This window comes from Anomaloglossus baeobatrachus, chromosome 9 (genome assembly GCF_048569485.1).
Source record: "Anomaloglossus baeobatrachus isolate aAnoBae1 chromosome 9, aAnoBae1.hap1, whole genome shotgun sequence".
Lineage (NCBI taxonomy): Eukaryota > Metazoa > Chordata > Amphibia > Anura > Aromobatidae > Anomaloglossus > Anomaloglossus baeobatrachus.
In genome coordinates, this window is record NC_134361.1 from 202298531 (window position 1) to 202442709 (window position 144179).

The following is a 144179-nucleotide window of genomic DNA, read 5'->3' on the forward strand; positions in this document are numbered from 1 at the left end:
TCCTAAAATCCTGGATCCAGGTCTAGAATTGACATAGACTGCCAACATCAGGAGATCCAGGTTCCCTCAAGGTTAAGAAGATGGGGAAAAATAAGCTACAGGTGGAGGCCATCAGTTATGAGGTTAAGATGGTGAACACTTCTGATGCAGGCGTCTTGGAAGAAATCCCCCTTAAATCAGAGACTGAGTCTTGTCCCGATGTCCAAACTTCTCCAGTGAGACAGACGTGGACCATGCACATGGACTTCATGATGTCCTGTGTAGGGTTTGCTGTTGGCTTGGGAAACGTATGGAGATTTCCGTATTTGTGCTACAAAAATGGAGGAGGTAAGATAATTCTCATTCATATCAATCGCAATATTCATCCAAACCGCCAACTTTGAGAAGGTTTACCGCCTTTTACATCTAATTTTGCTGTCTTGGCCATATGATCTGGAGGTCTCTATCTGAAATAACCCCTTTAAGTAAGGGGTCCCTTCTTTAGGACTTATTTCAATACGTTGGGGGTGGAAAGTGGCTAAAAAGAAAGTCTGGAGAACACGGCATGTTCAATATTTACACACAGATTTCAATTAGTAACATGTAATGCCTTTTTTCACCTGTGGGGGCAGTGCAGAGAAATGTAATACCGGTCATATACATTGGAAAAATGTCCGTATATCAGTTTCCGCAGGACAAGTTGACCAGCTGATGTTTATATGGCCCCGGGTTTTCCTAACAGATGGGGAGTCTCAGAGGTGCCATATAAATAGTCACATTTGGGCTTTTAGTCTAAAATGTTGGGCAAGCAACCTGGAAGAAATGGTCTAAGGAGAGAAAGCCTCTTTGTTGGAACCCTCTTTAGATGTCAAGATGGTGAAGGTCCACCATGAGCCCTATAGCCCAGCTATGTCCTGGATGTTTTCACCCTGAAATCCAGAAAGGAAGGATTATTTATCCTTGGAATAAAAGGGTAACGGTCAGAATCCTTGCACTCTAGCGCCGCCATTTAGTAGTGGTTGTGCCTGATATTGCAGTTGTTCAATTGGGACACCAAGAGTCGCACCACCACTAAGCATTGGCTGACAATATTGTAATCGCAGAACCATCCCCTGTCTAGATATTTTTGAATCAATTTCAACAAATGTCATCGCAGGCCAGCGTAAGCTTTAAAGAATGGCTAAACTTTGCAAAGTTTTTGTAAAATACGTCATTACTTTATTTTGCTTCCTCTTTTCCCGAACACTATGGTACAGTGCTGATCCATTGACCAATTCATGAAGCTTTAGAAGATGCTTTTAACTGCTGCTCTGCAAAGATCTCTACACTATTGGACTTTCCCTGTCTTTATACAAAGTGGGGAGCAGGAAGGTTCAGAATGGTTCAGAAAGAGAGCGTCCCTTAGTCAGACTGTTTGAATATAGTACAAACATATGGGAAAAAGTGCAGATAGACTAAATATAATAGATAATATATGCACTTTTTTTCTTATGTTTATACAATTGCTGCATGCGCAATTATTTGGCTATTGTTTAGTACACAGTGTGTATGTATATATATATATATATATATATATATATATATACATATTGGCTTATTTATTTACTTTTCAGATGTGGATAACACTTACCATCTGTGATTATTTTATTACCTCGGATCATTGTTTACTTTTTTAGTATACTTATGATAGATAGATATACATATATATATATAGATATATATATGTATATATATATATATACACACACACACAGAGACATACACACACACACACACACACACACACACACACTATACACACATTTATCTGTTTGAATATAGTGTATAGATTTTTGCTGAGCAGCAGTTGAAAGCAGCATCTAAAAGGACCAGGAACTTTGTACTGAAGTTATATATAGTAGTGTTTGTAAAAGGTGAAAGCAAAATAATCTAATATTACAAGAAGTCATAACTTTGTAATGCCAGGAGGATAGTTAAAGGGAACCTCACAGGAGATTCATGCTTCCCGGCTGACTGGCTACACTATTGAAAATGTTAATATTTTACTCCAAAAACATACTTTGGAAAGGCGGTCAGGGACAATGCTGCTTGGATGACTAGTCCAAGCGGGAGATTCTTGTCGGTTTCTTCGCCCTACCCCCACCCCTGAGCACCTTCCCCCGGTGCTTTCACAGACTGACAGATCACTCAATATACACACACATTTGGAGAGACCTATCATTCTAGGGGGGCCATATACACACATGTGGAGAGACCTATCATTCTAGGGGAGCCATATACACACATTTGGAGAGACCTATCATTCTAGGGGAGCCATATACACACATTTGGAGAGACCTATCATTCTAGGGGGGCCATATACACACATTTAGAGAGACCTGTCATTCTAGGGGGGCCATATACACACATGTGGAGAGACCTATCATTCTAGGGGGGCCATATACACACATGTGGAGAGACCTATCATTCTAGGGGGGCCATATACACACATTTAGAGAGACCTGTCATTCTAGGGGAGCCATATACACACATGTGGAGAGACCTATCATTCTAGGGGAGCCATATACACACATGTGGAGAGACCTATCATTCTAGGGGAGCCATATACACACATGTGGAGAGACCTATCATTCTAGGGGAGCCATATACACACATGTGGAGAGACCTATCATTCTAGGGGAGCCATATACACACATGTGGAGAGACCTATCATTCTAGGGGAGCCATATACACACATTTAGAGAGACCTATCATTCTAGGGGAGCCATATACACACATTTAGAGAGACCTATCATTCTAGGGGAGCCATATACACACATGTGGAGAGACCTATCATTCTAGGGGAGCCATATACACACATTTAGAGAGACCTATCATTCTAGGGGGGCCATATACACACATTTAGAGAGACCTATCATTCTAGGGGGGCCATATACACACATTTAGAGAGACCTATCATTCTAGGGGGGCCATATACACACATTTAGAGAGACCTATCATTCTAGGGGGGCCATATACACACATTTAGAGAGACCTATCATTCTAGGGGGGCCATATACACACATTTAGAGAGACCTATCATTCTAGGGGAGCCATATACACACATGTGAAGAGACCTATCATTCTAGGGGAGCCATATACACCCACATTTGGAATGACCTATCACTCTAGGGGTGAGGGCCGCGGAGTGGCCAAAAGGGACCTGCCTCTTGGAGTAATCATTTGAGTCCCATCGCCCTTGGTCTCGATGGCCACAATAGCACAACCGGTCTCTGATTCTTGCAGCCCGTGGTTTAGGCAGCATGAAATTCTGGTCAAGATCCCTTTAAATTTATGAGGAAAAAAAAGTATTAGAAAAAATTGCATTTTTCCAGAAACAGCGCCCCCGCATTTCTACAGGCTGTGACTGGTATTGCAGCCCATTCACATTCCATTCATTTCTCTTGAATGTGTGATGAGTGGGTCTCATGTGACCCCTCCCAGTGGAGTGGAAAGAGGGCACCAATTGCAGAAGGGCAGGTCTTTTCAAAGCCAATTTCGTCTGTAAAAATAGGAAGGGGACAGTTCTTCTAGCAGGTACTTGCTCCCGTCATTGCACGTGATGCCCCCTTAATATATCTTGCTTTGCAGTGATGTCATTACGACGTCAATTGACCACCAGGCAGATGACAATGCAGCAGCTCGTCGCCTGGTTTTGCTGCAGTGTCGGTGCTCAGTGCGGAACATGGAGAAATATGACTGCAGTCGTCTCATTGTCCCTGTAGCTTTAGGGCTTGTGTAGATCCCTGGTTTGCGGCATCGCTGTGTAAAATAAGTGCGGCCCACCTGGAAAGATTAAATTCCGTATTCAGGGAGAGTAGTGAAGCACTGCAGCGTGTAATACCCATCTGCAGCTCCTGTAACCCATTCACTGCCACACAGAGGAGAGGCCCCCGTGAATGATATCTGTACAAATATACACAAAATATACAATACATATCATATATCTAAATTAAAAGGGTTTGCCCATCTTCATAGATAAAAATATATATATAGTTGGATAGGGCTTGTAAAAATAAACATTTTTGCAATTTACTGCTTGTTAAAATTTGCAGCCGTTCTTTAAATATTAACACTTTTCTTTTGTCTACTCGCCCTTGTCTAGGCAACCGACCACCTCTGCTGTTGTTTAGAATGTAAGAGCTGCGCTGTTGCTAGCCGGGATTAAGATTTAACAGCGCTCTCCAGTTCCAAAACAGCGCTTACAAGCTCAATAGGTAAGAGCTTGTAAACACTGCCAGCAGCGGTGGTCGGGCTCCTAGGCAACGAGCAGTAAACAAAAGAAAGGCTTATGAAACCCTCAATAGGAAAGTGTCACGCTCGGGCAAGAGAAAGCCCGGCACATGGCACAAGAGAGAGGTTACAATGGGGATGGAAATGGAGTACGTAGGCCCTTACAGTAGGGAAAAAGAAGACAGGTCACCTCCTGACACTAACCTGTGTCTGATCCCTAATGTCCCTATGTGGGTCTTTCCCCCCGCTGCCATCATGAGGTTACAATGTGGAGGGAAATGGGCTTCGTAGCCCCTTACAGTAGGGAAAAAGAAGACAGGACACCTCCTGACACTAACCTGTGTCTGCTCCCTAACGTCCCTATGTGGGTCTTTTCCCCCGCCATCGTCATGAGGTTATAATGTGGGGGGAAATGGGGTACGTAGCCCCTTACAGTAGGGAAAAAGAAGACAGGACACCTCCTGACACTAACCTGTGTCTGCTCCCTAATGTCCCTATGTGGGTCTTTCCCATCGCCACCGTCATGAGGTTACAATGTGGAGGGAAATGGGGTACGTAGCCCCTTACAGTAGGGAAAAAGAAGACAGGACACCTCCTGACACTAACCTGTGTCTGCTCCCTAATGTCCCTATGTGGGTCTTTCCCATCGCCACCGTCATGAGGTTACAATGTGGAGGGAAATGGGGTACGTAGCCCCTTACAGTAGGAAAAAAGAAGACTGGTCACCTCCTGACACTAACCTGTGTCTGCTCCCTAACATCCCTATGTGGGTCTTTCCCCCCGCCGCCGTCATGAGGTTACAATGCGGAGGGAAATGGGGTACGTAGCCCCTTACAGTAGGGAAAAAGAAGACAGGACACCTCCTGACACTAACCTGTGTCTGCTCCCTAACGTCCCTATGTGGGTCTTTCCCCCCGCCGCCATCATGAGGTTTCAGTGGGTATGTAGGTCCCTACGATAAGGAGAAGGGAGACTGGTCACCTCCTGACACTAACCTATGTCTACTCCCTAACGTCCCTATGCGGGTCCTTCCCTCCGCCGCCGTCTCAAAGTTACAATTGGGATGGAAAGGGGTACATACAGTAGGTCCTTACAGTAGGGAGAATTAAGACTTTTCACCCCCTGACACTAACGTGTGTCTGCTCCTGCGCTCCCTAACGTCCCTATGTGGGTCCTTCCCCCCCCCCCGCTGCCGTCACGAGGTTACAATGGGGATGGATAGGGTTACATAGGCCCTTACGGTAGGGAGAAGGGAGACTGGTCACCTCCTGACCCTAACCTATGTCTGCTCCCCGCTCTCCCCAATGTCCATATGTGGGTCCTTCTCTCCATCTCCGTCACAAGGTTACATTGGGGATAGAAAGGGGGGTACATAGGCCCTTATGGTAGGGAGAAGGGAGACTGGTCACCTCCTGACACTAACGTGTGTCTGTTCCCTGTGCTCCCTAACGTCCCTATGTGGGTCCTTCCCCCCACCACCATCACATGCCTAGTCCCTAGCTGTCTCTCCACTCATTTTGGCTAGTGCAAAGGCCGATGAGTGGACTAGACTTCAGCCCTGTGGTAATAAGACACAAGGGAAAGAAGACAGACAGGGGAACATAGACAAAAAGGAAAAACACCAACTCCAAAAGTGCACCCAAGCACCACAGTTTCATACAATATGACCTCAACAACTTCCAAAGGCTTCCTCCCTCCACGGTGGTCAGTTCAGAATGAAATCTATAACTGGCATCAGGTGATGGAACATGTGACTATATAAAGTGGGAGGGAGAGGTCACAAACCGGCTGCACCCGAGATTGGAGTAACAAGGAACTACCAGCAAGAAAAGAGTGGTATGTGAAAGGTCAGGGCATATCACATTTGCTCATGGTCTTCCGATGACCGGTATCTAGTCCTGTATGTAGTGGACAGAACCTTTAGAACTATCCTGTTTATTTTACACTTTTATCTTTTAAATCATCTAGAAAAAAAATCCTGATTATCCAGAATCTATTAGTCCAAGAATTAACATAAATCCGTTCACAATCTAATTCGGAGCATCTGATGGACACCACATTATCGGAATATTAGTATATTTACTTTATTTTTGGAGTTTCGGACAATCATTTATTTTTTAATTTTTTTAATTCTTTATTAAACCTATTTTATATGAATTAAAGGGTTATTTTCAACTTTATAGTTGGATATTGCCTTTTAATGCTCTTGTAAAAACAAGCACTTTTGCAATTTACTGCTTGCTAAAATTTGCAGCCATTCTTGAGATATTAACACTTTTTCTCTCGTTGCCTAGGACACCGAGATGGTCAGTCTCCAAGGCAACGTGCTGTAAACAATACAAAAGTGCTACTATCTCAAGAACGGAGAAAAATTTTAACAAACAGTAAATTGGAAATTTGCTTATATTTACAAGACCTATCCGACAATATCCATATATGAAAATGGGATTAACCCCTTTAATTCCTACAGAATGTGAGAATTTAACTTGGATTTAGGCAATTATTTTACGCTGGTGTATTTCAGGCCATCCTGAGCGATTCTTATGACTCGCCCTAAAATATATAATAAATAAAATGTATAATTTTTACTTATGTACTTTGTCTGTAGATCTTAGTGCGCAGTGCCCCTTCAGTCCACTAGGGGGCCTAATAGAGCTGTCCGCCGTCAGACACACGTCCTATAGACCTGCCAAAAAATGTAGATTTTTTTCATCACTTTTTTTGCAGTAGGCAAACTATACCTACATTGTTTTTATGGCTTCTTTTTGCTTGTTTGTTTTTTATTTACTTATGTTTGTTGTTTGTGTATTTAGTTTTTTCCAAATTTTGTTTGTTTTTTTGGCAGTTTTTCCTATAGAGCTTCATTGATTTTTGTTCTTTCTGAGACGACAAATCCTTTGACTCCCCCCAAAAAAATATTGTCACATGACCTATGACTCACATGACTTGTAATTTAAAGAAATTAATTACAAAATAATAAAAAAAAACATTATTTTTTTTTTCTTATCAAAATAGCGCCACCCCTATCTACAGGTTGTATGCGGTATAGCAGCTCTGTACTATTCACATTCGATGGAGCTGCAATACCAAGTACAAACTGTAGCCAGGGGTGGCGCTGTTTTGTGACTAAGGCAGTTATGTTTTTCTAATCCTGGACAACCCATTGAAATAAACGCAGCCAAGAAATGCAGATACTAAAACAATGATAAAAAAAAACAAGTAGAAAATAATATATATATAAATGTGCTGCCAAAAAGTGTGGGAGAAGGTATGTTAAAAATGTGAAAATCAAGATTCTCCTATATGTACATGTCTGCATGCTAGAAGTATGTAAGGTCCTTTACCCCTACAAAAATTAGAGGGTTACACCCAATATTGAAGGAAAGTACTATCTCCATCTTATCGGGAAATTTTGCTTTTTTTTCTCCTCCCGGATTTATCTTTCAATCACAATACATGAGTAAAATCTGTATTCAATGAAGACAGATCTCCCCATTACTGAGATAGGAGATGACAGTTGGTGCTTATAAAATTCTATGGAGGAAAGAGGACATTCTACTGCAAGGTCTTCTAAGGGGGAGGAGCCAAAGACAAAATCAGACATTCCACTGCAAGTTCTCCTAAGGGGAGGAGCTAAATACAAAAGCAGATATTCTGCTGCAAGTTCTCCTAAGGGGGAGGAGCTAAATGCAAGATCAGATATTCTGCTGCAAGTTCTCCTAAGGGGGAGGAGCTAAAGGCAGAAGCAGACATTTTGCTATAAATTCTCCTAAGGGGAGGAGCTACATTCTGCTACAGGTTCTCCTAATGGGGATGAGCTAAAGACAGAATCAGACATTCAGCTATAAGTTTTCCTAAGGGGAAGGAGCTAAAGGCAGAATCAGACATACTGCTATAAATTCTACTAAGGGGAGGACCTAAAGGCAGAATCAGACATACTGCTATAAATTCTACTAAGGGGAGGAGCTAAAGGCAGAATCAGACATACCGCTATAAATTCTACTAAGGGGAGGAGCTAAAGGCAGAATCATACTTTCTGCTGCAAGTTTTTCTAAGGGAGAGGAGCTAAAGTCAGAATCAGACATTTCACTACACATTTTCCTAAGGGGGAGGAGCTAAAGGCAGAATCAGACATTGTTCTGCATGTTCTTCTAAGTGGAAGGAGGTAAAGGAAGAATCAGACATTCTTCTGCAAGTTCTCCAAAGGGGACGAGCCAAAGGCAGAATCAGACATTCCGCTATGAGTTCTCCTAAAGGGAGGAGATGCAAGCAGACTCAGACATTCTGCTGCAAGTTCTCTTAAGGGGGAGGAGCTAAATGCAGAATCAGCCATTTCGCTGTAAGTTCTCCAAGAGGGAAGAGTTAAAGGCAGAATCAGACATGCTACTGCAAGTTCTCCTAAGGGGGAGGAGCCAGAGGCAGAACCAGACATTCTGCTGCAAGTTATCCTAAGGAGCTAAAACCAGAATCAGACATTCCACTGTAAGTTCTCCTTTGGTGAAACATTATGCTACAAGTCATCCAAAGGTAGAAGAGTTAAAGGCAGAATCAGATATGATGCTGCAAGTTCTCTTCTAAAGGGGATGAGCTAAAGGCAGAATCAGACATTCTGCTATAAATTCTCTAAGGGGAAGAGCTAAAGGCAGAATCAGACATTCCACTGCAGGTTATCCTAAGGGGGAGGAGCTAAAGGCAGAATCAGACATTCCACTGCAGGTTATCCTAAGGGGGAGGAGCTAAAGGCAGAATCAGACATTCCACTGCAGGTTATCCTTAGGGGGAGGAGCTAAAAGCAGAATCAGTTATTCCACTGCAGGTTATCCTTAGGGGGAGGAGCTAAAGGCAGAATCTGACATTCTACTGCAAGCTCTCCTGGGGGAAGAGCTAGAGACAGACTAAGCCATTCTACTGCATATTCTCCTAAGGGGAAGAGCTAGAGACAAAACCACACATTCCACTACAAGTTCTCCTGAAGTGATGATTACAGTTCTCCATAGAACTTTCTGAGCACCAACTGTCATCTCTTATCTCAGTAATGGGAAAATCTGTTTTCACAGAAGACACGTTTTACACCTGAATTAAGAATTTTGAGAATGAAAGATCAGTCCAGGAGGAGAAAGAAGCAGATTTATCTGATAAGAATTGAAATGGCTGGAAAGTCACTGTACTGCGGTTTTTCGGAAAATCCGCGGCAAATCCGCGGTAAAATCGCGGCAAAAACCGCAGCAATTCCGCAGCGTGGGCACAGGCCCTTAGAGTATTTCCGGAGATACAAAAGAAATCCCATTGTTGTGTCATGAATGCAATAGTTGGCGACTCTATGAAGCGCACTTGCAGCAGGGTTGCAGACGCCTCGATGCCGCTCACGTCTCCCTCCTCTTTTTTTGTATCCCACTCCTTGCATGAACTTCCCAAAATAGAAACCACGTGAGATGAGCTCGACGCTCTCTGACAGCGCAGCACAACAGCAGGAGGAAAGGGGATTTACTCTGAAAGGATTCAGCCAGAAGAGATTCAGGAAGGAGGGGAAAATCTAGAGTAAGGGTGCGGAGGCGTGGAAGGAGGCTAGGCAGCCTGGACATTGAGGGAAGGGGTTGGCTTGATGGTTTCAGAGAAGCATCAGAAGAAAAAGGAGTAGGTACAAGACAAGAAAAGGGAGGGCGAGATACGAGAGGAGGGTTGAAGGGAGGAACTATCGGAGCCTGGGCTTTTAAACCTCAGGGTAGCAGAGCGTAGGATTCAGAAATCCCTGTAGAAGAGCGGCGATTCAGCTGATAACGGGCTAAATTACCCTATAGTTTTGGTTGACTTGTGGGGGTTTTCGGTTCCTTACCAATCGCTCCAAATTTCCTCCTTCTTTGACATCCAACGCTGTAACCCATGAGATTCTTCCGGCTCACCTTTAAGTGCTTTGTGGACGGTTTCTGATTCCCTTCCCTCCCTTATCCCTATTCCCCTTTTTTTCGGAAATTTTTCGTTTCCAGCTAAAATTTCAATTGCCAAATTTTGTTGTTTTTTTTTTATTATTATTATTTTTTTAATTATTTCTCGTACTGTATTATTTTTTTTTTTAAATTTCCTTTATAGTATTATTTATTATTTATTTCTAAAATCGGGAGGGGGTTCGTCAGGTCCACGAGGAGTTGGTTAGGGAAGAGACGTGAGGATCAAAGAACTGGTTGGTCCTTTTTTTTTTTTTGGAAGAAGTTTTAGCCGGAAGGATGGAAAAGAGGAGATTGTCCTTGGAGAATGGCAGCTACAATGTGAACGTGGAGGAGAAAAATGGACAACTCATACCGAGTGGGAATGGACATACTGACTTGTGTCATAATGGATCCATCAAAGGGGGCATCATTTTCCCCCCGAATTCCAGGGAAGCCATTCCTGAGAGGGACACATGGACTCGGCAGATGGATTTCATAATGTCTTGTGTTGGATTTGCTGTAGGACTTGGAAATGTCTGGAGATTCCCTTACCTGTGCTACAAGAACGGAGGAGGTGAGTGAGCTGTAGAGTAGAGTATACCCTTCTTTTCCTTACTTTCTATAGTCTTGTAATTACTCCGTCTTTATATGATTTGTCTTCCAACGTCCTAGGTTGTCCCACTCCGATGTCCCATGTTTCCATAACCTCTGGATCCACTAGTTTGACTCTCGTCCTAACTTCTACTTTATATCTTCTTTTCTTAAAGGGGTTCTCCTGTGAAAATAAGTTATAACCCATCCAATGACCAGGTGATAACTTAATGATTGGTGGGGGTTCACCACTGGGTCCCTCAATATCCAGGTTGTCCCACTCCAATGTCCCATGCTTCCATACCCTCTGGATCCACTATTTTGACTCTCGTTCTAACTTCTACTTCATATCTGCAATATTAGGTAGACGTAACCCTAATCTTAACTTATTTTCACTGGAGAACTCCTTTAAGATTAGGGTTAGGTCAACCTAATATTGAAGATATGAAGTAGATGTTAGGGCGAGAGTCAAACTAGTGGATCCAAAGGGTATAGAAATATGAGACATCAGAGTGGGACAACCTAGATACTGAGGGTCCCAGTGGTGAACTCTCACCAGTTATTAAGTTATCACCTGTTCTTTGGATAGGTGATAATTTATTTTCACCAGTGAACCCCTTTAAGATTAGGGTTAGGTCTACCTAATATTGAAGATATGAAGTAGTTGTTAGGACAAGAGTCAAACTAGTGGATCCAAAGGGTATGGAAGCATGGGACATCAGAGTGGGACAACCTAGATATTGAGGGTTCCAGTGGTGAACCCTTACCAATTATCAAGTTATCACCTGTTCTTCAGATAGGTGATAACTTATTTTCAGCGGAGAACCCCTTTATCACCTATCCAATGACCAGGTGATAACTCAATGATTGGTGGGGGGTTCACCACTGGGACCCTCAATATCCAGGTTGTCCCACTCCGATGTCCCAAGCTTCCATGACCTCTGGATCTACTAGTTTGACTCTCATCCTAACTTCTTCATATCTTCAATATTAGGTTGAACTAACCCTTATCTTAAAGAGGTTCTCCAGTGAAAATAAGTTGTCACCTATCTAATGACCAAGTGATAAAATAATGATGGGTGGGGGTTCACTACTGGGATCCTCAATATCCAGGTTGTCCCACTCCGATGTCCCAAGATTCCATGCCCTCTGGATCTACTAGTTTGACTCTCATCCTAACTTCTACTTCATATCTTCAGAATTAGGTCTACCTAACCCTAATCTTAAAGGGGATCTCCGGTGAAAATAAGTTATCACCTCTCAAATGACCAGGTGATAACTTAATGATTGGTGGAGGTTCACCACTGGGACTCTCAATATCAAGGTTGTCCCACTCCGATGTCCCATGTTTCCATACCCTCTGGATCCACTAGTTTGACTCTCGTTCTAACTTCTACTTCATATCTTCAATATTAGGTTGATCTAACCCTAATCTTAACTTATTTTCACCGGAGAACCCCTTTAAGATTAGGGTTAGGTCAACCTAATATTGAAGATATGAAGTAGATGTTAGGACAAGAGTCAAACTAGTGGATCCAAAGGGTATTGAAGCATGAGACATCAGAGAGGGACAACCTAGATATTGAGGGTTCCAGTGGTGCACCCTCACCAATTATTAAGTTATCACCTGTTCTTTGGATAGGTGATAACTTATTTTCACTGGAGAACCCCTTTATCACCTTTCCAATGTTAGGTTGACCTAAACCCTAATCTTAAAGGGGTTCTCCGGTTAAAATAAGTTATCACTTCTTCAATGACCAGTTAACTTAATGATTGGTGGGAGTTCACCACTGGGACCCTCAATATCTAGGTTGTCCCACTCCAATGTCCATACCCTCTGGATCCATTAGTTTGACTCTCGTCCTAACTTTTACTTCATATCTTCAGTTTTAGGTCTACCTAACTCTAGTCTTAAAGGGGTTCTCCGGTGAAAATAAGTTGTCACCTATCTAAAGAACAGATGATATCTTAATGATTGGTGGAGGTCCATCACTGGGACCCACACCGATGAGCTGGAAGTAGCACTTTTGCCGATGGGCAGAACATTGGACCTCCACTCTAGTTATACTCTATTGGGTTGCTTTTTCAGACAGCCCCATTGATAATGCATGCAGTTGAGTTGGCTAGGGATATAAATGCTCCTTTCCGCCCATTGATGCTAGTCCCAGTAGTCGATCCAGTGGATAGGTCATAACTTCAGTCCATCCATAGATGGCTACCCTACACCACTTGGACCCACAACTGATGAGCTAGAAGGGGCACTTTTGCCGATAGGCTGAACATTGGACCTCCGCTCTAGTTATACTCTGTAGGGCTGCTTTTTCCCGCAGCCCCATTGGGAATGAATGGAGTTGGATCGGCTAGGGATAAGTTTCATTTTGCCCATCGGTGCTGGTCCCAGTGGTCAATCTTATGGATAGGTGATAACTTCGGTCGATACATAGACGACTACCCTACACCATGCATTGTCTCAGCCCATATAACTTCTGTCTTAGGCAGAAGCATAATACTATGTCCTTGAAATTAAAGGGATAACACATGATCAAAACAAATCCAGACATTTTGTGACCCGATACGCTAAGTACAAGGGGACACAAGATAAGCAACAGAAGCAGAGTAGCACTGTGTATCCACTAGCCTCCTTACTTGATAAACCCACAAAAAGCAAAAAGTTGGCAACCCTCGAAAATAAAAACAAAAGTCAAGACTTTACTGTCCCATTGCAACATTTCCATCCATGCATGCTTGAAAAAAGTCCAAACTATATGGGTTGAAACATTGCGATGGGTCAGTAAAGTCCTCACTTCTGCCTACTTTTGCTTCTTGCAGACATGGTAGATTACGGCGTCTTCCTACATGACTGAGGTCACGTCTCCACTTCTCTATTTGCTGTTTTTCACGTTTCGTTCGGACTCATCGGTTACCTCTGTTACTTTTCATCAGACTCCTGCCGATGCCCCTTATTATAATATTATGCAGAATCTATAATGAAAGAAGTATATAAACTTCCTGCCCTCCGTTCTGTCCTTCCTTAAAAGGGGAGGTCTGGACACTATAAAAAGCAGCACGAGGTGGGTGTGCGCACGGTTCTGTTTCACAGCACTGATATCTAAGGGGTTAACACTCGCAGCAGAGGTATTCAGTTTCTTGGACTCTGCTTCATGCTCCTGAATTTCAGGACTGTGTCCAGCAGTATGGGAAGCATCCATATCAATCCCCCAGCTGGACATAGTGCAGGAGATACACAACTGAGCGCTAAACAGTGCAGGAGATACACAACTAAGCGCTGAACAGTGCAGGAGATACATAACAAAGCGCTAAACCGTGCAGGAGATACACAACAAAGCGCTAAACAGTGCAGGAGATACACAACAAAGCACTCAACAGTGCAGTAGATACACAACTAAGCAACAAACAGTGCAGGAGATACACAACTAAGCACTTAACAGCACAGAAGATACACAACTAAGCACTCAACATTGCTGGAGATACACGACTTAGCACTAAACAGTGCAGGAGATACACAACAAAGCACTCAACAATGCAGGAGATACACAACTAAGCACTGAACAGTGCGGGAGATACACGATTAACACTGAACAGTGCAGGAGATGCACAACTAAGCACTCAACAGTGCAGGAGATACACAACAAAGCACTCAACAGTGCAGGAGATACACAACTAAGCGCTAAACAGTGCATGAGATACACAACTAAGCGCTGGACATAGTGCAGGAGATACACAACTAAGCACTGAACAGTGCAGGAGATACACAACTACGCGCTGAACATAGTGCAGAAGATACACAACTAAGCGCTGAACAGTGCAGGAGATACACAACTTAGCGTTGAACAATGCAGCAGATACATGACAAATAGCTGAACAGTGCAGGAGATACACAACTAAGCACTGAAAAGTGCAGGAGATACACAATTAAGTGCTGAACAGTGCAGGAGATACACAACTAAGCACTCAACAGTGCAGGAAATACACAATTACGCGCTAAACAGTGCAGGAGATACACAACTAAGCGCTGGACATAATGCAGGAGATACACAACAAAGCGCTGGACATAGTGCAGGAGATACATAACTAATAGCTGAACAGTGCAGGAGATACACAACTAAGCGCTGGACATAATGCAGGAGATACACAACTAAGCGCTAAACAGTGCAGGCGATACACAACTAAACACTGAGCAGTGCAGGAGATACACAACTAGTCGCTGGACATAGTGCAGGAGATACATAACTAATAGCTGAACAGTGTAGGAGATACACAACTAAGCGCTGGACATAGTGCAGGAGATACACAACTAAGCGTTGAACAGTGCAGGCGATACACAACTAAACACTGAGCAGTGCAGGAGATGCATAACTAAACACTGAACAGTGTAGGAGATACACAACTAAACACTGAACAGTGCAGGATATACACAACTAGGCGCTGGATATAATGCAGGAGATACATAACTAAGAGCTGAACAGTGTAGGAGATACATAACTAAGCGCTGGACATAGTGGAGGAGATACACAACTAAGCGCTGAACAGTGCAGGAGATACACGACTAAGAGCTGCACAGTGCAGGAGATACACAACTAAGCGCTGAAAAGTGCAGGAGATACACAACTAAGCGTTGGACATAATGCAAGAGATACACAACTAAGTGCTGAAAAGTGCAGGCGATACACAACTAAACACTGAGCAGTGCAGGAGATACACAACTAAACACTGAACAGTGCAGGAGATACACAACTAAGCGTTGGACATAGTGCAGGAAATAAAAAACTTCAGCCATACTCACTAAAATAGAGCTAAGCTGCAGTACCAGACACCACCTGAGGACAGGAGTGGCGCTGTTTATGGAGTAGATTTAGATAGTGGTATACATACAGTATACCCCGACACAGGGGGGAAGAAAAGAAGAGTTAATAATGAAGAACCATAGTGAATGTGTAACCATTAATGGAGAAATGTGACCGGCGAACTCAACGGGCGACATTTCCCAAATCTATGACATCAGATATGAAGCCGTGGACAAAAGGGACATCTGCCGCGCACAGCTGCTCCAACAAAGACCCCGCCGGGGAGATCCATGCATCATGTAGCAAAGATTATGCGGAGAAAAGTCACTTTGCATGAGTTCTGTCCTCCTGTAAGAACACAATCAGGGCTCTGTTCACATCTCGCTCTTTGCTTCCATTGGATATTCCCAGACATATCCCTCCGATGGAAGCCGGTGACGTGTGCGCAGTATACACGAGACACTGACTGCACCGTATATATGTTTTTACTATGTCCCTCTGATAATGGGGTTTTATGTTTTTGGAAAACCCGAAAGTGCATGGGCACCTTATGGCAGGGGCAAAAAGGTCAAAGGGGAACATAGTCTCATAGCAGCTTTCTCCTCTCTCCCCATTGAAAACATATGACCATATAAAGCCAAGTGCCTATGAACATGGAAGAGTCAGGAAGGGTAACTGCTTGCCTAACGAATGTTCGTCATCTGTATGGTTTAAGTGTGCCTATCTTCTCACTAGGAAGAGTGGAAAATCTCTGGTGGCAGAACACTAATTGTGAAAACAAAGGATCGGACATGTTGAAACCCAACATGCCCGATTCTTTGTTTCAGAAACTTCACCACTATGACTTTCCGAATGTATTCAAAGCAACCTTGAACTGTTACCATCATTTGCCAGGATTACCAAAACACTGGTGGCTACCTGATACCAATATCTGCTAGCCTCACTGGGCTCTGTAGCAATACTGTACCTTGCTTGCAGAGTAGGTGCACCCCTACTTATGTTCATGATACCTACCTATTAGGATTAATACACACACACACACACACTATATATATATATCTGTGTAGGTCTGTGCCTGGCTTGCAGAGTAGGTGCACCCCTGCTTTTTTTCATAATACATACTCATTATAGTTTATAGCTGGTGCCATATATATGCACACTACATATATATATATATGTGTGTGTGTGTGTGTGTGTGTGTGTGTGTGTGTATGGTACCGGCAATGAAACACAGTGGGGTAGGAATCATGAAAATAAGTAGGGGAGTACGTACTCTGCAAGCAAGGTACAGATATATGCATACTATATGTATATATATAGTATATATATATCTATACACATTATAATTAATTGCTGGTGCCATATATACGCACACTATATATTTATTCATTTATATAGTGCTATTAATTCCATAGTTTTATATATATATATATATATATATATATATATATATATATATACATATATATACACACACATATAGTGTATGGCACTGGCAATGAATCACAGTGGGTAGGAGGCATGAAAATAAGTAGGGGTGTACCTACTCTGCAAGCAAGGTACAGATATACGTATACTATATATATATATATATATATAGTGTGAACATATACCATATATAGCTATATCTATAGTGTGTATAGCAATAGCAATGAATCATAATGGGTGGGAAGTATGAAAACAGGCAGGGGTGCACCTACCCTGCAAGCAAGGTACAGATATATATACTGTATAAGTAGTGTGGACATATAACATATATATATGTGTGTATATATATATATATATATATATATATATATACCGTATATATATAGTATATATATATATATATATATATATATATATATATATATATATATATATATATATACACAGAGTGTATGGCACTGATAAGAAATCATAATGGGTGGGAAGCATGAAAAAAGTAAGGGTGCACCTAGTCTGCAAGCAAGGTACAGATATATTCACATATATACAGTATATATGAATATATTCTTTACATAGTGTGGACATATGCCATGCATATATATATATACATATATATATAGTGTGTATGGCACTGGCAATGGATCAAAATGGGTGGGAAGCATGAAAAGAGGAAGGGTGCACCTAATCTGCAAGCAAGGTACACAGATGTATACAGATATACATATATACAGTATATGTCTCCTCCGCACCGAGAGTCCATGACATGATCCCTGGTTCTCACGTATTCTTGGTGCCCAGTTAACCATTAACCGGCCTGGTCCTATAACTTGGACAGGACTTGAGATAAGAAGGAATGACAGTCCCACGTCCTGAGTCACCTCCACTGACGTGTGTGGGAAATGCAAAGGAACTGATAGGAATGAGAAAAAAATAAATATCACGAGGGCTGGTTATCGGGAGCTCTGAATGCGCCATTGATGATCTCCACAGTCGATCACTCTCTAAATAATGAGCCATGATAGAGCTGCCACGAACTCTATCTACAATACGTGCCTCCCGTAGATCTTGTTTGATATTCATTTTCTGCCTCGTTAAAGGTGATGGAACAGGGCCACCATGCTTTACCCTGAAGCTCCACTTTTTCTTTGGAAAAGAGCCTCAACAATGAGGATCCTTAAGATATGTCTGAAAATCCTATAAGGTCATTAAATGAATCCTGCAGATGGGTCACCCCTGACCCGGTGCTATCTCTCCCCCGCCCCACCCCACTGTAACTTCCTGTGTATTCCCAAAATCCCAATAGAATGAGGCCTCGGACAGTTTTTCCATCCTTGGTAAAAACACAGGGTTGTCAGTATGTTTACTATGTAACTGTCAGATGTCTACGGTCACTTCAGTATTGAGGGGGGCACTTCAAGGGTTTAACTATGGGGTGTGGAGAGGTATCATTTGCTTCCCGAAGACCCCCATAATGTTAAACCAATATAGGGGGCCTTTATGCAGTACATATTGACTGTCTGTGATGTTATGATCTATCGTATATTATAGCTTTGCGACACTTGTAGCCTTTAGTCGGCCTTGAGTTCATTGTTTGTCTGTGGATGGATGAGGACGTGGTTCCCTGTACACACCTAAAGTCCTCCTCATTGACCCGTTATGTCAGCAATGACTTTGTCAATGGAAGTCAAAATAACTCTCCATTCTCCGGCTCACGTATACGGCCTTAAAGTTCATTGATCTCCCCATGTAAACAAGGCATGTGTTTCCGACAGTGTACAAACTGTATGGAGATGACATGATCCACATACACTTTTTGCATTGGCCAATGGACGAGGCTCTTAAAAAATTCCTACCACTTGTCATAAATATGTAAATCTTCACTGGTGTAAATGCCGCTGTTCTCCTGAATCCGGCAATGTTTTTCTTTTCTTCCTGCTCCTTTCTGTTCCTGAGATACGGACCTTTCTTCCTACTTTTACCAACTGGGCGTGGTCTTCAAAGAGACCATACCCACTTGGCAAAAAAAAGACTAGATTTGTGTAAAGGAAAGAAGGGCAATATCTCAGGAACGGTAAGCCCCAGAAACGTAAGAAAAACATCGCCGGATTCAGGAGAACAGCGCCATTTATACTAGGTTTCAAAAATTACATATTTATGGCAAAAGACAGGTCCTCTTTTCACAAGCTACGATTTACTTTGTTTACACAGGCTCATTGTCACAAACCACCGGGGGGGTCACTCAGAAATCCCCCGCGCTGGCTACCAGTACGTCACAATCGGGGGGTAACAAGTGGGGGTCACCCCTCCTTTATACCTCCCGACCGACAGACAGAGCACGTGACGCGCTCTCTAGCGCCCCTCTTATAGTCAGGCCAATTATGGAATTGCCCGACAATAAGCAAGGAGGCCGCTATACTACTTATGCCGATTATTGAAGGGTCCCCGGTGAGAGTAAGGTATATATTCCCCCGACCTCCGCGGGCGGAATATATAAAATCTCCCCGAATCTCACTGGCCTCCCCACAATAATCCTTGGCACAATTCGCTGCCACCAACCGATTTACGGTAACTATTAGCCGAACACACAGACGTGGGATTCAAGATCGAGATAACAGAACAGCCCAAGATTAATTATATAATTTAATCAGCCTAAAGCACACTAGAAACTACAATATATACAATAGGGAATCTACAGAATATACATATGTCAGAGTACAGTTACAATCAAAGCATGGGTTACAAACAGGCATACACAGTTCCAGCAGTTACCTTGTTGCGTCTGGCCACAGGGGGGCGCTGTACCCAGGTTTCTAGGATCCTTCCCACAGATGTTTCCTACACGTGCCCCCAGCGAAAAGAACCCTGGAAAATGGCCGAAGTAGGGTTATCAACCTGGGCAGATCCAGGTCCCCTCCTACCTTCGTGACCTCAGAGGGAGCACTGCTCCACCCCTGGCTGGAGTTATGGACAAAATCCACAACATGGAATATGGCCATAACTTTGCCTGGGAGCGTCGTAGGCGGACGCCAATGCTCTCATTGTGACAGTTATGAATTTAGCTACAGAACGAGGGGACTCATGACCTGTCTGCCAGTTCCCCATTGGCTGATATCACGCCTGGGGCATTTCCCAATGTCCTGCTCCCATAAAAAGGGTGTGCCGGCATCGTCCGCATGCGGAGACACCATTTTTATGGTTGCCATATTTATCGGAAATATGGCTTGCGAGATATGAACCATTTTTTACTGGAGTCGTTCTGTCTGCTAGTTCCATAGCCTTGCTAATGAGATACAACTCTTGTTACAGGGTGACGGCAGGGAGTCATCCTGTGTCCATTGTTCCCACACCACCTCATCTCCATATCACAGGACATGGCCATGGAGGTGTAAGTGGAACACTGAGAACAAGAAGGGAGGGGGCACTGCCAGGGAGTGATGAGGGATTATGACTGGAGTCATAATTCACCTTCATATCCCGGGATTTGCCTCACACCTCCCCCCTTTTGAGGGCGCTAGGGGGCAGCACACTCCGGTGTTCCCCCGTGCGCCCGTCCGCGACCTCTCCTTGTCGGGACAGCCCGTCTGCGTTACCGTGGTCACGGCCCCTTTTGTGGCGAATGGTGAAGTTGTATTGCTGGAGCGCAAGGCTCCATCGCAACAATCGCCCATTCGTCCCAGAGACGGTGTGCAACCAGCTGAGGGGATTGTGGTCCGTCTCCACGATGAAGTGGCGCCCGTATAGATAGGGTTGCAGACGCTGCAGGGCCCACACTATGGCCAGGCACTCCTTCTCCATCGTGGAATAGGCAACTTCCCTTGGTAACAGCTTCCTGCTCAGGTACAAGACTGGGTGCTCTTGGCTCGCAGAGTCCACCTGGCTGAGCACCGCACCGAGGCCGAAGTCACTGGCGTCGGTCTGTACTACAAACGGCCGCGTGAAGTCGGCTGCCTGTAGCACGGGCGGGCTGGACAGGGCGTCCTTTAGGGCCCGGAAGGCTGTCTCGCAGTCCATTGTCCAATCGACTGCAGAGGGCAGCTTCTTCTTGGTGAGGTCCGTCAAGGGCTTTGCCAGGCTACTATAGCATGGAACAAACCTCCTATAGTACCCAGCGGTCCCCAAGAAGGACATCACCTGCTTCTTGGTCCTGGGGGTGGGCCAGGATGCGATGGCTTCCACTTTCTCAGGCTCGGGCTTCAGTGTTCTCCCACCTACCCGGTGACCGAGGTACTGGACCTCGCTCATGGCCAGCTGACACTTTCCCGGCTTGATGGTCAAACCTGCCCGGTGGATCCGCCTGAGCACCTGTGCTAGATGCTCTAGGTGGTCCTCCCAGGTGGGACTGAAGACGGCAATGTCATCCAGGTACGCGGCCGCGTACCCTTCAAGTCCCTTGAGCAGGGTGTTGACCATCCGCTGGAAAGTGGCAGGGGCATTCCTCATCCCGAATGGCATCACCGTGGACTCGTACAGTCCAAATGGGGTAATAAAGGCAGAGCGTTCCCTGGCCTTGCGAGTCAGGGGGATCTGCCAATATCCCCGGCTCAGATCCATGATGGTCAGGTACTGAGCCCCGGCCAACTGATCGAGCAGGTCATCGATGCGTGGCATTGGGTACGCATCGGCGACCGTGACAGCATTGAGCCCCCTGTAGTCCACGCAGAACCGAGTGGTTCGGTCCTTCTTAGGGACGAGGACTACAGGCGAGGCCCAAGCGCTGTTGGATGCCTGGATCACCCCCAGCTTCAGCATCTCGTCAATCTCCTGGCGCATGTGTTGCTGCACCTCCAGGGAGACCCGATATGCTGAACGCCGGATCGGGGGATGATCCCCAGTGTCCACGTGATGGACAGCCAAGTCAGTCCTTCCGGGCTGGTTGGTAAACAACCCCCGGAAGGGGAGGAGGGTGGCCCACAGCTGGGACCGTTGGTCCTCCAAGAGCTGGTGGCCAACCTCCACATCCTCCATGGATCCGCCTGCCCTAACCTGGGCTAGCATATCCAAGAGGGTTTCCGCTTCTCCCTCCTCGGGCAGGTTGCACACGGGGAGCGCACATGCCTCCCGCTCGTGATGTGCCTTCATCATGTTCACATGGAAGGGCTTCCGCCTTCCACGGGCAGGGTCCAGGGTGACCAGGTACGTCACAGGGTTGAGCTGCTGGTACACGAGGTATGGGCCTTCCCAGGCTGCCTGAAGCTTGTCCTGTGGTACGGGGACCAGTACCCACACCTTTTGACCCACTTGGTAGGTCCTCTCACAAGCGTTCTGGTCGTACCAACGCTTCTGATCGGCCTGGGCTTGAGCCATATTGTCGTGTACCAGTTGCGTCAAGGCCTGCATTTTGTCCCGGAAGCGCATGACATACTCGATAACCGACACTCCAGGGGTGGCCAAATCCCCTTCCCAAGCCTCTTTCACCAGAGCCAGGGGGCCCCGCACACGTCGCCCGTACAGGAGCTCAAACGGTGAGAATCCTGTTGAGGCCTGTGGAACCTCCCGGTAAGCAAATAACAGGTGTGGGAGATACCGCTCCCAGTCACGCCCATGGGAGTCGACCAACATCTTAAGCATCTGCTTTAAGGTGCCATTGAACCGCTCGCACAGGCCATTAGTCTGTGGATGGTACGGGCTGGCCACCAGATGTCGCACCTGGACTTGCTTACAGAGGGCCTCCATCAGCTGGGACATGAATTGGGTCCCCCGGTCAGTGAGCATTTCCTGGGGAAAACCCACTCGGGAGAAAATCTCCAGCAATGCGGTGGCCACCTTGTCAGCCCGAATGGACGACAAGGCCACTGCTTCTGGGTACCGGGTGGCATAGTCCACTACCGTCAGTATGAAGCGTTTCCCGGAGCTGCTGGGGATGGCCAGCGGGCCGACCAGATCCACAGCCACCCTCCTGAAAGGCTCATCGATGATGGGCAGAGATACCAGTGGGGCTTTGGGGCGTGGCCCCGCCTTCCCCACTCTCTGACAGGTTTCACACGAACGGCAGTAGGCAGCCACATCGGCCCCCATTTTTGGCCAGTAGAAATGCTGGTTTAACCTGGCCTTGGTCTTAGCGATCCCTAGGTGTCCGGCCATCGGAATCTCATGTGCGATCCGCAACAACTTCGTCCGGAACGGATAGGGTACCACCAACTGTCGGTCCCTGGGCCACGCCTCCGGTGAACCCTGCTGGACCGTGGCCCGGTACAGCCGTCCTTGGTCCCAGACCACTCGCTCCGGGTCCGAGTCCGAGGGAGGCTGTGCCGCCTGCTCCTTAAGAGCTTTCAGGCTGTCGTCAGCTTCTAACGCTGCCTGAAACCCCTGACTAGATGTGGCCAGAATCGACGAGACTGTCACATCTTCGGTCAGTACCCCGGGACCTGTGTCCTGGCCTCCACCTGACTCGGCTGCCACTTGGTCAGAAGGGGAAGAGCTATCGGACCTCCGGGAGGCCCCTTGGCTTCCAGCACTCCCACTGCGGGTGACAGCGGCCACAGCCGCTGCGACCGTGGGTCGTGCCTGCTCCTCCTCCGTTCCTGACCAAGTCGCCGGTTCAGGCAGACCGACCTGGCTTCCTGACACCCCGGTTGTGGGGGAACCATGCACCGAGATCTTACCTGGGAGCACTTCCGCTCCTGGACCGGCCCCAATCTCACCTGCCTGTTCCCCTCCTGCAGCAACAGAACCCCGCTGTGAAATCTCTGGGGACCCCACATTTGCTGTGGTAGCCCCCACCCCACACACTGGTCCTCCCCCTGCAGCACCCTGCTCTCTGCTTATCCCTGCAGAGGGCAACAGATCCCAGCTCACAGGCTGATTACTTGTAGAGGCATTGTCACACCTTTCTCTGACCCCCTCCCCTGTCACAGCTGCAGCTGTGTGTGTGTCTATGGTGTCTATGCAAGCAGAAATATCAGAGTTCACTCCCTCCTCCCTTACATCATTCATAGATAACACATTAACATTGTCCGGAGGCATGTCAGTACTGGCTGAAGGTTCAGCCCTTGGTTGGGGCCCAAACTGGGAGGTTATCTGCCCCAAATCTGTCCCAAGTAGCACGTTTGCGGGGATCCGATCAGTTACCCCCACCTCCCTCACCCCTCGCCCTGCGCCCCAGTCCACATAAATGTCAGCAACAGGCAGCGCCGGGTCAATGCCTCCAATCCCGGAGACAGCGAGGGTTTTTCCAGGGATCAAGTCTTGGGGGGACACCATCTCAGGCCGCACCAGAGTCACCTCCGAGGCGCTGTCTCGCAGTCCTATGGTCACAGACCGGCCGACGGTGACAGGTTGGAAGCTGTCCAGGGACCTACCACCACCCCCACCCACGCAATACACCTTGGGCGGCCCTTGGGACGGGGACGGAGCCGGGGCCTTGGGACGCTGAGGGCACATGGCCTTGAAGTGTCCAGGTAGGTTGCACTGGTGGCACCGTCTTGGTTCTGCCACGGGCCTGGAGAGGGGAGTTGAGGGGGACACCCCCTGCAGTCTAGGGGCAGGTGGGGCAGTCGCAGAATTCATCTTACCCCCTCTCCAGGTGCTGCTGGTGGCTGCTCTCCTGGCTTCCGGAGCCCGATTGTTGGTGTAGTCATCGGCCAGGGCAGCTGTAGCCGTGGACCCCTTTGGCTTCTGGTCTCGAATGAACTGGCGGAGATCCTCAGGGCAGTTCCACAAGAGTTGCTCCGTGATGAACAAGTCCAGGATCTCCGGTCCGGTGGAAAGCTGCAGGCCTTGGGTCCAGTGGTCGGCAGCTCGGGCAAGTGCCCGCCTGTGGTCAGCCCAGGAGTCCTTTGGTCCCTTCTGTAGGCTCCGGAACTTCTTGCGGTAGGACTCTGGGGTGAGGTTGTACTGTTGGATCAGGGCCCGCTTGATGGTGTCGTAGCCCTGATCTGCCTCAGCAGGCAAGTCCCCAAGGATATCCAGGGCCTTACCCCTTAAACGGGGGGTCAGGTATTTGGCCCACTGCTCCTTGTCCAGATGGTGCTGCAAGCAAGTCCGTTCAAAAGCAGTCAAGAAAGAGTCCAAGTCTCCATCCTTCTCCAGCACTGGGAAGTCCTCAACACGGACCTTTGGAAGTTTGGTGTCTTGAAGGTCACGTGTGGCTGATGAGGGCCGGAGCTGAGCTAGCTGCAGCTGGTGGTCACGGTCTGCCTGTTGCCGTCGCTCCGCAGCCTCACGCTCTGCCTGGCGCTCTTCACGCGCTGCCTGCCGCTCTGCCCTGCGCTCTGCCAGGAGTTCCTTGTAGCCCTCCTGGTCTCCAGCCTGGAGAAGGGCCATAGCCATTTGAAGAAGGCTATCCGAGCCCCCCAGGCTCGGTGGAATGGCACGTGGTGATCTGCGGCCCGCTGCGGAGCCTGGTGCTTCACTGTCCATTGCAGAGCGGAGGGCTGGCATCTGGCTCGTTGAGGACCCTTGGGTGAGCTGCTCCTCATCTTGTCCAGCAGTGCCAGGTTGTGCAATGTCCTCTGCAGAGCTGTTTTCTGGCGTCGAGCTCCTGGAGGACTCGTGGGCAACCTCCTCATTACTGTCCACAGCACCGTCCTCCCTCTCTTCGGCTCCTGCTTTAGCATTGGCCAGTTGCCTAGCTCTGCTCCTGGTGCCATCAGCCATTCTTGCAGACTTTTGGTCACTGACACAGAACTGACACCTGATGCCTCCACACACCTTACAGTATCTGCACTCTGACACTCTAGTGTTGAGCTAGTCTGAAGACCCCAGCAGCCACAGCTGCTGCAGGCAGTCTTTAGTGTCTGGGAGTATGGGTCTCACACTCACACACACTATTATCTCGATCCCACCGCTTGCCACCAATATGTCACAAACCACCGGGGGGGTCACTCAGAAATCCCCCGCGCTGGCTACCAGTACGTCACAATCGGGGGGTAACAAGTGGGGGTCACCCCTCCTTTATACCTCCCGACCGACAGACAGAGCACGTGACGCGCTCTCTAGCGCCCCTCTTATAGTCAGGCCAATTATGGAATTGCCCGACAATAAGCAAGGAGGCCGCTATACTACTTATGCCGATTATTGAAGGGTCCCCGGTGAGAGTAAGGTATATATTCCCCCGACCTCCGCGGGCGGAATATATAAAATCTCCCCGAATCTCACTGGCCTCCCCACAATAATCCTTGGCACAATTCGCTGCCACCAACCGATTTACGGTAACTATTAGCCGAACACACAGACGTGGGATTCAAGATCGAGATAACAGAACAGCCCAAGATTAATTATATAATTTAATCAGCCTAAAGCACACTAGAAACTACAATATATACAATAGGGAATCTACAGAATATACATATGTCAGAGTACAGTTACAATCAAAGCATGGGTTACAAACAGGCATACACAGTTCCAGCAGTTACCTTGTTGCGTCTGGCCACAGGGGGGCGCTGTACCCAGGTTTCTAGGATCCTTCCCACAGATGTTTCCTACACGTGCCCCCAGCGAAAAGAACCCTGGAAAATGGCCGAAGTAGGGTTATCAACCTGGGCAGATCCAGGTCCCCTCCTACCTTCGTGACCTCAGAGGGAGCACTGCTCCACCCCTGGCTGGAGTTATGGACAAAATCCACAACATGGAATATGGCCATAACTTTGCCTGGGAGCATCGTAGGCGGACGCCAATGCTCTCATTGTGACAGTTATGAATTTAGCTACAGAACGAGGGGACTCATGACCTGTCTGCCAGTTCCCCATTGGCTGATATCACGCCTGGGGCATTTCCCAATGTCCTGCTCCCATAAAAAGGGTGTGCCGGCATCGTCCGCATGCGGAGACACCATTTTTATGGTTGCCATATTTATCGGAAATATGGCTTGCGAGATATGAACCATTTTTTACTGGAGTCGTTCTGTCTGCTAGTTCCATAGCCTTGCTAATGAGATACAACTCTTGTTACAGGGTGACGGCAGGGAGTCATCCTGTGTCCATTGTTCCCACACCACCTCATCTCCATATCACAGGACATGGCCATGGAGGTGTAAGTGGAACACTGAGAACAAGAAGGGAGGGGGCACTGCCAGGGAGTGATGAGGGATTATGACTGGAGTCATAATTCACCTTCATATCCCGGGATTTGCCTCACACTCATTTTGACCACTCATTGGCAATATAACAAAGGTAATCGTCTTCTTCTCCTTCCCTCTTCAGTGCTAGTTTATGGGAAGCATCAATACAAGTTATTTCTGGCTGGGAGGCAGCTTTCAGCAACAGAAAGCTTCAGATTATTACTGTTTTTTTTATTCTTCTGGCTTCCGTCCAGGTATTTTATCCCCTTTTCACTACCATTTTTCTTATGTGTTTTTAATGACCTTGGTGTATTCCTTCATGGCTTCAGAGTTCCCTGTGAAACTGAACAGGAGCCATATGTGGTTGGTTCACGTAGGTTATCATATGGCTTTAAACCCTACAACCCGTGCTACTATAACCTATCAAATCAATGGAGAAGTCATCATATAGTGTACCCCGTATGTGTTACGTCCAGAGGTTCCTCTAGGAATATGGTTGGAATATTTATGGAGACATCAATGATTCACTAAATGCATAAGGAACATATATACGAGTATATATATAATCTGTACTCCACTGGTAGAGCCACACGGGCCACCTTTATGTGCCAGGCGGCACACTCAATACAACTCATGTTCCTCCTGATTGTCCTCCATTGCGTATGGTCAGCCCCTAAGTTTTGCACTCTGACCTTCTACGATGAGACCTTGCCACATGTCCTCACCAGCGTCATCTTATCCTGACGTCCTAATCCCCTTGAATCCTCTTATAAATCAAACCGTCTCCAGTGCTGACTGGGTATAATCACAAATTAATATGTCTTCCTGACCATAGCTATGACTAACACCAGGATTAAGTAAGAGTTTCAGTGTCTACTAGCTGATAAATAAGAACGACAGCAGATTATGGAAGGAAGAATCTACAGATCTCAGTGTTTCTTACAGAGGGTACTGGGGATGGCATTGGAAATGGGACTAGGTGGGTTTTCAATCTTTGGTAATGCCACCAAAAGTGGTGAACATGGTTGCCATTGATAATTGCCTATATCATTCAATGAGACAGAAAAGTAGGGGCTACAAAGAAACCCGGGCCCCTCATTATGGTGCTGGGTTTGGTCATCATGACAGTTGCCTCAGTAGAAAAAAAGTTGGGACCAACCATGGAAGGTCCTCCTATGGGTTTGATCATCATGACAATTATCTGCTAAGAAAAGGAGGTTTGACCAACCATAGTAGGGCTTCCTAAAATTTGGGTCATAATAACAATTGGCCTAGAAGAAAAAAGAACTGGGACCAACCATTGTAGAGCCTCCTAAAGTTTTGGTCATAATGACCAATAGCTTAGTGGAAAAGGAGATTTGACCAACCATGATAGGGCCTCCAAAAGTTTTGGTCATAATCGCAATTGGCTCAGTAGAAAAGGAGTTGGTAGGGCCTGCTATAGTTTTGTCCATTGTGACAATTGGCTCAATAGGAAGGGACTTTGGACCAATCATGCTAGGCCTTCCTAAAGGTTCGGTTATAATGATAATTGGCTCAGAAGCAAAAGTAAGTGGGACCAACCATGGTAGAGCCTCACGTTTTGGTCATAATAACAATTAGCTCAGAAAAGGAAATTTGATCAACCATGGTAGGGCCTCCATAATGACAATTGTCTCAGTAGAAAAAGAACTGGGACCAACTATGGTAGGGCTTCCTATAGTTCTGGTCTTGATGACAATTATCTAAGTAGAAAAGGAGGCTTACGCAACCACGGTAGGGCTTCCTAAATTTTGGTTTATAATGGCAATTGGCTCAGTAGAAAAGGAGCTGGGACCAATCATGGTAGAGCCCAGTGGCGTAACTACCGCGGTCGCAGCGGTCGCGATCGCGACCGGGCCCGGGAGGATAGGGGCCCGGCGGCCGCCAGGCAGATCAGCAGCCAGCTCCTGTCAGTGTGAGAGGAGCTGCGCTGATCTGTCACAGACCTCGCGGCCGGTATTTGACCCGCTGCCACCGCCGACACCGGGCCCCCCTCACCGGGCCCCCCTGCCTGATGTCAGCGGCAGCACCGGGGCCTCCTACCTGGTGTCAGCGGCTGCGGCGTCTCCCCCGTCACCGCGCACAGTAATGATGAAGCATAGCGCGGCCGGTGCCGCGCTATGCATCACCATTCTCCCCCTGTGCGATGACGTCACTCCCGAGCGACTGCTGTGCTGAGTGCACAGAGTGCAGGACAGGAGGACGCCGCCCGCAGCACCGGGAGAACGAGCAGCGGGGAGGACAGCAGCGGTGGAAGGAAGAGAGAAGGTGAGTACTTGGGGTTTTTTTTAATATAAGTGAGTAAACGGTGGCCAGAGGCTTGGGAAGGCAGTTCTGGGGAAGCTGCATTATTGTATATGGAAGCCTGGAGAGGCTGCTTTATACATGGAGGTCTGAGGAGGCTGCATTATATGTGGAGGTCTGGGGTAGCTGCATTATTATACATGAAGGCCTGGAGAGGCTGCTTTATACATGGAGGTCTGAGGAGTCTGCATTATATATGGAGGCCTGGATAGGCTGCTTTATACATGGAGGTCTGAGGAGGCTGCATTATATATGGAGGCCTGGAGAGGCTGCTTTATACATGGAGGCCTGTAGAGGCTGCTTTATACATGGAGGTCTGGGGAGGCTGCATTATATATGGAGGTCTGGGGTGGCTGCATTATTATACATGGAGGCCTGGAGATACTGCATTATACATGGAGGCCTGGAGATACTGCATTATACATGGAGGCCTGAGGAGGCTGGGTGCATTGTTATACATGGAGGCCTGGAGAGGCTGGCTGCTATATTATACATGGAGGCCCGAGGAGGCTGGGTGCATTGTTATACATGGAGGTGGTCTGGAGAGACTGGGTGCTATATTATACATGGAGGCCTGAGGGGGCTGGCTGCATTATACATGAGGCCTGGAGAGGCTGGCTGCTACATTATACATGGAGGTCTGAGGAGGCTGGCTGCATTATTATACATGGAGGCCTGGAGAGGCTGGCTGCATTATTATATATGGAGGTCTGGGAGGCCTGCATAATACAAAATGAAGGACACCTTATACATGGAATATAGGGGTGCCTTATGCATGGAGGAGTATGGGGCTGCATAATGCAATATGAAGTTTTATGGGGTTGCGTTATAATACATATAGGACTATGGGGGCTACATTATAATATATGGAGGACTATGGAGGCTACCTTATACATGGACTATGGGGGTGCATTATAAAACATTGGGGACTATGTGGTGCAGTGTAATATATGGAGAACTATGGGGTGAATTATAATATAAGGAGAACTATGAGAAATTCATTATAATAATTGGAGGGCTACTTTATACAAGGAGGACTATAGGGCTGCATTATAATATATGGAGGCCTATATGGTGCAGTATAATACATGGAGAACTATGGGGTGAAATATAATACATAGAGAACTATGAGAAATTCAAGATAATAATTGAAGGGCTACTTTATACATGGAGGATTATGGGGGTGCATTATAATATATGGAGGACTATGTGGTGCAGTATTATATATTGAGTACTATGGGGTGAATTATAATGCATTGAGAACTATGGGAAATGCATTATAATACATGGAGGACTATGGAAGTGTATTCTAATATATGAAGGGTTATGTGGGACCCTTTATACTATTTGGAAGGCTATGTGGGTGCCATTATTGTATTTGGAGAACTATATACAAGGGGGGACAAAGATACAAGCAGGGGATGGGAACGTTTTGTGCTGAGGGAAAAAGGCTCTTTTCCCTCTGCACCCAGCTTTCCCATGCTCTGCTATACATCTTCTCTCAGCACCCAGCTTTCCCATGCTCTGCTATACATCATGTCTCAGCACCCAGCTTTCCCATGCTCTGCTATACATCATGTCTCAGCACCCAGCTTTCCCATGCTCTGCTATACATCTTCTCTCAGCACACAGCTTTCCCATGCTCTGCCATACATCATGTCTCAGCACCCAGCTTTCCCATGCTCTGCTATACATCTTCTCTCAGCACCCAGCTTTCCCATGCTCTGCTATACATCTTCTCTCAGCACCCAGCTTTCCCAGGCTCTGATATGGGAAAGCTGGGTGCTGAGGGAAAGATGTATAACAGAGCATGGGGAAGCAGTGTGCCGAGGACAAGATGGATATCAAAAACTAGGAAAGCTGGGTGCTGATAGAGGGATTTCAGATCATGGGAAATCTGGGTGCTGTGGGTAAGAGCCAAGTGTCAGCATCATTATCCTGTACCCCAAGTGTCAGCATCATTATCCTTTACCCCAAGTGTCAGTGTCATTATCCTGTACCCTAAATGTCGATGTACGTGGAGGGGGGGCCCAGGTCTGAACTTTGCACCGGGGCCCATCAAACTCTAGTTACGCCCCTGGTAGAGCCTCCTATATTTTTAGCCATTATGACAATTAGCTCAGTAGAAAAGGATATTTGACCAACCACGGTAGGGTCTCCTATGTGTTTGGTCATCATGGCAATTGTCTCATAGAATAGGGGCTGTTACCAACCAAGATAAGCCTTCTATGGGTTTGGTCACTATGGCAATTGGCTCAGAAGAAATAGAGATGGCACCAATCAGGGTGGTGGGGATTCCTATAATTTTGTCCATCATGATAATTACCTGAACAGAAAAGGAAGTGGTACTAATCATTGTACGGCTTCTTTTGAGTTTGGTCATCGTGACAATTGGCTCAGTAGAAAAAGAGGTGGGACCAGCCATGGTAGACCCCCATGGCCACCACATAGTGTACTTTATCTGTGTATATTCTTGATATCATGTGTATAAACCCTAGTGATCTGTATTAAGCTGATCTACCTGAAATCTTGCTTGACTAAATATTCTTTTATCTTTTTCCAGGCGTCTTTCTCATTCCTTATGTCTTGATCGCCATCTTTGGTGGAATTCCGATTTTCTTCCTGGAAATCGCCTTGGGACAGTTTATGAAAGCTGGAAGTATTGCTGTGTGGAACATAGCTCCTCTCTTCCAAGGTCAGTCCATCTTATCAACATTTTTGGCCATGACCATGAAGGTAAAAAACTTTGTTCAGCTTGCCATTGTCTTAAGGCCCCTATACATATTAGATTAAAGTTGTCCGAACCCACAAATGTTAGTGGTACCAACCAACCATCAGATAACTATGAGGACCTCATATCTCTCTCTCGAAAGATGATGTTGGTAAGATTATGATTAGGCATTTTGACATGGGCTGGGAATGCCATCTTGGAAACATTAACGCACACTAACAGGACCATCTCTTTATTGGGTAAGAGTAATTACAATTAGTTAGGGTCTACTTCAGGGGTGGACATATCATTGGGGCTGCCTGTGGAGGCATCCAAGAGGTTGGGGGGCCCATTTCAACCCCCAAAGCAGATGGAACTGTGCATTTTGATGAGCTCCTGGTCTGCAAAGAGCTCATATATTGTTCTGGTACAAGGGTCTTTTTTTATCTGTGTCTACCCATGGGTCTTTTCTGATGACTCCCTCAATGAGGAGCCAATGGAAAGATGTTGGCGGTATCCCTTATTTTTTAAAGTTTAGCCAGAACCTGTTAAAGGATCTGTTCTAGAGGTTCTACAGCCAACAGTTTGAGGAGTTAACCCAACTTTTACAAAAAGGAGATAGGGGGCAAACAAGCAAGTTTTCCTGGCCCCAGAGGTTAGGACGTTCCACCAGAGAAGCCAAACCTCATTTTGTACTTCTCTTCCTAATATTATTCTGTTTGGGAACATGTGAGTCCGACAATTTGGGCAGATCTTCTTTTCTCCACCGATGATTAACGCGAATAACATTTCACGAGTGTCCCTTTCATATACTTGTTCTACACATTTTCTCTGCACTGTATGAAGTATCTCGTGACCCTAACCTAACGTACGTGAGCTCAGCGGAGCATTTCCAATTTGAGCAGGAATTGCATTTCCACCGCTTGTCTGACAAGGTTGTGTTGTACTGGCCCCAGGCGCTTTGTCGTTAATTGAATACATGTAATGGCCTTTTCTCATTACCTGTTCTATAACCCGGGCCAGGGCAAAACTGGTGAGATAAATGTGTGATCGGTGGGGATCTGACCTCTGAAAAGACCACCGATCGTAAGAACAGGAGCTCCAAAATCTCTTGTATGAAGGAAGTGTTAGTGAGCATGTGCAACCTCTACTCAATTATCTGTTACACAAAGGACTTTCGGCCACACGTTCTCGGGATTAGTGGGGGTTTCATCGGTTTGACGAAAACGATGACACATTTCCAACCCATCATGTAGAGTGGTGATAAAAGTTGTTTATGAGATAACTATTGCTTAATTTTTTATTTTCTCCTTTGTAGCGTAAACAAGGTATAGACTTGGCACTTGACTTAGCCCAAAGTCCTCCAATGATATGTGAATTAGTAACATGTAGGACACAACACGCCACACAATCATAAATTTACCTAATTTATGATAGTACACGTGGCATCCATCCATGGTGATAATAAGTAGATAACCTAACGGCTATCTGGCCTGGATCAGGATTTCTCAAAGTCGAAAAGGATATGAGTGTCTTGGGTTGACCTTGAGGACACTTAAGGTTACTTTGCACACTACGACATCGCAGGTGCGATGTCGGTGGGGTCAAATTGAAAGTGACGCACTTTCGGCGTCGCTCTCGACATCGTAGTATGTAAAGCATTTTTTATACGATTAACGAGCACAAAAGCGTCATAATCGTATCATCGGTGTAGCTTCGGTCATTTCCATGAATTGAGAAAGACCGATGTTACGATGTTGTTCCTCGTTCCTGCGGCAGCACACATCACTGTGTGTGAAGTCGCAGGAGCGAGGAACATCTCCAACCTGTGTTCCGGCCGGCTATGCGGAAGGAAGGAGGTGGGCGGGATGTTTACGTCCCGCTCATCTCCACCCCTCCGCTTCTATTGGCCGCCTGTCGTATGACGTCGCTATGACGCTGCATGACCCGCCCCCTTAGGAAGGAGGCGGTTCGTCAGCCAGAGCGACGTCGCAGGGCAGGTGAGTGCATGTGAAGCTGCCGTAGCGATAATGTTTGCTACGGCAGCTATCACCATGATATCGCAGCTGCGACGGGGGCGGGGACTATCGCGCTCGGCATCGCAGCATCGGCTTGCGATGTCGTAGTGTGCAAAGTGCCCCTTAGTGTTGGGTGTAATTGTGTCATGAAACCTGACTGTTTTGGGCAGACAAAGAAGAAAAACATTAGGCACAAATTAGTTTTTGAGGAATTCCAGTTCTATGGACCATTAGACTTCAGGTAGACATTGGTGAAGTATAAAACAGCTGCAGGCTTATGTTGGAGGAACTGTGTTGCCCCTACAGTACTGTGCTCATTTTCGGAGTTTGTTAAAGGGATTGTCCGCTACTTGGACAACCCCTTTTCATTCCCCATGTTTGCTTACATCTCCTGTGCTGGTGCCATTCCAACAGTGCTGAAAAGGCACCGGCACAAGAGGTGAGTATAGGGTTTTTTATTTTATTGGGGGTAATCATGAGGGTTGTTCTAGTAGTGGATAACCCCTTTAACACTGTACTGTGTGACTAGTAAGACAGTTCACTCTCCCACAATATCTGAATGTTGGTGATTCTGCTGAAAGCTGAAGTCTGCAACAGCATATCATACTGCAGACCATTGGATGATATTGACTTCCAATGTAAGAATATATGACTTCACGATTTCCAGTTGGGGGTGGTCCTATGGAACATTGTCCCATAACATCTGAACGTTGGTGATTCTGCTGAAAGCTGGTCTGCAACAGCATATCATACTGCAGACCATTGGATGATATTGACTTCACATATAAGAATATGTGACTTTATGAGTTCCAGCTGGGGTGTTCCTATGCAATATTTCAGGTGTTTTAGTCCATAACAAATCAGTAGAACCTCCTCCATCACACATGAAGGAACATTTCTATAATTAGTACGGTGCCAATGAACAGATTGTGTCCTTAGCTGCCCGAGCTGCGGTGATCAGCAGAATGCTTGGCCAACGCTCCTGGACTCATCCTCATGAGCATATGGCAAACTCTGAACAAAAGGAAAAAGTTTCTTTGCGTGCAATCTAATTAATTTATGGAAAAAAAAGTTGGTGAGCATTGATTCGCACTACCAGGTCCTATGGCCACATAGCCAATCCCTAGCTGCTGGATGGGAGCCTGGAGAGAACCGTCTCGTACCTCACGGAATCCGCGGCTCTTCTTTTGACATCATTGTTGTGGTGTAATGAATCTGTGACATCATGTCAGTTCGGCTAATCAAAAAAAAGAGCCATGGATGCCGGGAGTTAGAAAGTGATTCTCATCTGTCCAGCGGCCAGAGATTACTGACCTACCATACAGTGGCAACATAATTGTCATGCTTTGGATTTTATCCAGCCGCTTCTCTTGTGCTGTGGTCCGTTTTCCACTCCATTGGACCACAGTCAAGTTCAGTTGATGTCTTGGTTCTGAACAATTTGCCTCTGTGTTTACACGTTTTGTATTCATTGCCTTTCTGCCAGCAAGTGTTTCCTATGATGTAATTTGGTCTGCCTTCAACCGATGGGTGAAACTATTTAAAGCCTCCATGGCTTCCTTTCACTGCTGGTGATACTTCTGAAGTGGACCCTGCTTGGAACTATAGCCTGTTTCAAGACTTATACTTTTGGGTTTCCTTATTTTACTTCTGCACCTTCCCCTGGATTCTTTAGGAGGTACGAGGATTCTTTGATGGCCGCTTAGGAAGCAAAGGTCCGAGTGGTCATCTGAGTCATCCAGTTAGGATTCTTTCAGTCTGCGCAGGGACCTTTAGGGACTGTGCAGCTGGGACCTCCTAGTCTGTACAAGAACAAGGTAGGTCAGGTGCAGTAGCTTAAGTAAGACCTTATCTTTTCTTTATTTACCACTTTAGTGCGCCTAACAATAATAGTGCCATACCCTATTAGTTACCAAATAATACAAACTTACAGTACAAAATCAACACCACAGCTTATACTCAAAAGTCACCCAGGAAAGAAGTTGTGTAGGGAATGGTTCATGATTTTCAGGATAGAGGGTGGTAGTGAGACAACTCCAAAAGTTTAAAAGATATATTATAATGTTTAATAACTTAATCTGGATATCATTTATCCAAAATCTGATTTTAAGCTTGCCCTAAATCACCTATGAGAACCCCTTAATCTCTCAAAGTATGGCTGGTGATCAGAGATCTACGTGATTGACAAAGCCCATTGTGCGCATCATGGGCAACTCAATGTTATGGGTCGCAGTTGCATCCCATGACCTCTCATGAGAACCTGTCTGCATTTTTTAGAGTCCATCCAATATTAGCTTACGGGGTCATCTATCTCTGAACATGTCTCTGGCTCAGAAGGCTTTGATCATTCCAGCTTACAATATTATCAAAACTGCTGGGTAGGGATGAAACCCCTAAAAGAGGAGTTTCCTAGGCATAATCTGTAATGGGGCATGCCACCTAACTATGTGTTGTTATGTGAGAGGCAGAGGGACATCTGAGCCTACTCAAACATCCAGGCTCGGAAGCATTTGCTACGCCCAGAAGGTAGGATTTTTTTTAAAGGTGTTTTCTTTTGAAAACCACCCATTTTTAAAGACCCTATTGGGATATACAGTTTGTGCGTCATAAAATAGAGGTCAACCTTTCAAATTACCACTCTCTCAGACCCACATTGGAGAATATTCTCCTGTTCTGGACTCGTCTTATAAGGATAGCCCATTGATATAAATGTCCACCATATCATCTTACAGAAGCAACGTCCCCTGTCAATAGTAGATGTTTGTCAGGAGGGCCAGGGATAGAACCAGGGGCAACCAGCTGTTTTTTTTCTTCCAAAAAACAACATTTTGAAAAGGGTTGACCTTGATGAGACAACCTCATTAACTAATCTTCTACAGCAGCTGTTTTCATTAACACAAGTATTTTAGAACCAGGTCACTTCTCATTACCGATGCTTCAAACATCTTGGTTAAATTATGGTCTACCACTCCCAACAACCTGGTCCATCTGTTCATGCCAGGCAAAATTTATCATGAGGTTCACTTCCAGTCAACATTTATCATGAGGTTCTTAGAAGAAAATGTCATCAATCTGTATGAGCCTACTTTGTGGTGTCCACATTCGAGAGACTCCCTACTTTGCCAGGACCACATCAGGATGCATGGACCATGACTGGTTTTGTTTCGAAGACTGGTTTTCACTTTCCTCTTACTACTTTGTTTCTCCTCTACAGGAATCGGATTTGCATCAGTGGTGATTGTCTTCTTCTGCAACACGTATTACATCATGATCTTGACGTGGGGGGTTTACTACCTGGTGAAGTCCTTCACCTCAGTCCTGCCTTGGTCGCACTGCAACAACACCTGGAACACCCCAGAGTGCGTTGACATCTTCAGACATGATGACTGTAGCAATGGTACTGTCAACGCAACCTTCGGGAATCTGACCTGTGATGAGTTATCGGACAGGGTATCTCCAATTACCGAATTTTGGGAGTAAGTGATATTTTTATCAGTTGATATAATTTGGACTTTGTAAAGAAATATAGGGTTTAGGATATCCTAAAACATACAAGGAAGACAGCCATTTTGAGCGTATTCCAAAAATTAAAACTAACCATTACCGAGGGTTTATTTGAAGGCACTTTTATAATGTCACTGTATAGCAGTACTTAGGCATTTTTTTTACATTATTACTTATTTATGGATCTTTTATTGAAACTTTCGGCTCACAAAATGGTTTCTTCCTGTGTGTGTGTGAATAATTTTGGAAGTAAATGAGTAAAAGGAACCCTCCAAACAAAAACTGGAGGAAGCCCAGTGAAGGCACTCGTGGGGCAGAACATGACCTCAAGAGCACCAAATATGGAAGTCATCATGCAATCAGAGTCAGTTTTTGGATGGAGAGTTCCTTTACGTAAGGTGATATATTGAGAGAAGGTATGGAAGGATTATGTTATCCAAATCCAATTTATTATTTAAGACAGTATTGAGAACTCTTTAAGTAAACAAGATGTCCCCCATCGTGTGGTCTGGCCACTTATAGAATTGGGTTTTGGAAGCAAATCATTTCAGATTTTATTTATTTGGTCATTCAAAATGTCTAATAAGACCCATTATGGGAGAAGGAGATATTTTCATGGAGGTCCACTTATGGATAACCTCCTATCAGACCCTTGAATCTCCCACATGGACAAGGGAAGGTAGAATGGTGGACCACCAAGGAGCGAGGACATCTGGTTTACTGTTGTAGCTAATGATCAACGTACCCTCCGTGGTGTATTGAGATCATGCCATTGGCCAAGCACCATCCACCCTGCAAGTGTTACTTAACCAATCTGCTGCAATGAGGGTCTTGAAAATCTCAGCAGCAAAGAGGTTAATATGCGAGTAGATTGGTGGTTCGCGGGAAAATGGAGAGGTGACAGGGAATGCGGGGGCACAGTAGGAGGAGATTGCAGCATGATTTGAGACATATAACATTAGTGCCATGATATATATTCTAGGCAACCATGACTATATATTACAACTGTGGGATTAGTGATGCCATGGAGATAGCATGTTCTTCCATCAACTCCCCATGTCAGGCTTGGGCAACTCATGGTTTTCCGGTTGTCATGATACTACATGAATCAGCATGCATTTCCAGCCAGAAGAAACCTTGTCCTACTAGACAACTGTAGGAGGTCTAATGTTCAGTACTAAAAATAAAAAAATTATAAGCAGGGGAGTGACTTTTAGATAGGCAAAGGTAGCAGACAAAAGCAGGCCCAAAGTTCACTCCACTTTATGAGAAGATACCAGTAAATGGCACGATATAGACGGGAGCCTTCAAGATTTCGAAGTTCTAGGACATTGTATTTGGAGCTCTCAAGATTTTGAAGGCAAGACACATTGTTGTTGTGGAGCTCTGAGGCCATAGACATTGTAGATTTTGAAGGCCTAACATATTGTTTATGGGAGCCTTCAAGATTTTGAAGGCCCGACACATTGTAGATGGGGGACCTCCAAGATTTTGAAGGCTCTGCACTTTGTATACGGGAGCTCTCAAGGGGGCCATAAAAGATTTCAATGCCAGGCTCATTGTAGATGGAGGAACTTTAAAGATTTCAACACCCGGCTCATTGTAGATGGGGGAACCTTCAAGATTTCAAAGGTCTGGCACATTGTAGATGGGGGACCTTCATGATTTCAAAGCCAGGCACATGGTAGATGGGGAGGACCTTCAAGATTTTGAAGGCTCAAGATCAGGCACATTGTAGGTGAGGGGGCTCTTCAAAATTTCAAAGCCAGGCACATTGTAGATGGGGAACATTTACGATTCTGAAGATCAGGCATATTGTAGAAGGGGGGGGCTCTTTAAGATTTCAAAGCCAGGCACATTGTAGATGAGGAACCTTCAAGATTTCTAAGATCAGGTACATTATAGATGAGGCGGCAATTCAAGATTTCAAAGCCAGGCATATTGTAGATGGGGAACCTTCAAGATTTCTAAGATCAGGCACATTGTAGATGAAGGGCCCTTCAAGATTTCAAAGCCAGGCACATTGTAGATGGGGAACCTTCAAGATTTTGAAGTCCCAGCACATTGTTGACGGGGAACCTTCAACATTTTGAAGGCCTGGCACATTGTATATGGGAGACCTTAAAGATCTTGAAGGACAAGCAAATGTTAGATGGGGGGCTTCAAGATTTTGGAGGTTTCCTGACCAACCTCAATTACATATACTTTTGAATTCAAAGGTTGAATTGGCCATTGGCTTATCCCATAGATGGATAGATTAGTAAAGCAGCTCTGAAAGGTTTTTGCCAGTTTCTAAACATTATGGAAGCTCTAGGACAAATTACAAAATTGGTATCCATTAATATTGGTTTAATCTATACCGTGGTTACCTTCATTTTGCATGATGCCCACAATACCCTATAATAAAGCTAGTCACAGATTTGTGTTTTTTCCAAGGTCTTGTCGTAAATGTAGAATTGATTATATGTTGTCCATCTCCGAAGACAGACCACTGGTTCATGAAAGAAACTATAGAATCCCCTATTTATGAAGCTATATTAGAAGATGTCTGGTACATCTAGTCCCCAAAGTCCACACAAATAAGGTTGTTTTTGTGACTTGTGCCCAGATAATACTGCCTACAGTGGGATATATAAAGGTTTTGTGGCTCCTATTTGGCAGCATGATATCATTTTACGCAAATGCTCTGAGTTCATGTAAGGTCTTGAGTGTTGGTTCTAAACCCTCATGCTAAATCCATAAATCAATAGGATTTCTGTTATGGCGAAACATGGAGTCTTCAGGGCTGCAAGGGCATGCTTGTACCATTAGTACCTGAATAACTGGTTTGTGGCTGCTGTTTGGCAGCATGATATCATTTTGCGCAAATGCTCCGAGTTCATGTAAGGTCTTGAGTGTTTGTTCTAAACCCTCATGCTAAATCTATAAATCAATAGGACTCCTGTTGTGGCGAAACAAGGAGTCTTCAGGGCTCCAAGGGCATGCTTGTAACATTAGTACCCGAACAACTGGAAAGTCTCCGATTGCCTAAGCCTGATGTCAAATGCAGGATTAATGTAAATAAAAATGTCAATGTGAAATTTTCTAATTTTTATTTTTTATTTATTTTTTACTATTTTTGAATTGCTAGTATTTTTTTGGGAACATCGTCAGTATAATTGTAGTTTCCCAATGTCATGTAGTGCTTCACTTCCTGTACTTTTGTACGTTTTCTTGCTATGATGTTTTTTTGCAGTGCTGCGAGCGAGTGGTGATAGGGGAAGTGTGCCCATGCACTGCGCCCCAGCAAACCCAGGACAGGAGCGGATCAAATGGCCTCTCGCTGGCAGCTGCAGGGTGGGATGGTCTTGTTAGCATGAGTCTGAAACATGTGAGCTTGAAAACAGCCTATCCCATTTTTCATATTATTATTATTATTTGATTACTCTGTGTACCTCCTCCCCCTCTTTTCTTGACACGCGGTTTCTTGGTGATGTTCTAAGACAATATTCTGAGACCCAACAGATTCCTTAAAAATCAGTATAAAATATAGTAAAAATATAAATAAATAAAATAATTTAAAAAAACCCTCCTCTGAACTCCTCCCCCTTTTTCCTTGACACACGATTTCTTGGTGATATTCTAAGGCAATATTCTGAGACCTGACAGATTCTATAAAAATCACTTCCAGTTTAAAATATAGCAAAAAAAATAAATAAAATAATTTAGAAAAAACTCCTCCCCCTCTTTTCTTGACACGCGATTTCTTGGTGATGTTCTAAGGCAATATTGTGAAAACTGACAGATTCCCTAACAATCACTTACAGTTTAAAATATAGCAAAAAATGAATAAAATAATTTAGAAAAAACTCCTCTGAACTCCTTTCCCTCTTTTCTTGACACGCGGTTTCTTGGGGATATTCTAAGACAATATTCTGAGACCCAACAGATTCCTTAAAAATCAGTATAAAATATAGCAAAAATATAAATAAATAAAATAATTTAAAAAAACACTCCTCTGATCTCCTCCCCCTTTTTCCTTGACACACGATTTCTTGGTGATATTCTAAGGCAATATTCTGAGACCTGACAGATTCTATAAAAATCACTTCCAGTTTAAAATATAGCAAAAAATAAATAAAATGATTAAATAATACCTCCTCTGAATTCCTTCCCCTATTTTCTTGACATGCGGTTTCTTGGTGATGTTCTAAGGCAATATTCTGAGAACTGACAGATTCCCTAAATATCACTTCCAATTTAAAATATAGCAAAAAAATAAATTAAATAATTAAGAAAAAACTCCACTGAACTCCTCCCCCTCTTTTCTTAACACAGTTTCTTAGTGATATTCTAAGACAATATTCTGAAAACTGACAGATTCCCTAAATATCACTTCCAATTTAAAATATAGCAAAAAAATAAATAAAACAATAATTGAAAAAACTCCTGTGAACTCCTCCCCCTCTTTTCTTGACATGTGGCTTCTTGGGGATATTCTAAGGCAATATTCTGAGACCTGACAGATTCTATAAAAATCACCTCTGGTTTAAAATATGGCAAAAAAATAAATAAATAAAATAATTAAGAAAAAACTCCTCTGAACTCCTCCCCCTCTCTTCTTGACACTCGGCTTCTTGGTGATGTTCTAAGTCAAGGCAATATTCTGAGACCCAACAAATTCCCCAAAAATCATTTCCAGTTTAAAATATAACAAAAAATAAATAAAATAATGATTAAAAAAAACTCCTCTGAACTCCTCCCCCTCTCTTCTTGACACTCAGTTTCTTGGTGATGTTCCAAGCCAAGGCAATATTCTGAGACCCGACAGATTCCCTAACAATCACCTCCGGTTTAAAATACAGCAAAAAAAATAAATAAATAAAATAATTAAGAAAAAACTCCTTTGAACTCCTCCCCCTCTTTTCTTGACACGCAGTTTCTTGGTGATGTTCTAAGACAATATTCTGAGACCCGACAGATTCCCTAAAAATCACTTCCAGTTTAAAATACAGCAAAATAAATAAATAAATAAAATAATTAAAAAAAAAACCTCCTCCCCCTCTTTCCTTGACATGCGGTTTCTTGGTGATATTCTAAGGCAATATTCTGAGACCCAACAGATTCCCTAAAAATCACATCTGATTTAAAATAGGGCAAATAAATAAATGAAATAATTAAGAAAAAACTCCTGTGAACTCCTCCCCCTCTTTTCTTGACACGCGGTTTCTTCAAGATATTCTAAGGCAATATTCTGAGACCGGACAGATTCTATAAAAATCACCTCTGGTTTAAAATATAGCAAAAAAATAAATAAATAAAATAATTAAGAAAAAACTCCTCTGAACTCCTCCTCCCCCTCTTTTCTTGACACGCGATTTCTTGCTGATTTTCTAAGGCAATATTCTAAGACCCAACAGATTCTATAAAAATCAGCTCCAGAAAATTAAAATAAAAAATAAATCAAAAAAGGAATATAAAATTTTGCGCTATTTAAGAAATTAAAACATTTGTTCCTGTCACACTTCAATGGAGAAATGAAAGTGGATAGTAAGATTTAACCCTTTGTATAGAGTAAAGGTCAAATAGTAGAAACTTTTTTTTTTATTTTTAATATAGTAAATGCTTTTATATTAGGAAGTTGATCTACTTGATCCCCCAGGACCTATACGCCGTTAGTAGAGATGAGTGTATCCGATCTGTAGACACCGAGTGTCCAGGTCTCGGATTCGAACACAGACTAAAAAAAGAAAGTCTGTGCACGAGTTCGAGTAATGTTCATATGTTGATAAAGTTTGTTGAAAGGCTGCAATCAATAAGCTTTATTGAATGAGGAAGTTGCCTGTCTGCTGCTGTGAGCAATAAAGATAAAAAAATTGACGCGGGCTCCCCCCCATTTTTGATAACCCATTAAGCTAAAGCAGACAGCTGGGGGCTAGTATTATCATGCTGGGAAGACCCCCTGGTTATTTGGCCCTTCCCAGCCTAAAAATAGCAGCCCACAGCCACCCCAGAAGTGGCACATTACATTAGATGTGTCAATTTTGGTGTTCTCCCCAGCTCTTTTTTAGGCTGGGAGCTGCCAAATAACCATGGACCTTCCCACCCTGATAATACTAGCCCCCAGTTGTCTGTTTTATCTTGGCTGGTTATCAAAAACAGGGGGAGCCCACACAATTTTTTAAAATATTTATTTCAATAATTTAAAAAAATGGCATGGTATCCCCTCTATTTTTTGATAACCAGCCAAGGTAAAGCTGACAGCTGAGGGTTGCAGCCCGTAGCTGTCTGTTTTACCTTTGCTGGTTATCATTCTTTATTTATTTATCCAATATTCACATTTGTTTGCAGGGCAATTGCAGCCCCATAGCCCTTAATATAACCATTTTACAGCCGTTTTACAGCCCACAAGTTTGGGTCTCCATTACTTATATGGGGTTTGGGTCAGGTCCGGGTCCCGAATTAAGCTTTCATTTAAACTCCGGCCAAACCCAGTCCTTAGCACGAATTATATGGCTCATTCACAGAGCCAATACATGTTAATGTTTATGTGGAAAGTCACTGACTAAATCTCTAGTGGACCCAATGATATTATGATATCTCCAATTTTTGACTCTCAGGTAGTATAATGATGGTAGGAGGAATATTACTAGAATTAAAAGAATTTCCACTTTTTTTTTCAGAAACAGCGCCACCCCTATGCACAGGCTGTGTCTGGTACTGCAACTCATCTCCATTTACATGAATGGAAAAGATCTGCAATACCAGACACAAGCATGGAAGAGTGGCACTGTTACTAGAAAACAAAGTTACCCCTTTTTATTTAACCTTTGCCAACCCATTAGCTACAGCCGCACCTTAATGTTGGTTATGAATGGAGTGGTAAAAAAAAAAATAAAAGGCTAGTACTGCAGAGATGCCATCAGATACACACTAAATCACCAAGGCACACAATGCCTTGGCGCATGAAAGACTTTTACCATTTGTCCATTTATCATATTGATAGCAGCTGCGTTACACAATGGGCCCAAAACGCGTTGGCATCTACTAATATTTACAAATCTTCATGCCAAGCTCCGATCCGGAATGAATGAATATTACAAATATAATGAAGACTAAGAGTCTTTTTTTTTTTTTTGAGAAACAGCGCCACTCCTTACTGTAAGTGTTTTCTGGCACTGCAGGTAAGCCCCATTTAATTAAAAGGGGCCAAGCTGCAATATGTGATCAAGAGTGGTGCTGTTTTTGGGAAAAAAAAATAATTAAAAACTAAAAATATATATATATATATATATATATATATATATATATATATATATATATATATATATATATTTTAATTACATTTTAATTTAATTATTATTTTTTTATATAGATATATATTTTATAATTTTATATATAAATATATATATATTATATATTATAAAAATATATATTACATATCTTATAAATATATATATTATATATTTTATATATATATACATATATATATATATATATATATATATATATATATATATATATATTGTATATTATAAATATATCTATATATATTATATTATATATATTATATACAGTGCCTGCAGATTTAGCAGGTTTACACTTTCGGAATTAGCTTGGCATTGTGACATTTGGACTGTAGATCAGCCTGGAAGTGTGAAATGCAGCAAAAAAGAATGTTATTTCTTTTTTTATTTTTTTTTTTAAATTGTTAAACGTTTATTCAGAGGGTCATTTATTATTCAACCCCTCAAACCACCAGAATTCTGTTTGCTTCCCCTAAAGTATTAAGAAGTATTTCAGGCACAAAGAACAATGAGCTTCACATGTTTGGATTAATTATTTCTTTTTCCAGCCTTTTCTGACTAATTAAGACCCTCCCCAAACTTGTGAACAGCACTCATACTTGGTCAACATGGGAAAGACAAAGGAGCATTCCAAGGCCATCAGAGACAAGATCGTGGAGGGTCACAAGGCTGGCAAGGGGTACAAAACCCTTTCCAAGGAGTTGGGCCTACCTGTCTCCACTGTTGGGAGCATCATCCGGAAGTGGAAGGCTTATGGAACTACTGTTAGCCTTCCACGGCCTGGACAGGCTTTGAAAGTTTCCACCCGTGCCGAGGCCAGGCTTGTCCAAGAGTCAAGGCTAACCCAAGGACAACAAGGAAGGAGCTCCGGGAAGATCTCATGGCAATGGGGACATTGGTTTCAGTCAATACCATAAGAAACGTACTCCACCGCAATGGTCTCTGTTCCAGACGAGCCCGTAAGGTACCTTTACTTTCAAAGCGTCATGTCAAGGCTCGTCTACAGTTTGCTCATGATCACTTGGAGGACTCTGAGACAGACTGGTTCAAGGTTCTCTGGTCTGATGAGACCAAGATCGAGATCTTTGGTGCCAACCACACACGTGACGTTTGGAGACTGGATGGCACTGCATACGACCCCAAGAATACCATCCCTACAGTCAAGCATGGTGGTGGCAGCATCATGCTGTGGGGCTGTTTCTCAGCCAAGGGGCCTGGCCATCTGGTCCGCATCCATGGGAAGATGGATAGCACGGCCTACCTGGAGATTTTGGCCAAGAACCTGCGCTCCTCCATCAAGGATCTTAAGATGGGTCGTCATTTCATCTTCCAATAAGACAACGACCCAAAGCACACAGCCAAGAAAACCAAGGCCTGGTTCAAGAGGGAAAAAATCAAGGTGTTGCAGTGGCCTAGTCAGTCTCCTGACCTTAACCCAAATGAAAACTTGGGGAAGGAGCTCAAGATTAAAGTCCACATGAGACACCCAAAGAACCTAGATAACTTGGAGAAGGATGGAGGAGTGGGCCAAGATAACTCCAGAGACCTGTGCCGGCCTGATCAGGTCTTATAAAAGACGATTATTAGCTGTAATTGCAAACAAGGGTTATTCCACAAAATATTAAACCTAGGGGTTGAATAATAATTGACCCACACTTTTATGTTGAAAATTAATTAAAATTTAACTGAGCAACATAACTTGTTGGTTTGTAAGATTTATGCATCTGTTAATAAATCCTGCTCTTGTTTGAAGTTTGCAGGCTCTAACTTATTTGCATCTTATCAAACCTGCTAAATCTGCAGGGGGTTGAATACTACTTGTAGGCACTGTATATATATATTATATGATTATAAATATATAAATATATATATATATATATATATATTTTTATATATATATATATATATATATATGTATATATATATATATATATAAAATGCAGTATAACTGTGCACATATATTTAAGACACCTTGATAGCAATAGTTAGGATATTTTTTATTTCTTTGCACATTTTATTGGGTAGGAATTTATAGGACACTTATAAAATGAAAAGTTTATATAGATATGACCTTCGCTATGAAACTTTAAAGAAACGCCCAGTAAATTACTTCTAGGAATAGAAATCTCCGAGCAGTGCCAAAGGGGCAGGAGCCACCTTTGGTTCGTAAAGTCAACCATCTATCGCGTCAACTAGATTTCAAGACTCCTACCCCATCAAAACAGAGGTGACAGCCCCCATTTAACTCCCAAAACTGGACACCCCCTTTAACACGCCCGCCAGGCCCACATATTCTAGTCTTACTGTTTGAACCTGTTTCTTGTCTGTCCCGTCTCCTTCTTTTCCACCTCACACATCCTACTTGAGCCATCACCAAGAGTCCATTAAGGACTAACATAGAAATGTGTAACTACTGCCCCCTATCTTTAAAAAAAAAAAGGAAGAAAAATGGATGCTCACTGTAATCATTCTTCCAGGAACAAAGTACTGAGACTTTCCAGCGGTCTGGATGATGTGGGGTCGATAAACTGGGAGCTGCTCCTGTGTCTGCTCGCCTGTTGGGTTCTCGTCTACTTCTGCGTCTGGAAGGGAGTGAAGTCTACTGGAAAGGTAAAAGTTATTGAGATGAAAAACGCGTTGAATTACAAAACCGGTCTTTTTTGACCATTGCCATGCTGCCCCCTCTAATAGGTACCAAAATGATGACCACAGTGTTGTTACCCAACTTTATTATATATAATTAAATGCCCACCCATAATATTGTAGACTATTCAGCTCAGATAGAGGCATCACTAGGTTGGAACCCAGTATACGAGATACGCCTTGATGCTGGCTGCTGGGCTCAGCTCAGATAGAGGCATCACTAGGTTGGAACCCAGCATATGAGATACACCTTGATGCTGGCTGCTGAGCTTAGCTCAGATAGAGGCATCACTAGGTAGGAACCCAGCATACGAGATACGCCTTGACGCTGGCCTCTGGGCTCAGCTCAGATAGAGGCATCGCTAGGTTGGAACCCAGCATACGAGATACGCCTTGACACTGGCTGCTAGGCTCAGCTCAGATAGAGGCATCACAAGGTTGGAACCCAGCATACGAGATACGCCTTGACGCTGGCTGCTGGGCTCAGCTCAGATAGAGGCATCACTAGGTTGGAACCCAGCATACGAGATACACCTTGATGCTGGCTGCTGGGCTGAGCTCAGATAGAGTCATCACTAGGTTGGAACCCAGCATACGAGATACGCCTTGACGATGGCTGCTGGGCTGAGCTCAGATAGAGTCATCACTAGGTTGGAACCCAGAATACGAGATACGCCTTGACGCTGGCTGCTGGGCTCAGCTCAGATAGAGGCATCACTAGGTTGGAACCCAGCATACGAGATACACCTTGATGCTGGCTGCTGGGCTGAGCTCAGATAGAGTCATCACTAGGTTGGAACCCAGCATATGAGATACGCCTTGACGATGGCTGCTGGACTGAGCTCAAATAGAGTCATCACTAGGTTGGAACCCAGAATACGAGATACGCCTTGACCTTGACGCTGGCTGTTGGGTTCAGCGAACCTAGCATACAAGATACGTTTTGACGCTGGCTGCTGTGCTCACATAAAACTGGCCTTTTTTATACTCGGAAGTGTCTCAATTTCTCCATTTATTTAGCAGCAATTCAAGTCTAAGTTCCTATATAATTAAATACGCATAAAATAGTAAGTTATATTCAGAATTCTCCTCTAGTCCTCGCTTTGGCATTACTTCTAAGGAAATAAATGTAAAAATTGAGACACTTACGAGTATAAAAAAGCTTATTTTATGCGAGCCCAGCAGTCAGCGTCAAGGCGTATCTCATATGCTGGTTCCCTACCTACCTTAGTGTTGCCTCTTTCCGTTTTAAATTTAAAGATTGAGACACTTAGCGTATAAAAAAGGCCAGTTTTGTGCGAGCCCAGCAGCCAGCGTCAAGGCGTATCTCATATGCTGGCTCCCTACCTAGTGTTGCCTCTTGCTGTTTTAAATTTAAAGATTGAGACATTTAGTGTATAAAAAAAAGGCCAGTTTTGTGCGAGCCCAGCAGCCAGCATCAAGGCGTATCTCATATGCTGGCTCCCTACCTAGTGTTGCCTCTTGCTGTTTTAAATTTAAAGATTGAGACACTTAGTGTATAAAAAAGGCCAGTTTTGTGCGAGCCCAGCAGCCAGCGTCAAGGCGTATCATTTTATTTAAGTAGAGATTGATAGATTATAGTTTTTTTCACTTAGTGTAAAAGTCACTGTTCTCCTGAATCCAGCGATGTTTTTCTTTTGTTCCTGTGCCTCGCCATTCCTAAGATACGACCCTCTCTTACCTGCATATCAATCTAGTATTTTTAGCCAAGTAGGTGTGGTCCTTAATTGTTTTCTATTGGTGTATTCTTAAGGACCATGCCCACTTGGCCAACAAGACTAGATTTATGTACAGGGAAGAAGAGGCCATATCTCGGGAAAGGAGAGGCGCAGGAAAAAAAGGAAAACATCGCCGGATTCAGGAGAACAGCGGCTTTTACACCATGTAAAAAAATACATGTTTATGAAAAGTGACAGGTCCCCTTCAGCTGTACAAACTCATTAAATACGATGACTTTTCAAGCAGATCTGACATTTTTAAAGCACTAAATATTGGCAGTCACTATTTAACAATGCGCCTGTGCCCAGTTTTACGTGTCAATGCCCAGTTTATAGCTGCCAGAAAGGATTATATACCATAGTAACCTTCAGAACGATAAATTCTCTGTAACTTTCCACAAACAAGCAGGGGTGGGCTAGGCGGGCATGCAAAAAAACTCGAACAAGACAGTGATTGAGGCAGAGAGACAAGTCTGTGTATCTGACGCTGCTGCTCATCCAGATCTTGCTATAGATAGAAAAAAAACATACAAAAAAATCATTTCACATCACAAACCACACACAGCTCTGATTTATGTCATTTCTCGCACAGTTGGTGCTATTTTAGTCTTGTTTAGTACAGCAGAACATTCACTTGGAGAATTGAAAAGCAAGTTTACAACAGGGCGACTTGTGGGCACTGCGAATCCTGTTACAGTCAATACTGCTGGCACTGTACCATGCTGGCACTCGCATATGCCAGGCTGTTCACACAAACATATACTGTGCGGTGCCGAGGAATTAACCCATGACTGGTATTAGAACATTCCACTCAGTCCTTTATTTAGTGATAAACCAGCGAAAAAAAGGCCTTAGGCGATTTTGTCGTGAATTGTTTTACGTTATTGGCGGTATTGTGAGCCCCGGAAGGCAGCACATGATAGAGGTCTTTCCGGCAGGTGGACAGTTTTCAATGAAGGGTCTCTCAATGCATGGTCTGCATTGTATGTGGAAATGACAACGAATGGAAATTTCCACTACCTGATATTCATGTAAAACATTGGAACTAAATTTCCATCATCATCCATAGTATGTAGGTGTGTGACATCGGTCGGAAAATTGAAGCCCCGGGGTATAGATGAAACAAGTCCCTCCAAAACCATGACCCATGTATAATTCTGATGTCTTCATATGTGAGAAAGGGGCCTTTTGGTCTTCTGACTCCTGTGGCCTCCTCCTACTCCTTCAGACCCCTATGACTTCCTCCTCTTCCTCAACCACCAGACCCCTCCGTCCTCTGTCTTCAACTCCAGACCCCTACATCCTCCTCCTTCAATTCCAGACCCTTATGTCCTCCTCCCCTCAGACACCTACGTCTTCCTCCTCTTCCCCAGAATCCTACATCCTCCTTCTCTTCCCCCAGACGCCTATATTTTCCTCCTCCCCCAAATTCCTAAATCCTCATCCTCTGCGCCAAGTCCATTACGTCCTCCTCTAGACCCCTATGTCCTCTTCCTCCCTTCCCCTAGACCACTACATACACCTTCTCCAGATGCCTATTTCCTAATACTGCTAAATATCCCTACATTTTCTTCCTCTTTTCTCTCCAGACCCCTGCGTCCTCTTCCTCCTCCTCCTACAGACCACTACGTCCTCCTCCAAACCACTATGTCCTTCACCAGACCCCTATGTCCTCCACCAGACCCCTACGTCCTCCACTAGACCCCTACATCCTCCACCAGATCTCCTACGTCTTCCACCAGATCTCCTACATCTTCCACCAGATCTCCTACGTCATCCACCAGACCCCATACGTCCTCCACTAGACTCCATATGTCCTTCACCAGACACCATACGTCCTCCACCAGATGCCATACGTCCTCCACCAGACCCCCCTACGTCTTCCACCAGACCCCTACATCTTCCACCAGACCCCCTACATCTTCCACCAGCCCCCTACGTTCTTCTCTAGACCCCCTACGTCTTCCACCAGACTCCCTAGACCCCTTATGTCCTTCTCCAGACCCCTATGTCCTCCACCAGAAACCCTTATGTCCTTTACCAGAGCCCTACATCCTCCACCAGACCCCTACGTCCTCCACCAGACCCCTACGTCCTCCTTTACACCCCTCTGTCGGTTTCTTATCTTCCATGAAAACAAAAGGATCATGTATTGGCCATTAAAATTCCCACAGGCCAATCCTTATCTCCCCTAACATTGTCTGTTGGGAGAGAGTTGGGAGACCAATGTACACAGATGGTCAACCAGTCCTCAAGTAATCTGTGGGTTCATCTGACTTTTATCTAAAGGTGTATGGGAGCCCTTAGTGTGTTTCTGTGCATGGTGCCTACGGGTGTCCAGACTTCACGGTGCAGAAGCTAGAAGTAAGGATCTATAGAGCCTGATCTGGGGTTGATATTCTTTTAGAAGGTTTGGGCCCTGTATTTATTTTGGGGGTCTGTATTTAGAGAGTGTGCAGTGCCCCACTGTAGAGATCATTTCCCAGAATCTTCCTGATGTCACTTTTCCTTTAAGTGAGTAAAGGAGGCAGACCGTCCCGAATTGCTCGGCAACCATTGGAACAATCAGAAAGAATGAATGAGACTGTAAAGAAGAAGAATGCGCTTGCCCTTGAATTATCATTGCCGGCCTCTCCTTGTCCAGTCATCCGTCCCTTCTCTCCCGGGGAGACTTTGGTGGTGGCACAGAGCATGTCCTGGGACCAAGTACATACACAGCAGGTGGCCAGAAGATAGATTCCAGCATAAGTCTCTAGCTTAATCCAAAGATTTTGCAATTGAGCTAAAGAATAGCCGAGTCTGACCGAGATTTCTGGAGTAGTAGAGAAAGCAAATACAGATCTGTAGTGGAAAATTCCTTCCACCGAGAAAGGGGCACTAAATCTACACAATGGCACAAGCAAAGTATAAGACGTTCTTGAGAACATAGATTAGGTTATTTGGACTAGTGACGTCTAGTGCGGCTCCTCCTGCCCACAAGTCAGAGGTTTAACTTTAGGGGGTGAAGAGATTGAAGTCTTCCCTATGGTCAGCTGTGAGAACTTTTACAAAGAGCCACCAGGGTCACCAACTACAGCTATATAAAACATGTCCCTCTACATTGCACCAAACATTGACAGACCCTTGTGTCAAGTGACAGGAGAGCCAAGTCAAGATGGAGGTATTTTTTGAGGAAAATTATAGGCTCATTAATGACACAGGCCCACCTTCTTAGGAGGATCATCCTTAGAGCAGTACCATTGCTTCCGCTAGGGCTTACATAACCCAAGGCTGAAGGAGCTCGTGTCCACCAAAGATCTCTGAGTACTTCATGAGTTTTGGTAACTATTTTGTATAGTATGCCACATTTGTCTCACCATTGTGACCCAAGAACCCTCCAGGATCCTTGACCTTGCCAATCCTTCGGTGATACTTTGACTTCTTGTAACAGGTGTGTCATGGGTGACAGACAGTCCTGTGGTGTCCGGCTATAGAAGGTCATATCGTTTGGCTGCGCAAACTGTTCCCTGACCTTGTATTATTACTGCTTAGCGTATTTGGTATTTTAGGTATCTTTTCTGCTTGGTTTTCATCCCTTTCCCTTTAGGACACTGCAAAGTTCCTCACCCTTTCAGCTGTTTTTCATCAGCACTTCCCTTGTGTCTTTATATAACCTTTTTTCCCCTTACTCTGTGCTGGTGATAGGTCTAATACCCTTAACAAGTCTTCAGTGCAAGCAGTCGGCTTGTATTCATCTGGAGAGACTTTGTTCTTGTTGCAGTTCCTCTCCCTGAGTCATCTGGACTTAAGTTATTTGTTTTCTTTCCCCCTGTTTGTTATTCCTGTGTTTTCTTTAGAGCTTAGTGGGGTTGACTAAGTGCTCATCCCATCCGTTCCCTATGTAGAGCCTACTTCAGGGTTAGGTATCCGGCTCGGCATATAGGTTCTGCACCTATCTAGAGTGGTGAGGGAAGCCAGGGGCCAGCAGTAAGCTTGGTCAGGGGTCACAATCTCCCCCTTCCCTAAACACAGGGTTTCCCTTCCCTTTCGTTGTTTGCTTGATACTTCCTCGTACCTAGTGTGACACTTCTTAAAAAGATTTGTCCACCTTGGACAATTTCTACTTGGTAGAAGAGTCCCTTAAGAATAAGATGATCACAAAGTGTCCATCAACCTTTTGTGATCAGCTGTAATCTTTGTGGAACATTGTTTGAGAGAGTTTAGCTTAATTTAGCCAAAGGATGAGTATTCAAAAAAGAAGACTTTAACCCAGTTGGGTTAATGGAAATGGGTTTTCTTCGACCCTTTTGTTGTATGTCCCTTTATTCTTACCAGTAACGCTTGTTCAGCAAGATTGAATGATTTGTGTGAACAATTTCAAGACAACTCATGACCTTTATATTCGATGCATGGTGCTTGTCTTGCCAAGAAGCTTTCAGCACATTTTTGAGTTGTGTGGGATCGGTTGAGTGAATGTGGTCTCGGTTTATGACACGGAAATGTTGGATTCAATAATGGAGTCAATGACTGGGCAGAGATGACCGATCAAATAAAGTAAATGATGTTATCCTTTCACTATTATTGAGAAGTTCTCAAAGACTCTTTTTGGGAGGTCCTACAATGTCAACTTGTGACCTTTCGATATAACCAGTCATATACTTGAGACTCTAAGTGGAAGGTCGATCTCCTACTTAGTCATAAACATTACAACGACAGATAGCAAGTGGTGAGGAATTGGTCAAAGGTTCATGAAGATATGGAGGAACAAGCATCTCCAGGCTCATACTTGGTGGCAAGTCCAATCACCATGTTGGGTGCATAATTTGGAATTTGGTATTGGGCTTTTTCATTTCTATATATGTCACTTGTCACAGGTAGGATCAGGCAATGTGGTCAGGAGGGTTCCTCATTTTACACTTGGAAGGTGGCTAGAAGAACAGATCATTGATATCTCCTAACATAATTTATTATCATCTAAAGCAGAGATCTCCAACCTTTCTGACCTTGAGAGCCACACAGAGAAGATTGCGAGCCTCATCTAGCTCCCGCTACCCTCACATTAGTGACATCCAGAGCCCCCATTACCAGTGAAATGACAGCCAACGTTTTTCGACAAAAATCACTGAGGCAGTATACCAAGATCTAGGGATTCCTACCCTACTTCCGTCCAGATTTGCTCTTCTGTGTGAGGCTACTCACAAAAATCACCATCTGGAGACCAGCTCTTCGTAGCTTATTCCTAGACCTGGTGTTAATGCAGAAAGTTGGAAGACATCCCCAAGCCACTGTGAGGTCCAAGAGGACTGGTAGGCCCAGGAGGTGGATCCACTGGACCAAGCACCCCACCGGAGGGCAGGGTACACGGCAGCCGGAGCACTGGCGTGGCAGGGATGGGTCCCTCTGGGGACGGGTAGAACAAAGTCACACAGTACTAGGGGACCAGCATCCCTCCGGGAACGGGTAGAACAAAGTCACAGGGGTCACAGAGTTCCTTGAGACAGTGCAGGACACTGGTACAGGTGCCGGGTAGTAAAGACAGGCAGTAGTACAGGACACGGTACAAGGGGACCTGAGCACCTAGCTCATAAGACTAGCTACAAGACACGCTGATCAGGCGCCGCCCACATGGAAAGGCCAGTCTTATATACCCAGCACAGCCTCATGTCATTTCCTGCTGCAGGTGTGCTGGGCCTATAAGACCAGGAGAGTGAGCGCGGCCCGGTCCTATACAGAACCATGTGGCTAAGGCTCAGAGTCAGACTCATAAGACCAGGAGCAGGACACAGGACAGCACAAGCGGGAGCGGCAGACATGACTGGTGGACACGTGGGCTGGATCAGTGGTTAAGGAGCGGTGCAATGACGGTGAAGCCGGATCAGTGGCTACAGAGCGGTGCAGCGACGGTGAGACCGGACCAGTGGATAAGGAGCGCTGCTGGGACACCGGGAGCGTGACAGCCACACATTATGGGCCCATGAGCCACATGTGGCTCCCGAGGCACAGGTTGGGGACCACCGATCTAAAGGAAGTTCAGAAACACAGAAATCACTGAGGCAGTATACCAAGATGTAGGGGTTCCTACCCTACTCCCATCCAGATTTGCTCTTCTGTGTGAGGCTACTCACAAAAATCACCACCTGGAGACCTGCTCTTCGTAGCTGATTGCTAGACCTAGTGTTAATGCACAAAACTGGAAGACATCCCCAAGTTACACATTATGGGCCTATGAGCCACATGTGGCTCCCGAGCCACAGTTTGGGGACCACCGAACTAAAGGATACCGTTCCAGTAGATAATTTGGTCCCGAAAGAAACACAAGTCCAGGTTAGGCTGTGGACATCAAGAACAATGACTTCATCTTCTGTAGGCACCATGGCTTCTTGTCTGAACATTCCTAATTACTGTAGGCCGTTATAAGTAGGTGAAGTCTAGATCAAATGTGATTGTTCTTCAGACTCTTTGATACCAGCACTCAAGAAGTATCTTTTGACGAGAGGATCCTGTAATTAATTCTTCTTCGGCCGGTCTCTCGTTGTCTCGTAAGAACGTTTTAATTGCTAATGAGCATCTCTTTTCCAATTAAATTCTTATAAGCCAGACCGGTTACAGTGCCTTGTAACTGACCCGCTCAACTCACGTTTTCCTTCTTAACTATATTTGTAGCTCTTTGACCTTTTTTTACAGAGAAGTAAGTGGCCATCTTGACAAATTCTACGTGATTGGATCACAGTTCTTTTATTGAAATTGTCATTAGAATCTAGAAGGACTGTCTGATCAGTTAGTGACTTTTGAGTAGAAAATCTCTTAGAGGACACTTCACTGGATTATTTTCTAATATAAACTGAACGTATTCTCTAATTGCCTATGTTCATCTGATTCAGGAACAGTTTTTCTTTTTCTTCTGTGTTCCTCTATTCCAAAGTTATGCCCCTCGGTACTAAGGATGGAAATATTCCTTCAACCAACTGGGCATATAGTAAAGAAATTCTGTGGGCGTGGCAGAGTTTTGATTGGCCAGCAACATACAGGAGAAAAAGAAAACGCCCACAGAGAAGTCCAGTAGGTTAAAAAGAAAAATTACCTAGGGCATAACTTTAGAATGGAGAGGCATAGAAGAAAAAGAAAAACTGTTCCAGAGTCGGTAAAATAGGGGCAACTGGAGGAGGCATTTCGTTGAAACTAAAAAAATCAAGTGGAAGGCTCCCTTTAAGACTGGTCATATACTTTAGATAACTGCCACTGATTGGTAATACTCCCAACCACCCCCATACACACGCATTCTCAGATTAGTCAAGCGTACATGTGCTCTGAATGAGTTGACGGGTATAGCGGTGTCCCGTAGATCGTGAACCACTGCTAGACACTGTTTAAACTGAATTACTCGTATGTCAGTGCCTATAACTAGCTCATGCTTAAACGTCATTACCGGCCAATATGTCACCAGGATTAGTAATGAGTGACTATCCGTAATGAAGTAAGATTTCTCCGTCTTATGCTGACTAGTGTCCGATCCCTCGCAGAGGCCGCCTCCTCCTGTCATCCGTGTATCCAGACTATAGTCAGCTGAACGGGATTGACTATCTAATTCCTCATCTTCACAGACTGACCATTTACTAAACGGCCTCCATTCAGCTCCGAGGAATGACCTTCCTCTGAAGAGTCTGCTCTTCTCTGATTCATTGTGACAGAAGATTATCACCTAAAGCCTGGCCCGTCTCCAGTTACATGGCATGCCTTAAATATTAAATATGTCCTCCTTTACAAGAAGTATTATTTCTAAAATTAACTGAGTTCTTAAATGGAATCCCTCCTAAATGTGTCCTCCCTATATATATATAAATTAAATTCCTACGTCTTGTTATTCACATGGACCAGTGGACTAAATCCAACTTTATTTGTATAGAAGCGTCATTGTGTAGGGAGGGGGAGGAGGTGAGCTGTGACATCCCCTATTGTAAATGCTGGATCCCATATTATCAGTCATTTTACAGAAAGTGGGAGGAGGTGAGCTGTGACCTCACCTATTGTGAATGGTGGATCCTGTGTTATCTGCTGTATATAGAGGCATTATAAAAGTCATTGAACAGGAAGGGGAGGAGGTGAGCTGTGATATCTACTGTGAATAGTGGATCCTGTGCTATCTACTGTATATAGAGGTGTTAGTCATTGTACAGGAGGGGGAGGAAGTAATCTGTGACATCACCTATTGTGAATGGTGGATCCTGTATTATCTACTGTATATAGAGGTGTTATCAGTCATTGTACAGGAGGAGGGGTAAGGGAGCTGTGATATCACCTATTGTGAATGGTGAATCCTGTGCTATCTACTGTATATAGAGCTTTTATAGGTCAGTATACAGGAGGGGGAGGAGGTGAGCTGTGATATCTACTGTGAATAGTGGGTCCTGTGCTATCTACTGTATATAGAGGTGTTAGTCATTGTACAGGAGGGGGAGGAAGTAAGCTGTGACATCACCTATTGTGAATGGTGGATCCTGTATTATCTACTGTATATAGAGGTGTTATCAGTCATTGTACAGGAGGAGGGGGAGGAGGTGAGCTGTGATATCTACTGTGAATGGTGGATCCTGTATTATCTACTGTGTATAGAGGTGTTATCAGTCATTGAACAGGAGGAGGGGTAAGGGAGCTGTGATATCACCTATTGTGAATGGTGGACCCTGTGCTATCTACTGTATATAGAGGTGTTGTAAGTCATTATACAGGAGGAGGAGGTGAGCTGTGACATCACCTATTGTGAATTGTGAATCCTGTGTTATCTACTGTATATAGAAGTGTTTATATACAGTATATATAGGCGTAGTCATTATACAGGTGGATGATCAGTCATTGTACCGGAGGGAAGGAAGTGAGCTGTGATATCACCTATGATGGTGATATCCTGATGGATCCTGATGATGATCCTGTGAATGGTGCATCCAGTGTTATCTACTGTATATAGCAGTATTATCAGTCATTGTACAGGAAGAGAAGGTGAGCTGTGATATCTATTGTGAATGGTGGATTCTGTGTTATCTAGTGTATATAGAAGTGTTATCAGTCATTGTACAGGAAGAGGAGGTGAGCTGTGATAACATCTATTGTGAATGGTGGATCCTGTGTTATCTACTGTCTATAGAGATGTTATTATCAGTCATTGTACAGGAGGAGGAGGTGAGCTTTGATATCACATATTGTGAATGGTTTATCCTGTTATTTACTTTTATAAAGATGTCATCAGTCATTCTACAAGGGGGGGGAGGAGGTGAGCTGTGACATCAGCTGTTGTGAATGGTGGACCCTGTGTTATCTACTGTATATATAGGTGTCATCAGTCATTGAACAGGAGGAGGAGGTAAGCTGTGACATTACCTATTGTGAATGGTGGACCCTGTGTTATCTACTGTATATATATATATATATAGGTGTTATCAGTGATTGTACAAGAGGAGAAGGTGAGCTGTGACGTCACATATTGTGACTGGTGGATCCTATGTTATCTACTATATATAGAGGTGTTATCAGTCATTGTACAGGAGGGGAGGAAGTGAGCTGTGACATCACCTATGGTAAATGATGGATCCTTTGTTATCTAGTGTATATAGAGGTGTTATCCTTAAAAAGGTCCTTCTTTAATGAGCCCACCTTAAATGTACAGGATGTCATTCTTAAATAAGTTACTTATAAGTTATAAGTCCTTACAAAATCCCTCTTAAATGTGTCTTAGTTAAACAAATGATCCTTTAAATATCTTTCCTATAAATACATTTTCCAATTTGTGACTCTAGAATGTAAATGGAATGTAAGTAATTTAGTAAATGCTTTTTCCGTCCTTGCCTTACAGCACGTAGTCCAATGAATTGTCTGTGATTAGAAAAAATGAAACAGCGCCACACTTCTCTAGTGGTAGCATCTGGTATTGCAACTGCGACTCATTTCAAGGCTGCAATACCCGAAACAGTCCACGGACAAGGGTGGCGCCGTTTCTGGAAAAAAACAAACCAACACTTGGCCCTTTTTCTAATCTCATAAAACCCGTTCAAATCCTTTATCATCCAGAGCTGTGTTTACAAGTCTGCCTGCCAAGCTCACATTTCCCGGCATACCCTGCTGCTTTATTTTGAGAAGCATAGTCTTTACACCAGATACTGTAAAGTAATATGTAATCTGACTCTCCTGGAATCCAGAGTATTGAATTATTGGTGCTCAGCTAAACTCAGGGGCTTATTTTTTTGCAAGCTGCCCACTGGTTGGTTCCGTTAGCTGCCAGCTGCATTATGATTGCAGCTCTGAGGTATAATAACTTGAATACAAACAGCATAATGTATAGTTGCAAGATGTTATCTATCTAGTCCATATAGTTTTGTGTTCCGAGCTATTAAATGCTCAGTCTGAATGGACAAGACCCATTGTTTGTTGTGGGCACTGAGTAAAGGGCAGCTGTTGACTCATGTGATCTCTGTCTTGTCTGACCGAACACTATGAGGAATGATTGACTCACAGCCGGGGGGTGCTAAATAACATTGATTTGAGTGAGACAAAGTGAAAAGAGCCTTAAAGTGATAGAAATCCTATAATGTATCTATGACTTTCTCTACAGTTGGTAGCAGCGAAGCTTATGGCAAACGATCAGAAAATTGGAAATTGTATCTATCAATCCACAGGACCTAGCGCCTTAAAGGGGTTGTCCGGTTTGAAAAATTAATTCTTCCAAAAAAAAAACCAGTACCATAGTGCCACAGGTGTTTCACTTGACAGACAGTCCTGTGGTCTCCGGCTGTAGAAGGTCACAGTGTTTGGCTGCACAAGAAGCTGCTCTCTGACTTTCCCTTTCTCCCTGCTTGGGGTTTTTTCCCTTTCTCTTTAGGACCCTGCAGAGTTCCTCATCTTTTCAGTTGTTAAGGGCACTTTACACGCAGCTATATTGCTATCGATATCGCTAGCAAGCGTACCTGCCCCCGTCGGTTGTGCGTCACGGGCAAATCGCTACCTGTGGCGCACAATATCGCTTACACCCGTCACACATACTTACCTGCCTAGCAACGTCGCTGTGGCCAGCGAACCGCCTCCTTTCTAAAGGGGCAGTTCGAGCGGCGTCACTAAGCGGCTGCCCAATAGAAGCGGAGGGGCGGAGATGAGTGGGACGAACATCCCGCCCACCTCCTTCCTTCCTCATTGCCGGCGGCCGCAGGTAAGGTGATATTCCTCGTTTCTGCGGTGTCACACGTAGCGATGTGTTCTGCCTCAGGAACGACGAACAACCTGCGTCCTGCAACAGCAACGATAATCGGGAAAGGAACGACGCGTCAACGATCAACGATTAGATAAGTAATTTTGATCGTTAACGGTCGTTTTTGCATTTTACACGCAACGACGTCGTTAATGAGGCCGGATGTGAGTCACGAATTCCGTGACCCCAACGACATCTCGTTAGCAATGTCGTTGCGTGTAAAGCGGCCTTTAGTCATCAGCACTTCCCTTGGTGTCTTTATATACCCTCATTCCCCCTTACTCTGTGCTCATGATAGGTCTAATACCCTTAACAAGTCTTCAGTGCAAGCAGTCAGCTTGTAGTCATCTGGAGAGACTTTGGTTGTTGTTGCTCTTCTTCTCCCTGATTTATCTGGAGATAGGTTATTTGTTTACTTTCCCCCTGTTTGTGATCCCTGTGTCTTCTTTAGTACTCAGTGGGGTTGACTAAGCGCTCATCCCATCCGTTCCCTACCTTGGGCCTATTTCGGGGTCAGCCAGGGTTAGGTATCCAGCTCGGCGCATAGGTGCAGAACCTATCTAGGACGGTGGGGGAAGCCAGGGACCAGCGGTAGGTTTGGTCAGGGGTCACCATCTCCCTTTCCTTTCGCCGTTTGCTTGGTACATGCCCGTACCTAGCATGACACATAGTTGACCACAGGTTATGTGTGGTATTGCAGCGCCCTACCCACTTTAGTGGAATTCAACTATAATACCTGACAAAAAAACACAGACAAGTATGGCAATGTTTGTGGAAGATAGCAGACATGTTTTTCTTTTATTACAACCCCAAGTCATATAACTTTGCCCAATCAATAAACCAGCAGGCTTAGGGTACCGTCACACTTTAGCGACGCTCCAGCGATCCCACCAGCGATCTGACCTGGTCAGGATCGCTGGTGCGTCGCTATATGGTCGCTGGTGAGCTGTCAATCAGGTAGATCTCACCAGCGACCAGTGATCAGCCCTCAGCGACGCGTGGAAGGGATGGTGCGCTTGGTAACTAAGGTAAATATCGGGTAACCAAGCGCTTGGTTACCCGATATTTACCTTGGTTACCAGCGCACACCGCTTAGTGCTGGCTCCCTGCACTTGTAGCCAGAGTACACATCGGGTTAATAAGCAAACCGCTTTGCTTATTTACCCGATGTGTACTCCAGCTACATGTGCAGGGAGCAGGGAGCCGGCACTGACAGCCTGAGAGCGGCGGACACTAGTAACCAAGGTAAATATTGGGTAACCAAGCAAAGCCCTTCGCTTGGTTACCCAATATTTACCTTGGTTACAGCTTACCGCAGGCTGCCAGAAGCCGGCTCCTTGCTCCCTGCACATTCAGATCGTTGCTCTCTTGCTGTCAAACACAGCGATGTGTGCTTCACAGCGGGAGAGCAACGACCAAAAAATGAACCGGCACTGTGTAACGAGCAGCGATTTCACAGCAGGGGCCAGATCACTGCTCAGTGTCACACACAGCGAGATCGCTAATGAGGTCACCAGTGCGTCACAAAAACGTGACTCCGCAGCGATCTCGCTATGTGAGAAGTACCCCTTACTTGTTGATAGAGAAGAAACAGTCTGATGAAACAGGGTTAGAAGTGTGAACAGGTCCAGAGAAGAGTTTATCATGCTTACAGCAAACGAAAAGTTAATTAGGTCTGAGCCATGAGATAAATGCAAATTGTAGAAACAAACAGGAGTTTGATGAGATGATTCCAGGTGAGTGAACTAGAGGAACAAACTCCAAGGTACAAGGTAACTGAACACAAAGCTTAATTAATACTCAGACACATATGGTTGTCTGCGAAGTCAACCTTCCATACATTCCAGGACAGTCAGTAAAAATAAGGAACTTATCCGAGCATCCAACCTGCGCTTTACGAGTACGAAGCACCCGAGCATGGTAGTGCCCACTCATCACTAGTTACGAGTACTAAGCACCCGAGCATGGTAGTGCCCGCTCATCACTAGTTACAGGTACTGAGCACCTGAGCATGGTAGTGCCCGCTCATCACTAGTTACGGGTACTGAGCACCTGAGCATAGTAGTGCCCGCTCATCACTAGTTACGAGTACTGAGCACCCGAGCATGGTAGTGCCCGCTCATCACTAGTTACGAGTACCGGGCACCCGAGCATGGTAGTGCCCGCTCATCACTAGTTACGAGTACCGGCCACCCGAGCATGGTAGCCCCTTTTATATGTTCAGAATGTTGTCAAGTATGCTATAGATCAGACTTTGAGGACTATCGTAAGCTGTGACATCTTCACCATGTTTTCTCTCTTCTTACAGATTGTCTACTTCACGGCCACATTCCCCTATGTCGTCTTGCTCATCCTCCTTGTTCGCGGTGCCATGTTGCCTGGTGCTTCTGAAGGCATCATATACTACCTTAAACCCGACTGGTCTAAGCTTGGGCATGCTCAGGTAAAAATTTAGAAGATATCTTGCCAGTTTATGCATTTCACATTGTAATCATCTATAAAACCTCCATCAATCAGCTGACGATGATGACAGGAAGCTTTTATCCGGTCTCCCGGGAGGAGTCTTCATCTTGGCATCTCGGAGCAGATTGTGGATTGTAAATTCTGCAGTGAAGTTTATTTCTGAGCAGAATCTCATCATCCACGGACTCTTCTCAATCATTTCTGTAGTTATAATGAAATGCCAGCAGTTTAATTTTTCACGCTGTGGCCATTAGCCGGCTCATTGAGCAGGAACATATGTGGATCCATACCTGAAGAAGGTCAATCATTACAAGATCTGTGGCTTAAGGAACACTATCTGTATCAAGTTTAGAAATCAGGATTTCCCAAACTGCCCCCCCCAGCTTTTGGAAAACTACAACTCCAATCATGCCCTAATTTAGGGTTAGGGCTTGGGTTGGTGCTAGAGCTTAGGTTAGAGCTAGCATTAATGAAAGGGCTAAGGTTAGGGCTAGGGTTTGGGCTAGGGCTAAGGACAGTGCTAGGATTTATTCTAGGGCTAATGTTAGTGTTAGGTTAAGGGTTGGTGCTAGGGCTAAGGTTATAGCAGGGCTACATTTAGAGCTAGGATTGGTGTTAAGATTAGTGCTAGGGTTTTGGTTAGAGCTAGGGTTAAGGCTAAGGTTGGTGTTAGAGCTAAGGTTACAGCCAGGTTTAGGATTATGGTTGGTGCTAAGGTTAGATCTAGGGTTAGAATTAATGCTAGGGTTAAGGTTAGAGCTAGGGTTGGTGCTGGGACTAAGGTTTCAATTAGGGCTATGGTTGGTGCTAGATCTAAATTTAGAACTATGGTTGGTATTAGAGCTAAGGTTACAGCTAGGCTTGATGCTAAGGCTAAAGTGAGGGATAGGGTTAGTGCTAAGGCTAAGGTTAAAGTTAGGGTTAAGAATAGGGTTGGTGCTAAGGATAGAATTAGGATTATGACTTGAAATGTTGCTAGGGCTAAGGTTTCAGCTTCGGTTAAGGCTAATGTTAGTGTTAGGGCTAAGGTTAGAGCTAGGTTTAGGGCTATGGTTGGCTCTAGGACTAAGGTTACAGTTAGGATTAGTGCTAGGGTTCAGATTAGAGCTAGGGTTGGTACTAGGTCTAAACTTAGAGTGATGATTGGTATTATGGCTAAGATTAGAGCTAGGTTTAGGGCTATACTTGGCTCTAGGACTAAGGTTAGACTTTGGATTAGTGCTAGGGTTAAGGTTAGAGCTAGGGTTGGTGCTGGGGCTAAGGGTAAGGTTAGGGCTAGGTCTAAATTTAGAGCGATGGTTGGTATTATGGTTAAGGTTAGAGCTAGGTTTAGGGCTATGGTTGGCTCTAGAACTAAGGTTAGAGTTAGGATTAGTGCTAGGGTTAAGGTTAGAGCTAGGATTGGTGCTGGGGCTAAGGTTAAGGTTGGTGCTAGGTCTAAATTTGGAGCGATGGTTCGTATTATGGCTAAGGTTAGAGCTAGGTTTAGGGCTATGGTTGGCTCTAGAACTAAGGTTAGAGTTAGGATTAGTGCTAGGGTTAAGGTTAGAGCTAGGGTTGGTGCTGGGGCTATGGTTAAGGTTGGTGCTAGGTCTAAATTTAGAGCGATGGTTGGTATTATGGCTAAGGTTAGAGCTTGGTTTAGGGCTATGGTTAGCTCTAGAACTAAGGTTAGAGTTAGGATTAGTGCTAGGGTTAAGGTTAGAGCTAGGGTTGGTGCTGGGACTAAGGTTAAGGGTAAGGTTGGTGCTAGGTCTAAATTTAGAGCGATGATTGGAATTATGGCTAAGGTTAGAGCTTGGTTTAGGGCTATGGTTAGCTCTAGAACTAAGGTTAGAGTTAGGATTAGTGCTAGGGTTAAGGTTAGAGCTAGGGTTGGTGCTGGGACTAAGGTTAAGGTTGGTGCTAGGTCTAAATTTAGAACAATGGTTGGTATTATGGCTAAGGTTAGATCTAGGGTTAGGGTTTGGTAGGGTTAGGGATAAGGTTGGTGCTAATGTTAAAGCTAGGATTAGTGATAAGGTTGGAGCTAAGATTCAAGCTAGGGATAGGGTTGGTGCTAAGGTTAGAGCTAGTGTAAGGGCTAGAAATGGTGCTAGAGCTAAGGTTAGAGCTAGGGCTAGACTTGGTGCTGAGGTTAGAGCTAGGGTTAGGGTAAAAAAATAGTTACATTAAAAAATTCATTCTGAAATAGTACAAATAAAACTTCTTAAAATACAATACATATGTTTATGGGATTATGGTTTCAATACTCGTTTGGTGGAAGGGACTGATGTAATGTGGAACCCACAGGTAATGTGTCGTTCTTCTCATCATCCACAGGTCTGGATTGATGCCGGGACACAGATATTCTTCTCTTATGCCATAGGACTGGGAGCCCTTACTGCACTGGGCAGCTATAATCGCTTTAACAATGACTGCTACAAGTAAGAAAGTATAGCGTACATGCAGGAACATTTCGCGAAGGAATATAAACTGTATGATCAGTGTGGGGCGACAAACAAGTCCTTTCCCCCCTGTTTTGCTTTCCGTAAAGGGCTCGGATTGTTTTTTATGGCCAGGAATATATTTTTCCACCTCCGTAATTCATGCATTTTAGAGGGCAGCATTCATGTTTTCTATACTGTGTGGGTAGAGGATCGGCACATGGAGTCCTGAATGAATGAATGGAGCTCACAGGGTAAAGGGTTCACCCCGTCCCTAGGAAAGTGACAAACACACATCCACTATTCAAAGTATCCAAGGAATTAGCCATAAGCTTTTCCATTAATTGCACATTTATGAATGAATTTTAATATATTGATCATATTGTATGACCCCCGTTAATGGAGAACTGGTTCGGCTATTGGGGCTTCCTCAGGCATTCCAAGGATGTGTGCTTTAAGTAAGCCAAGAAAATTAGGCTAAACTGTGCCCAGACACTTTGTGTCATGGGGTATGTAATGACGGGACAGGTGCCCCTAGGCTGGTCCTCAGACTTGAGACCCTGTGCTGTCCAGCATCTCAGAGGTAGGCTTGATTGTAGGCAGGTCCGAGCCTCCAGTGTGACCCTAACTCTTGTCCGAGCCCTGATCTTATTTCCCATCACCTTGGGGCAGGCCGGAAAACACAAAATGACACAGACAAGAGAGAACGTAAACTCGTACACGCAGCGCTAAAAACACACAGGAGAGACATTATGTGTACTGGGAAACAACGGATAAGGGGAGGAAGTAACGTACAACAGGGGAACGTTCACACCACTCAAGAGCACAACACAGATCATCATTAACAGGAAAATCACCAAGACCGAGATCGCTGGAGCTAAAGTTGAAGCTATCATCAGCACATACAGGAAGGAAGCCAGGCTTAATATAGGGAGGAGACAGGTGCACGATGCAATTAGTAACCTGAACTCTTAGGTCCTGCTCACCAGTCTGCAGAAATTAAATCCTGCAGAGCTGAAGACCAGTGAGCCTGAACCAGCCGACGCCCGGCTCTGGCTGAACAATCCAGAAACCTCAGGTTGCTTGTCAGACTCTGTGGTGTGAACAGAGTCTAACAACGCCGTGCCACAGGTGTGTGCAGAGCTGAACATCGCATGACACTTGGCTGATGGGCACGCTCTTAGTGTAGTATCAGGAACTTTTCCTGCGAGGGGGATGACGGACCACTTTAAGGAAACCGGAGCAGGCGTTTGACAGTAGGGTTATATAATGAGATTGATGGTTGTACAAAAACAACTGCTGAAAGGAGAAACCTGGGGAGTTGGGGGCAGAATGACATGACAGCTGCGGTGTGTAATATTGGTGGACGGGCCAGCACGGCTGCGGGCACGTGGGGTGAGCATGGATCCTGAGGTCCTCCCCCTTATTCAAGGAAGTCATTCTTAGCTCAGCAACTGATCTAAGGGCTATTTCAAGGGATGATATCAGATTGAAAGATGACCCCCTACACCTTCTCATCCGCTACTAACGCATGGAACAGACTTTTCAAAAGATGTTCTTGGATTAAATGGCGGTATCCATTTTGAGAATGCACCAATCCCTTAGATTCTCCATGGAGTACAGTCAAAAATGTATATAAAAGGCGGGGATACCACGGAGGTGCCACTTATACCTTCTTGGCCTCTGGACATTTATAATATTGGTGCCTTAAGTGGCTAGGGACCTTTCAAGCTCCTTTAAATACCAGGGTCCGAATGTAAAATGGAAAGTCCTAAAACCGGTTCTGCGGTGCTGGTTCACACTACCACCACCTAAGGAAGTTCTGGAACCAGATAGCAATCAGGCTATGGTGATATATATATATATATATATATATATATATATATATATATATATATATATATATATATATATATATATATATATGTATGTATGTGTATGTGTGTGTGTGTGTGTGTGTGAAACCTTTGTAGATTCAACACACAGGAGGGGTAGGTCAACATGACCAAGCACCCATGTTTTTATTGTCTTCTTCAGTCATTTTTTAATATACTGGCTATCCGCTTGATTTATTTACCTGCCCATGTGAAGCAATAAGTCATAAAGGGGGCTCAGTTAGTGCTTAAAGGGATTTTCGAGCAACCATGGCTTTAATTTATGTTTTCATAAATCAATAAATTACATTAAAATATGCAACTTTGTAATATATCTTATCAGAGAAATCTGCCTCTTTCTCCTCCTGGATTGAACTTTCACTTTGTAAACTCTGTATTCAGTGAAGAGACATTTTTACATTACTGAGATAATAGAACTGTTGTTTCAGAAGAACTTACAGCAGAATTTGTCTCCATAGAAATGTATGAGCACAAACTATCAGCTTCTGTCTGAGTAATGTGAAAATCTCTTCACTGAATACTAATTTTTACCCATGAATTGAAAGTGAAAGCTCAATATAGAAGGAGAGCTAAACAAATTTCCTTGAGAATATATATTGTAAAGTTTCTTATTTTCATGCGTACTATTAATATATGAAATAAAAAATAACACAACAAATCCACTTTAAGATCCTATCCTTAGAATACGTCATTAAGTACTGCAGTTCAGCTTGAATAGGAACTAAGCTGAAGTACCTGTGAACGATCACTGAATGGACCAGTGCTGTTCTCTTCTTACCTCTGGCCTTCAACAGTTTTGAACCCCAACCAATCTGGTATTGATGGCCTAACCTGTGGATCAGTCATCAATATAGTAGGCCTCAAATACCCCTTAAATTGAAATTTCATTAGTTAGTTTAATCAGGCTGGTCATAGTTGTTGGTTTCAAAGTTGAAGAACGTGGCACAAGTGCAATAAATCAGATAAACATGTATGGTGGTGGTATATGTTCTGACCAGCTTCGATTTTTTTTCTCCTCAGAGATGCCTTTATCCTCGCACTTATAAACAGTGGGACCAGTTTCTTTGCTGGCTTTGTGGTCTTCTCCATTCTTGGATTTATGGCAAATGAGCAGGGAGTGGACATTTCCAAAGTAGCTGAATCGGGTAAGTTCCTCTGCAGAACCTGTTTTTTGACGATCCCTAATTCCTCTGTACACGTCCACCAAAAGGAACATCTTCCATGCTCCTATGCTGTACTTGTCTACCTAAATCCTCCGTACATGTCCACCAAAAGGCACATCTTCCATGCTCCTCTGCTGTACTTGTCTACCTAACTCCTCCGTACATGTCCACTAAAAGGAACATCTTCCGTGCTCCTCTGCTTTACTTGTCTACCTAACTCCTTCATACATGTCCTCCAAAAGGAACATCTTCTGTGCTCCTCTGCTTTACTTGTCTACCTATCTCCTCCGTACATGTCCACCAAAAGGAACATCTTCCATGCTCCTCTGCTTTACTTGTCTACCTAACTCCTTCATACATGTCCTCCAAAAGGAACATCTTCTGTGCTCCTCTGCTTTACTTGTCTACCTATCTCCTCCGTACATGTCCACCAAAAGGAACATCTTCCATGCTCCTCTGCTTTACTTGTCTACTTAACTCCTTCATACATGTCCTCCAAAAGGAACATCTTCTGTGCTCCTCTGCTTTACTTGTCTACCTAACTCCTCCGTAAATGTCCACCAAAAGGAACATCTTCCATGCTCCTCTGCTGTACTTGTCTACCTAAATCATCCGTACATGTCCACCAAAAGGAACATCTTCCGTGCTCCTCTGCTTCACTTGTCTACCTAACACCTCCATACATATTCACCAAAAGGAACATCTTCAATGCTCCTCTGCTTTACTTGTCTACCTAACTCCTCCGTACATGTTCACCAAAAGGAACATCTACTATGCTCCTCTGTTTTACTTGTCTAACTAACTCCTCTGTACATGTCCACCAAAAGGAACATCTTCCATGCTCCTCTGCTGTACTTGTCTACCTAAATCCTCCGTACATGTCCACCAAAAGGAACATCTACTATGCTCCTCTGTTTTACTTGTCTAACTAACTCCTCTGTACATGTCCACCAAAAGGAACATCTTCCATGCTCCTCTGCTGTACTTGTCTACCTAAATCCTCCGTACATGTCCACCAAAAGGAACATCTTCCATGATCCTCTGCTGTACTTGTCTACTTAACTCCTCCGTACATGTCCACCAAAAGAAACATCTTCTGTACTCCTCTGTTTCACTTGTCTACCTAAGCCCTCCGTACATGTCCACCAAAAGGAGCATCTTCCGTGCTCCTCTGCTTCACTTGTCTACCTGACTCCTCCGTTCATGTCCACCAAAAGGAACATCTACCATGCTCCTCTGCTTTACATCGATGGAAGAATTTCTTCTGTCTGGATTAATCTCATATTCTTTAGTAGTGTTATTCCTGCTCATGGTCCTAACATTGAATTTGTCTTCTGTACTCAGGGCCTGGATTGGCATTTATTGCATATCCCCGGGCAGTGAGTCTGATGCCGGTCGCCCCTCTCTGGTCTGCTCTCTTCTTCTTTATGCTGCTTCTTCTTGGCTTGGATAGCCAGGTAACTACAGTATCTCTTTATACATTGTTAATACGGGGCATTGGCCAGTCCAAAAATGTCTTGGCTTATTGTACTTATGTGCTACACCGAAACCTAGAAGCACTGGGTGCACCCTTTAAAGAGGAACTGTCCCTTGCTCAAAAATATAAAAGTCAAGCACCTTGTCAGAAACCCTTAGCTCCCCTTATTCTGCCACTCTTTACCGTTTTTTAATGTGTCGCTCCATTGCAGAGATATTCACATTTGTTGCTTTTGGAGAGCAGTATGAGAAATCTCCACTTGTTGTGCTACTGGGTGTTTCTTTAGAGTCTTCTCTGTTGGGCTGTGTTTACACCCCTCCCTCCCAAATATTGCTAATTATAGCTTGGCAGTGTCTGAGCCTATTTGAACAGTTGCCATGCTGTGATTGGCAGAATCTAGAAGAGAAGGGTGAAAGTGCATGCACCTAGAAAAGATGCAGAAGCAACGCCCCGTTGGAGTACAAGCAGAGATTTCACATACTGCACTCCTAAAGCAATAAATGTGTATATCTCTGCAATGAAACAACGCAGAGAAAAATGGAAAAAAGTGTCAGAGTCAGTGGAGCTCAGGGATTTTTACTTGATGTTTAAAAGTGTTTTTCACTACTTTTTCACCGTCTCACCATATAGCATAGCTCTTTAAAATAATACCGTTTCTAATATACTTGTATTGGCTGTAAAGCTTCTATGAGCGCATCTGAGCTGAGATCACATAGTACTGGATTGTTATGCAGATTCTTCTTCCTCCTTTGTTAAGTCCGATACTTCCTTTTCTGGCACAGAAATCAGACCAAATGAAAGGAAGTTGTCACTGGGTTTCTGATGGTAGATGTAGAAGTTTTGGAGAGAATGACAGCTTTATGAGCATACCTCTTGAAGGCACAATTAGTCTGCCTCACACAAGTTGAGCTGACAGTTTCATTCTGCAGTAACAGCAGGGGCTGACACCTTTGCCAGTGAAGTGCTGTAATCTGCACTTCAAAAGAAAAGGGTTAAGGTAATCCTATCACTGATTTGGGACCGCTGAAAAGCACCAAAATTTGGATAACAAAGACAGTGGCAGAGCCCTACTTGCCAAATGGGCTGGTACCTACCCTGTGCTGTTCTGACAGTCGGTATCTTACAAATGTCTTCAGCCGTACAGGATGGAGGGTGCCTTAGTGGCCATCTGGCAATTACGAGATGCAGTGGCACCTACCCTGTGCTACTCTGACACTCAGCAGAGCAGAATGGAGAATGGAGGGGGCGTACTAAGTGTTCTCTCACAGGCCACTGTAATGCATGATGGAACTTATAGTAATAGACTACAATAAGCCTGGGGAGGAGAAGTGATGGCTGTAAACATCAGACCTGCTGCTGGCAGACACTAAGTGATGCCATCTGCATGATAAAAGGTTCATATTACTGTAATAAGAGTATGGATGCATTTAGTGACACGCAATAGCACAATTGATGAATAAAAAAATGAAATAAGTTAGGGTAGTGGATAACTTTTTTTATCTTAAATTTTTAGGGAAGCAAGTGATAGGTCTTTAAACAGTCCTTTTCTTTTGTTAGAAGGGTTCAAGATGATGAGCTGATCACAAGGTGCCTCACCCCTGGGACCTCCAATGATCAGCTAAGGGACGATAACAAGGAGTGTGCAACTTCCCTGCAGCACCCCCGCAGGAGAAATGAAGTATTACACCTATATTATTTAAATCAAGGTTCTACTGTATGTCATGCACTAAAAGCATCAGGTCTTCCATAGTGAGGATTAACTAATACTGAACCCCTCTAATTGGGTATTTGAAAATGATTTATGTATTATACAGATGTATTATGACTCTTAATTATGGCTGTCTATAATGTCACTTTCGGTATATATCATTACAGTTTGTAGGCGTGGAAGGATTCATTACCGCCATCCTGGATCTGCTTCCGTCTCGCTACTATTTCCGTTTCCAACGAGAGATAGCGGTGGCCATTTTCTGCGTGGTCATGTTCCTTATTGACCTCTCGATGCTGACGGAGGTATGATATGCAACCGTTGCATTACTTATGTCTTTATCATTACAACGAAAGGTTAAAAATATCTACAAGAAACACATGAGCATTAAGGTGACCATACACATTAGAGAAAAGCCAGCTAGTGCCAACATTTTTGAATTAAACCAATTGACCATCTTATGGATATGGGGTCATCCCAACTCTCCCCAATAGATGATGTTGAGTGAAAGAAGGATGGAACCACCTTTGGGTTCAATAAGCTGCAATACCTGACACAACCTACAGACAGATGAGGCGCTGTTTCAGGATGAAAACAACTATATATAATTAGAAGATCGTGGTTATACGTGGCCTCCTAACATTCTACATGTGTGTTTGTCTTCGCAGGGCGGCATGTATGTTTTTCAACTGTTTGACTATTATTCTGCGAGTGGAATGACCCTTCTATGGCAGACTTTTTGGCAGTGCGTAGTCATTGCTTGGGTATATGGTAAGTCAGTGGCAACCTGAAAAAAATTGATCATGGTCATTGGGCAGAAACTTGATGGAATATCTTGGTCCATCTACCGTATATAGTTGTGTGGAGCTAGGGTTTGTGTGATACTACAACTTATCATGGTTATAGGGCAGAGACGTAGCTGGAATATTCTGGTCCATGTATATGGTTGTTGGCTGCCACGGATTAAGTGGTACTACAATCAATCATAGTCATTGTGCAGATACTTAGGTGGAAGCTCTTGCTTCTTCTATGTGGTTGTAGGGTTCAAGGGCTTGTGTGATACTACGATTAATCATGGTCATTGTGAAGACACTTAGGTGGAAGCTCTTGGTTCTTCTATGTGGTTGTAGGGTTCAAGGGCTTGTGTGACACTACGATCAATCATAGTCATTGTGCAGACACGTAGGTGGAAGCTCTTGATGCTTTTATGTGGTTGTAGGGTTCAAGAGCTCGTGTGATACTACGATAAATCATGGTGATTGTTCAGACACTTAGGTGGAAGCTCTTAGTCCTTATGTGTGGTTCTAGGGTTCAAGAGCTCGTGTGATACTAAAACCTATCATGGTCTTTGAGCAAACACCTAGAAGCTCCTTGGGATTTTACATGGTGGTGGGGTGTAATGGTCATTGGGCAGAGACTTGAGACCTAATATCCTGGTCTATCGATGTGGTTGTGGTGTGCCAGGCCTTGTGGGATACTACAACTTATCATGATCACTGGGAAGAGACTTAGCTGGTTTATCCTGGTTGATCTATGTGGTTTCGGGGGTGCCAGGGCTTTTGTGATACCTATCATGGTTATTGTGCAGAGACTTAGCTGGAATATCCTGGACCATCTATGTGGTTGTGGGGTTCCAAGGCTTGTGTAATTGTACAACCTATCGTGGTCTTTGGGCCGACACTTAGCTGGAAGCTTCTTGTCCATCTATGTGGTTATAGGGCATCAGAATTAAAATGATACTACATTCTGTCATAGTTACGAAACACAGACATAGCTTTAAGCTCCTGGTCCTTGTTTGTAATTATAGAGCACCAAGGCTTGAATGGGGGTACATCTTATCATGGTCTTTGGGAAAGTTGATCTATGCGGTTGTGAAGGACAAGGGCTTGAATGATGGTCTTGATCTTATCATGGTCATTGGGCAGGTTGATCTATACAGTCGTGAAGGACTATGTCTTGAGTGATACCACAATCTGTCATTGTTAATTGGCAGATATAGCTTCAATCTCCTGGTCCATCCATGTAGTCATGTAGCACCAGGACTCAGGTCATACTATAACTTATATGCCCCTCTTTAGTATCTTGAGGTATCATATAGGTGGGAAACCAGGGTATAAATCTCAAATAATCTCTTCTGTTGGCCATTTCATGCCACCTCCACCATGGGATAGGCTTGGGGTAATAATTCCATTAAATCAAACTACATTGTGTCTTACCATAGATGTGAATGGATGAATCAGGAGAGATGTCTATCGGCAAAACCAGAGTTCCTTAACTCCAGTCCTCAAGAACCACCAACAGTACATGTTTTCAGGATTTCCTTAGTATTACACAGGTGATAATCACCTGTATAGGGGATGATTCCCACACTTTTGCAATGTTAAGGAAATCCTGAAAACATGTATCCTTGGTGGTCCTTGAGGACTGGAGTTGGGGAACTCTGGGCTAAATGAACAACAGCAATCTAAAACGTAACGGCCCCTTGAAACGTAGTGGTTCCAAAGGTAGTAGTACCTGGCCCATAAGGTGGTCCAAAGGCCACCTGAGGCATTAGAAACACCAGTATTATAAAATATCACATGTAGCCTGCGTTACGAATTTTGCATTGGAACCCAAGAGCTTTCAGTTATGCCTCTGCTTGCAATTCAAGGGCTGAAAGGACATACTAAATATTTTAAGCCCCTACCTCTCTGTGATGTGTGATCTATATTTCAGATAGATTAAAAGTCCAGTTCTATTTACAGTGAGTCCGACACCGAGTTCTCCAGTCACTTCAGAGGCAGATGCAGGAGCTGGAGCGTGAACGGCTGTTGGCCGTCATCCAGAGCATGCGCCTCTACACCAGAACTCCATCTTAATATAGCTCTGTCCTTGGGATCTGCTGAGCTACAGAGATGCCGCAGAGCATCTACTAGAGTGCTCTCAAAATGCCAGATTGGTCGCATTTGCTACGCATATCTACTATACAGAAGAAGAATTGATCTATTTGCTGATTGGCACTTACATCTAATTTGTAGTCCTTATAGAAGATTGACTATAAGGACTCTCGTGAAATATAGAAAAAAAGCTACGTGACATGTTTAAGACTCCTAGTTTACTGTTTATTGAAATTTGGCAGCAGAGAGACAATTCTGGAGGTGGGGGTTGACTGTATGGTATATATAGTTGTTGGGGGTGGGGTATACCTGGTCTAATGTCAAACTACATGTACTAAAATATGAGATCTGCCATCATAATCACAACCATCAAGACCACCACCATTACAACCAACATCAGAACCACCACCATCATATCCATCATCATAACCACCGTTATCTCAACGAACATTACAACCGCTACCACTACATCCACCATCAAACCATCACCACCATGACAACATCCCAGCCAACCCCATCATACCCAACACTATGGCAAGCAACATCACAACCATCAAAACCACAATCATCCCATCATCATAACCACCATTATTACTACCATCACATCCACCATCAAGCCATCACCACCATGACAATCAACATATCAGCGAACCTGTCATCACACCCAACACCATGGCAACCAACATCACAACCCTCAAAAAAACAATCATACCCATCATCATAACCACTGTTAGTTATTACAACCAACACTACCATAACATCCACCATCAAACCATCACCACCATGACAACCAACATCCCAGTCAGCCCCATCACACCCAACACCATGGCAACCAACATCACAACCATCAAAACCACCACTATCAAAATCATACCCATAATCATAACCACCGTTATCACAACCAACATTGCAACCACTACCATCACATCCACCATCAAACCATCACCACCATGACAACCAACATCCAAGCCAGCCCCATCTCACCCAACACCATGGCAACCAACATCACAACCATCAAAACCACCACCATCATAATCACCACCAACATAACCACCACCCTGATGACCAATATCTAACCACTCCCTTCACAAGCATCACCATCAGATTCACCATCAAACCATGCTCATCACATCCACAATCAAACCATGCCAATCACCTTCACCATTAGAAACACCACCATCAATACCAATACCATCATACCCACCTGCAAAACCACCATTCTGACAATCAATACACCAACCACCTCTTTAACACCCAGCATTACAAGCATCACCATGACAATCACCATCACCACAATCATACCCACAATCAATACCACCATCCTGATGACTAATATCATGACATCCCCAATAATACCCACCATCACAACCACCACCATCATACCCACCATCGTGACAACCAATATCACAACCACCACCATCACGCCCCCCATGACAACCACCTCTATTACTCCACCATCGCATTGACCATCCTAGCCACTATGATCAAAGTTACCATCGCAAGCCCACCTCTCATCAGGACCTCCATCATCTCATACTCTCAAATGCTGATAAAAATAGTGACACATAAGAATACTAACAAAAACATGACCTACCAAAGTTGACCATTCATTTCATGTCATCAGGTGCTGATAGATTCATGGATGACATTGCCCGTATGATTGGATATCGTCCTTTCCCTTGGATGAAATGGTGCTGGTCTCTGATCACGCCCTTCGTCTGTATGGTAAGCTCACATCCTTAAAAATGTGGTTAGGGCCTTTTGCGTACAATAGAAGCTGTCCATTGCATTGACATTCTTGATTTGTATGTAATGTCTACACTAGATGTCCCATGACAGGCACATTAATTCTCTACAAAAGCTGGCTATACATCCATACCACTGCTTCCATATATAAAAACCTATTCATGGGTTCCTTTTGTTCTCCAACCTGTTCCTCTCTAGCTATTGTGATACTTCAACCCCTAAAATCACCGGCCTGCTTCAGGGTGACAGTTGTAGTTTCAAAACAACTAGAAAGCCACAATTTGGAGACCACTGATACCGCCATAGACAGCTGCCTCATAACACTTGCTCAGATTCTGAACAAAGAAGCTTATCATAACCTCCAGCTGTCCGAATGAAGAAGAAGCCTAATGACTTCCGTGAATGTTGTCATAAATCATAAACTCATGTGACCCCTCTTTTATGAACTAGATATAGTCTAGGCTCCTAGAACAATAAAAAAACTCTATAAAGTTGTAACCCGATTCCAAATTCTGACATACTTTCTACCACACAGGCCATATTTATCTTCAACTTGGTGAACTACAAGCCTTTGACGTACAATAAGACCTACACGTACCCTTGGTGGGGTGAAGCAATCGGCTGGTGCTTTGCTATGTCATCGATGCTTTGTGTTCCAGTGACCTTCCTTTACAAAATCACACGTGCCAAGGGGACACTGAAAGAAGTAAGTGATATCGCTTCTACATAAAGTGAGATATAACGGTTTCGCCATGGCTGCTTCAAGGGTTCCACTGATCCACCAAGAGAATGGAGGATCTTCCAGTGGGCCCCTTGAAAACAATCATTTTGAGTATTTTACAGGATTGTATCTATTTATGACTGGTGCTAAAGGGGTGGTCCAGTGAACACAAATTATCACCTATTCACAAGATTGATCAGCTGGGGTTCAGCCACCAATCAGCAAAACAATGAGTTTTTATCTCCGACAGGGCATTTTTATCCCCATTAGAATGGAATGGCAGTGTGACAAACTACCAATAAGTGTCACCAGATGCAACTAGTGACGTGGAAAGCTAACAAACCGAACGTCAGGAGCCAGGAAGTCATGTATGGAACACAGAGGTGAAGCAAAGCCGAGGTCAGAGCACAAGCCGGAGGTCAGAAGCCAGGAAGTCACTTAAGGTACACTGGGGGAAGCAGAGCTGAAGTCAGGGTACAAGCCAGAGGTCAGAAGCCAGGAAGTAATGTAAGGTGCACTGGGGAAAAGCGGAGCCGAAGTCCGGGCATAAGCCACACGTCAGCAGCCAGAGAACAACGTCAGAGTCAGGGACATGGGAGGAGAGAGGTAACAACAGGTCCAGGGTAGGAGGACAAGATCACAGCACAAACGGGAGCCAGAGCACTTACAGTAGGCAGAAACTACAACTGGAAGCATTCCGAGTGAGGTTGCTCCCTAATGAAGCAGAGCAATCACCTGGAACGAGGCACCTGGAGAGAGGCCCCTCCCAACACCAGTGCAGGAAACGAGGACACTAAACCACCTGTCCACCAGTGCAAAATAAAAAACAGAACACTGGTTCTACTGGAGAGCAGAGCACCATGGATTAGAACCATGACAGGTAGGTCAGACATCTGACCGCTGCTTCATTTATTCTTCTAGAAAAAGCCAAGGTAGTCCCAAAGAGAATGAATTGATCGGTTCTAGCATTGTTAGTTCTAATGGGGTATAAAAATGCCAAGTTCTGCCATTCAGTGAGGGTAACCACTGATCGGTAAATTATTGTTTATGCCATGGATAAGTGATAACTTATTTTCTCCGGACAACCCTTCTAAAGGGCGATATTCACTTAAAAACGTTTGTTTGAAATGTGGCCAGAGTCTTCACTAAGGTCCTTATTTTTGGTTAATATAAATCTGTGGATGGATTTCTAAATTCTCCAGAATCTAAAAACTTTGACGTAGAAAATTACCTTGTCCTGAAAATTGTCTTTTAAGTAGAAGACTGTTCAACCACTCAATGTATCTCATGACCTTTTTGATATTTCTTGACAGCGTTGGCATCGTCTGACTGAACCCATCTGGGGAACCCATCATTTAGAGTACATGGCACCTGATCCAGATGTCAAGAGTTTGACCAGCTTGAGCCCTGTGTCTGATAACAAGGTCATCATCTTCGAGAGTGTTATGTGAAGTGAGCGTCTACCACCCGCGTTCCTCTGAGGGTTTTCCTTGGGTCCTAATCTTCGTCTTTAATCAGTGACAAAAATAGACACTAAATTCCGACTCCCAATGCAAACATCTCCTCCAACTAACGCTGAATCATCGAGACGTGAAATGATTGTCCCACACCGTGCGTTGGTGGTGATGGTGGAGTGAATGTGAAGGATTTGTCATAAGGTTGGGTACTTCTACCTCTATAATATGGTCCGATTTGAGAAAAAAAATCTGGAAATTTACATAATGAACTTCTGTTACTGCAATCATACTAATTTCTGTCATGGATTACCAGCAAAATTTTTGGTTACAAATCGGTTTTCTCATGTTTCTAAGTAGGAAGCATCAGGTGGCCAAAAAGTGGACAGGTTGTTGAGATCTTCCTAACCAAAATTGTTATGGTTGTCCTCTTGTGAAAAAAGCTGGTAGGAAATCATCCAAGACACGACTATTCTTTTAGATCTCCAGTCAGGCACCTTGTAGTAGTAGATACCAGTACCCCTAGTATGTATTAATGGAGAATCTCACCAACTTGGATATACACATTCTGTACCGATTTGCAGAATCTAAAAGGAATATTTATGCCAAAAATGAGTATATATAGAACAGATGCATTGAATAATTCCAGATTTACTCTTTAGGGGGATTTTGCCTAATGCTTTTGGGATATCAAAATAAATCCCTGTCTTCCTTTACTACCAGGAAAACTGATCCAAAAATATCCGTGAAAACAAAAAGCAGTCCAAGCACCTATAATGCACTATGGCGCGTTGTTTGCCAACATAAATAATACTGGTGTGTTGGGTGCCAGCAATCAACACAAAGTTAGATGACAAGCTGACAGGTTTAACCCCTTAAGTCATCAGCATTACATCCCATGCATGCACCCTCTAAAGGAAAGTGGGATGATGTGACCAGGTCAGTTCATTGACATCACTGCAGATAACAGCAAATGTTGAATTTGCACTTTTTTTCTTTTTTTTTTTTTAATTATTTTTAAATCAGTATATTTGTACATGCACGTTGTATGTACAGGTGACCCCTGAGGACGCCACCGGTATTAACAGACTTGTAAAAAAAAAAATACTAAATCGCTGCTCGTATTAGTATTCGTCCTCCTGCTGAAAAGGGAGATCTCTGCTGCTATAGGCACTGCTGTGACCGCCGTCCATTTTGTGCCTCTAGAAATAGTGAAACCTATGCATCAACCAATGCAATATCTTGGTATAAACATGAAAAATATTATATATACACATTTAGATGTGTGTGTTTATGTGTGTGCATAAATATAAATATATATATATACACGTGTGTATATATGTATACATATATATATACAAATATATATATATGCAGTATATATATATATATATATATATATATATATATATATATATATATATATATATATATATATAATGTGTGTGTATATATGTATACACACACACTCATGTAACAAACAATATATATATTTTTGTTTTTTATATATATATATATATCTAGATATATATATAGATATATATATCTCTCTATATATATCTATATATATATAATATGTATACATATATACACACACGCACCCATCTATATATAAATGTGTCTATATACTGCCCAAAAAATACAGGGAACACAAACAACAAAATGGTATTTTAGTGTTCCCATTATTTTTTTGAGCAGTATATACAGTATGTATATATATATATAGTTATAAATATTTTATATATATATATATATATATATATATATATAGCTATATAGCTATATGTATATATATATATGTATATATATATATATATAGGTGTGTGAGTATGTATGGTATGTGTATATATATATATATATATATATATATATATATATATATATATAAAATGTGTGTGTGTGTATATATATGTGTATATTCATATATTATATATCATATATATAATATATATGTAGTTATGTGTGTATGTGTATATATCTATAGATATAGGTACATATGTCTACATCTATATACATGTACACACACACATATAACAATGTATATGTTTTCATATATATAATATGTATACATATATACACTCACATCTATATATAAAAATATATACAAGCACGTATATCTATATATCTATATATATATATATATATATATATATATATATATATATAAAATGAGTTAGGGAGTGCTGAAGCACTGTGGGCCAAAACTGCATCAAAGACCAGATGGGTCTGGACGGGAACATGGACTGAAGACTTGATACATCCCAATAATACAAGCCCCCCATCTCTATTCTACATGCCCCATTGTGAGAATTTACTTTGTACCTGAAACACACCAAAAAATGGTGCATGCCGGCTGCATATTTGCCAACAGTGCCCAAAAAATGGCAGGCTTATGATAATTTGCATCAAAAGAATTCGTTCTATGGCATTTTGGTTCAAATTAGGCAGGACTTAAAATATCCCTGAACCTCCCAACGGTTGGTCAATATGTGACAGGTTCTCACTACCGTACGGCACAGTGCACCACGGGAAATCTACAAAACCTCCAATTTTCCTACAAAAATACTTGAATCTGATCAAACGCAAAACGACTCCCTAATAGTGATGAATTACGGACTGGAATGATTTGCGCTTCCCTTCCCAGCATCCTTAGCAGCAGATTTAGTTTGCTCAAGAGCTTTTTTTCTTTAAAAACAAAAAAATATAAACAAAAATGCAAATTTCTAATTTTATTATACATATTTTTGTGCAGCAAATTTTTATTTTCTTGTGATAAAACCTGTATAGAGATAATGTTTTTATGAAGGAAATATGAAAAATGCTATATTTTGTGACTTTTGTGAAAAGGGAAGAAGAATTAGGGTAACTATTTTTTTGTGGGCTTTTTTGCAGTAATTGTGATTCTAATATACTTCTCAGCCATGTAAAAGGAGATTCAGTATTCAGTGTAAATGAAGGAGTCCCTGGGGCAAATATAGGCTTAATTTTTACATATAGTGCACTAGGCCTCAATGTTTGCTCATAGTGACCAATCAGAGCTCAGTTTACACTTCCTAATCTACTTTAGGGAAATGAAAGCTGAGCTGTGATTGGTTGCTATGAGCAACAAATAGGCCTCATTTTTACATACAGTTCACTAGGCCTCAATAGTTGCTCATAGTGACCAATCAGAGCTCAGTTTACACTTCCTAAGCTACTTTAGAAAAATGAAAGCTGAACTGTGATTGGTTGCTATGAGCGACAAGGCCAGTCTATCTGAAATGAAGCCTATATGTTTTCATTAGGCATCCTCAGACCTTTATATGTGTTCATGGACTACATATATATATATATATATATATATATATATATATATATATATATATATATATATACACACATACATATACATATATATATATATTTTATATATATATATATATATATATATATATATATATATATATATATATATTTTTTTTTTTTTTTTTTTTTAATGGAGGCTAATTCAGCTATTACTGGTTAAGAAATGATAATTGAGATTATAGATAATGGCGATCAGTGCAACCAATCAGAAACCTACTCTTATTTTGTCAATGAAAGCAAGCATCTGATTGGACGCCGATATATTCTCTTAGCAAGTGTCTTGAAGAATGATGACGAGAGTCTAATAAAGTTTGAACAAATTGAATGTAGATTACAGGAGGTTTTAGGGAAAAAAATGAGGAAAAATATCAATCATGAAAATGTGAATTTAATAATCTAGTGATACATTTAATTTCATGTGTCACTGTCTCTCATTACAAGCAGCCATTGTTACTACATGGATACATGGAGTACTTAAAGGGGTAGTCCACTTGACCATTGTAGAATAAAAAAAGGAAGGGACACTGATGTCAAATATATATATATATATATATATATATATATATATATATATATATATATATATATATATTTATATATATATATTTATATATATATATATATATATATATATATATATATATATTTGACCTCAGTGTCTCTTCCTTTTTTTATTCTAATATAATAATAATAATTTTTTATTCTATATAATATATATATAGTTTTCTATTATCTGGTGCAGTATTTTTGTCTTCCAATCCGAAAATGTTGGCAAAAGCAAAAGGAAAACAAGAAAACAAAAACACTCAGAAATATTGTTCTCAGCAGCACTTCACCCCATAGTAACATAAAATGTGCTGTTGAGAATAATGGGCGAGCCCCTGTAATAAGTCAGTAGATGACCGCTGATTTGGCTTGTATATAGCTGATTGACGGCCATATATCAGCCTGTGTAAATAGACCGTTAAGGTGCCCACCCATCTTAGATAGCTGAAAGCCGAATTCTCGTCTGGCTGCCAGCTATCTCTTTAGACTCCTCCAAATGCATGCATGCTCAATTTGGACAAGCATGCATGTATTTTCAGCGGGGAACATGTTTAATCAATCACGCCCTTGAAATCATGAGTCAGGGGAAGTGGGGATACCCCCAATTGGCTATTTCTAATGTGCATGGTGCCTTTATTAAGAAAGCCTGTGAGTCATGCTTCCCCCGCCTACACACACAGTGACTGACAGCTCGCCCTGTCTATATACATACAGTGTCAGAGTAGGACGCCTGGGGGCCACCAGTAAAATGGACTCTGGGGGCTCACTGATTGACTTCATGAAAATATTACAGTCACAAATTTCCCTATGCTTCTTTATAATAATATACTGGGTAGTTTGTAAACTGAGTGATGAGCTCCTTCTTTTATCTCTACAAAGCGAAACAAGTGAATTGTGCAAACTACTGATTATGTTGTTGGGGGGTAAGTTACTTATTACTGCAAAGGGCCCACCAGAGGATTCTCCGGTACTCCTGTGGGCTAGTCCAAGCCTGTACACACATAGGGCAGGGACGGCAGGACTCAGAGGCTTTCTTTGTGAATTTATCAATTTATACTTGAGAAATACTATACTAAATGATAGAAAACTATATATTCTCCTCCTCTGTACTATGCTGCCCCAGATAGAAACCTGAAAAGTCCTCTTTAAATCAATCGGACAAAATAATGGTGTGTATATGGCTGGCTTTAGAACTAGGCCTCTACTTAAAACCAGTTTAAAAAAAATCTATATAGTTAACCGGAATACCTCACATCCCTCCTAACAAAATGGCTGCTATGTTAACATAGTACATAGTCAGATGATCCGGCTGCGGATCATATTAGAGAGATGAGACTAGTCCGATGCCGCCCAAAGTGATGGACAGATGTCTCTCAAGTGTGTACATAGCCAGAAACCTGTCAATCAACTGGAGCGGGGTAAGGGGAAGCACCGGACCAGTCACGCCTCTCCTTATAATCCGCTATGACTTATAGAGATTTTAGGGCTAGCGACACTTCCAAAAATACTGAGGTGGCCCACCTGGCTTTTTTTCGCCCTTTTTTACATGATAATGCTAAGGGCGCTTTCACACTTCATTCCTCTCCCCATTCAGTGGTCCCGCCGGGAGTTTCTGTGCGAACCCCCACAAAATGGGACTGGAACTTGCGCCAACGTGGCCTCTGACTATAATGGTGCAGACGGAGTCACTGGGTGTTCCGTTGCGCACTATTTTCGTAGGTATATGCTTACTGGAGGCGAACACCAAGACGCAGTCTACTACTTCTGGGAGTTCGCCTCCAGTAAGCATATACTTCCAAAAATGGTGACTTCATCTGCACCATTATAACCCGTGGCCCCGTCAGCGCATACGTCCTAATCCCATTTTCATGGGTGTTCGAAATGGAAGCCCCCATGGGACCAGTGAACTGGGAGAGGAACGCAGTGAGAAAGCACCCAAACTATAAATGTAAGAACTCTTACTGTAATGTATTGCCGGATTATCTACGGCCAAGAGTTACAAAAAGCAGAAGCGGTTTCAGCCTACCACCCTTGATTTGATTAGCCGGCCATTTTTTTTTTACTCACTTATTCAATAAAATATTTCAAGCGCTTTTTATTTGGTCTAACTGTGCCAAGATATTTCAGGGTATCCCAAGATTGAGGGAAGGAGGGAGTATTTAGAAGGAATGTGCAGACTAAGTGAGTCTCGAAAAGAGTCCTTGTCCGTTTTCTTTGGGTAATGATTACTATGGGTAATGTTGACTTAGTGTTTAGTTAATCTTTTTATTGATCTGGTCTGTGAATATTTTGCTTGTTGGGTTAATTGTTTTATTACCTGAAGTCCATTGTATTTTAGTTTATGAGTAACGGTCGACAAATCCATTCTGTATTATTTTGTAAATTCTGTAATATTTCAGCTTTAACATTTTACGGCGACTACCTCTCAGTGGGAGGATTGGCCGTGAAATTTGTGGTCATCCATCTTCTATATAGACAAGGCTTCTATGAAAGTCATTAAATGGGTTGTATACGTAATATTAGAGAAACATGGCTGCTTCCTTCCCGAAACAAGGTCATACATCAAGTTGGATAGGTTAAGGCTCAAATATAAGACCACCTTCAAAGGACACAGACATTTTTCTCCTGGTTTAACCCCTTTAAGGAAACCTCTACTCTCTTCCAAACATCTCAGTTTTTTAATAAAGAAAATCCCTATGAAAACAGTACCCAGCATGAACAGTGGGTACAGCTTTCCCTCACCCATGAAGATCAGTGGCTATGATGGTTGGAAGCCGCATCTGGCTATACATTTCTCCTTGTCATCTATGCATTTCTTACAGGACAATTCTCATTTATGGAACATAGAGATGGGTCCTAAGTTGGGAACCAATTCTATGAAATACGTATGTCCTTAAAGAACTCATGGTCAAGAATTGTCCTAATGGGACAACCTCTCCAAGGAGACATTTAAAGGTATTTCAATTGTTGCTGTTCCTACCATAAGTTGGAGCAGCCTTGTCCTGATGGAACAACCTCTTCAAGGAGACATTTGAAGGTCTTTCACTTGTTGCTGTTCCTACCATAAGTTGGAGCATACTCGTCCTGATGGGACAACCTCTTCAAGGAGACATTTGAAAGCCTTTCAATTATTTCTGTTCCTACCATAAGTTGGAGCAGCCTTCAGGTCTTTGGGATTCTCATTCTTTGCGAAAATGAGACATCTGTGAAAAGGTCCGAGTATTGACCATGATGAACAGACTGGTTGAGAGTCTCCCAATCTAAATTTGACAGCCTCATAGGCATATATAAGGTTGTTCAGCTCCGGTCTGTAGACCCACGATCAGTCCATATATCGGAGACACAGGTTATGTTTCACGGACGTCTGAATCAATCCTTAAGCTGGTAGATAGTAGACTAAAATCCAATATGGTGAACAGTAGGTCACTATCAGCTTACCCATGATATGGTAACAGTGCTGAGATTTTGACAGAACGGTGGTAGGTTTCTTGTACCCATCTTCTCCAGAACAACTGATCCTACATCTATGGAGATATCATTTCTTATGGTGCCACCATGTTCTTAATTCTTTATGCACCTTTTATAATGTTATTGTAAATAGTACTTGTGTTGAAGTTGCTTATTTTTTCTGTATTTTTTTTATTACTTTCTTGAGTTTGCCCTCTACCTATCTTAAGCCCAAGCATCGGACACTTTAAGATCCTTGTACATTGTTTTATTCGCCAACATCACATAAAACAAGCCAAAAAAGACTGAATTTCAGAAATAAAGCCATTGTACACTATTGGCATCTCCATAAAAGTCGGACTGTATTAATGGGAAGATTTTTTTTTTTCAATGTGTCCATGTCAGTATTGTGAATTTTGGGGTTTTAAGGACTTTTAGGAATGTCTACTAGGTGATCAATGCCTTCATGTCTACTGTGTAATGTGGAAAAATGATGGGTTCAAAATGGCTTGGTGGCTCTGGGTGGGCAGAGTAATGCATCTAGATCCCTATAAATAAATATGTTAATATAATTTTCCTCGGCTGCACCATAATGATAAGATGTCTTTGTCTGATTGTAAGCTATGGCACCATACTATCCATTAGATTTCATGTAGATTATGTTGGGGCAAAATGGACTGTTGATAACTTCAGAAGGGTCCAAAAAAGTTACCATACTTCTTTGACTATTATGGTTGAAAATTTGAGATTTTACCTATCTAGGAATCTGGGAAAATTCATAAAAAATCTAGATCTAGTTGTAGTTTGAAGCCTGAAGAACATCCAAAGTGCAAGATCTGAATAGAAACAAGTAAGGCATGGCAATAGATCTTCTATTGCCTTTTTTTCCTTAAGAATTACTTTTGATCTGTGGCCAAAGGGAGGAGAACTTCCTACAATTGTGTAGACCATTGTTAAAGGGCATCTAAAGGAATATCTATGGGGATTGTCTTCTTCTGACCCAAATTCATGCAATGACATCCTTCCTACAATTGTTTAGACCATTGTTAATGGGCATCTAAAAGATCATCTATGGTGATTGTCTTCTTCTGAGCCAGATTCATGTAATTACATGACAATTTATTGAGATTATCATTGAAAATTAAAGGGGTAGTAAGAAAAAAGTCTAGTTTTTCCAAAAATATCTGTCCATGGGCTGCATTTGGTATCACAAACCTTACCTATTGCAATCACCCATCATTGACCAGGAATGAAGTGGTTTCCCAAATCCAGACATGCCTTTCAAACAAGGTTGATCATTGATTGGTTGTTACACATTAACACATATTTGTATTTTTAATATGTGATCCCACCCAGTTCAAAGTTCACAGAAGTTTTTTTTTCAAAAGTTTAATTGTATATCTATTTGCACTTTGGTCACTGTCTTCCAGAGATCCACATCAAGATTGAGGGCTAACCTCAACCATAATAGTACTGATATTGAGCCACATGAAGTAGTATAGCAAAAAGTCAATCAAAAGGCCACTGGTATTAGGCTAATGCCAACTGGTATACTGCTAGTATAGGTAACAGACAATGTCTTATGACGTGGCATCCAGTTGAGGACCTATTCTCCAATCCATTGCTCAATGGTCTCCAGTAGTCTTTGCTCCTTAAAAAGTACTTCAATACTGAAATATCCCAAACCCAAAATGTTACCTTGGCACAAATATTTATGAATGCTAGCTGTAGCCCCTTTATCTTAACTCGTTTTTGTGTGTTGGCCCTCCAACTCCTAACACCTAAGCCTCCAGAGAAGATAAGTTGTAGTCTACCTTTTAACTTAACTCAATTTTGTGTGGTGGTCCGCCAACTCTAAAACATAAGCCTTCATAGATCAGTTGTAGACTACTCTTTATCTCGACTCCTTTTTGTATGGTGGCCCTCCAACTCTAAAACCTAAGCCTACAGAGAAGATGAGCTGTAGCCTACCCTTTATCTTAATTCGTTTTTGTGTGGTAGCCCTCCAACTCTAAAACCTAAGTCTACAGAGATTAGTTGTAGCCTATTCTTTATCCCAACACCTTTTTGTATGGTGGCCCTCCAACTCTAAAACCTAAGCCTACAGAGAATTTGAGCTGTAGCCTACCCTTTATCTTAATTTGTTTTTGTGTGGTAGCCCTCCAACTCTAAAACCTAAGTCTACAGAGATTAGTTGTAGCCTATTCTTTATCTCAACTCATTTTTGTGTGGTGGCCCCCCAACTCTACAACCTAAGCCTACAGAGAAGATAAGTTGTAGTCTACCCTTTATCTTAACTCTTTTGTGTGGTGGCCCTCCACCTCTAAAACCTAAGCCTACGGGGATCAGTTGTAGCTTACTCTTCATCTTAACTCATTTTTGTGTGGTGGCCCGCCAACTCTAAAACCTAAGCTTACAGAGAAGATAAGTTGTATCCTACCCTTTATCTTAACTCGTTTTTGTGTGGTGGCTCTCTAACTCTAAAACCTAAGCCTACAGAGATCAGTTGTAGCCTACTCCTTTATCTTAACTCATTTTTGTGTTGTGGCCTCCAACTCTAAAATGTAAGTCTACAGAGTCTATAGAGGTCAGTAAGTCATCCTTAATCAATTCCTTGTAGTCTGTGATTTTTCAATGTGGTCGGTCTCCATTTAGAGTTTAGGCTTCTACTATAAAGCTCCTCATTAGATGTCTGTCAGCTGACCAATAATTAAGCCAGAAGCTATCTTGACCATCTCTACCATACACAGGAGCAGTCGCTCCTGTGTCCTCTGTGAAAGACCTGCTGCCAGACATTTTGGCAGTGGCTTAAGCCAGAAAGAACAAAAGGATTGTCAGTCCAAAATTGGACATGTCGGATCCTCAACTCCTTCGACAATGAATTGTCCAGGGCTCCCATACACATTACTTTCAGCCAAGATCGTCTTTATGGGCAGGTTCGGCCAATGTCAGTCTAACATGGATGAGGGGCTTCATAGTTGTCAACCAGCTTCAGTCGTAATAAGAAATAATGAAGTATTCTTGTTTCTCTCAGCTGAGCCCTAGTTTAGTTAGCTCTGCTAAGCCATACAGTCAACTGTAGCCCATACGTATGTGGGTCGTAAGGTGCCTTAGTACTTAGTAGACATGACCCTAATTGTATAATCGGCTGCCCTTGTACTTGCTGTCATAGACGGACAGGTCAAGCCCCGCACACCTTCACTGAGCCAGATACTGTAATGTTTCGTTGGATGTCCCAATGGACGTTATCTCAGTCTTCCTGTAGGAGCTTTGTAACATACCTCTGTAATATACCGTACCGCCAGGAGCTCCATGCTTTTGCACTGTGATTGTCTGCTAAGTATATTCACTGAAAATGGCAATAATAAAATTAAAAGATGTGATTTTTGGGGGAAAGAAATGTGTTTTGTGTCTTTTTTGGGGTTGTCTAATTTATTCTAATCTTTAAACATGGCTGCTTCCTTTCAGAAACAGCTCCACACCTGACCATGGGTCAAGTCCTAAGCTATGCCCATTAATATTATCAATAACATTATATAGCAAAGAGCTACTCAAGACAATCCAATACAATATAGCAAAGAGCAACCAATAACACCACTTTACAAAGGGCTGAAATTAATACCGCAACACCATGTTTAAGAGTATTACCACCACATATATGATATTACCCCACTTATACTGTACAAGGACTAATATTTCCAATATAACCAGTATACACCGATCATTACACCGTGGCATAATTGCACCACCGAACATGTAGGCACACATAGCCTAAAAAGACAAATATTGACCCGCCTTATTGAATACCATTGGTCCCTTCGTTTATCGGATTGCACTCGTCCCATTTATATACTCATGTGAGTGAGCCCTAATATTGATCCTCTCAGTTCCCCCAAACTAGTGCCCCTTGTGTGCCCTCTACAGTAAATAGCCACTGTATGCCCCGTAGAAAAAAAATTCCCCTTCTGTGTTAACTAAAAAGCCCCATGAATGCTCTATATGTGCATTTCGGAAAGTAATAGTGCCCCCTTTTTGCCTCTAAATAGTATAAATGAACCCTGTGGGGTAATTAATAATAATGCCCCCTGAGTGCCCCATTTTAAAAAAAGTAATAATGCCCCCTGAGTGCCCCCTTTTAAAAAGTAATAATGCCCCCTGAGTGCCCATTTTAAAAAAGTAATAATGCCTCCTGAGTGCCCCTATTAAAAAGTAATAATGCCCCCTGAGTGCCCCCTTTTAAAAAGTAATAATGCCCCCTGAGTGCCCACTTTTAAAAAGTAATAATGCTCCTGAGTGCCCCCTTTTAAAAAGTAATAATGCCCCCTGAGTGCCCACTTTTAAAAAGTAATAATGCTCCTGAGTACCTCCTTTTAAAAAGTAATAATGCCTCCTGAGTGCCCATTTTTAAAAAGTAATAATGCCCCCTGAGTGCCCCCTTTTAAAAAGTAATAATGCCCCCTGAGTGCCCCCTTTTAAAAAGTAATAATGCTCCTGAGTGCCCCCTTTTAAAAAGTAATAATGCCCCCTGAGTGCCCACTTTTAAAAAGTAATAATACTTCTGAGTGCCTCCTTTTAAAAAGTAATAATGCCTCCTGAGTGCCCATTTTTAAAAAGTAATACTGCCCCCTGAGAGCCCTTTTTAAAACGTAATAATGCCCCCTGAGTGCCCACTTTTAAAAAGTAATAATGCCCTCTGAGTGCCCACTTTAAAAAGTAATAATGTTCCCTGAGTGCCCCCTTTTAAAAAGTAATAATGCCCCCTTTAAAATGTAGTAATGCCCCTTGAGTGCCCAATTTTAGAAAGAAATAATGACTTGTGACTGTCCACTTTTAAAAAGTAATAATGCCCCCTGAGAGCCCCCTTTTAAAAAAAGTAATAATGCCCCCTAAGTGCCCCTATTAAAAAGTAATAATGCTCCTGAGTGCCCCTTTTTAAAAAGTAAAATCCCCCCTGAGTGCCCCTTTTTAAAAAGTAATAATGCCCCGAGTGCCTCTTTTAAAAAGTAATAATGCCCCCTCAGTGCCCCCTTTTAAAAAGTAATAATGCCCCCTTTAAAATGTAGTAATGCCCCTTGAAGGCCCAATTTTAGAAAGAAATAATGACTTGTGACTGTCCACTTTTAAAAAGTAATAATGCCCCCTGTGTGCCCCCTTTTAAAAAGTATTAATGCCCCCTGAGTGCCCCCTTTAATCAAAATTAAATTGACAATCCAAGAAAGCTAGTCTTCTATCCCATACACATAGCAGAACGGCACAATGCAGGGCCATCGGTGCGTCGCCAATGCCAGGACAATGACGCCTCTACCGGATGGAGAGTGGGAGGGCAGGGAGCCAATGGTTATCATATTGATGCTCCACTGGCACAAATTGCACCAAAAAAGATGCTGAACTATAATAATCAATGTGCCCCATCGTTTGAGTCCCCTGCATGAATGGGGGTGTGGAGAGGACTGGGCAGGCAATTTGACAGTCCTCTTAAGAGCAGGACCCCACATGTCCAGGATCAAAGGGTTGACCCTCAGGATCTCCAAGTTCAATCGTACGGCCTCGTCTTTCTATCTCCTACTGGGGACTATCCTGCCCTCCTTCTACATCCTGTCCTATATATATATATATATATATATATATATATATATATATATATATATATATATATATATATATATATATATATATATATATATCCCACCCTCCTTCTCTCTCTTAACCCTTGCTCTGCCGAACCAGGTGCCAGGGCGGCCGTCAGCAACACACACTGCCACCTGGTGCCCATTTACAACATACACATTACAATTTAATTATACCTTTCAAAACCCTGTGTGCCGGCTACTTCTGAAGGAGGATGGCGTGTAGCCTTGACCCCCTACAGGGGAACCGGCTCCCCATCTCTCCGCAGGCCGGTGATTGACCAGCTATGGTGTATGTTGTCCCAGCATTAGAAATAGCCTCAAGTCTTTTTCCTTTTTGCTCTTAGCCTATGCAATTTTCTGCAGGATCGTCTTGGGATGACCCCTCTGCACCAGCTTAGAAATATCCATCTGGTCACAAGACTAGGACTTTCCAAAGAGCAGAGGACAGAAATAGTGCGGTGAGTCAGAAACGAGTGCACCCCGTGCACGTGGTCGGACTCTCTTGGTAAAAGACACCAAAGAGTAACTGGAACTCAGGAGGGATCAGAGGTGTTAAAATTGGTTTTGCATTTCCGAGAAACCTCTACTGCCAAGGAATTATATATGTGCAACAAGTGGAGATACCAAACCTGGACTAGACACCAGATCCGCAGGGCACGGAAGAACGGCAACTGACATTTCCAAAATCCCATTACTTCCTGAAGAAGATGCAGCCTGTTGGCTTCTACCGGCACGATGTACAAACAATACCAGTGATGAGCGAAGAGGATGGAGAGTTGGCAGGCAGGGAAAGGGGAACAAGAGGATGTGGAGCCCACCAGAAACTCCTAGTGAAATAGGGCAGCAGTTGCTAAAATAATGGCACAATGGTGACCTTTTTGAGCCAATGGTGCACCATTGATGTCCATCCGGTGTGGCCTCGGTCACTGATCTTATTTTTCTACTTTCTGTTTCTATAATGGAACAGGGATATGGAAATATTATTATTTATTATTATAGCGCCATTTATTCCATGTTGCTTTACATGTGAACAGGGGTATACATAATAGGGACAAGTAGAATAATGATAAACAATACAACATTAAGACTGGTACAAGAAGAGAGAGGACCCTGCCCCTGAGGGATCAAAGTCTACACGGGATGGGTGAGGGAACAGTAGGTGAGGGCAGAGCTGGTCGTGTGGCACTGCAGTTACTGAGGGTTATTGCAGGTTGTAGGCTTGTCAGAAGAGGTGGGTCTTCAAGTTCCTTCTGAAGCTTTTTATGGTAGGGGAGAGTCTGACATGTTGTGGTAGAGCATTCCAGACTATGGGGGAGGCATGGAAGAAATCTTGGATGCAATTGTGGGAGGAGGAGATGTGAGGGGAGTAGAGAAGGAGATCTTATGAGGATCGGAGGTTGCGTGCAGGTAGGTACCGGGAGACTAGGTCACAGATGTATGGAGGAGACAGGTTGTGGATGGCTTTGTATATCATGGATAGGGTTTTGAACTGGAGTTGTTGGGCAATGGGAAGCCAATGAAGGGATTGGCAAAGAGGAGATTCGGGGATTAGCGTGGGGAGAGGTGGATTAATCGGGCCGCAGAGTTTAGAGTAGATTGTAGGGGTGAAAAACTGTTTGAAGGAAGGCGGGAGAGCAGGAGGTTGCAGTAGTCCAGGCAGGGGATAATAAGGGCATGCACTAGTGTTTTTGTAGCTTCATGGGAAAGGAATGTACGAATGTGAACAAAGACGTAGATGTTAAAAGTTTCTTCTAGCAGTAGACCATGTCATGCCTAATGGAGGGTCCGGAGTGGCGTTTCATGACAATAGGAACACCAGTATTAAAAATAGTTGGCTTCCATAAGGAAGAAAACTTGCTCTCTAGTGCCAAGTAGCTTCTAACGATCAATGTCTGACCCATTAAGAAGCTATAAAGTTGGAATATCAAATCAGAGCCACCATATGTAGGCAGATTTTAGAACTATTCATCTTCATCACTAGGGTACTGGTTTATGGATGAGCCACCATCTGTAGACAGATTGTAGAGCTCTTGATCTTCATCAGTAGGGTACTGGTTGATGGAAGAGCCACCATCTGTAGGCAGATTTTAGAGCTCTTGACCCTCGTCAGCACAGAGTAGGGTACTGGTTGACTGCGTGAAGTTACTGGTTCCTCAACTGGTGTAGGAGTCTCACATGGAGCCTCCTTGGGAAAAAAGGGTGTAAAGAAGAAGGAAAACGTGCCCTCTAGTGTTGCCTATTGGTGGTTACTCACCCAGCCAAGGGGTACTATCAATCTGCACATGCACCACTCGTGGGAATGACAGCACCTGCGTGAAGTCTCGGCTGTGGTAGCAGGTTGCAGAGAAGAGTAACCTGTCAGTCACAGATAGGAGGCCGGCGGAAGGAGGAGAAAGAGGCCGGAGAAGCCGGAGAGCTGGAAGTGCAGGCCAAGCTCCTTGCACTTGCGGGCTCCTTCACAAATGTAGACACAGACTTTAAATACAAATGGACATCATCAACACTTCAGATGCTTTACAAAGATGATGTTCGTTTAGGATCTAAAAACCTGATGACAGTCACTTGAGGACCAAGGTCCTGTGATCTGTCCATTCTTCATTGAGTAATCGTCAAATGTCCCATGACTATTGCTCATGATGGGGACAGCCTGACTTTGGCCATTATGACTCATGAGAAACATGGCTAGCATGGTTTGGAAACGTAAACTAGAACTGGAAAATTATCACTAGATCACAAATAATAGTTCTCCAAAACAAATATTACTTATCTGGAAACTGGAAGTGGACGTGCCTCCCTCCCAGATCAGTCAATTCCTGAGAATGGGTGAAGCCTTCACCAAAAACTCCCAGTGCAATCAACATCATGAAGTCGAACCAGATAACGTGCCCCTTTACCGACATAACATATGGCGAGGGCGTTTCTAGGGGTGAGAGCTGGGGATTTAATCAGTGATTACTCACATATTTTGGCACCCATAGTATATTTCAGGGCTGGATGGATTTCAGACAAAGGCTTGAGGGATTTCTGCAACATCTTGGTTTTCCGTAGGTAACAGATGTGGACGAAAACCGCTAATGGTTACATTACCCACTTTCACCTACCCCTGTATTATCAGCCACTGTTTTTCTGCTTCCATTAGTATTCAGTATAGTTCTAGCTTTGATGAAGCCAATAGATCAGCATGAATGATAGGAGGTGCAATGAAACCCAAAGGTTGATGAAAGGGTTCCATAAACATGAAAATGCTCAAAGATCTATGTTCTAAAGAGCTCACTGATACTAGTGCGGTCCTGGATGGGAGCCACCGATGTAACAAGACCGTTCATAATATTTCTTCCTCCTAAATCCTCCCCCATCTCCTGTCAGTTATATTACTGAGAAGTGGAAGGAACCGTGGCAATTTGGCCAGAAAGTGGAGACCCCGTAACGTTACAGAGCGAGGGGCCGAGTGCTGAGGAGCAGAGGTTGGAAAATTCACCACCGTTCTGCTGACCCCATAACTGCAGAGTCCAGACCTCTTCTGGTAACATCAGCACAAACACTGCACCCACCGGGAGAGTCATGACCGAGCAGCTACTGTACATCACCAAGCACAACGCCGAGCCGTACATCATCAAGCCCAATGTCGAGCATTTCCAGCTTTGTGAGAACAGTTTGGGGAAGACCATTTTTTGTTCCCCATGATTGTGACCTGTGCACAAGGTCAATACAGACATGGATGAAGAAGTTTGGTGGAAGAATATGACCAACCGCATCAAGCTCGGACCCAACCCCATCCAACACCTTTGGAATCAACTAAACTGGAGATTGACCTGGCCTCTCCTCAACATCAGGGTCTGACCTCACAAATGCTCTTCTGGTTGAAGGGGCAAAAATTCCCACAGAAACTCCAAAATCTTGTAGAAATCCTTCGCAAAAGTGTTGGAGGTGTCATGGCTTCAAAGGGGCCAACTCCATGTTAATGTCTAAGGATGAAGGATGGAGGTCACAAAGCTCCTGTAGGTGTAATGTGGAGGGGGCACATACTTTTGTCAGATTGGGAAGGGCTTTTATTTATGGCTTGGGTGCATTGTGCATGTGGTGACATCTCATCTCAAAGACCGAGTAACTCCGTCTTCGCACAACACATTCTAAATTTGGCCTACGTGGCTCCCGATGAGGAGACAAAGCTTCTTTCGCAGGGATCAATAATAGATCAGTATTTTTAGACCTGCCGTGCTGACTTCTGGCCTACATATCTACATTGTGGGACTCCTAATTCAGTAATATTAATGATAGAAAAATACAAATAATGAGAAAGAAAAGAGGGGCCTACATCAGACAATTCCAAACTACACCATATTTGGTTTCTCGCCACCAACTTGAAACTGGCCTCCTCACCATGGAAGACCTATAGACTATTTCTGTGGCACGGATCTACCCTGGATATGCAGAGCTCTTCAGGATTTGACCTCTCATAGCTAATATACAGGAGATCTGTTCTTTTACAGACATCAAGCTGCTGTAATGTGTAGCCTGTATTCTGCATATAAAGATAGGGAACTTGCATGCCACACAATACAAGGGTAGCAATAGGAGTATAAAAAGGAGGCCCTGGCGGTAAGGGGAGAGGAAAGGGGACACCTCCTGCAACTCAACTGAGTCTGTACCTTAAGCTCCCTAACATCTCTATATGGGTCCTTCCCCTTGTCGCCATCACATACCTAAGTCCTCACTTGCCCTGAACTTACCCTGGCTAGTGAGAAGGCCAGCGAGATCACTAGTCTCACCACTACAATAACGCAAACAAAAGAAGAAAAAGAGTGTCACTCACCGTAGCGCAAAGTCCAAATTTATTTTAGTACATACGTAAAAGCATGCAGGTCAGCGGTCGCATACAGGCACTCCAGAGGACAACAGCGAAATGTACTGAAATCAATTTGGATTTTACGCTACGGTGAGTGCCACTCTTTCTTCTTTTCTTTGGACTCATGCTTGGACTGCTCTTTTGTTTAGAGTGAGCACCACCTTATAGCGTTACCAAGGAGTATCCGATTTTACCCTTTCATCCACAGTGCAGGACCAGGTAATACCGGTGGTGCAGGACCGCCCCTGTCTTTTCTTACTAAAATAATGCGAAAAAAGGTAAGAGAGACAGACAGAAGGCAAAAGACACAAAAAGGAAAACACTCCAAGTTTCTTCAATGTAGCCAAACACCACAGCTGCAACAGTCACGACTCCTCAGCTTCTTCCAGAGACTGGCTCCTTCCAAAGTGATCAGCTTAAGAAGGATATTCTATAACTGCCATCAGATGGTAAGACACATGACTTTTTATAGTGAAGGGGTGTTGTCACAAAATAGCTGCACCTGGGATTAAGGCTACAAAGTACAGCCAGATAGGAAAGAGTCCTTAACTCTTACAGCACCAAAATCAAGTAGACTTCACTCAATACAGCGCAGGACCAGGTAATACCGGTGGTGCAGGACCGCACCTGTCTTTTGCGACTACAATATTGCAACACCAGGTAAGAGAGACAGACAGAAGGAAAAAGACACAAAAAAGGTAAACACTCCAAGTTTCTTCAATGCAGTCAAACACCACTGCTGCAACAGTCACAACTCCACAGCTTCTTCCAGAGACAGGCTCCTACCAAAGTGATCAGCATAAAAATGAGATTCTATAACCAGCGTCAGATGATAAGACACATGACTTTTTATAGCAAAGGGGAGTGATCACAAAGAGCTGCACCTGGAATTAAGGCTACAAAGGACAACCAGATAGGAGAGAGTCCTTAACCCCTACAGCATCAAAAGAAAGCAGATTTCACTCAAGTACAAGTAGTGGATCTGTGAGCAATAAGGTTTTGTGACCTTCTGATCCATGACTTGCTAAAGGTCTCCCAAGAGTTGCTTTGAGAGCTTGGGACGTAACTTCTGACTTCCAATCACAAGATGGCGCCGCGGGACTGAAACGCCGTCGAAATGAGAAAGGTCAGGGACCTTAGATTAAAAGCTCCACCCCAGCTGGAATAGTGCTTTAAATATAATAATTGCAATTTTACAGTGAAATTAGGTTAGCTGTCCAAGAAAGAGCATTCTAGTGCACAGGTGCAGCACAGGAGGAGTATTGAAAACTAGAATGAGAACTGTGATCACGGAGATTTATCGTTTTTGGCCACTGTAGAAGACAGACTGCGTAGTTTGCTTAATATATATGTATATTATGACTCAATGCATGTGATATAGAGAATACATTATACTTCTCTTACAAGCAGAATCGCTATGAATAGAGCAGGATGTGTACGTGATAAGGACCAGTTAGTTGGAGTTCACCCCCCTTTCGGCAGTGGCGCCCCCACTCCAAGTCACGAGCTATAGGACTGGATTATGCAAGAATGGAGTCAGCTGTTGTGGCCATGTCATACAGTCCGTCCACTCCAGCAATGTCATCCACCGGGGATCCCGGCATAGAGTGTAATGCAAGCTGCGGAGCCTCAGGATTATTTTTACAGGCAACCAGCCTGCAGCAAATCTCAGTATATTCTCTGCACAATACATGATTGTCTCCGCTTCAATAGGACACTGCATGGGTTAAAAACAAAGTGCATTAAAATGTCTAAAAGTGCATAATAATAATATGTATTTTAATAGGAAAAATATAATAATAGTAATATACACATCAGTGGAATTTTTCATCAAAAGATGGGGCAGCTCCAGAACTGAGCATTTCCGACCGTCGCCGGCACCAAGAACGGCTGATCGGCGGGGGTGCCGGGTGTCGGACTCCCGTCAATCTCCAATATAAAGGATAGATCATCAATATTCTTACCGAGAACAATCCTTTTAAACTATTTTGTCCCTAAAATTAAGCCCAAGCATGATTTTACAGGATTTTTGGAGAATGTTTGAAATATAAGCCCTATGGCAAGGCTCCAGCAGAGCCGGTGTTCTGTTTTGTATTTTGCACCGGTGGACCAGTGGTTTCCCATCCTTGGTTCCTGCGCTGGTGTTGGGAGGGGCCTCTCTCCAGGTGCCTCGTTTCATGTAATTGCTCTGCTTCTTTAGGGAGCAACCTCACCCGGAATGCTGCCAGTCGGAGTTCCTGCCTGCAGTAAGTGCTCTGGCACCTGTTTGTGCTTTAATCTTGTCCTCCTACCCCAGACCTGTTGTTACCCCTCCCCTCCCGTGTCCCTGACTATGACATTGTTCCCTGACTCCTGACCTCCGGCTTGTACCCTGTCCTCAGAGCCTCTTTGCCCTAGTGTATCTTACGTGACTTCTGACCTCCGACTTGTACCCTGATCTCGGCTTCACTTTTTCCTAGTATACTTTAAGTGACTTCCTGGCTTCTGACCTCCGGCTTGTCCCCTGACCTCGGCTTGCTTCCCCCCAGTGTACCTTATGTGACTTCCTGGCTTATGACCTCTTGCTTGTACCCTGACCTTGGCTCTGCTTCCCCTCAGTGTACATTATGTGACTTCCTGGCTTCTGACCTCTGGCTTGTACCCTGACCTTGGCTCTGCTTCCCCTCAGTGTACCTTATGTGACTTCCTGGCTTATGACCTCTGGGTTGTACCCTGACTTTGGCTCTTCTTCCCCTCAGTGTACCGTATGTGACCTCCTGGCTTCTGACCTCGGCTTTGCTTCATCCCTGTTTCATACGTGACCTCCTGGCCCTTGACCTCCGGTTTGTTTGACTTTCCCGTCACTAGTTGCATCTGGTGACACCTAGTGGTAGTTCATCACACCCTACTCCAAAAATAAGCCCTAGTTACAAACAGGGCCGGTGTTAGGGGAAGTCAATCCGCACAGTTCCTCAAGGCCTCCACTCTCTTAGGGACCCCAGCAGTTGTATTCCGAGGTTAAGATTGTTTAATGACCTTTGGTGACTTCACAGTCATGTGACCAAGGGTAAAAAATAATAAGACCAGGTCTTATTTTGGGGGGAAAACGGTGCCTCTCCCGCTACGTGCTGAACTATAGACAGCAAAAGAAGAAAACGATGGAAGAGACGACCGTAGGATCAGGCTACACACAGGGATTGTTTGCATACCTGTTCAAATAGTGGGGGGAGGTGGCACATCCGAAATTTCTGATCTTAGGCACAAACACAGCCTGTCTTGCCCCGGGACCCTCAGATATCACATTATTACGGTAAGCGCTGCCACTAAGTATGAGACAGGTGGTACTGCGCACGTATGTATGCCAACGAACACCCGCACTGGTATTTTTGGTGCCTACATTTCCTGGAAGTTGCTCTATTGATAGATGTCGGTAGCTTCAGATTGTGATCTCCGCGTCCTCTAGGCTTCGGATTTGTCACATTTACATAGTTCTGATCATTACGAGCGACAATATTTTTTAATTAGGTGATAAGTGCAGGTAGCCCTGGGAGGATAGTCCTTGGCCGGTAAGGTTACTCCACTATTTACTGAAGAACCCAAACCTTTCCAAGCCACTGCAGGTCAATTTATTGGTGCGGAGCCGCGAGTGTTCTCCGCGGAGAGAACAGAGAGAAAGTCCGCTGTGGCCCAAACCATGATTGTGGGCATGAGCCGCTGAGGTCCAGCACTCGCAGCCCTGCAGGAGAGGACATGCTGTGTCCATTAATATGGAGTTGGTCCTTCTACAGATGACAGCTTCCGCTCTTCTGGGCGTAGGAAGACTTTCTACAAGATTTTGGAGGTTTCTGTGGGAATTTTTGCCCCTTCATCCAGAAGAGCATTTGCGAGGTCAGACCCTGATGTTGGGGGGAGGTCGGGCTCACAATCTTGGTTGTAGGTGTTGGATGGGGTTGAGGTCGGGGCTTGCTGTGGCCGGTCATGTTCTTCTAACCCAACCCCCCAAATCATGTCTGTCTGGAGCTTGTGCACTGGACATAGTTATGGGGAACAGGAAAGATTCTTCCCCAAACTGTTCCCACAAAGCTTGAAGCTACAATTGTCCATGATGTCTTGTGCTGAAGAATTAAGATTTCCCTTCACCGGAACCAAGAAGTCGAGGTTGACCTCTGATAACAGCCCAGAGCATTATCCTCCTCCACCATCTGTACAGTGGGCACAATGCAGTCAGGGGGTAACGTTCTCCTGGAATCACCAAACCCAGACTCCTCCATCAGACGTAGATAGAGCAGTGTGATCCATCACTGCACAGAACACGTCTCCTCCAGAGTCCAGTGGTGGTGGCTTTTCATTGCTCCATCCGACGCTCGGCATTGTGCTTGGTGATGTACGGCTCAGCATTGTGCTTGGTGATGTACGGCTCGGCATTGTGCTTAGTGATGTACGGCTCAGCATTGTGCTTGATGTACGGCTCGGCATTGTGCTTGGTGATGTATGGCTCAGCATTGTGCTTGGTGATGTACAGCAGCAGCTGCTCAGCCGTGAAGCTCCCGGGGAGTGCAGTGTTGGTGCTGATGTTCCCAGAGGAGGTCTGCAGTTACGGGGGTCAGTGGAGCATTGGTGACTGTTCCATCGTCTGTTCCTCAGCACTAGGCCCCCGCTCTAACATTATGGAGTCCCCACTTTGTGTCTGAGTTGCTGTGATTCTTTCCACTTCTCAATAATATCACTCATAGGTGATGGTAAAATATTTAAGATGGAAGAAATGTCATGAATAGACTTGTTACCCTGGTGGTCCCGCTTACAGGACTGCGCTGGTATCGGTGAGCTCTGCACCACCAGTCATTTTGTCACCTTAGTAAAAGTAGACGGCATGGTGAGAGGTCGAATATTATACATCGGGGCTGAAAGGCACGAGGTTATACACCGGGGGGGTTAGGGTTGGAGATTTTATACCGGGGGGCTAGGGTTGGAGATTTTACACTGGGGGAGGGGTCAGATGTTATACACCGGGGGGAGAGGGGTGGACGTTATACACCAGGGGCGGAGGGACCTGAGGTTATACACCAGGGGCGGAGGGACCTGAGGTTATATATCAGGGGCAATCTGCTGGAGGTTATACACTGGGGGGAGAGGGGCCGGAGGTTATACATCGGGGGGCTAGGGTTGGAGATTTTACACTGGGGGAGGGGTCAGATGTTATACACCGGGGGGAGAGGGGTGGACGTTATACACCAGGGGCGGAGGGACCTGAGGTTATATGTCAGGGGCAATCTGCTGGAGGTTATACACCGGGGGGGGAGAGGGGTCGGAGGTTATACACCGGGGGGGGGAGAGGGGTCGGAGGTTATACACCGGGGGGGAGAGGGGTCGGAGGTTATACACCGGGGGGAGAGGGGTCGGAGGTTATACACTGGGGGGTAATGGTACTGAGGGAAAAACCTGAATTCAAGGAGTAAGGCTTGTGTCCAATACTTTCCATGATATAATGTATGTGTGATATGTGCATGGCGTATATGATTGATCCCAGACGTAGTATCTGGACATTACACCCAGAGACTCCTGTCCGGATTCCTGCACATTAAAGTGAATACCCAACATGATGGCATTTCTATAGCTCTTCATGCATGAGATACAGATTTTGTAAGTGTCACCTATATCCCGGTATGCGAGCATCGCTGAGACCAGAGGGCTGCACACCGTGCATGAACCCTATTAGTATAGCACCACCATGTGTCACCAAGTAAAACTGTGTAGTACTCGACAGTAAAATAAAAAACACGCCAAGACTGACTATAGAGAATCCCTAGGATTTTTACAGATTTGGTACTATGGAATTAGAAGATCTCAGCATTATACTCAAAGGAGTTTTTAAGAGGGGGGGACACCGGGACACCCCCCCTCCCCCGATATATCACCGCTCTTTAGCATAGTCTAGTATTATCATTACAATCATTGGAGTAAAGCCCCCACACCCCCCCGTTAGCTGTCCGCTGACCAATGATTCGGCAGTGATCTTTCCTGGCCCCCATATACAGAGCTGTTTGCAATGATAAAGAAGAAAGCACATGAAGAGGAAATACATGCAGGATAGACGCTGTGCTTATATAGGAGCAGTGTAGAAGATGGCAAAATCCTAAGTATAGACAGCGTTCACATACAGCCTATATTACAGGAAGGGACACTCCTATAAACAGGTTTTAAACAAAGAAAAAAAGCACATGAAGAAATAGATGCAGGATAGAAGCTGTGCTGATACAGGAACAGTGAAGACAGAAGCATCCTAGCTACACATCAGCCTATATTACTGAGAGGGACACTCCCATAAAACAGGTTTTAAACAATGAAGAAATCACATGAAGAGGAAATACATGCAGGATAGAAGCTGTGCTAATTTAGGAGCAGTGAAGACGATAGGAGCATCCTAGCTACAACCACAGTTCACATCCAGTCTATATTACTGGGAGGAACATTCTCAGAAAACAGGTTTTAAACAGGAAAGCACTTGAAAAGGAAATACATGCAGGATAGAAGCTGTGTTGATACAGGAGCAGTGAAGAAGATAGCAGCATCCTAGCTACAGACCGAGTTCATATCCAGCCTATATTACTGAGAGGGACAATCCAATAAATTAGGTTTTAAACAGTGAAGAAAGCACATAAAGAGGAAATACAGCAGGATAGAAGCTGTGCTGATATAGGAGCAGTGAAGAAAACAGCAGCAACCTAGCTACAGATGTTCTTCACATCCAGCCTATATTATTGGGAGATAAACTCCCATAAAAGAGGTTTGTAACAATAAAGAAAGCACATGATGAGGAATTGCATGAAGGATAGAAGCTGTACCGATATATGAGCAGTTAAAAAAAAAAGACACCAGCATCCTAGCTACAGACTGAATTCACATCCAGCCTATATTATTGGGAGAGAAACTCACATAACACAGGTTTGAAACTATGAAGAAAGCACATGAAGAGGAAAACATGCAGGAAAGAAGGTTTGCCGATATAGGAACAGTGAAGATGACCGCAACATCCTAGCCACAGAGTGAGTTCACATCCAGCCTATTTTACTGGGAGGGACACTCACATAAAACAGGTTTTAAACAATAAAGAAAGCATATGAAGAGAAAATACATGCAGGATAGAAGCTGCTAATATAGAAGCAGTGAATATAGCATCATCCAGCCTATATTACTGGGAGGGACACTCCCATGAAAGAGGTTTTAAACCAAGAAGAAAGTACATGAAGAGGAAATGGAAACGGGATAGCAACTGTGCCAATATAAAGAGCAGTGACGAAGACAGCAGCATCCTAGCTACAGACTGAGTTCCTATCCAGCCTATATTACTAGGAGAGACACTCCCAAATAAAAGGTTTCAAACAATAAAGAAAGCACATGAAGAGGAAATACATGCAAAATAGAAGCTGCTGATTTAGAAGCAGTGAAGATGACAGCAGCATCCTAGCTACAGACTGAGTTCCCATCCAGCCTATATTACTGGGAGGGAAACTCCCATAAAACAGGTTTTAAACAATGAAGAAAGCACATGAAGAGGAATTGCATGCATGATAGAAGCTGTGCTGATATATGAGCAGTAAAAAAAAAACCAAAACAGCATCCTAGCTACAGATCTGAATTCACATCCAGCCTATATTATTGGGAAAGAAACTCAGATAAAACAGGTTTGATACTATGAAGAAAGCACATGAAGAGGAAAATATGCAGGATAGAAGCTTTGCCGATATAGGAACAGTGAAGACGACCGCAGCATCCTAGCCACAGAGTGCGTTCACATCCAGCCTATATTACTGGGAGGGACACTCACATAAAACAGGTTTTAAACAAAAAAGAAAAAAAAGCACATTAAGAGGAAATACATACAGGATAGAAGCTGTGCTGATAGAGCAGTTAAGAACACAGGAGCATCCTAGTTACAAAATCAAAGGGGAATCCCGTCACTCTCACAAATCATTGCTTGCTTGATCCTTTAGTCACTCTGAACATTACGGCTCATCCCGAGCTTTCTTAGCATCCTAGCTACAGATTCAGCTCACATCCAGCCTATATTACTGGGAGAGAAACTCCATAGGAAAAAGAAATCTAAACACATCAGGCTGCAAACTGTATATGGGGGAGAAAATGAAGATTGCAGGCAAGTGCAATTTTTTAAACTGAAGGAAAATGATTTTTCCATGTCAAAGGTTTACATCCCCGTCATAAACACGTCAGTCATTGGTTGCCAACTATTTCGCATCCTTCAACTAATCTTCTAACTGGGTTAAGGAATTTGTAAGACGGTAGCATTATATTCTGTGTAGGGTTGTTGCAAAACATGAAGACAAGCCATAAATGTAATGTTTTCTTTTATATGTTCCTTTGGCTTCATAGATTATAGGATGTCTTTATAGAGGCCGTCATTAACCATAAATCCAAGTGGTTTGTCCAGAACATGACATTTTTCCAGAGTACATCGACCTGTGTAAACAGGAACTGCGCTGCCAAGAATAATTATGAGGCCTGCCTGTCTGAATGGCAGCCAATCAGCAATTAGATACCGCCACAGAACGGCCGTCTCCTCTCCCCGTAACCTGCACGTTGTCTCCGGCAGTTCCCCAGTTTCTATTGTTGGGTTGCAGCGGTGATGTGACATGGACAGTGCTGCAGGCAATCACTGAGCTCAGTGGGTTCATGCCTTCTACTATGACACAAATGCTGAGCTCAATGGAAGAAAAAAAAAAAAAAAAAAAAAAAAAAAAAAAATTACTGTACACTGGGAGGTTAAATAATGTGTGGTTTGTTTTGTTCTTTTGGCAGTCAGTTTTCTGAAAGTGGACAAACCCTTTAAGTAGACAGTGGTTCCAGTTTTCTACAATGGCAGAAATACTGAGTTTAATTACCCAATTGCCAGACACTGGGGAGGTTAAATAATGTGTGGGGTTTATTTTTTTTTTTTTAAACAAAACCCACACATTATTTAACCTCCCCAGTGTCTGGCAATTGGGTAATTAAACTCAGTATTTCTGCCATTGTAGAAAACTGGAACCACTGTCTACTTAAAGGGTTTGTCCACTTAAAGAAAACTTTTGACCGCCTCTTTAAAAAAAAAAAATAGAGGCGGTCAAAAGTTTTCTTTAAGTGGACAAACCCTTTAAGTAGACAGTGGTTCACGTTTTCTACAATGGCAGAAATACTGAGTTCAATTACCCAATTGCCAGACACTGGGAGGTTAAATAATATGTGGGTTGTTTTTTTTGTTTTGCTGGGTTTTTGTTTTGTTTTTTTTTTTTAAAAGAGGCGGTCAAATGTTTTCTAAAAGTGGACAAACCCTTTAGGTAGGCAGTGGTTCAAGTCTTCTATAATCTACAATGCAGAGTTCAATTACCCAATTGCTAGACACTGGGAGGTTAAATAATGTGTGGGTTTATTTTTTTTAAAAAAAGAGGAGGTCAAAAGTTTTCTGAAAGTGGATAAAACCCTTTAAGTAGACAGTGGTTCACATGTTCTACAATAGCAGAAATGCTGAGCTCAAAAACCACAATCGCTGGACACTGGGAGGTTAAATAGTGTGCTGTTTCTTTGGGGTTTGCTTTTTTTTTTTTAAAGGAAGAGGCAGTCAAATGTTTTCTGAAAGTGGACAAACCCTTTAAGTAGACAGTGGTTCACATCATCATCTACAATGGCAGAAATGCTGAGTTCAATTACCCAATTTCTAGACACTGGGAGGTTAAATAATGTGTGGGTTTTGGTTTTTTTTTTTTAAAAAAGAGGCGGTCAAAAGTTTGCTGAAAGTGGACAAACCCTTTAAGTAGACAGTGGTTCACATCTTCTACAATAGCAGAAATGCTCTGCTCAAAAACAATCACTGGACAATGGGAGGTTAAATAGTGTGCGGTTTCTTTTTTTTTTTTTTTTTTTAAAAAAGGAAGAGGTAGTCAAACGTTTTCTTTTAAGTAGATAGTGGTTTACATCTTCTACAATGGTAGAAATGCCAAGTTAAATGACACAATTGACAGACACTGGGAGGTTAAATAATGAATGGGGTTTTTTTTTTTTGTTTGTTTTTTTTTTAATAAAGAGGTGGTCAAAAAGTTTCCTGAAAATGGACAAACCCTTTAAGTAGATAGTAATTCACGTCTTCTACAATAGCAGAAATGCTGAGCTCAGTGATACAATCGCCAGACACTGGGAGGTTAAACAAGGTACGGTTTGTTGTATTTTTCATAATATATATATATATATATTATATATATATATATTTTATATATATAAAAAAGCAGGCAAAATTTTCTGAAAGCGGACAAACCCTTTAAATGGACGGACAATATTACAATGTTTATTTACAAGGTTGGAACCCTGGATCTGGTTGGATCTAGTTGCGTCCTGAATACACAACTCTTTCCCTGGCAAATAACACAGATACTATTCTTACTCCTGTTTTCACATGGCAGCGCTCCATAGAAATGACTCCATCTGCTTCAACCTAACTCGGACTAATCCATGTTTTACAGGGTTTTGTTGTTTTTTTTTTAAATGTGAGGTTTACGAGAGACCAGGCGATGAATAGCCGGCTTTGACAATGTCAACAGAGTGTGGTGCAATGATTTATTCACCCTGCAACCTTAATGAAAATGATCAACACGAGCTTCACAGCCATCTATAAGGATGTGTGAATGGGGCAGGAGGCATCTCATCAACGTGAGGTTCACAGCCGAGGATCTATAAGGATGTGTGAATGGAGCAGGAGGCATCTCATCAACGTGAGGTTCACAGCCGAGGATCTATATGGATGTGTAAATGGGGCAGGAGGCATCTCATCAACGTGAGGTTCACAGCCGAGGATCTATATGGATGTGTAAATGGGGCAGGAGGCATCTCATCAACGTGAGGTTTACAGCCGAGGATCTATAGGGATGTGTGAATGGGGCATGAGGCATCTCATCAACGTGAGGTTTACAGCTGAGGATCTAATAGGGATGTGTGAATGGGGCAGGAGGCATCTCATCAACGTGAGGTTCACGGCCGAGGACCTATACGGATGTGTGAAAGGGGCAGGAGGCATCTCATCAACGTGAGGTTCACAGCCGAGGATCTAGAAGGATGTGTGAATGGGGTATAAGGCATCTCATCAACGTGAGGTTCACGGCAGAGGATCTATATGGATGTGTGAAGGGGCAGGAGGCATCTCATCAACATGAGGTTTACAGCCGAGGATCTATAGGGATGTGTGAATGGGGCAGGAGGCATCTCATCAACGTGAGGTTTACAGCCGAGGATCTATAGGGATGTGTGAATGGGGCATGAGGCATCTCATCAACGTGAGGTTTACAGCTGAGGATCTAATAGGGATGTGTGAATGCGGCAGGAGGCATCTCATCAACGTGAGGTTCACGGCAGAGGATCTATAAGGATGTGTGAATGGGGCAGGAGGCATCTCATCAACGTGAGGTTCACGGCAGAGGATCTATAAGGATGCGTGAATGGGGCAGGAGGCATCTCATCAACGTGAGGTTAACAGCCGAGGATCTACATGGATGTGTGAATGGGACAGCAGGCATCTCAAATGTGAGGTTCACGGCCGAGGATCTATAAAGGATGTGTGAATGGGGCAGGAGGCATCTCATCCACGTGAGGTTTGCTGCCGAGGATCTAATAGGGATGTGTGAATGGGGCATAAGGCATCTCATCAATGTGAGGTTTACAGCCGAGGATCTATACAGGATGTGTGAAAGGGGCAGGAGGCATCTCATCAACGTGAGGTTCAAGGCAGAGGATCTATTCGGATGTGTGAATGGGGCAGGAGGCATCTCATCAACGAGAGGCTCACGGCCGAGGATCTATAAGGATGTGTGAATGGGGCAGGAGGCATCTCATCAACGAGAGGCTCACAGCCGAGGATCTATAAGGATGTGTGAATGGAGCAGGAGGCATCTCATCAACGTGAGGTTCACAGCCGAGGATCTATATGGATGTGTAAATGGGGCAGGAGGCATCTCATCAACGTGAGGTTCACAGCCGAGGATCTATATGGATGTGTAAATGGGGCAGGAGGCATCTCATCAACGTGAGGTTTACAGCCGAGGATCTATAGGGATGTGTGAATGGGGCATGAGGCATCTCATCAACGTGAGGTTTACAGCTGAGGATCTAATAGGGATGTGTGAATGGGGCAGGAGGCATCTCATCAACGTGAGGTTCACGGCCGAGGACCTATACGGATGTGTGAAAGGGGCAGGAGGCATCTCATCAACGTGAGGTTCACAGCCGAGGATCTAGAAGGATGTGTGAATGGGGTATAAGGCATCTCATCAACGTGAGGTTCACGGCAGAGGATCTATATGGATGTGTGAAGGGGCAGGAGGCATCTCATCAACATGAGGTTTACAGCCGAGGATCTATAGGGATGTGTGAATGGGGCAGGAGGCATCTCATCAACGTGAGGTTTACAGCCGAGGATCTATAGGGATGTGTGAATGGGGCATGAGGCATCTCATCAACGTGAGGTTTACAGCTGAGGATCTAATAGGGATGTGTGAATGCGGCAGGAGGCATCTCATCAACGTGAGGTTCACGGCCGAGGATCTATACGGATGTGTGAAAGGGGCAGGAGGCATCTCATCAACGAGAGGCTCACGGCTGAGGAACTATAAGGATGTGTGAATGGGGTATAAGGCATCTCATCAACGTGAGGTTCACGGCCGAGGATCTATATGGATGTGTGAATGGGGCAGGAGGCATCTCATCAACGTGAGGTTCACAGCCGAGGATCTATAAGGATGTGTGAAAGGGGCAGGAGGCATCTTATCAACGAGAGGCTCATGGCCGAGGATCTATAAGGATGTGTGAATGGGGTATAAGGCATCTCATCAACGTGAGGTTCACGGCCGAGGATCTATATGGATGTGTGAATGGGGCAGGAGGCATCTCATCGTGAGGTTCACAGCCGAGGATCTATAGGGATTTCTGAATGGGGCAGGAGGCATCTCATCGTGAGGTTCACAGCCGAGGATCCAAAGGGATGTGTGAATGGGGCAGGAGGCATCTCATCAACGTGAGGTTCACAGCCGAGGATCTATACAGGATGTGTGAGTGGGGTATAAGGCATCTCATCAACGTGAGGTTCACAGCCGAGGATCTACAGTTAGGTCCAGAAATATTTGGACAGTGACACAAGTTTTGTTATTTTAGCTGTTTACAAAAACATGTTCAGAAATACAATTATATATATAATATGGGCTGAAAGTGCACACTCCCAGCTGCAATATGAGAGTTTTCACATCCAAATCGGAGAAAGGGTTTAGGAATCATAGCTCTGTAATGCATAGCCTCCTCTTTTTCAAGGGACCAAAAGTAATTGGACAAGGGACTCTAAGGGCTGCAATTAACTCTGAAGGAGTCTCCCTCGTTAACCTGTAATCAATGAAGTAGTTAAAAGGTCTGGGGTTGATTACAGGTGTGTGGTTTTGCATTTGGAAGCGGTTGCTGTGACCAGACAACATGCGGTCTAAGGAACTCTCAATTGAGGTGAAGCAGAACATCCTGAGGCTGAAAAAAAAAGAAAAAATCCATCAGAGAGCTAGCAGACATGCTTGGAGTAGCAAAATCAACAGTCGGGTACATTCTGAGAAAAAAGGAATTGACTGGTGAGCTTGGGAACTCAAAAAGGCCTGGGCGTCCACGGATGACAACAGTGGTGGATGATCGCCGCATACTTTCTTTGGTGAAGAAGAACCCGTTCACAACATCAACTGAAGTCCAGAACACTCTCAGTGAAGTAGGTGTATCTGTCTCTAAGTCAACAGTAAAGAGAAGACTCCATGAAAGTAAATACAAAGGGTTCACATCTAGATGCAAACCATTCATCAATTCCAAAAATAGACAGGCCAGAGTTAAATTTGCTGAAAAACACCTCATGAAGCCAGCTAAGTTCTGGAAAAGTATTCTATGGACAGATGAGACAAAGATCAACCTGTACCAGAATGATGGGAAGAAAAAAGTTTGAAGAAAGGGAACGGCACATGATCCAGAGCACACCACATCCTCTATAAAACATGGTGGAGGCAACGTGATGGCATGGGCATGCATGGCTTTCAATGGCACTGGGTCACTTGTGTTTATTGATGACATAACAGCAGACAATAGTAGCCGGATGAATTCTGAAGTGTACCGGGATATACTTTCAGCCCAGATTCAGCCAAATGCCGCAAAGTTGATCGGACGGCGCTTCATAGTACAGATGGACAATGACCCCAAGCATACAGCCAAAGCTACCCAGGAGTTCATGAGTGCAAAAAAGTGGAACATTCTGCAATGGCCAAGTCAATCACCAGATCTTAACCCAAGTGAGCATGCATTTCACTTGCTCAAATCCAGACTTAAGACGGAAAGACCCCCAAACAAGCAAGACCTGAAGGCTGCGGCTGTAAAGGCCTGGCAAAGCATTAAGAAGGAGGAAACCCAGCGTTTGGTGATGTCCATGGGTTCCAGACTTAAGGCAGTGATTGCCTCCAAAGGATTCGCAACAAAATATTGAAAATAAAAATATTTTGTTTGGGTTTGGTTTATTTGTCCAATTACTTTTGACCTCCTAAAATGTGGAGTGTTTGTAAAGAAATGTGACAATTCCTACAATTTCTATCAGATATTTTTGTTCAAACCTTCAAATTAAACGTTACAATCTGCACTTGAATTCTGTTGTAGAGGTTTCATTTCAAATCCAATGTGGTGGCATGCAGAGCCCAACTCGCCAAAATTGTGTCACTGTCCAAAGATTTCTGGACCTAACTGTATAAAGGATGTGTGAATGGGGCAGGAGACATCTCATCCACGTGACTCTTCAGAGAAATTGAGAATTGTCCATGATCTTGAGGACACCCCCAAACTGGGGGGAATGGATAATTTGGGCCCAATATTTTCAATAATAAAGGGGATCTCATGGCAGTCGCTAACAATCAATCATACTCGAGTATAAGGGCTTGACATTGGTCAACCCTTTGAAGAATGTTTTCGAGGCATGAGAGGACACCTCTACAAAACACGTATACAAACAGGTAATGTGATATAGGAATGTATGTAGAGTAACATGACTGTCCCCATTTCTCCATACAGAGACCTAGGCTGAACTCATCAGTCAACAAGAAAGGACTGTGCAGGTTAGGTTCTGGTGGTCATCGTCCATCCAAAGGTGGCTTCTAAAAATTCCCATCTGGTACGGAAGTTAAGCCAGTCCGGTACAGCTCAGTAGACTTCTGTAATATTCAGCTTCGGGAGTGGCACCATGATAGGAAGTTGGACTATGACCAAACGAGCCATGTGCATAATAACAGTACAATGACCTTGACTCTATCATCCTCCCCGTATTGTTTATCCAGTGCCAAAACAAGACTGGACCAGTGAGGTACTAGACGTGGCCTACACTACAAGATAAGAGTGATAACGAAACTGAAGACGCCTGCAAAAAAATCGTAGGAGGGAGGCCACATAGGCTTCACGTCTCCTCCACCAACCTTTCTGGTAATGGTCACAATCTCGCACCTGCAGGTTCATCATGGGTAGATAAGAAGGGAATTTTGTTACTTACCGTAAATTCCTTTTCTTCTAGCTCCAATTGGGAGACCCAGACGATTGGGTGTATAGCTACTGCCTCCGGAGGCCACACAAAGCATTACACTAAAAAGTGTAAGGCCCCTCCCCTTCTGGCTATACACCCCCCGTGGGATCACGGGCTGCTCAGTTTTAGTGCTAAAGCAAGAAGGAGGAAAGCCAATAACTGGTTTAAACAAATTCAATCCGAAGTAACATCGGAGAACTGAAACCGTTCAACATGAACAACATGTGTACCCGAAAAAAACCAAAAATCCCGAAGGAAACAGGGCGGGTGCTGGGTCTCCCAATTGGAGCTAGAAGAAAAGGAATTTACGGTAAGTAACAAAATTCCCTTCTTCTTCGGCGCTCCATTGGGAGACCCAGACGATTGGGACGTCCAAAAGCAGTCCCTGGGTGGGTAAAATAATACCTCAAGTTAGAGCTGCAAAACAGCCCTCCCCTACGAGGAGGCAACTGCCGCCTGCAGGACTCTTCTACCTAGGCTGGCGTCCGCCGAAGCGTAGGTATGCACCTGATAATGTTTGGTGAAAGTGTGCAGGCTCGACCAGGTAGCCGCCTGGCACACCTGTTGAGCCGTAGCCTGGTGTCGTAATGCCCAGGACGCACCCACGGCTCTGGTAGAATGGGCCTTCAGCCCTGATGGAACCGGAAGCCCAGCAGAACGGTAGGCTTCAAGAATTGGTTCCTTGATCCATCGAGCCAGGGTGGATTTGGAAGCCTGCGACCCTTTGCGCTTACCAGCGACAAGGACAAAGAGTGCATCCGAGCGGCGCAGGGGCGCCGTGCGGGAGATGTAGATTCTGAGTGCTCTCACCAGATCTAACAAATGCAAATCCTTCTCATACCGATGAACTGGATGAGGACAAAAGGAAGGCAAGGAGATATCCTGATTGAGATGAAAAGAGGATACCACCTTAGGGAGAAATTCCTGAATCGGGCGCAGCACTACCTTGTCCTGGTGAAACACCAGGAAGGGAGCTTTGGATGACAGCGCTGCTAGCTCAGACACTCTCCGAAGAGACGTGACCGCTACCAGAAAGGCCACTTTCTGTGAGAGTCGAGAAAGTGACACCTCCTTCAGAGGCTCGAAGGGCGGCTTCTGGAGAGCAACCAGTACCCTGTTCAGATCCCATGGATCTAACGGCCGTTTGTACGGAGGGACGATGTGACAAACCCCCTGCAGGAACGTGCGTACCTGAGGAAGTCGTGCTAGACGCTTCTGAAAAAATACTGATAGCGCTGAGACTTGTCCTGTAAGGGAGCCGAGCGCTAAGCCTTTTTCCAAACCAGATTGCAGGAAGGAAAGAAAAGTAGGCAATGCAAATGGCCAGGGGGACACTCCCTGTGCAGAGCACCAGGATAAGAAAATCTTCCACGTTCTGTGATAGATCTTAGCAGACGTGGGCTTCCTAGCCTGTCTCATGGTGGCCACGACCCCTTGAGATAATCCTGAAGACGCTAGGATCCAGGACTCAATGGCCACACAGTCAGGTTCAGGGCCGCAGAATTCAGATGGAAAAACGGCCCTTGTGACAGTAAGTCTGGCCGGTCTGGTAGCGCCCATGGTTGGCCGACCGTGAGATGCCACAGATCCGGGTACCACGATCTCCTCGGCCAGTCTGGGGCGACGAGTAAGACGCGGCGGCAATCGGACCTGATCTTGCGTAGCACTCTGGGCAAGAGTGCCAGAGGGGGAAACACATAGGGAAGCTGGAACTGCGACCAATCTTGCACCAAGGCGTCTGCCGCCAGAGCTCTTTGATCGCGAGACCTCGCCATGAAGGTCGGGACCTTGTTGTTGTGCCGAGACGCCATTAGGTCGACGTCCGGCACTCCCCAGCGGCGGCAGATTTCCTGAAACACGTCCGGGTGAAGGGACCATTCCCCTGCGTCCATGCCCTGGCGACTGAGGAAGTCTGCTTCCCAGTTTTCTACGCCGGGGATGTGAACTGCGGATATGGTGGAGGCCGTGGCTTCCACCCACATCAGAATCCGCCGGACTTCCTGGAAGGCTTGCCGACTGCGTGTCCCACCTTGGTGGTTGATGTATGCCACCGCTGTGGAGTTGTCCGACTGAATTCGGATCTGCTTCCCTTCCAGCCAGTGCTGGAAGGCTTGTAGGGCAAGATACACTGCCCTGATTTCCAGAACATTGATCTGAAGGGTGGACTCCTGCTGAGTCCACGTACCTTGAGCCCTGTGGTGGAGAAAAACTGCTCCCCACCCTGACAGGCTCGCGTCTGTCGTGACCACCGCCCAGGATGGGGGTAGGAAGGACCTTCCTTGTGATAATGAGGTGGGAAGAAGCCACCACTGAAGAGAGTCCTTGGCCGTCTGGGAAAGGGAGACTTTCCTGTCCAAGGACGTCGACTTCCTGTCCCATTGGCGGAGAATGTCCCATTGAAGTGGGCGCAGATTTGCTGCCACCATCTTCCCTAGGAAGTGCATGAGGCGTCTTAAGGGGTGCGACTGGCCTTGAAGGAGAGACTGCACCCCTGTCTGTAGTGACCGCTGCTTGTCCAGCGGAAGCTTCACTACCGCTGAGAGAGTATGAAACTCCATGCCAAGATATGTTAGGGATTGGGTCGGTGACAGGTTTGACTTTGAAAAGTTGATGATCCACCCGAAGGTCTGGAGAGTCTCCAGCGCAACGTTCAGGCTGTGTTGGCATGCTCCTTGAGAGGGTGCCTTGACAAGTAGATCGTCCAAGTAAGGGATCACCGAGTGTCCCTGAGAGTGCAAGACTGCTACCACTGCTGCCATGACCTTGGTGAAAACCGTGGGGCTGTCGCCAGACCAAATGGCAGGGCTACGAACTGAAGATGGTTGTCCCCTATCACGAAGCGTAGAAAACGCTGGTGCTCTGGAGCAATCGGCACGTGGAGATAAGCATCTTTGATGTCTATTGATGCTAGAAAATCTCCTTGAGACATCGAGGAAATGACGGAGCGGAGGGATTCCATCCGGAACCGCCTGATTTTCACGTGCTTGTTGAGCAGTTTTAGGTCCAGAACAGGACGGAAAGAGCTGTCCTTTTTTGGTACCACAAACAGATTGGAGTAAAAACCTTGACCTTGTTCCTGAGGAGGAACAGGGATCACCACTCCTTCTGCCCTTAGGGAGCACACCGCCTGCAGAAGAGCATCGGCTCGGTCGGGAGGTGGGGAAGTTCTGAAGAATCGAGGCGGAGGACGAGAACTGAACTCTATCCTGTACCCGTGAGACAAAACGTCTCTCACCCACCGGTCCTTGACCTGTGACAGCCAAATGTCGCCAAAGCGGGAGAGCCTGCCACCGACCGAGGATGCGGAGAGAGGAGGCTGAAAGTCATGAGGCAGCCGCCTTGGAAGCGGTTCCTCCGGCTGCTTTCTTTGGGCGTGAGTGAGCCCGCCAGGAATCTGAACTCCTCTGCTCTTTCTGAGTCCTTTTGGACGAGGAGAATTGGGCCCTGCCCGAGCCTCGAAAGGACCGAAACCTCGACTGTCCCCTCCTCTGTTGGGGTTTGCTTGATCTGGGCTGGGGTAAGGAAGAGTCCTTACCCTTGGACTGTTTAATGATTTCAGCCAATTGCTCACCAAACAGTCTGTCTCCAGATAATGGCAAACTGGTTAAGCATTTTTTGGACGCAGAATCTGCTTTCCATTCTTTCAACCACAAGGCTCTGCGTAAAACGACAGAGTTGGCAGACGCCATAGATGTACGGCTCGTAGAGTCCAGGACAGCATTGATAGCGTAAGTCGCAAACGCAGACATTTGCGAGGTTAAGGACGCCACCTGCGGCACTGATGGACGTATGACAGAGTCCACCTGCGCCAGACCAGCTGAAATAGCTTGGAGTGCCCACACGGCTGCGAATGCTGGAGCAAACGACGCGCCAATAGCTTCATAGACAGATTTCAACCAAAAGGTCCATCTGCCTGTCAGTGGCATCTTTAAGTGAAGCCCCATCTTCCACTGCAACTATGGATCTAGCCGCAAGCCTGGAGATTGGGGGGTCCACCTTTGGACACTGGGTCCAGCGTTTGACCACGTCAGGGGGAAAAGGATAACGTGTATCCTTAAGACGCTTGGAAAAACGCTTATCTGGATAAGCATGATGTTTCTGGACTGCTTCTCTGAAGTCAGAGTGGTCTAGAAAAGTACTCAATTTACGCTTGGGATATCTGAAATGGAATTTCTCTTGCTGTGCAGCTGCCTCCTCCGCTGGAGGGGCTGGGGGAGAAATATCCAACAGTCTATTGATGGCCGCTATAAGGTCATTCACCATGGCGTCACCATCAGGAGTATCCAGGTTGAGAGCAGTCTCAGGATTAGACTCCTGATCATCTACCTCTGTCTCATCATACAGAGAATCCTCTCGCTGAGACCCTGACCAGCGTGATGACGCCGAGGGTCTCTCCCAGCGAGCTCGCTTAGGCTGCCTGGGACTGTCGTCCGAGTCAGAGCCTTCAGCCTGTGATGCGTGGGACCCCCTTGGAGCACGGATTAGTTCCAACTGAGGGGGACCGGGGAACAGTGAATCAACAGTGCCCATGGTCTGAGCGACCGGCCTGGACTGCAAAGATTCTAGAATTTTTGTCATAGTCACAGACATTTTATCAGCAAAAACTGCAAACTCTGTCCCCGTCACCGGGGCAGGATTCACAGGCATCTCTGCCTGGGCCACTACTAGCATAGACTCCGGCTGACGAAGTGGCACAGGGACCGAACATTGCACACAATGGGGGTCAGAGGAACCTGCCGGTAGATCAGCCCCACATGCGGTACAAGCAGCATATAAAGCCTGTGCCTTGGCACCCTTGCTTTTTGCGGATGACATGCTGTCGTCTCCTCAGAGCAATATAGGGTATAAAGCCAAGAAGCGACCGTACAGTGCAATATATATAGGTACAGACAAAAGTACACTAAACAACACTGTGGCACTAGTGGGGTCAGCACCTAGGTTCTGCTTACCGCCCGCTTAAAAGCGGGTGTGTGGTCGCCAGAATCCCCTGTCTGGATCTCCCAGGGCTATGTCCGTTCTCCAGCTCAGACTGCATGCAGGAATGGCTGCCGGCGTCCTGTGAAGAGGGGCGGGCCGTGGGCGTGCTGCAGACAAAGCGCGGGAAACTGGCGTCCCACTGTGCCCAGTGAGAGGGCTGGAGTATGTAAATACGACTCCAGCCCTTCGGCGCTGATCATTATACAGCGTCTCGCCCCTTCCCTGACTGACAGGGCTGGGGGCGGGAACGAAACGGAACTAGGCCGCAAAAGCCGGGGACTAGATTTATAAGCGCTGCCGTCGTAAAAGCACGGTCAGCGCGAAGTCCCCGGCGCACCACAAGTCACAGCCGCGCCGCAGCCTCTAGGGGCGGCCGGCGCGGTAGTTCCCCACAAATAAACTCACTGCAGCTAAGCTGCAGTGAGTATAGCCCAAGCGCGCAGCGCTACTGTCCCCGGCGCACTAGCACACCCAGCAACGCTGGAGTGTGTCTGTGCCTGTCTGCACGGGGACACAGAGTACCTGAATGTTGCAGGGCCTTGTCCCTGACGGTACCCAGCTCCGTATCCAGCAGGTTCTCCGGGTCTGTGGATGGAGCCCGGCCTCAGAGCCTGGAGGCCGGTAAGATCCCACTTCACCAGAGCCCTTCAGGGGGATGGGGAAGGAAAACAGCATGTGGGCTCCAGCCTCCGTACCCGCAATGGGTACCTCAACCTTAACAAACACCGCCGACAAAAGTGGGGTGAGAAGGGAGCATGCTGGGGGCCCTAGTATGGGCCCTCTTTTCTTCCATCCGACATAGTCAGCAGCTACTGCTGACTAAACAGTGGAGCTATGCGTGGATGTCTGACCTCCTTCGCACAAAGCTTGAAAACTGAGCAGCCCGTGATCCCACGGGGGGTGTATAGCCAGAAGGGGAGGGGCCTTACACTTTTTAGTGTAATGCTTTGTGTGGCCTCCGGAGGCAGTAGCTATACACCCAATCGTCTGGGTCTCCCAATGGAGCGCCGAAGAAAGTTTATTTAGGAATCCTATCAATACCCTAATTTAAAAGGTTTCATTATCAACACAATACTTTATTATATGCCGTAAAGAAATCACACTTACCATTTCCATGTCTGAAAACAAACGGTGGAGAACACCTAGAACAGAGGAATCCTGTGCCAGGACAGTACAGCGCCAGGTGATCTCCAACTCCAAAGACACCACTTAGATATGGGATGTCCACACATGAGCCACTGTGACGAACCGGTCATGTGCCAAGGAAGAGTGTCCTGTGCCGGCACAGGACAGGAAGCAAGGCAGTGAGGACTGCGAACGAAGCGGCTACCAGACAATGGGAACACCTGGGAGAACGTTTTTTTTGTCGTCAACCTTACTATGCAAATATTTTGCACTAGCGATGAGCGGGCACTACCATGCTCGGCACTCATAACTAGCGATGAGCAGGCACTACCATGCTCGGTACTCGTAACTAGCGATGAGTGGGCACTACCATGCTCGGGTGCTCAGTACTAGTAACTAGTGATGAACGGGCACTACCATGCTCGGGTGCTCCGTACTCGTTAAGAGCAATTGGATGCTCAGATGGGCACAATTAGAGTACCAGAGTGTTATGGAAGTCTTCCAGAAAAATGCTCGAAGACCCCATTGACTTCACATCCAAGCATAGAACTGCTACATATGACTAGTCATCACTAGTTACGAGTATCGCGCACCTGAGCATGGTAGTGACCACTCATCACTAGTTACCAGTACTGAGCACCCGAGCATGGTAGTGCCCGCTCATCACTAGTTACCAGTACTGAGCACCCGAGCATGGTAGTGCCCGCTCGTCACTAGTTACGAGTATCGCGCACCTGAGCATGATAGTGGCCGCTCATCACTAGTTACCAGTACTGAGCACCCGAGCATGGTAGTGCCCGCTCATCACTAGTTACGAGTATCGCGCACCTGAGCATGGTAGTGCCCGCTCATCACTAGTTACCAGTACTGAGCACCCGAGCATGGTAGTGCCCACTCATCACTAGTTACCAGTACAGAGAACCAGAGCATGGTAGTGCTCGCTCAACACTAGTTACGAGTACTGAGCACCTGAGCATGGTAGTGCCCTCTCATCACTAGTTACGAGTACCCGAGCACCTGAGCATGGTAGTGCCCTCTCATCACTAGTTACGAGTACCGGAGCACCTGAGCATGGTAGTGCCCGCTCATCACTAGTTACGAGTACCGGAGCACCTGAGCATGGTAGTGCCCGCTCATCACTAGTTAATAGTAACTAGTTATGATAACTTCATGATCTGAGATGAGAGCTTGGATCTCCACCGATAGGAAAACGGGACACTTTACTGCCCATGACAAAATGGAGCAACAAGATAGATGCCTTTCTACCACTCTTCATCCTCTATGGGGAATGAATGGAGCGTCAGTCAAAAAAGTGCACAACTACTCCATAAAAGTGCGTGTCCCCGCGGTACGTCCCCCCTCTAATTACGTTTACCCCTTCAATGGCGGCCATAACAGTAGGGTGGCTATGGCCAAGAGTTGGCACACTTTTCGGAAAGTCACAAAAAACCAACGAGAAACTGCAGCAAAATACCAGGCCGCTTTCCGCTGAGGACAGAGTGGAAAATTACAGGTGGATGTGTGAGGAAGTGATAAGCGGCGTCCATAACCTTGTAACACGGGTATAGGCTGGAGATGGAATTAAATCACTTTATTACATATCGTAACCGTCCAACAGAGGTATTCTGATAACGCACATCATAAAAAGAGAAGCAGGGGCCATAAAGAATAGAAAAAGACAAAAAAAACCAAAACAGGCGTATAATAAACCTATAGGCTCCAATGTAAACGTATGAAGCGGAGGGCGTGGTATTAACAGGGCTAGAAATGGAAGAAAAAAAAACACCCTAAAAAAAAAAATATATGGACCACCATTTAACCCTTCCTGCTCCACAGGACGACACTACAGACGCCGTGCGGTAGCCGTTGCTTTGGGTTGTCCAGGACATGACTGGTGCGTCAATATCGCACTAGCAGCCGTGACCCGGATCGACCGGCTAATACACGTGACTATAAAAACGATACGCCAGGCAACCGTGCCCCCCTGCCGAAATCCGAAAGCTGCGAACATGAGAAAGCATTTGTAGAAAATACACAAAACGCCCAGAATGAAAGGCAAAACTGATACATGGCTGCGCAGGGGAGGAGCATGACACAACAAACCCCTCCCTTTAGTCAAGCTCCACCCCCAAGGATCCAGAATTAGTTACAAGACAGTATTGGTTTTGCCTGGGGTGTTCTTTTAAAGAGATTTCCATGTGCTGGTAGTGATTATTTGTGAAAACCTTTAAAAAAAAGGACAAACACAAGCAAAGTGGTGGTAATAAGTAGTGAGGATGATGATGGCGGGGGTATTTTCCGCTCAGCCAACACTCGTGAGAATAGCGGGACAGCTCGATGTTGATAGCTTCTGACTATTGGCACAATCTTCACTCATCCTTTTTGTCTTTTGGTCCGTCTTGAAGTGCCTGGGAAGACAAAATGGAAGCAAAAAGAAAAAAAAAAAATATATATGAGCTTTGAGGTCTGAGATCATTTTTGGCAGGTACATGTCCAATTATTTAATCTCACCACTGTAATGACTGAATATGTGGGAGAGAGGCAAGGCTTTAGCACAAGAACAAACCATATAACTCGTACCGCACAGTAGAAAAATTATTTTTCTAAGATCTGGCAGTTGAAATTAGGCAGTTGGATCTGTCAGAAAAGCTTTAATGTCTAAACAGCTGGTAACAAAAGTGAGTACACCCCCAAATGAAAACAAACAAATTGGGCCCAATTAGCCATTTTCCCACCCCAGTGTAATGTGACTCAGTGTTATAAGGTCTCAGGTGAGAATGGGGGGCAGGGGTGTTACATTTGGTGTTCTCTCTCTCATACTGGTCACTGGAAGATCAGCATGGCTCCTCATGGCAAAGAATTCTGAGGAACTGGAAAAAAAAGAATTGTTCCTCTATATAAAGATGGCCGAGGCTATAAAGAAGATTGCAACCGCCAAAAACACCGAGCTGCAGCAGGATGGCCAAGTCTATACAGCGGTTTAACAAGACAGGATCCACTCAGAAGAGGTCTCACCATGGGCAAGCAAAGAAGCTGAGAGCACGTGCTCAGCATCATATCCAGAGGTCATCTTTTCACAACAAAATGTATGGGTGCTACCAGGATTGCTGCAGAGGTTACAGGGGTGAGGGGTCCGCCTGTCAGTGCTCAGACCATACGTCACTCATTGCAGAGGTTACAGGGGTGAGGGGTCCACCTGTCAGTGCTCAGACCATACGCCACTCATTGCAGAGGTTACAGGAGTGTGTGTGTGTGTGTGTGTGTGTGTGTGTGTGTGTGTGTGTGTGTGTGTGTGTGTGTGTGTGTGTGTGTGTGTGTGTGTGTGTGTGTGTGGAGTCCACCTGTCAGTGCTCAGACCATACGCCACACACTGCATCACATTGCTCTGCATGGCTGTCATCCCAGAAGGAAGCCTCTTAAAGATAATGCACAAGAAATCTCTGAAACAGCTTTCTGACAAGCAGACTAAAGGCCCCGTCACACTAAGCAACATCGCTAGCAACATCGCTGCTAACGAACAACTTTTGTGACGTTGCTAGCGATGTTGCTGTGTGTGACATCCAGCAACAACCTGGCCCCTGCTGTGAGGTCGTTGGTTGTTGCTGAATGTCCTGGGCCATTTTTTAGTTGTTGCTGTCCCGCTGTGAAGCACAGATCGCTGTGTGTGACAGCAACAACTAAATGTGCAGGCAGCAGGAGCCGGCTTCTGCGGAGGCTGGTAACCAATGTAAACATCGGGTAACCAAGAAGCCCTGTCCTTGGTTACCCGATATTTACCTTTGATACCAGCCTCCGCCGCTCTCACTGCCTGTGCTGCCGGCTCCTGCTCTGTGCACATGTAGCTGCAGCACACATCGGGTTAATTAACCCGATGTGTGATGTAACTAGGAGAGCAAGGAGCCAGCGCTAAGCATTGTGCGCTGCTCCCTGCTCTGTGCACATTTAGCTGCAGCACACATCGGGTTAATTAACCCGATGTGTGCTGTAACTAGGAGAGCAAGGAGCCAGCGCTAAGCATTGTGCGCTGCTACCTGCTCTGTGCACATTTAGCTGCAGCACACATCGGGTAATTAACCCGATGTGTGCTGTAACTTGGAGAGCAAGGAGCCAGCGCTAAGCATTGTGCGCTGCTCCCTGCTCTGTGCACATGGAGCTGCAGCACACATCGGGTAATTAACCCGATGTGTGCTGTAACTAGGAGAGCAGGGAGCCAGCGCTCAGTGTGCGCTGCTCCCTGCTCTCTGCACGTGTAGCTGCGTGCCGTGGTAACCAAGGTAAATATCGGGTTGGTTACCCGATATTTACCTTAGTTACCAAACGCAGCATCTTCCACGCGGCGCTGGGGGCTTGTCACTGGTTGCTGGTGAGCTCAACAGCAACTTGTGTAGCGACGCTCCAGCGATCCCTGCCAGGTCAGGTTGCTGGTGGGATCGCTGGAGCGTCGCAGTGTGACATCTCACCAGCAACCTCCTAGCAACTTACCAGCGATCCCTATCGTTGTTGGGATCGCTGGTAAGTTGCTTAGTGTGACTGGACCTTTAGGCTAGGTTCGCACACTGCGTGTTTTTGACGCTGCGTTTTTGGCCGCTAAAAACGCACAAAAACGCACCTGCGTCGAAAAAACGCATCAAAAAACGCATGCATTTTTGCCGCGATTTGGTGCGTTTTGCTGCGTTTTTGATCTCTGCGTTTTGCTGCGTTTTTCAAATGCATTGCATGGGCGGAAAATGCAGAAAAACGCAGGAAAGAACTGACATGTCCATTTTTTTTTTAACTCAAAAACGCAGGTAAAAAAAAAACAGATGTGTGCGGACAGCAAAAATGAAAACTCAGACTTTGCTGGGGAAGCAAAGTCCTGCAGTTTTGAGGCCAAAAACGCACCCGAAAAACGCACTGTGCGCACATAGCCTTACATGGATTACTGGAACCATCCTGTGGTCTGATGAGACCAAGATATACTTATTTGGTTGAGATAGTGTCAAGCCTGTGAGAGGGCCACCAGCTGAAGGGGACAAAGACAAGAGTGTCCTACCTACAGTCAGGCATGATGGAGGAGGGTCATGGTTTGGGGCTACGCAAGTGCTGCCAGCTGTGGGGAGCTACAGTTCATTGAGGGAACCATGAATGCAGACATGTCCTGTGACATACTGAAGCAGAGCAGGATCCACTCCCTTCATATTCCAGCCAAACGACCCCAAACACCTCCAAGACCACCACTGCCTCGCTAAAGAAGGGAATTTTGTTTACTTACCGTAAATTCCTTTTCTTCTAGCTCCAATTGGGAGACCCAGACAATTGGGTGTATAGCTACTGCCTCCGGAGGCCACACAAAGCACTACACTTAAAAGTGTAAAGCCCCTCCCCTTCTGCCTATACACCCCCCGTGGGATCACGGGCTCCTCAGTTTTAGTGCAAGAGCAAGAAGGAGGAAAGCCAATAACTGGTTTAAAAACAAATTCGATCCGAAGAAACATCGGAGAACTGAAACCATTCAACATGAACAACATGTGTATCTGAAAAAACAAAAATCCCTAAGAAAACAGGGCGGGCGCTGGGTCTCCCAATTGGAGCTAGAAGAAAAGGAATTTACGGTAAGTAAACAAAATTCCCTTCTTCTTTGTCGCTCCTAATTGGGAGACCCAGACAATTGGGACGTCCAAAAGCAGTCCCTGGGTGGGTAAAATAACACCTCGTGATAGGGCCGTAAAAACAGCCCTTTCCTACAGGTGGGCAACCGCCGCCTGAAGGGCTTGTCTACCTAGGCTGGCGTCCGCCGAAGCGTAGGTATGCACCTGATAATGCTTGGTAAAAGTGTGCAGACTCGACCAGGTAGCCGCCTGGCACACCTGCTGAGCCGTAGCCTGGTGCCGTAATGCCCAGGATGCACCCACGGCTCTGGTAGAATGGGCCTTCAGCCCTGAGGGAACCGGAATCCCAGCAGAACGGTAGGCTTCAAGAATTGGTTCCTTGATCCACCGAGCCAGGGTGGATTTGGAAGCTTGCGACCCTTTACGCTGACCAGCGACAAGGACAAAGAGTGCATCCGAGCGGCGCAGAGGCGCCGTGCGGGAAATGTAGATTCTGAGTGCTCTCACCAGATCCAACAAATGCAAATCCTTTTCACATTGATGAACTGGATGAGGACACAAAGAAGGTAAGACGATATCCTGATTGAGATGAAAGGGGGATACCACCTGTGAGGTAAATCCGGAGATATGACGATAAATCATGATATTCAAGTATGTCAGGAAGCCCTCTCCTGGTGTCACCCCCCTTCCCTTTACACAACTGGTTTAGCAACAAATCCCATGGCCATCTGTGAAGGTGTCCTGTGATATGGAAATGAGATGATGTGAGGACAATGGATCCAGGATGACTCCCTGCTGTCACCCTGTAGTAGGAGCTGCTAGCTCATTAGCAAGGCTATGGAAATAGCCAGACAGAACGACTCCAGTAAAAAATGGTTCATATCTCGCAAGCCATATTTCCGATAAATATGGCAACCATAAAAAGGGTGTCTCCGCATGTGGACGATGCCGGCACCCCCTTTTTATGGGAACAGGACATTGGGAAATGCCCCAGGCGTGATATCAGCCAATGGGGAACTGGCAGACAGGTCATGAGTCCCCTCGTTCTGTAGCTAAATTCATAACTGTCACAATGAGAGCATTGGCGTCTGCCTACGACGCTCCCAGGCAAAGTTATAGCCAAAATCCCCTTTGCTGGATAATTCTGATCCATGCAGGGGGAGTGGCAGTGCTTCCCTGTGAGGTCACTAAGGTAGGAGGGGACCTGGATTTGGCCAGGTTGATAACCCTACTTCGGCCATTTTCCAGCGTTCTTCTGCTCGGGGGCCTGGTTGGGAAAGACCTGTGGAGGGAGTTCCTAGAAACCTGGTCTACAGCGCCCCCCTGTGGCCAGACACGCAAGGTAACTGATAGAATTGTATGCCTGTTTGTAACCCATGCTTTTATCTGTAACTGTACTCTGACATATGTATATTCTGTAGATTCCCTGTTGTATATATTGTAGTTTCTAGTGTGCTTTAGGCGATTAAATTATATAATTAATCTTGGGCTGTTCTGTTATCTCGATCTTGAATCCCACGTCTGTGTGTTCGGCTAATAGTTACCGTGAAGCGGTTGGTGGCAGCGAGTTGTGCCAAGGATTATTGTGGGGAGGCCAGTGAGATTCGGGAAGATATTATATATTCCGCCCGCGGAGGTCGGGGGAATATATACCTTACTCTCACCGGGGACCCTTCAATAATCGGCATAAGTAGTATAGCGGCCTCCTTGCTTATTGTCGGGCAATTCCATAATTGGCCTGACTATAAGAGGGGCGCTAGAGAGCGCGTCACGTGCTCTGTCTGTCGGTCGGGAGGTATAAAGGAGGGGTGACCCCCCACTTGTTACCCCCCGATTGTGACGTACTGGTAGCCAGCGCGGGGGATTTCTGAGTGACCCCCCCGGTGGTTTGTGACATATTGGTGGCAAGCGGTGGGATCGAGATAATAGTGTGTGTGAGTGTGAGACCCATACTCCCAGACACTAAAGACTGCCTGCAGCAGCTGTGGCTGCTGGGGTCTTCAGACTAGCTCAACACTAGAGTGTCAGAGTGCAGATACTGTAAGGTGTGTGGAGGCATCAGGTGTCAGTTCTGTGTCAGTGACCAAAAGTCTGCAACAATGGCTGAGAGCACCAGGAGCAAAGCCAAAGGAATGGCCGATGCGCAGGCCAGAGACGATGAGGAGGTTGTCCACGAGTCCTCCAGGAGCCCGACGCCAGAGAACGGCTCTGCAGAGGACATCGCACAACCTAGCACTGCTGGGCAAAATGAGGAAGAGCTCGCCCAAGGGTCCTCAACGAGCCAGATGCCAGCCCTCCGCTCTGCAATGGACAGTGAATCGCCTAGCTCTGCAGCGTGCCGCAGATCACCACGTGCCATTCCACCGAGCCTGGGAGGCTCGGATAGCCTTCTTCAAATGGCTATGGCCCTACGCCAGGCTGGAGACCGGGAGGGCTACGACATACTCATGGCCGAGCGAGAGCGGCAGGCAGAGCGGCAAGCAGCGCGTGAGGCTGCGGAGCGGCAGGCAGCGCGTGAAGAGCGCCAGGCAGAGCGTGACTACCAGCTGCAGCTAGCTCAGCTCCGGCCCTCATCAGCCACACGTGACCTTCAAGACACCAAACTCCCAAAGGTCCGTGTTGAGGACTTCCCAGTGCTGGAGAAGGATGGAGACTTGGACTCTTTCTTGACTGCTTTTGAACGGACTTGCTTGCAGCATCATCTGAACAAGGACCAGTGGGCCAAATACCTGACCCCCCGTTTAAGGGGTAAGGCCCTGGATATCCTTGGGGACTTGCCTGCTGAGGCGGATCAGGGCTACGACACCATCAAGCGGGCCCTGATCCAACAGTACAACCTCACCCCGGAGTCCTACCGCAAGAAGTTCCGGACGCTGCAGAAGGGACCAAAGGACTCCTGGGCTGACCACCGGCGGGCACTTGCCCGAGCTGCCGACCACTGGACCCAAGGCCTGCAGCTTTCCACCGGACCAGAGATCCTGGACTTGGTCGTCACGGAGCAACTCCTGTGGAACTGCCCTGAGGATCTCCGCCAGTTCATCCGAGACCAGAAGCCAAAGGGGTCCACGGCTACAGCTGCCCTGGCCGATGACTACACCAACAATCGGGCTCCTGAAGCCAGGAGAGCAGCCACCAGCAGCACCTGGAGAGGGGGTAAGATGAACTCTGCGACTGCCCCACCTGCCCCTAGACTGCAGGGGGTGTCCCCCTCAACTCCCCTCTCCAGGCCCGTGGCAGAACCAAGACGGTGCCACCAGTGCAACTTACCTGGACACTTCAAGGCCATGTGCCCTCAGCGTCCCAAGGCCCCGGCTCCGTCCCCGTCCCAAGGGCCGCCCAAGGTGTATTGTGTGGGTGGGGGTGGTGGTAGGTCCCTGGACAGCTTCCAACCTGTCACCGTCGGCCAGTCTGTGACCATAGGACTGCGAGACAGCGCCTCGGAAGTGACTCTGGTGCGGCCTGAGATGGTGTCCCCCCAAGACTTGATCCCTGGAAAAACCCTCGCTGTCTCCGGGATTGGAGGCATTGACCCGGCGCTGCCTGTTGCTGACGTTTATGTGGACTGGGGCGCAGGGCGAGGGGTGAGGGAGGTGGGGGTAACTGATCGGATCCCTGCAAACGTGCTACTTGGGACAGATTTGGGGCAGATAACCTCCCAGTTTGGGCCCCAACCAAGGGCTGAACCTTCAGCCAGTACGGACATGACTCCTGACAATGTTAATGTGTTATCTATGAATGATGTAAGGGAGGAGGGAGTGAACTCTGATATTTCTGCTTGCACAGACACCATAGACACACACACAGCTGCAGCTGTGACAGGGGAGGGGGTCAGAGAAAGGTGTGACAATGCCTCTACAAGTAACCAGCCTGTGAGCTGGGATCTGCTGCCCTCTGCAGGGATAAGCAGAGAGCAGGGTGCTGCAGGGGGAGGACCAGTGTGTGGGGTGGGGGCTACCACAGCAAATGTGGGGTCCCCAGAGATTTCACAGCGGGGTTCTGTTGCTGCAGGAGGGGAACAGGCAGGTGAGATTGGGGCCAGTCCAGGAGCGGAAGTGCTCCCAGGTAAGATCTCGGTGCATGGTTCCCCCACAACCGGGGTGTCAGGAAGCCAGGTAGGTCTGCCTGAACCGGCGACTTGGTCAGGAACGGAGGAGGAGCAGGCACGACCCACGGTCGCAGCGGCTGTGGCCGCTGTCACCCGCAGTGGGAGTGCTGGAAGCCAAGGGGCCTCCCGGAGGTCCGATAGCTCTTCCCCTTCTGACCAAGTGGCAGCCGAGTCAGGTGGAGGCCAGGACACAGGTCCCGGGGTACTGACTGAAGATGTGACAGTCTCGTCGATTCTGGCCACATCTAGTCAGGAGTTTCAGGCAGCGTTAGAAGCTGACGACAGCCTGAAAGCTCTAAAGGAGCAGGCGGCACAGCCTCCCTCGGACTCGGACCCGGAGCGAGTGGTCTGGGACCAAGGACGGCTGTACCGGGCCACGGTCCAGCAGGGTTCACCGGAGGCGTGGCCCAGGGACCGACAGTTGGTGGTACCCTATCCGTTCCGGACGGAGTTGTTGCGGATCGCCCATGAGATTCCGATGGCCGGACACCTGGGGATCGCTAAGACCAAGGCCAGGTTAAACCAGCATTTCTACTGGCCAAAAATGGGGGCCGATGTGGCTGCCTACTGCCGTTCGTGTGAAACCTGTCAGAGAGTGGGGAAGGCGGGGCCACGCCCCAAAGCCCCACTGGTATCTCTGCCAATCATCGATGAGCCTTTCAGGAGGGTGGCTGTGGATCTGGTCGGCCCGCTGGCCATCCCCAGCAGCTCCGGGAAACGCTTCATACTGACGGTAGTGGACTATGCCACCCGGTACCCAGAGGCAGTGGCCTTGTCGTCCATTCGGGCTGACAAGGTGGCCACCGCATTGCTGGAGATTTTCTCCCGAGTTGGTTTTCCCCAGGAAATGCTCACTGACCGGGGGACCCAATTCATGTCCCAGCTGATGGAGGCCCTCTGTAAGCAAGTCCAGGTGCGACATCTGGTGGCCAGCCCGTACCATCCACAGACTAATGGCCTGTGCGAGCGGTTCAATGGCACCTTAAAGCAGATGCTTAAGATGTTGGTCGACTCCCATGGGCGTGACTGGGAGCGGTATCTCCCACACCTGTTATTTGCTTACCGGGAGGTTCCACAGGCCTCAACAGGATTCTCACCGTTTGAGCTCCTGTACGGGCGACGTGTGCGGGGCCCCCTGGCTCTGGTGAAAGAGGCTTGGGAAGGGGATTTGGCCACCCCTGGAGTGTCGGTTATCGAGTATGTCATGCGCTTCCGGGACAAAATGCAGGCCTTGACGCAACTGGTACACGACAATATGGCTCAAGCCCAGGCCGATCAGAAGCGTTGGTACGACCAGAACGCTTGTGAGAGGACCTACCAAGTGGGTCAAGAGGTGTGGGTACTGGTCCCCGTACCACAGGACAAGCTTCAGGCAGCCTGGGAAGGCCCATACCTCGTGTACCAGCAGCTCAACCCTGTGACGTACCTGGTCACCCTGGACCCTGCCCGTGGAAGGCGGAAGCCCTTCCATGTGAACATGATGAAGGCACATCATGAGCGGGAGGCATGTGCGCTCCCCGTGTGCAACCTGCCCGAGGAGGGAGAAGCGGAAACCCTCTTGGATATGCTAGCCCAGGTTAGGGCAGGCGGATCCATTGAGGATGTGGAGGTCGGCCACCAGCTCTTGGAAGACCAACGGTCCCAGCTGTGGGCCACCCTCCTCCCCTTCCGGGGGTTGTTTACCAACCAGCCCGGAAGGACTGACTTGGCTGTCCATCACGTGGACACTGGGGATCATCCCCCGATCCGGCGTTCAGCATATCGGGTCTCCCTGGAGGTGCAGCAACACATGCGCCAGGAGATTGACGAGATGCTGAAGCTGGGGGTGATCCAGGCATCCAACAGCGCTTGGGCCTCGCCTGTAGTCCTCGTCCCTAAGAAGGACCGAACCACTCGGTTCTGCGTGGACTACAGGGGGCTCAATGCTGTCACGGTCGCCGATGCGTACCCAATGCCACGCATCGATGACCTGCTCGATCAGTTGGCCGGGGCTCAGTACCTGACCATCATGGACCTGAGCCGGGGATATTGGCAGATCCCCCTGACTCGCAAGGCCAGGGAACGCTCTGCCTTTATTACCCCATTTGGACTGTACGAGTCCACGGTGATGCCATTCGGGATGAGGAATGCCCCTGCCACTTTCCAGCGGATGGTCAACACCCTGCTCAAGGGACTTGAAGGGTACGCGGCCGCGTACCTGGATGACATTGCCGTCTTTAGTCCCACCTGGGAGGACCACCTAGAGCATCTAGCACAGGTGCTCAGGCGGATCCACCGGGCAGGTTTGACCATCAAGCCGGGAAAGTGTCAGCTGGCCATGAGCGAGGTCCAGTACCTCGGTCACCGGGTAGGTGGGAGAACACTGAAGCCCGAGCCTGAGAAAGTGGAAGCCATCGCATCCTGGCCCACCCCCAGGACCAAGAAGCAGGTGATGTCCTTCTTGGGGACCGCTGGGTACTATAGGAGGTTTGTTCCATGCTATAGTAGCCTGGCAAAGCCCCTGACGGACCTCACCAAGAAGAAGCTGCCCTCTGCAGTCGATTGGACAGTGGACTGCGAGACAGCCTTCCGGGCCCTAAAGGACGCCCTGTCCAGCCCGCCCGTGCTACAGGCAGCCGACTTCACGCGGCCGTTTGTAGTACAGACCGACGCCAGTGACTTCGGCCTCGGTGCGGTGCTCAGCCAGGTGGACTCTGCGAGCCAAGAGCACCCAGTCTTGTACCTGAGCCGGAAGCTGTTACCAAGGGAAGTGGCCTATTCTACAATGGAGAAGGAGTGCCTGGCCATAGTGTGGGCCCTGCAGCGTCTGCAACCCTATCTATACGGGCGCCACTTCATCGTGGAGACGGACCACAATCCCCTCAGCTGGTTGCACACCGTCTCTGGGACGAATGGGCGATTGTTGCGATGGAGCCTTGCGCTCCAGCAATACAACTTCACCATTCGCCACAAAAGGGGCCGTGACCACGGTAACGCAGACGGGCTGTCCCGACAAGGAGAGGTCGCGGACGGGCGCACGGGGGAACACCGGAGTGTGCTGCCCCCTAGCGCCCTCAAAAGGGGGGAGGTGTGAGGTAAATCCGGAGATATGACGATAAATCATGATATTCAAGTATGTCAGGAAGCCCTCTCCTGGTGTCACCCCCCTTCCCTTTACACAACTGGTTTAGCAACAAATCCCATGGCCATCTGTGAAGGTGTCCTGTGATATGGAAATGAGATGATGTGAGGACAATGGATCCAGGATGACTCCCTGCTGTCACCCTGTAGTAGGAGCTGCTAGCTCATTAGCAAGGCTATGGAAATAGCCAGACAGAACGACTCCAGTAAAAAATGGTTCATATCTCGCAAGCCATATTTCCGATAAATATGGCAACCATAAAAAGGGTGTCTCCGCATGTGGACGATGCCGGCACCCCCTTTTTATGGGAACAGGACATTGGGAAATGCCCCAGGCGTGATATCAGCCAATGGGGAACTGGCAGACAGGTCATGAGTCCCCTCGTTCTGTAGCTAAATTCATAACTGTCACAATGAGAGCATTGGCGTCTGCCTACGACGCTCCCAGGCAAAGTTATAGCCAAAATCCCCTTTGCTGGATAATTCTGATCCATGCAGGGGGAGTGGCAGTGCTTCCCTGTGAGGTCACTAAGGTAGGAGGGGACCTGGATTTGGCCAGGTTGATAACCCTACTTCGGCCATTTTCCAGCGTTCTTCTGCTCGGGGGCCTGGTTGGGAAAGACCTGTGGAGGGAGTTCCTAGAAACCTGGTCTACAGCGCCCCCCTGTGGCCAGACACGCAAGGTAACTGATAGAATTGTATGCCTGTTTGTAACCCATGCTTTTATCTGTAACTGTACTCTGACATATGTATATTCTGTAGATTCCCTGTTGTATATATTGTAGTTTCTAGTGTGCTTTAGGCGATTAAATTATATAATTAATCTTGGGCTGTTCTGTTATCTCGATCTTGAATCCCACGTCTGTGTGTTCGGCTAATAGTTACCGTGAAGCGGTTGGTGGCAGCGAGTTGTGCCAAGGATTATTGTGGGGAGGCCAGTGAGATTCGGGAAGATATTATATATTCCGCCCGCGGAGGTCGGGGGAATATATACCTTACTCTCACCGGGGACCCTTCAATAATCGGCATAAGTAGTATAGCGGCCTCCTTGCTTATTGTCGGGCAATTCCATAATTGGCCTGACTATAAGAGGGGCGCTAGAGAGCGCGTCACGTGCTCTGTCTGTCGGTCGGGAGGTATAAAGGAGGGGTGACCCCCCACTTGTTACCCCCCGATTGTGACGTACTGGTAGCCAGCGCGGGGGATTTCTGAGTGACCCCCCCGGTGGTTTGTGACACCACCTTAGGGAGAAACTCCGGAATCGGGCGCAGAACCACCTTGTCCTGGTGAAACACCAGGAAGGGAGATTTGCATGACAGCGCCGCTAGCTCGGACACTCTCCGAAGAGACGTGACCGCTACTAGAAAGGCCACTTTCTGTGAAAGGCGAGAAAAGGAAACATCCCTCATAGGCTCGAAAGGCGGCTTCTGGAGAGCAATTAGAACCCTGTTCAGATCCCAGGGCTCTAACGGCCGCTTGTAAGGAGGGACGATATGACAAACCCCTTGCAGGAACGTGCGTACCTGAGGAAGTCGTGCTAGGCGTTTCTGAAAAAATACAGATAGCGCTGAGACTTGTCCTTTAAGGGAGCCTAGCGACAAACCTTTTTCCAAACCGGATTGCAGGAAGGAAAGAAGAGTAGGCAATGCAAATGGCCAGGGAGAAACTCCCTGAGCAGAGCACCAAGATAAGAATATCTTCCACGTCCTGTGGTAGATCTTGGCGGAGGATGGTTTTCTAGCCTGTCTCATGGTGGCAATGACCTCTTGAGATAATCCTGAAGACGCTAGGATCCAGGACTCAATGGCCACACAGTCAGGTTCAGGGCCGCAGAATTCCGATGGAAAAACGGCCCTTGGGACAACAAGTCTGGTCGGTCTGGTAGTGCCCACGGTTGGCCTACCGTGAGGTGCCACAGATCCGGGTACCACGACCTCCTCGGCCAGTCTGGAGCGACGAGGATGGCGCGGCGGCAGTCGGACCTGATCTTGCGCAGCACTCTGGGCAACAGTGCCAGAGGTGGGAACACATAAGGTAGCCGGAACTGCGACCAATCTTGAACTAAGGCGTCCGCCGCCAGAGCTCGGTGATCGTGAGACCGTGCCATGAAAGCCGGGACCTTGTTGTTGTGCCGGGACGCCATTAGGTCGACGTCAGGCATCCCCCAGCGGCGACAGATCTCCTGAAACACGTCCGGGTGAAGAGACCATTCCCCTGCGTCCATACCCTGGCGACTGAGGAAGTCTGCTTCCCAGTTTTCCACGCCTGGGATGTGAACTGCGGATATGGTGGATGCCATGTCTTCCACCCACGTCAGAATCCGCCGGACTTCCCGGAAGGCTTGCAGACTGCGTGTTCCTCCTTGGTGGTTGATGTATGCCACCGCTGTGGAGTTGTCCGACTGAATTCGGATCTGCTTGCCTTCCAGCCACTGCTGGAAGGCTTGTAGGGCAAGATACACTGCTCTGATTTCCAGAACATTGATCTGAAGGGTGGACTCTTGCTGAGTCCACGTACCTTGAGCCCTGTGGTGGAGAAAAACTGCTCCCCACCCTGAAAGACTCGCGTCTGTCGTAACTACCGCCCAGGATGGGGGTAGAAAGGACTTTCCTTTTGACAATGAGGTGGGAAGAAGCCACCACCGAAGAGATTCCTTGGCCGCCTGAGAAAGGGAGACGTTCCTGTCGAGGGACGTCGACTTCCCGTCCCATTGGCGGAGAATGTCCCATTGTAGTGGACGCAGATGAAACTGCGCGAAAGGGACTGCCTCCATTGTTGCTACCATCTTCCCTAGGAAGTGCATGAGGCGTCTCAAGGGGTGTGACTGGCCTTGAAGGAGAGATTGCACCCCTGTCTGTAGTGAACGCTGTTTGTCCAGCAGAAGCTTCACTATCGCTGAGAGAGTATGAAACTCCATGCCAAGGTATGTTAGCGATTGGGTCGGGGTCAGATTTGACTTTGAAAAGTTGATGATCCACCCGAAACTCTGGAGAGTCTCCAGCGCAACGTTCAGGCTGTGTTGGCATGCCTCTTGAGAGGGTGCCTTGACAAGTAGATCGTCCAAATACGGGATCACAGAGTGACCTTGAGAGTGCAGGACTGCTACTACTGCTGCCATGACCTTGGTGAAGACCCGTGGGGCTGTCGCCAGCCCGAAAGGCAGAGCTACGAACTGAAGGTGTTAGTCTCCTATAACGAAGCGTAGAAAACGCTGGTGCTCTGGAGCAATCGGCACGTGGAGATAAGCATCCTTGATGTCTATTGATGCTAGGAAATCTCCTTGAGACATTGAGGCGATGACGGAGCGGAGGGATTCCATCCGGAACCGCCTGGTTTTCACGTGCTTGTTGAGCAGTTTTAGATCCAGAACGGGACGGAAAGACCCGTCCTTTTTTAGCACCACAAACAAATTGGAGTAAAAACCGTGACCTTGCTCCTGAAGAGGAACAGGGGTCACCACTCCTTCTGCCTTTAGAGTGCACACCGCTTGCACAAGAGCATCGGCTCGGTCGGGAGGTGGAGAAGTTCTGAAGAATCGAGTTGGAGGACGAGAACTGAACTCTATCCTGTACCCGTGAGACAGAATGTCTCTCACCCAACGGTCTTTGACCTGTGGCAGCCAAATGTCGCCAAAGCGGGAGAGCCTGCCACCGACTGAGGATGCGGAGAGAGGAGGCCGAAAGTCATGAGGAAGCCGCCTTGGTAGCGGGTCTTCCGGCTGTCTTTTTTGGGCGTGACTGAGTCCGCCAAGAATCTGAGCTCCTCTGATCCTTTTGAGTCCTTTTGGACGAGGAGAATTGGGACCTGCCCGAGCCTCGAAAGGACCGAAACCCCGACTGTCCCCTCCTCTGTTGGGGTTTGTTTTGTCTGGGCTGAGGTAAGGATGAATCCTTACCCTTGGACTGTTTAATGATTTCATCCAAACGCTCACCAAACAGTCGGTCACCAGAAAATGGCAAACTGGTTAAGCACTTTTTGGAAGCAGAATCTGCCTTCCATTCCCTTAACCACAAGGCTCTGCGTAAAACCACGGAGTTGGCGGACGCCACTGCCGTACGGCTCGTAGAGTCCAGGACAGCATTAATCGCGTAAGACGCAAATGCAGACATTTGAGAGGTTAAGGATGCCACCTGCGGAACAGATGTACGTGTGACCGTGTCAATCTGTGTAAGACCAGCTGAAATAGCTTGGAGTGCCCATACGGCTGCGAATGCTGGAGCAAACGACGCGCCGATAGCTTCATAGATGGATTTCAACCAGAGCTCCATCTGTCTGTCAGTGGCATCTTTAAGTGCAGACCCATCTTCCACTGCAACTATGGATCTAGCCGCAAGCCTGGAGATTGGGGGATCCACCTTGGGACACTGGGTCCAGCCCTTGACCACGTCAGGGGGAAAGGGATAACGTGTATCCTTAAGCCGTTTGGAGAAACGCTTATCTGGATAAGCGTGGTGTTTCTGGACTGCCTCTCTAAAGTCAGAGTGGTCCAGAAAAGTACTTAATTTACGCTTGGGATACCTGAAATGGAATTTCTCCTGCTGTGAAGCTGACTCCTCCACTGGAGGAGCTGGCGGAGAAATATCCAACATTCTATTGATGGACGCTATAAGATCATTCACTATGGCGTCACCATCAGGAGTATCCAGATTGAGAGCGGTCTCAGGATCAGAATCCTGATCAGTTACATCCGCCTCATCATACAGAGAGTCCTCCTGCTGGGACCCTGACCAGTGTGATGAAGTCGAGGGCCGCTCATAGCGAGCTCGCTTAGGCTGTCTGGGACTGTCGTCCGTGTCAGAGCCTTCACCCTGGGATGCATGGGACACCCCCGGAGCCCGGAGCTGTTCCAACTGAGGGGGACCAGGGAGCAATGATTCAACAGTGCCCATGGTCTGAGTTACTGGTCTAGACTGCAAAGTTTCTAGAATTTTAGTCATAGTCACAGACAATCTATCAGCAAAAACTGCAAACTCCGTCCCCTTCACCTGGACAGTATTCACAGGTGGTTCTCCCTGGGTCACCTCTAGCAGAGGCCCCGGCCGAGCAAGTGCCACAGGGGCCGAGCACTGCACACAATGGGGGTCAGTGGAACCTGCCGGTAGAGTAGCCTCACATGCGGTACAAGCAGCATAGAAAGCCTGTGCCTTGGCACCCTTGCTTTTTGCGGATGACATGCTGTTGTCTCCTCTGAGCAATCTAGGAGGGTATATAGCCAAAAATCACCAGCGACCGTACAGTGCAATGTATAGCATGTAAGCATAAAAATACAAATGTACACTTCGGCACTAGTGGGGTCAGCACCAGAGGTGCCGCTTACCGCCCGCTCAAACGCGGGTGTGTGGTCGCCAGAATCCCGTGTCTGGGTCTCCCAGAACTTGTCTCCCCTCTCCAGCTCAGACTGCACACAGGAATGGCTGCCGGCGTTCTGTGAAGAGGGGCGGACCGTGGGCGTGCCTCAGACAAAGTGCGGGAAACTGGCGTCCCACTGTGCCCAGTGTGAGGGCTGGAGTATGTAAAGTAGACTCCAGCCCTCGGCGCTGACGTTCTGTACAGCGTCCCGCCCTTCCCCTGACTGGCAGGCCTGGGGGCGGGAACGAAACGAAACTAGGCCGCAAAAGCCGGGGACTCGAGTAATAAGCGCGGCCGTCATATATGCACGGCCAGCGCGGAAGTCCCCGGCGCACCACAAGTCCCAGCCGCGCCACAGCGTGAACTGACAGCAGCGGCCGGCGCGGCAGTTCCCAATACATTGACTCACTCAGCAGAGCTGTAGCTAGTAATGGCACAAGCGCGCAGCGCTGTTGTCCCCGGCGCACTAACACACCCAGCAATGCTGCAGTGTGTCTGCGCGCGGTCTGTACGGGGACACAGTACCTTGACGTAGCAGGGCCCTGTCCCTGACGATACTCAGCTCCATATCCAGCAGAATCCCCAGGGGCTGTGGATGGAGCACGGTCTCAGTGCCTGGAGACCGGTAAAATCCCACTTCACCCAGAGCCCTAAGGGGGATGGGGAAGGAAGCAGCATGTGGGCTCCAGCCTCCGTACCCGCAATGGGTACCTCAACCTTAACAAACACCGCCGACAAAAGTGGGGTGAGAAGGGAGCATGCTGGGGGCCCTAGTATGGGCCCTCTTTTCTTCCATCCGACATAGTCAGCAGCTGCTGCTGACTAAACAGTGGAGCTATGCGTGGATGTCTGACCTCCTTCGCACAAAGCATGAAAACTGAGGAGCCCGTGATCCCACGGGGGGTGTATAGGCAGAAGGGGAGGGGCTTTACACTTTTAAGTGTAGTGCTTTGTGTGGCCTCCGGAGGCAGTAGCTATACACCCAATTGTCTGGGTCTCCCAATTAGGAGCGACAAAGAAACTGAGGGTAAAGTGTGCTGGACTGGCCAAGCGTCTCCAGACCTAAACCCTATGGAGCATCTGTGGGGCCTCTACAAATGGAAGGTGGAGGAGAGCAAGATCTGTAACATCCACCAGCTCCGTAATGTCGTCATGGAGGAGGGAAGAGGATCCAGCGGCTCCTGTGAAGCTCTAGTTACCTCCATGCCCAAGAGAGTTAAGGCTGTGCTGGAAAATAGTGGCGGCCACACAATGTACTGATACTTTGGGCACAATTTGGCAATTTTCACTTAGGGGTGTACTCACTTTTGTTGCCAGCGGTTTAGACCTTAATGGCTGTGTTGAGTTATTTAGAGGATATACTGTACTGTTCTGTGATATACTGTAAATACTCTAATACGGTCTTGTATCCTACACAAATGGTTGAGATCAGCTTAATCTTCCGCGGATGACGGCCTCTCCATAGAAGCACAATCGGCGCGGCCGTCCTACGATATGTATAATATCTGCACGCTTGGTTAACTGGGACACAACAGGAGGAGGATGCCGACAATTTTGAGGAGTGCAGAATTAAATATTCCATGAAATTTTAATTAGCGAGACGCGAGGCGTATGAAAGGATTTGACTCATGGGTCTACGGGGAGAGCGCACCATTCTCTGCAAGCTCAGCTTAAAGTGGCAAAACTACAAGGCCTATTCCAAAGTGTCACCATGCTCCTCTGGCAGCCCGGACTAGCAAGTGGCTTAGCTTGATGTATGGCTTTTAGATCTGGAAGACCACAGACATCCATTAGGGAAACTACAAAATGATTTCACCAAGTGGTCTACAGCTAAGATTTACCGGGAACTTCAAATAAGAAGATCCTCAACATTCACATGGTCTACCTGTAGGATCTACAAGCCAAGATGGGGTTGTCCTCATCTTGTGCCTATGTCAGTATATAGATGTTCACAGCTTCTTAGGTCATTTGCTCACTTGATTAAGTCAGACTCAAGGAAGCAGGCCAGGCAAGAGACACCTTCATGAATGCAAATCAAAGGATGGGACGAAAAGGTGGTGGTGGTCGCCCGTCAAGAAGGAGGAGGTGGTGGTGGTCGCCCGTCAAGAAGGAGGAGGAGAAGGTGGTCGCCCGTCAAGAAGAAGGAGGAGGAGAAGGTGGTCGCCCGTCAAGAAGAAGGAGGAGGTGGTGGTGGTCGCCCGTCAAGAAGGAGGAGGAGAAGGTGGTCGCCCGTCAAGAAGGAGGAGGAGAAGGTGGTCGCCCGTCAAGAAGGAGGAGAAGAAGGTGGTCGCCCGTCAAGAAGGAGGAGGTGGTCACATGTCAAGAAGGAGGAGAAGAAGGTGGTCGCATGTCAAGAAGGAGGAGAAGAAGGTGGTCGCATGTCAAGAAGGAGGAGAAGAAGGTGGTTGCATGTCAAGAAGGAGGAGAAGAAGGTGGTTGCATGTCAAGAAGGAGGAGAAGAAGGTGGTTGCATGTCAAGGAGGAGAAAGTGGTTGCATGTGAAGGAGGTGACTGAGGACACATGACCGTGACATCATGCGTTGCTATAGCACGGACGTCTCATCTGCTGGCCACTGCGTGCTGGCTACAGAAAAGGACGCCACACAATGTGGGAGACCGGGAAGGCGAGTAGAATGGGGTTTTTACCTTGTGTTAGAGACTGAATGGAAACATATATACCAGGAAGGGGACATGTTTACCAAGATTAGGTCCACTGCCCAGCATGGAGGCATATTTAGCAGGAAGGGGCCTAGGATAATGACATGTATACCAGGAAGGAGCCCGGGATCTGGACAATCATCTCTAAAGTGCTGTGGGATTAATAGCCCTTTATAAGTAAAGTGAATAAAATTAGTATATACCAGGATGGGGGGAAATTCACCAGGAAGGAGGCCCATCTGTAATTGTCCAAGTACTTCTGGACCCACCTGTATATCCCGAGTATACAGCTAATGAAGCTTAAAGAATTGTCCATGTGAGCAACCCTTACTTATCCAATGAATCTTTAAAAAAAATAAATAAAAATAAATAAAAAAGATGAAATAACTTGTGGAAAAATCTTGTTTCGCGTTTACAGCTCCAATGCAGATCCTCGTATATGACAGGTAGGAGCAATTACCAGGAAACGAGGCAGAAGAGTAATAAAAACTGTAGCATCCGCCTATGTACTTTTTTAGGTGTCTAGCCATGAAAAAAAATACAGCTATGCATAAAAGCTGTAAAGATAAAACCGTAGGATATTTTTACATCAAGGTCGTTTGCTTAATTTTAGATACATAAAAGCAATAAAATTGGTTCTAAAAGTGCAGAAAAACAGTTTATAACCCCCTTATTTTGTATCCTGCGATGTGCAGGGCTTGGAGTCCTATAATATAAAAGGCACGTCAGGACCTAAGAGGTTAATGGCCCCTCTTTGGGACGGCTCCCGCTACCACATATGGGGTTAGGGAGATTATATAGAGCCGCCATGACCACCTATTTATATCGGCTGGTAACGCAATACATGTGATCCAGGAGGAATTCAGGATCTGTGCTCGCACTATTTTAGAAGAGGAGGGTAAATATTGGAGGGTCCACCTCCCCGCAAATCGCATATAATATAAATATAATATAATATAATATAATATAATATAATATAATATAATATAATATAATATAATATAATATAATATAATATAATATAATATAATATAATATAATATAATATAATATAATATAATATAATATAATATATATATATATATATATATATATATATATATATATATATATATATATATATATAATCCATTTCTACTGGAATAACCCCGGATAGTGAGTGATCCAAAGTGGATTATTAAAGCGACAGTAATGGCAATTTCTGACAGTGCCGAGTATTGCCGTCCATAAGGCCCTTAACGTCTTATTGTCCAAGCTTATTTTCCCCATCTCCCTTCTTCCAAAAGCTGTAACTTTTTTTTTAATCAACAGATCAATTAGAGCTTGTTTTTTTGCAACAGGTTTTTGTTTTCCCATCTGAGAGCAACGTAGAGACAGAGACCCTGATGGCAGCGATATGTCACTTACTGGGCTGCCTGCTGCAGTTTTGATAAAATCACTGTTTTCTCTTGCACTGCTAACAGTTCTCTGTATAACCCCGCCCACATTCATTACTGATTGCTTTCTCTGCATAAGCAGAAAGCTCCCAATCAGTGGTGGGGGCAGAGTTACACAGAGCAGCAGGACTAGAAGGCACTAGACAAAGGTTTCCCAAACTCCAGTCCTCACGGCCACCAACAAGTCATGTTTTCAGGATTTCCTTACTATTGAACAGGTGAAGGAATCATTATCAAGGCATCACCTGTGCTATATTTAGGAAATCCTGAAAACATGACCTGTTGGGGGTCGTGAGGACTGGAGTTTGGGAACCACTGCACTAAACTGTCTTGTAATGATAATTTCCTGCTCATAAAACAATGATTTTACTGAAACGACAACAGACCAGTAAGTGTCATAGGCAGAATCAGGGTCATCACCCCAATATCATCCTGCTGTCAAAATAGCAAAACCCTGTTGACAGATTGCCCTTAAAAAAGGCACAATGTTACCTTGTACTTAAAAAAAAAAAAAAACAAAAAAAACCCCATAGACTTACTTCTCAGACTTGCATTAGATTCATTATTCGTAATGAATACCAGAATAGAGCCTTGGGATTAGTTATGAACAATCCGAGCACGAATGAAGGGAATTTTGTTTACTTACCGTAAATTCCTTTTCTTCTAGCTCCTATTGGGAGACCCAGACAATTGGGTGTATAGCTTCTGCCTCCGGAGGCCACACAAAGTATTACTTTAAAAAGTGTAACCCCTCCCCTCTGCTATACACCCCCCCGTGCATCACGGGCTCATCAGTTTTGGTGCCAAAGCAGGAAGGAGGAAACTTATAAATTGGTCTAAGGTAAATTCAATCCGAAGGATGTTCGGAGAACTGAAACCATGAACCAAAGAACAATGAACATGAACAACATGTGTACACAAAAAAACAACAGCCCGAAGGGAACAGGGGCGGGTGCTGGGTCTCCCAATAGGAGCTAGAAGAAAAGGAATTTACGGTAAGTAAACAAAATTCCCTTCTTCTTTGTCGCTCCATTGGGAGACCCAGACAATTGGGATGTCCAAAAGCAATCCCTGGGTGGGTAAAAGAATACCTCGATAAAAAGAGCCGAAAAAAACGGCCTCTTCTTACAGGTGTGCAACTGCCGCCTGAAGGACTCGCCTACCTAGGCTGGCATCTGCCGAAGCATATGCATGCACCTGATAGTGTTTTGTAAAAGTGTGCAGACTCTACCAAGTAGCCGCCTGACACACCTGCTGAGCCGTAGCCTGGTGCCGCAATGCCCAGGACGCACCTACGGCTCTGGTAGAATGGGCTTTCAGCCCTGAAGGAATCGGAAGCCCAGAGGCACGGTAGGCTTCAAGAATCGGTTCCTTGATCCATCTAGCCAAGGTTGACTTGGAAGCCTGCGACCCCTTACGCTGGCCAGCGACAAGGACAAAGAGCGCATCAGAACGGCGCAGGGGCGCCGTGCGTGAAATGTAGAGCCTGAGTGCTCTCACGAGATCTAACAAGTGCAAATCCTTTTCACATTGGTGAACTGGATGAGGGCAAAAAGAAGGTAAGGAGATATCCTGATTAAGATGAAAAGGGGATACCACCTTAGGGAGAAATTCCGGAACCGGACGCAGAACCACCTTGTCCTGGTGGAACACCAGGAAGGGGGCTTTGCATGACAGTGCAGCTAGCTCCGACACTCTCCGAAGTGATGTGACTGCCACTAGGAAGACCACCTTTTGTGAAAGGCGTGAAAGAGAAATCTCTCTCATTGGCTCGAAAGGTGGTTTCTGAAGAGCCGTTAGCACCCTGTTCAGATCCCAAGGTTCTAGCGTACGCTTGTAAGGAGGGACTATGTGACAAACTCCCTGCAGGAACGTGCGGACCTGCGGAAGCCTGGCTAGACGCTTCTGAAAAAACACAGATAGCGCCGATACTTGTCCCTTAAGGGAGCCGAGAGACAAACCCTTTTCCAGTCCGGATTGAAGGAAGGACAGAAAAGTGGGCAATGCAAATGGCCAGGGAGAAAAACCCTGATCAGAGCACCAGGATAAGAAGATTCTCCACGTCCTGTGGTAGATCTTGGCGGACGTTGGTTTCCTGGCCTGTCTCATAGTGGCAATGACCTCTTGAGATAACCCTGAAGACGCTAGGATCCAGGACTCAATGGCCACACAGTCAGGTTGAGGGCCGCAGAATTCAGATGGAAAAATGGCCCTTGAGACAGTAAGTCTGGACGGTCTGGCAGTGCCCACGGTTGACCCACCGTGAGATGCCACAGATCTGGGTACCACGACCTCCTCGGCCAGTCTGGGGCGATGAGGATGGCGCGGCTGCAGTCGGACCTGATCTTGCGTAATACTCTGGGCAGTAGGGCCAGAGGAGGAAATACATAAGGCAGTCGAAATTGCGACCAATCCTGAACTAAGGCGTCTGCGGCCAGAGCTTTGTGATCTTGAGACCGTGCCATGAATGCCGGGACCTTGTTGTTGTGCCGGGACGCCATTAGGTCGACATCCGGCTTCCCCCAGTGGCAACAGATCTCTTGAAACACTTCTGGGTGAAGAGACCATTCCCCTGCATCCATGCCCTGGTGACTGAGAAAGTCTGCTTCCCAGTTTTCTACGCCCGGGATGTGAACTGCGGAGATGGTGGAGGCTGTGGCTTCCACCCACAGCAGAATCCGCCGAACTTCCTGGAAGGCTTGCCGACTGCGTGTGCCGCCTTGGTGGTTGATGTATGCCACTGCCGTGGCGTTGTCCGACTGAATTCGGATCTGCCTGCCCTCCAGCCACGGCTGGAACGCCTTTAGGGCTAGATACACTGCCCTTATCTCCAGAACATTGATCTGCAGGGAGGACTCTGGCTGAGTCCAGGTACCCTGAGCCCTGTGGTGGAGGAAGACCGCTCCCCACCCTGACAGACTCGCATCCGTCGTGACCACCGCCCAGGATGGGGGCAGAAATGATTTCCCCTTCGACAAAGACGTGGGAAGAAGCCACCACTGAAGAGAGGCCTTGGCTGTCCGAGACAGGGAGACGTTCCTGTCGAGAGACGTCGACTTCCTGTCCCATTTTCGGAGAATGTCCCATTGAAGTGGACGCAGATGAAACTGCGCAAATGGAACTGCCTCCATTGCCGCCACCATCTTCCCTAGGAAGTGCATGAGGCGTCTCAAGGGGTGCGACTGGGCTCGAAGGAGAGATTGCACCCCTGTCCGTAGTGAACATTGTTTGTCCAGCGGAAGTTTCACTATCGCTGAGAGTGTGAAACTCCATCCCGAGATATGTCAGCGATTGGGTCGGAGTCAATTTTGACTTTGGGAAATTGATGATCCACCCGAATCTCTGGAGAGTCTCCAGAGCAATGTTCAGGCTGTGTTGGCATGCCACCTGAGAGGGGGCCTTGACCAGGAGATCGTCTAAGTAAGGGATCACCGAGTGTCCCTGCGAGTGCAGGACCGCTACCACTGTTGCCATGACCTTGGTGAAGACCCGAGGGGCTGTCGCCAGGCCAAAGGGCAGCGCCACGAACTGAAAGTGTTCGTCCCCGATGGCGAAACGCAGGAAGCGCTGATGCTCTGGTGCAATCGGCACGTGGAGATAAGCATCTCTGATGTCGATTGATGCTAGGAAGTCTCCTTGGGACATCGAGGCGATGACGGAGCGGAGGGATTCCATCCGGAACCGCCTGGCGTTCACATGTTTGTTGAGCAGCTTGAGGTCCAGGACGGGACGGAAAGATCCGTCCTTTTTTGGCACTACAAACAAGTTGGAGTAGAAACCTTGACCCCATTGCTGAAGGGGAACAGGGATCACCACTCCTTCTGTTTTCAGAGTGCTCACCGCCTGAAGAAGAGCATCGGCTCGCTCGGGGGGCGGAGATGTTCTGAAGAAACGAGTCGGAGGACGAGAGCGGAATTCTATCCTGTAACCGTGAGACAGAATGTCCCTCACCCATCGGTCTTGGACATGTGGCAACCAGGCATCGCGAAAGCGGGAGAGCCTGCCACCGACCGAGGATGCGGTTTGGGGAGGCCGAAAGTCATGAGGAGGCCGCTTTGGGAG

At 45.6% G+C, this 144179-nt stretch overlaps 2 protein-coding genes across 3 annotated transcripts in view; one reads left to right on the forward strand and one right to left on the reverse strand.

Moving 5' to 3' along the window:
• Nucleotides 1–9782: 9782 nt before the first annotated feature.
• Nucleotides 9783–79657, forward strand: SLC6A8 (solute carrier family 6 member 8). The gene is made up of 13 exons (XM_075324264.1): nt 9783–10749; nt 31885–32016; nt 37264–37525; nt 47317–47449; nt 62739–62873; nt 65216–65319; nt 68235–68359; nt 69722–69834; nt 71730–71867; nt 72231–72333; nt 76063–76163; nt 76720–76890; nt 78219–79657. The coding sequence occupies exons 1-13, from the start codon at nt 10473–10475 to the stop codon at nt 78354–78356; spliced, it is 1932 nt and encodes a 643-aa protein (XP_075180379.1). The 5' UTR covers nt 9783–10472; the 3' UTR covers nt 78357–79657.
• A 39780-nt stretch (nt 79658–119437) lies between these two features.
• The window catches only part of BCAP31 (B cell receptor associated protein 31), a 96568-nt gene continuing 71826 nt past the window's right edge, over nt 119438–144179 (reverse strand). For both annotated transcript variants that reach the window (XM_075322877.1, XM_075322876.1), the window contains exon 8: nt 119438–120269. In XM_075322877.1, the coding sequence (XP_075178992.1) occupies nt 120231–120269 (39 nt within the window). In that variant the 3' untranslated portion in view covers nt 119438–120230. The remainder of the gene's footprint in view (nt 120270–144179) is intronic.

Excerpts from the sequence above, each read along its gene's own strand:
- SLC6A8 (XM_075324264.1), top strand. The coding sequence starts at position 10,473 with ATGGAAAAGAGGAGATTGTCCTTGGAGAATGGCAGCTACAATGTGAAC. Across the intron at positions 69,835-71,729 it reads TTCTTGGCTTGGATAGCCAG|TTTGTAGGCGTGGAAGGATT; the intron begins GTAACTACAGTA and ends ATATCATTACAG. Across the intron at positions 76,164-76,719 it reads TCACGCCCTTCGTCTGTATG|GCCATATTTATCTTCAACTT; the intron begins GTAAGCTCACAT and ends TCTACCACACAG.